Genomic DNA, 144,179 nt, shown 5'->3' on the forward strand with positions numbered 1-144,179 from the left:
AGAGTAGTGGAGTGAGTCTAACATAGCAAAGTTGTCAAGGGATAGCTCCTTTCGGACTTCTTATGGCTCAATAATTGTAAAGCCGTAGGCAAGTCAAAAAAGACTCCATTATTAAGACCAAAGCTCTCGAGGTGTGCACCATATCCCACATAGTGGGCTCAAAAAAACCAATAATAGATCCCAGACCCACTTACCCTAATATAATTAACAAAAACAACCATTAATAGGCTACTTAAGGACCTCTCTTCTGAAGCAAGAAAAGAGAAACCAAATGCTCTGATACCAATGTACTGGAAATTTCCTATGAACTTTGAGAGTAGCGGAATTAGGAAATTAGGTGCAGCACTTTTGAGAGATTCTTTGTGAGCATAGAGGTTGAACTTAATTGATGGTAGCAACATAAACATGGTACTTAGTTAATTTGGCATGAACAATACTTTTGCGAGAGAGAGAGAGAGAGAGAGAGAGAGAGAGAGAGAGAGAGAGAGAGAGAGAGAGAGTGTGTGTGTAGAGAACATGACAATAGTTGAGGACCGGATTCATATGGAGCCGGTCCCCCCTCCAATAGGCATTTGTATTATAGTTTCTCCCATCAAGAGAGACTTGGTACAATACAATCTTTGTGTTCCTTGTAACCTAGATGATGCAATGAAGATGGAAAGCTTCATGCATCACAAGCATAACATAAACTTGAAGAAAGCATTAACTATCCCAAGCCTCAGTCCCAAGGCCTCAAACACCTTCGAAGGTGGAGAGAGCTAGCGGGGAATGAGGATAGGGAATGAAAGAAGAAACATTCCATAGGAGAAAGAAATAGTTTCTCACTTATCATTACTCTTCTTGCTAGCATACATCAGAGCATAGTAATGAAGATGGAGAAGATGGCAAACTTAAGCATTGAAGCATGACTCTTGGTTGGATTTGCATTTCATAGCCAGGAGTGTTGGTGTAGGCTTTCACTCTCACAAGCTTGGAGAAGTAGGTGGTGTTCCTCAACTTTCTCCAAGTGAGAATGCCCTTGCAAATGAGTGAGTGTGTGGAGTATACCCCCCTAGCACCCCCCTTCCTTGATTTGGGCGAAATTTCTACATGCTGCAAGCTCATTGGACCCCTCTCCCCCTAGCCAATCACATGCAACATGCAGTCAAGTACATGGGTAGTCATCAAGCATGATAAGCACCTTAGGTGGAGTTCCACCTCAAGCACAGCCCTAGCTTGCTTAAGTTTAGGTCGGGTTCCCACATCAAGCACAACCCTAGCTTGCTTAAGTTTAGGTCGGGTTCCCACATAAAGAACAGCCCTAGCTTGCTTAAGTTTAGTTCGGGTTCCCACCTCAATCTCAGCCCTAGTTTGCTTAAGGTTAGAGGACTTTTAACACTAACCTTGGAGGTCTTTAATGAAGCTAACCCTAAGGTCTTTTAAGCTTCATTAGTTAACCTTGCTCTTTGACAGACCATCTCTCATTTGGGCCCCTTTACCATTGGCCCCGTGTTGAGATAGATCCGTAAGAATATATTCTAACCCTTGTTCTCATTTATTATCCCATATTAAATTATCGGTTTAATATGAGAAAATCATTTGGGTTGGTTAGATATTAGATATTTAATGACATTTTCACTAAAAGGACTAGAGAACAAAAGGGAGAGGAACTAGGCCTTACCATCCCTTTGTCTACCAATTCTTGTATGTGCCTTGTGATCTCCTCTTGTTGAGCTTGTGAGACTCGATAAGGAGGCTTGTTAGGTCATGAGCTTCCTAGAAGGAGCTCAATACGATGGTCATCATCCCCTCGTTTTGGAGGTAAGTCCATCGGGATATCATCGATGAACACATCTTGGAATCCTTTTAGAAGTTTAGACAAGTCTAACTCTTCTTGATGAAACATTAGGATCCTTTAGCGACTCTTTGAAAAAAATCATGTACGTAGAAACTGAGCTCTTCATTGATTTATCAAGAGCAGGAATATTTACAAGTGGAATAGTGCGACCATTCTAACTAGTATCTATATACATGTTCTTTCCGCTATAGGTGAAGTAGATTCTCCTTTCAGGGAACTTCATATTGGCAGCCATGCTATCAAACCATGGCGCCCCTAGGATAGCATCCTAATGCTGGAGAGGAGAGATGGAAAAGTCTTCTTTGTTGACATAGCTTTGGACATGAAGCCTCAACTTCCCAATCAAGGGAGTAACGGAGGCTTACTGTCCCTTGAAAGTTGTGTTAGCCATTACAATATCTCCCATCTCGAAAGCTTGAATGCCCAACTTCATGGCCAGCTCCGTTGATATGAGTTGTGAGTAGATCTAGGGTCAAACAAGATGAAGGCATCATGCTCTCTTACCTTTCCCTAAGCATAGGAGAGTGATGATCCTTTGCAATGAGCATCCTCTTTTGGAGATTCGATGGTGGAAGCCCTAGGAGTCTCATTGCAAGCATTCTTCTTGGTGCAAGAACGATAGCCATGTCTCCCCACACTTGAAATACTTATGGTCCTTGCGAAAAGCTTCTAGCTCTTCATGAGAGAGTTTGTTTTTGCCTTTGTAAACTCCCTTCTCCTTGGACCGATTGTTGTTTTTGTTGGAAGTGCCTTGGGAAGAATTTTGAGCATTGGTTTTCCCATTTGCATTACTTTTGTCTTTGTTTTCCATGGGCTTGACATTCCGTCTAGCCCCTTGATAGAAATTGATGCGTGAAGCAACTATGGTGCAATGGATTACTTCATTGATAGAATCAGGCCGTTGAGAGTTTACATATTCGGCCATCTCTTAGGTAATCCCACACAAAAATTTTGCTTTTGCTCGGTGAATTCTATCTTTGGAAAGACAGTAGCCTTGAGATGTAAATCCCAAAAATTGTCTACATACTTGTGGATAGACTCATGAGAGAGAAGCTTCAAGCTGCGCCATTCGGTGAGCACTTTGTCCTTTGCATCGCTTGCAAGGAATTGCTTCATGATGGAAACTTGTAGAGTTTTCCATGTCTTTGGGTCTTTTCCGTTGCCACAAAGGCTAGCCCACCATTTACGAGATGATTTCTGGAAGTGCATAGCTACATGGTATAACTTGGAGGACTCTGTGAAGCCCTCGTCTCCAAAGGCCGCATCAAATTGCTGGATGAAGGACAACACTTTGTCGGCAGCACCGAAGGTGCCATCATAGGTGAGAAAAGAGATACTCTTTCCTCCCTCTTTGAATTTCTTTAGCTTTTGTGACCTTCGCCATGCACGGTAGGATTTGTGATGTCCTTCCCTCTTGTATTCTCTAGGAGAATAGCCATAGCTTTCATCGGAAGAGGAGGAAGGTGAAGAAGAAGGAGAAGAGGGTGACCTCTTTCTACCTCTTTTCTTCCTTTGTTTCTCTCTTCCCTTTTGGAATGACGAGGAGAAGGACTATGTGTTGATCTTTTCCTCTTGGGAGGAGTGCGCAATTGTCTAGACCGCCGTCTTCGTGGAGCCACATCTTCAGAGGAACTTAAATTTTCATTGCTTTCTTGCTCTTTGGATTCTTCCTCTTGTATGGGAGAGAGTCTTCTTTTGGGGGTCTCTTCAAGAGGCCTCCTAAGCTCTCTCTCCTCTAGGAGAGGAAGGGAAATCCCATAAGCGCGAATTAGTTGTGTAACTTCGGCTTGCAATATCAAAACATCAGGTCAAAGTTCGGCAAGGTGATACATCCCCAGAGTAGAATAGATCATTTAAACAATGCAATTCAATGTATAAAGCCAAGAGAGAGTGAATGTCGAGAGAACCTAAGTACTATGGTTTCTCTATCAAGTAAAGTATCCTCTCTTGGGCCAAAAACACATAGCTCAACATAGCAGCCACAAATAGAAAATGCCTTGTTATACATAGGTTTAATCAACAAGAAGGATGGAAAAAAATCAAAATCAATACTACAAGCATCCAATCTTTTATCCAGATTACCAACCAATACCCTCACCAATCAGCCATAAAACTACAAATTTCCTCAGTATGAAACAAGTATTCCAAGCTAGGAGCAAAGGTCAAAAGCATTCCAAGCACCAATGACCAATGTTATCAGCAAAATTAGGTGCAGATGATTAAGTTATTCCATAACTAGTAATACTCACACCTTTCAAAAAAAAAACAGAAACTTGTTCTGAGTATGCATTAACTACAAAGGTAGGCATTAGGTATGCAATATAGAGTGATCAAAATTAGTCGTATGTTAAATGTAATGGAATTGCCTATTAACTTGAGAGTAGCAGAAATTAAAGATAGTACTTTTGTGGAATTACTTTGTGAGCATAACGGGTGAACATAATTGATGCTAGCAACATAAACATAGCATTTAGTTAACTTGGCATGAACAATACTTTTGCAAGAGAGAGAATTTAGAGAACATGACAATAGTTGAGGACCTGATTTATGTGGAGCCGGTTACCTCTCCAATAAGCATTTGTATTATGATTTCTCCCATCAAGAGAGACTTGTTACAATACAATCTTTGTGTTCCTTGTGACCTAGGTGATGCAATGAAGATGGAAAGCTTCATGCATCATGAGCATAGCATAAACTTTGCGGAAAGCATTAACTATCCCAAGCCTCAGTCCCAAGACCTCAAACACCTTCGAAGGTGGAGAGAGCTAGCAGGGAATGAGGGTAGGGAAGAGGAAGAAGAAACATTTCACAGGAGAAAGAATTAGTTCCTCATTTATCATCACTCTTCTTGCTAGCATACATATTAGCATAGTAATGAAGATGGAGAAGATGGCAAGCTTAAGCATTGCAGCATGACTCTTGGTTGGATTTGCATTCCATAGCCAAGAGTGTTGGGGTAGGCTCTCAACCTCTCTACTTGCTTGGAGAAGGAGAGGGAGCTCTTGCACTTTTCACTTCACACAATGAGTGTGTGTGTGTGTGTGTGTGTCAAAGGGAGAGAGAGAGAGTATATCCCTCAAGCATGCCCCCTACTTGCTTTGGTCGACCCCCCCTTGAAGCTCATGCTTCAAGCTTATTGGACCCCTCAGGCCTAGCCAATCACAAGCAGGAGTCTTACCAAGCAGGCATACTAGTCTTGGGACAAGTGTCTCCCTTTCCCTTTGAGAGAGAGGACTTGATAAATGCAAAAACAATTAATTAAATCTTCAAAATTATCATTGGACCCTTTGGATGGCCAACCAATATGCTTCAGGCACACCATGAGGGCAACATAAGGAGGAACTTGACAAGTGTCCCTTTTGCTTTCTTTGTACCAAGCATGCCTTGTGTGTGTGAGTGTGTGTATGTGTGTGTGTGTGTGTGTGTGTGTGTGTGTGTGTGTGTGTGTTCTCTCTCATCCTCCCTCTTGTAGGGCTCGCCCCCTCCTTGTAGGGATTGAATATGGACTTTTTGGCACACCTTATCTGAAGCACCTTAGTCAACAAGCATGACAAAGCACCTCAAGCTTGGGTGGTGTTCCCACAAGCACCTCAAGCACCTTAGTCGGCAAGCATGACAAGCACCTCAAGCACCTTAGTCGGAAAGCACTACATGCACCTCAAGCACCTTATTCATCAAGCACGAGGCATAGATTAAACATCACCAAGAAGATAAAGGAGTGTCCCCCAGTCATGGTTCATTACCATGCAATATCAATGATTGAGGTGCATCATGATCCTATGTGGAGGCATTAGAAATGTTGTGCTGCTAGAGGAGAGAGTATGCGCAATGGACAAAGGGAGGGTGTAACCCTCTCAAATTAATGAAATGAGATAAGATGAGCTTGGATAGTAGCAACTTACATGCGAGTAGGAAGTCCCATCAAAAGCACATGGGAAACTAGCACAGCACGCATATGCGTACAGAGAAGGAAGGAGAAGGCACTTTTTCCACACAAGTCCCTGCTGTAGATGGCCCAAAGAATAGGACCATTGAGGAGAAAATTTGAGCAAGGTGAGAAAGGTAATAATAATTGCCTTCCAAGTCTCAAAGTGAGTTAGGTAGGGAATTGTAGTAGGGAGTTCCCATATAAGTCAACACCTTTGTACAAAGTTTTTAGAGGATTTTGAGAAGGCTCAAGTAGAACACCTATCATAGGGGCATGCATAGGAGACTAGTAGGTGGAAGGCCGTTTGTGAAAGTGTGGGTAAGCAAGTGAACCAAAGGGGTCAAGTGTGAGTACCCATTCCAAGACCGTCGAAGTATTGTCCACCAACAAAAAGTAATAGAAGAGGGGTGCGTAGTTGCAAGTTCCATATAGCCATAAATTAGGGATGGGGAGAAAATACTCTAAGAAATCTCCACCATGAAGGCAGTATATGCAAAGTGTTCAAATGGTTAGATAGAGAAATCAATATTATGAACTCAGCTTTTATATGCCTCTTAGGAAGGTTAATATGTAGGATCCAAGCAGGAGATACTAGGTTGAACAAGACATCAAAAACCACTTAGTTTAGTTCTTGAGTGTCAAAGATCCCACTGTGAAAGGCTTATTCTATCAGCGTAATATCCTAGAGACCTTAGCATGTCATGATTGACACTATGTCGAGAGACCGTCTCTTGCTAAGCAAGTACAGAGACAATAGGCAAAAAATATTTCTAGAAGGTAGAAGTGCTTTGAGCTGAGGGCCCACAAGTGTGTGTGTGTGTGGGTGTGGGTGTGTCCATGGGGGGGGGGGGGGGGGGGGGGGGGGGGGGGGGGGGGGGGGAGAGAGAGAGACATGGAGGTTTTTCTGTTTTTGTAGAAAAAGAGGTATTTTTTTATACTGGAAGAGGTCTCCCATCACACACAAGCGGTGCAAATTCTGAGACAAAGTACGTAACTAAGATACAAAACTAGCTCAAAGGAAATATTTGTGAAATTATATACAACGAACGACAAGGGAAAAACTGAGAAAAAAAGGCTAAGGGGAAATAACACTCCTAAAGAGAGTGAAAAGTACCCTAGACACCTAAAGATGAGAGAGGATGACAAGTAGCTTTGAAAGATGGACACTTCCCACCAACAGTACTCTCTACAAAGTGATGCATCCATAGTGGGTTACACGAATGTGGACTACGCGGGTTATGTGGATACTCAAAGATCCATGTCTAGCTATATATTCCTATTTGTTGGAGCAACCATGTCAGGGAGATCATTTCTACAGGATTGCACTTCATCTTCCACCATATAAGGAGAGTATGTTGTAGTTTCTAGTGCTAGCAAGGAACCTGTATGGTTAGCTCATCTAGTGGCAGACCTTGGCATTTACCAAACTCCAATGTTGCATTGTGATAGTCAAAGCGCTATTGCATTAGCGAAGAACGTCGTGTTTCACTCCAAGTCAAAGCAGATAGACTCAGGTACCATGTGATACGGGACATAATAGCTAGCAAGCACATCAAGATAGTCAAGGTTCATACGGATGACAACCCTTTAGATGTTCTCGCCAAGAATGTTTCCTTAGAGCGGTTTTCACATTGCATTGAGATTATGGGTGTAGGGTGAAGCCACTGAAATGCTTCATCGTTGTACAGGTTGTACATACATAGGCCGCTTGGGCCACGTTGGCCTTCAAGTGGGAGATTGTTGGGGTCCATGCCAACCAACTGGATTCCCACTATGTTATTAACCAATCACTAACTTATTCTTCGCAGATACAAAAGAATAAGGAGCATGAGGAATTATTAACCTCACTATGCTCCACCCACTCCACGTTCTCTCTTTCCTCACAACACTGCATGCACGCATGCATCCACGCACACACATTGCACATTTTTTTGTTGGCTACACTCTATTATAGGTTGTATCATTTACAGAAAAAACATACCTTGATTAGTCTATATGTTTTTGTGGAAGATGCAGTCTAGCCTCTGTCAGCGTGTACCAATATCATCAGTATCATCAATCTAGTATCCATATTAGTCACTCTATTTTCCTCTAAAGCTAAACAACACTCTTACTCCATCTCCCCCTTTCTAGACTCTTTTTCCCTCATTGTCCATCCTCTACATCACACACTCATCTCTACCTCTCACAAAGCTTTTTAATGGGAGCAAGAGCCCACTTATGTAAATCTACAGATGGTAGAGTACAGGTGATATAACCACACTCTTACTCCATCTCCCCCTTTCTAGACTCTTTTTCCCTCATTGTCCATCCTCTACATCACACACTCATCTCTACCTCTCACAAAGCTTTTTAATGGGAGCAAGAGCCCACTTATGTAAATCTACAGATGGTAGAGTACAGGTGATATAACCACAAACATGATTTAATTTCCTCTCTCACTCAATAGCTTTTTGGCAAGAAGAAAGAGGGTGAGAGATATAGAGGTAAGATGCTACCTCGTTTTTTCATATATTATTCTCGGTCATATCATATATGAAAATATTCACAAGCTCTCCCTGTACTTCTCTCCCTCTCTATCTCTGTCTTTGCAACCCTATCCATAGCACCTCTCTCTCTCTCTCTCTCTCTCTCTCTCTCTCTCTCTCTCTCTCTCTCTCTCTCTCTCTCTCTCTCTCTCTCTCTCTCTCTCTCTCTCCCCCCCCCCCCCCTTCCATACCTCCCTTTCTTCCTCTCTCCTTGCCATGCTAAGTGGGTTCTTACTTATCATGGCAAGGAAAGAGGAGGAGTGGTAGGGATGTAAGGAAAGGGAGTTAGAGAGAGAGAGAGAGGGGGGGGGGCTAGAGAGATAAGTTACAGCGTATTTAAATCAATTGGTGAGGTATTGCCGGTGTGCTCTGATCACTTCAACAACAAGTACAAAATGTAGACTTTTCATGTCTCTTTAATAGGCAACATGGGTGGCTCCAACCCAAGGGAAAATCTCTCTCTCTCTCTCTCTCTCTCTCTCTCTCTCTCTCTCTCTCTCTCTCTCTCTCTCTCTCTCTCTCTCTCTCTCTCTCTCTCTCTCTCTCTCTCTCTCTCTCTCTCTCTCTCTCTCTCTCTCGCAGCGAAACCCTAACCTCAACCGCCATCGAGTCTCCCCCTGGGTGAAGGCGGCCTGGTGGGGAGGTGTTAGCCTCAACTTTGCTTGCCACACAGAGAAACCCCCCCCCCCCCCCCCCCCCCCCCCCCCCCCCCCAGCCCCTCTCTCGACTCTGTCACACTCGCGCTAAGCCGCGCTTTGTCACACAAGCCTTGCTGCTACTGCTGTATCTTCGCTCTGTCCCGCTCTGTCTGTCCCCACTCTATCTAGCTGCTGCATCCCCGTGCTGCTTGGAATTCAAGGGTCTGTAGGACAAAACAGTGCATATGGCGGCACCATAAAAAAAACTAAGGACCCTAAACCGAAGTTCAAAAATAGGGGATTGTTCCCACCCTCGGAGTAGAAATGACCTCGACGCCAATCGCTCGCACTCAAAAGACTTTTCTTGCGGTCGCAGCAACACTAAAGAAGGACCCTTCTGCTCGCCAATATGCGAGGATCACAACATTAGAGGCCCAAGTTCAGGAGCTCATTGAGGAGAATACTCAGCTCAAGGAGCGTTTGAGCAAGCTTGAGGAAATGAAGGACATCGAGAGCCAAGCTCTAATTGTAAAAGCACATGAGGCGGAAATCAAAGCAGCCTAGGAAGAAGCTCATGAAGAATCACATAAAAGGATTGTCATAGAAGTACAAACAGCATTTCAAAAAAATTGATTACAAGAATCCATTGCATGAAGGTTCTGATTGGCGGACTCCATCCGCTATGGTGCAGAGACGAGGATACTCTTGAAGATGCAATCACCAAGCTTAATGAAATTCTCCAACCAATAACTATCAAGCCAGAAACCATCTCTTGGATCAACGACACACATAGAAATATGCCACCCAAGCATTGTATCCTTACTTTCAAGGACGGAGAAGAGCGGCGGAAGCTACTACGCCAGTCTTACCTCTTGAAGAGAACAAAGCTTTGGATCGCCAAAGGGTTGAACCTGAATCAACTCAAGGTCAAAGAAAGTGAACTCAAGAAGATGCACGAAGCTTGCAAACAAAGCAAATGGGCAGTCTACCAAGGTGGTAAAGCCATCATCCAAGAGTTTCGAACTCCCAAACCGGTCTCCTCCTCCATTGGACCCCCCTTAGGTTTCATCCCTCATACTCCTTTTTATTTTCATTACCCTTTTGACCCTCAGTACTTAACTGATATGTATCTATGCTTAATTGGAAAGCAAGCATTGTAATGTTTTGTCATCAGGTCCCATAGGTCATATCTGACCTCCGCGAAAGAGAGAGAGAGAGGGGAGAAAAGAGTTAATTTACTAGCTATCAAGTGCAAATGAATATAATATATATCCATTGTACAAGAGATCTAGTTTCATGTGTGGTCACCGAAGTTTCTACTAGTGGTCCAAGACATTTGCAGCAAAATATTTCTAAACAAGTGGTCATGGGAGAAGTGGTTCGAGAGAACGGAGAGCAATTGAACAACAACAAACTCGTTTCAATCTTGGAGGAGATGAGGCCATTGGTCCATATGCAAAGGTACACTTATAGACTTCATGAGAATCATCCACTCGATGGGCTTCTCATATTAAGTTCACCTCTTGATTTCTCATTTCAGATTCAAACATATGATGAAAGAGGCCAGTGCTACTAGAATTGGAGTGGGGACAGAGTCTCAGTTGCTAAGGCTGAAGAACACATGTGGGTATAGGTATTTCCATGGCATGTTATTCTTTAGTCAATGCAATTATATAGGGAAAAGATGCCACGTATTCAAGATGTCAACCACTGGGCCCGGATCAGGTGTTGAGCTTGTTAATAGAATGCGACAAGATGGGACTAGAGACTTGCAATGAACTTGGGTATGCTTTGACCACGTTTGTTGGGTCGTGGTGGACAATAATGGCCGCACATGTTTACAATCTAGCATAAGTAACCAATATGCCAGAAACTTATTCTTTTTGTCCGTTTGCATCATTTATAGGGTTTTCATACAAATTTCACAGGATTCAATAAATGCAAACCATTGCTTTATGTGAGATGAAAGAAGAAGATGCCCAAGCGCAGATCATCTTTTGGGAAATGATGAATGCGCTGTTGATTTTAGAGGATTCATGGATGATGAGATCGGAGGAAAATAGAGAGCAGTACACACAATTTGTAAAGGTGGGCCAGACAACAAAATGGAAGGTAGAGAGTGTTTATGTCCGTGTCATTAGGAGCAGAGCCTCCATATCCACACCAACCAATATATGCTCAAGAATTACCAAGGTGAGCACAAAGGGTCTTCATGAACTATGGCATTGTGCACAAAGTGAAAATGAAGCCACGTCTCTATATAGAAACATACGAACTTGGTGGGCCTAAAAAAAAGTGGCTGAATCAAATCGATCACAGATAAACTGTTGGTTGAGTTGGTGGCATGTGCAGTACCCTCGCTAGAGAAAACACTTTGTGGGGGTAAGTAGTGCCAAATAATGTTATTTGTGTCGATTGAAAGCAACACCTTGTATTGCCATTGACAAAAGGATTTTATGCAGGAAGTTGATGATTTGTCGTTCGTTCCCACAACCAACCTAGTGAAAATGAAGTATGCAAAAGCTGGTTGGCGGCAGGCAAGGGAAATTTAGCTTCTAATATGCATGTGACATGTCTAATTCCTTGTTGTAGAATGTGAAGATGCTAGCGTTTGTAGAGGGTAGATCTCATGGAGCTAGACCCTCTATAAAAAATTTGACTTGTCAGGCAGAGCAAGGTAGAGCCTCCACACCGGTAGCTACAATAGAGGTGGCCGAAAATCTCAGGGGGACTCCTTTGTACCAACATCCAGTTGTTAAAGGAGTTGATAATGTCACAGTTTCTAAGAAGAGAAAACAAACAAGCCATGTAAGCTACGACGAAGAAAATGCTTTGCATTGTCCAGAGTATCTTACACATAATGTTTCAAGGAATCTAAGAGGTGCACAAGCGACAGACGGAATGAACATTCATCAATGCAATGAAAATGAAGAGGGAGTGGTGGCAGAGGAGTCTGAAATACAATAAATGGATTTCCCACTTTGTCTTACCCGAAAGGAAGTAGGGTGCAATGCCAAGGATGGTTGGGCACACAATGGCAAAAAGAGCATCAAAAACGCAGGCAAAGGTGCAGTAGCTCCCTCACTCAGTTTCCTGCTAGAGTGCCTTCCATATGGCCTGTCGAGAAAAGGACAAACTTGACGATCATTGAATTGATGAATTTGGAGTCAAGAAGTGTACAACAACAAATTTGATGCAAGTTTGGTATTGACCAGGAGTGTCGGTTGTTGCATCGAAGCGAGTAGACTCGACAGTTGCAATGGAGGCTCAAATAGTGGGTCACATTGTTGTTAAGCCTAATTTACATGAGAAGTTTGTGTGGTGAAAACCTCGACCTTGCAGGTTCGAGGCGGGTCTTATGAAGTTCACATCAAAAATTGTACATGTGGAGACTTCAAAAATCACATAGCTCACAGCAAACCATGCATGGCTTGCAAGCACATTCACTCTTTCTTCCTTCGCTATTTTGGACTTGATGTAAACCATAACATGTTTATCCATGAGAGCAAGCTCACCAATGAGGATTTTCTTCAAGTGTTCACGTGTCGTCCGATAGGCTAGTCAAGTATTGTGTGTTGGCATTAGTTCTTTTATCCTAGTACCGTCGATCCATCTTTTACGATTGTATCTTTTAATATTGCATTGGATAAGTGAGACGTTTTTTTTTCATTATTGTCTTCATTTGTCAATGTTCAATTGGTTGTGCTTCGATTTGTTGTCCAATACAACGCACCAAAATGACCCGCTTAAACCCTTGGATGGAGAGAGAGAGAGAGAGAGAGAGAGAGAGAGAGAGAGAGAGAGAGAGAGAGAGACATACATATACATACATACACACATATATCTATATATACATACACACACACACACACACACACACACATATATATATATATATATATATATATATATATATATATATATATATATATATATTGAGTGAGAGAGAGAGATGGTTAATGTTTACAAAACGCTCTCTTAAAAAAAACTCGATATAATGACTCCAATCACTTTATGAGTGAGCTTTTTTGCCGAAATATGTCGGCCAGGGTATATTTGGAAAAAGCTCACTCTGGAGCTCACTCAAAAAGCTCGCTTGATATCAATTCCCATATGTGAGAGGAGGGTACTTTGGATGATGACCAAAGCATGATTATGCATCATGGGCATGATTGAATCCACTCTACTTAGGGGATAAGGCAAGGCTTAACTTATACATCTAACAAACATAAAAGCTAGAATGGGTTCTTTATCCCCTATTTGTTCCTTCCTCCTACTTCTTAGTTGTCTTGGCTATCATGGATCATATTTTTTGCACCATCTTAACATCAACTTTTGATAAGATGGCTCTTTCATTACATGTGTGGTAGAATCTTTTCTACAAAGATCCTTTTCTTCCTCTCATCTTGTTATATACTAGTATATAACTAGTTGAAACGTTTTGGACAGAATGGTATTTGTCAATTTCTCCTTGTTGACCATTTCTTTGCTTCCAAATTATTTTCTAGCAAATTTGATTTCCATTATGAGCAATGAGTTATCCATACAAATGGTATTTACTACTCCCTCATAGTCTCCTAACCAGATAGGGTGGGTTACATGGGTTCCTTTCTCGTAGATGTTTTGATATTGTACCAAAACCTATATAGAATTGCGACTCATTTGTTGCTTGTAGATCTTGTTAGACGTCATTATAACTCGACCTTCGTAGATATTTGTAAGACGAGGACACCCTAGCCCCTTGGGAAATGTTAGTGCTTTGACATCACTACTTTTCAACTATAAGAACTATGATGTTGCAAAAATTTGTATCATATTGGGTCCTCTTACACTTAATGCCCAATCATATCTTCTTTTGTCCACTATTTGTTACAGGAGGGCACCCTAGCCCCTTGGGGAATATTAGTGCTTTGACATCACTACTTTTCGACTAAAAGAACTATGATGTTGCAAAAATTTGTATTATATTGGGTCCTCTTACACATAATGCCCAATCATATCTTCTTTTGTCTATTATTTGATGGCTACTCTAGCGAGCCAAACCTTGACACATCACCTCATTTCATAATGGTGTTAAGTGGTTAGCCTTGCTACCACACATGCATCTACTTCACATGCTCAAAGTCCGTAGCGTCATGTTCAAGTAGGCTATCAAGACTTTGATGTTATTTTATCATTATATTTACTGACCTTGGCTATTTGTTGCATAGTCTTGGTTTTGTGATGCTAGCCCCAATGATTGAATTTTGGTTAAGTTTGTGAAAGCACATCCTTTTAAACTTGAGTTATCCATGAGAATATGATGGATGGACCACTTATTCTTATCATGAATGACAACTGTGTTTTTTAAATGCACGCACCTCAAACTACTTGTAAACTTCCATGTGGTTAGATGTTGATGTGGTGGTGTAATTAGTTGTTATCTAATGAGTGCATTACTAGTTGCGATATAATACATATGATGATTTGGGCTTGATCTTGGTAAGGGGGTTCCATGAAAACTTCTTCACTCTTATCTTCACAGACATTTGGGCTTGATCTTGGTAATGGGGTTCCATGAAAACTTCTTCGCTCTTATCTTCACAAACATCTTACACAGACGTTTATGGCATTCATTGATATCATGTAAGTCCCTCATAACAAGTGCACAATGTCTAATGGTGCTCAATGTCACTGAAGACCTTGGCCCTAACTCTACCATTCTACTCAAATGATGAGAAAATTGAAGGCTTTATTAAAAAAAACTATTTTATCTTGTGAACTCGTGCAATAACAAAACGATGCGCCAGTCTATAGCACATAACCGCGGGAAAGAGCATAGCACAAAGATATGCAACGGTGTTAGCTATAATAGTAGGATGCAACATTGCAAGAGAGAGAGAGAGAGAGAGAGAGAGAGAGAGAGAGAGAGAGAGGACACTTTAAAGAGAAAAAAACGCTAAACAAAAAATGAAAGAGAAAAGAATCACCTCTTTATATGGACACAAAAGATCTTTTGACTTTCCACCTTCATATGTCTTTTGACTTTCCACCTTCATGTGTCTGTTGACTTTCCACTTTCATCTGTCTTTTCATTTCCTAAACTAACCCTTAGCTTATACACTTAATATGTTTTGAAAGAATTTTTATTTTCTGAGATTGGGGAGACCTAATCATGCAATTATTTATTAATGTTTGATTCAGAATGTCCATTTTAAAAATCCGCAAAACAAATGAGACCCATACACCCATCATAAAATATGTGACTTTTAATATGGATGCACAATGTAACCAACCTGATCCACACAAGAACACATGAATTCACATTGCACAAAGTTCACAGGTTTCACAATTAGATCACAAAGAGTTCGCATTGAGTTTATATTCAATTCAATTTACAAACAGGTTGTAGTGACATCCCTCCACCACCACCGATTCATACCAATGATCAATCCCTTCTTGTGGGCGAGGTGCCATCTAGTGATACATTCAAAAGACTCTCATCCTAGCTTGCCCAATCCTCAGAGACCCTTATTCACTTCTTTGTAGACTCTCTCAAAACGACATTGCTTTTCTGCTTTTGTATGGATGATATCTCTCTCCAGCTATTATGTGCCGTTCTTCGACTAGTTTTAGTCGCATGCCTTCTGTGCACTTGCTGGGCATTGAGTTATGGCCAACTCATTGTACCTTTATTGAGGGATTTCCCTCAGATTCCCACCACTTCTTTACTTTTGCATAGTTGTATGCTCCTTTGAGTATGCAAGGCCAGTAATATACAGAATTCTTTTGAGTGTGTACCACCACTTTGGGTCTCGTTACTTTGAAAAATTAAAGTTTTTGTGAGTTTTCAAGCTCTCTGAGGTTTCCCGCCCATTATGTCATAATTCTAGAAAAATGTGTGGGCAATAGAGACATCTGCATGTACTGAAAACCTCAGCAAAATTTGCATGCCCACCGTGGTAAAGGGGATCATGGATGTCTCCACACTAATTGCTGCCAATTGCAACCAATGCTGTCAGACGCAAACTTAATGGTTCAGCTTGACCTTCAAAGATACTTTGGCTTAATGCTATAACTCCTCTCACTAGACTCGTAGAGCTCTCGAGATGTAGCAATCATACCGATCCTCTTAAAGATGAGCGATGCCATAAGCTTATAATTGACCTTGTAACTTGTACTGACGCATTTCGTAGGCAGCATGTATCTCAACACCTGTTCATTGGTCTCAATGCTGTTTGTAGTTCTTTGAACTGGGCACAAAGAAGACTCAATATTAGAAAAGAGAACATAAATACAAGAGCGATAATAAAGCAGTAAATAAAGTAGCAAGTTAGTAAAATCATGGTGGTTCATCAACATGTTCATTCCACAAAGAGATGAGAGGAACAGGTATGGGAGGAGAAACTCTCTTGAATGTGTCAGGACAACGGTCCTACCCTAAAGGGAGCTTGCAATCCAAGGGCTATATAAAGGATGAGCCTATATATAGGACGGTTGGGTGGTGATTCGCCACACTCAAGCCTTGGGTTTGGGAATGAGCACTCAAGGGAGCCATTCTGCTATGGAGGTTGCCTAGCTGGTGTTCTTACAGAATTTATACTAAATATAAAGGGAGGAGGGATTCCGGCCTCCCCCCTTGCCACGTGTCTCTCTCTCTCCTGCATCTGGAAGCTTAAGGCGAGTGTGCCTTGAAAGAAATCGTCACACACACACACACACAGAAATGAAATGAAATAAAATGTTATATTAACGTCTTCAAAAGGCCAAAATGACCTATGAGACCAATCTGTTACAAAAATCTAATACCATGTCTGGGTACAAAAGAACTAGAACAAAGATACTATTACTAGAATCCATCCTCATCTGTGTTGAGGTTGGAGCTAGGGAGGATGCCGCCTGAGGGCCATGGCGAGGAGCTGCGTGGTATGCAGAGAACGAGAAGAGAGAAGAGAGCTCGACACAGTTGGAGAGCAAAACAACTCACGCTATTTTTTGATTAAATTGTTCTTTCTAAAACCTTACATTTAAAAGGCAATTTGCCATGCAAACTTTACTTTAACCGGATCTCTACTGCATGCCTATAAGAGGCTTTTCCCACGGGCTGGCCGACAAGGGCTTGAACCCAACAATGCCCCCCTCAAGCCCGAACTGGACAAGCAACTCATGATACCTCGAGTTTTTGGTTTACTCGTCAACTGTGAGTTTTAGGTTTTCTCACAACCAAGGATTTCTGGTGTATCCATAACCTGGTGCTATGATAAACCCCCCCTTGAACAGATAGGGTGTAGGTCAAAAAAGTTAGCTACCAAAAATGGAGTTTTTGGTTCATTGGCCAAACCTTGGGTTTAAGGTGTACCCAGTAACCTCATGAGAAGCGGGACAAAAATGGGACTTGAGAACAAAAACTGATAATTTGGGAGGTCTTACCACTCATGTGTGGCAGTGTCTAGAGCCCGTACAATTTTGACATGATGACAACTGACAAGCATGACAATAACTGACAACAAATAATGTAAAAGAGACTATGACTGAAAATATGATAACAAATCTAGGACACTAAACAAGGATGAATCCGTATACCACGTTCTTGATTCAAGTCTTCGTGCATGACAACTGGTACTTCATGGCTCCAAAATATCCTCTTCTTCATGTCTCTCGAGGACAACTCATATGTAAACCATTGAATTGCTAGAAGAACCTTCAGCACATATATGGTATGTTGTTTGTGCCAATTTTTGAATTCCTGTCGAACATTTAGAATCCCCCAATCCTCATTTGCATCCATGCTATAACAAAGTTTTGAGATGCCATAGGGAACTGGCACCACTTGTGAGGTGGTACACATATGCATCTTGAGATGCTGTGAAAATTGCCCAAAAAATGTTCCTTTATTGCTTGCCTTTTGAGATGCAAGGATCTCACCGCCTTGTAGAACTGCCTGCAAGAAGCACAGCGTTTTGAGATGCTTGCAAAACTGCCCTCTGTGATGGGGAGTCACCTCTTCTGCAGTGCCTAGGAAGCAGCGTTTTGAGATGCTATGTCCTTCAATGCTAGCGCCTTCTTCAACTGCAAGGGAATTCCAGCGTTTTGATATGCTATGAAGATTTTGTACCTTCAACCTTTGACTAGCAACGTTTTGATAGGCGATATGCCTGCCTACGTCTACCCGTCTAGGAACAACTGCCTCCCTTGGGCTCTGCGAGGACATGAGCGTCTTGAGAAGCACCGCTAGTAAGCGTCTTGAGAAGCCAACGCCAAGAGCAAGGCTCTGATACCAGTTGTTGGGGTTGGAGCTAGGGAGGATGCCGCCTGAGGGCCATGGCGAGGAGCTGCGTGGTATGCACAGAACGAGAAGAGAGAAGAGAGCTCGACACAGTTGGAGAGCAAAACAACTCACACTATTTTTTGATTAAATTGTTCTTTCTAAAACCTTACATATAAAAGGCAATTTGCCATGCAAACTTTACTTTAACTGGATCTCTACTGCATGCCTATAAGAGGCTTTTCCCACGGGCTGACCGACAAGGTCTTGAACCCAACAATCTGCACTCTGGATGTCGAGAGAGTATGGCTCGAATCCTCTGCTGTAGTCTCCGTCGATGCTGTGTAGCCCCTCTCCTCAATCGTGGCCGTCCAGATCTCCGTAGCTCTAGTGCTCGGTCGATAAGAGTGCCGGTAGTGGTCGAACGAGTGTGGGCCAAGCTCTACAGTGATGGCTGCTCCTCTGGCTGTCCCATATCTAGTGAAAAGAAATCTATAATCTGTCTCTAGGACTCTCTCTCTCTCTCTCTATCTCTCCCCAATAAAGTGTCTCTATATCTGTGTAACTCAAGTAGATATAGCCTAAGACATCTCTGATCCTCATAACTCATGACCCTAGAGAAAGGACCGAAACCCTCTCTAAATAAGCACTCGAAACGGCCCCGTATCTCATAGTACACTGTGCAATGACATATGTAATGTAGCTCTGTCTCTGGCTCTAGCTGGCATAAGCGGCATATCCTTTCGCCTGGATCCTCAGTGCACAGGCATCTATAGATCCCATCTATATAGACAAAGTCCGTCTCCCATGTAAAGGTGTAGCGAGTAGGGGCTACTACCCGTGGCATGTGTGCTACATTAAACTGGAAAGAGATGGTCATCGACACAAGGGCATGATCGTCTGTGACACTAACAGGTTTGGGTCCAACTATGAGGTCTTGGATACTAGAGATAAAGCTCGGCTGTGCCATGACGTAATCCACTGTGCTGGCTCCATGTTTGTGTGGAAAGAGATGGTCATGGACACAAGGGCATGATCTTCTGCCACACCAACAGGTCTGGATCCAACTGTGAGGTCTTGGATACTAGAGATAAAGCTCGGCTGTGCCATGACATAATCCACTGTGCTGGCTCCATGTCTATGTGGAAAGCATGTAAAACCTCCCGCAACAAGAAATCTCTGTAGGCCATTCAAAATGGCCAATCCATGTGCAGTCCCCATGTCTATCAAGTGTTGTCTATACTCAGTATACTCCACATCCTGTGATAATCTAGATACGCCCATCTTTGCAACATCCAACTCCCTCAACATCTCCTCTGAAGTTTGCATAAAATATTGTCTAGGGATGGTGACATTATCATCGTGGGGGACTTCAATGCTAGAACTGCCCATCACCTATGTCATCATCTAAAATGGAAAAGGGAGACTTTCCTCTAGGTGGTGCATATACTGACGTACTCGTCGCAGGAAAGTAGCAAATAGCAATGTAGAGATATCTATCTTTGCCTTCAATCTCACCCACAAGTACCTAGCCTACTCATCCTTACGTGCTATATGTATCAATGGCTACTCTTCCCAGAATAAAATTGCCACTCCCATTGAGCCCCATCCTCTGTGCTCTGATTGAGTCTCCTGTATGCAAGTTGTCCCCCATCTCTATCCACTGACATGCGACATAGACTGCCCAAGGGCCTGATCTGTCACAAATTGCTGACATGTCAAGTCGCTGAAGAACGAAGCCAACCTGCAGATCCTGACCGAGGGGCCTAATCCCTAGCAGTAGTATAAGAAGCAGAAACAGAAACAGAAGAAGCAATAGAAACCAGCTTGCAAAGTCTTGCCGAGCAGCCTATCTTTAAAGAGGAGTTCCCACCAACTTATGGGACCCGTTCAGATGGGGCCCAAGTCACTAGAAGTCAATCTAGAGCGCACACACACACACACAAACGTAAAAGATGATGACGTGGCAGTTGTACAAACGCCCTGCAATTTGCGTTGACATGCTGACGTGGTAGGTGTACGGAATTCCACGTTCCACGCTGGTGGGTGATGGCGTGGCAGGTTGTAGAATTCCCTGAAATTGCGTTGGTTGCTTTTGGGAGGCCAGATGCTTTTCATTGTAATTGCTTTTAGAGACCAAGGGCCTTTAAATGTGTGCCAAGCTCATTTCAGTGTGAAGGTGCAGAGCTTGGAGTACCGGCATTGTATTGTTCAAGCAATATAAAGAAATACCGAAAGGGGTGCCAAGGTTTGGGGCCAGTGCTCTCTTGGGGTGGAACACCGCCACTCCGTGTCTCGTGTGTCGTGCATCTCTTTCAATTCAGTATTATTTGAAGTGCTTAAAGTTCTTAAGTCTGTTCTTTTCCATTGGCACGTGGTGCTCGTCCCCGTGACATGATGTGTCTCATCGTAGAAGATGATGTCCCTCCCAGTGAAACTATATTCAAAAGCACCCACATCAAGGCATAGAGATCCATTACAACTCTAAGTAGCAACTTTGAGTGTGGTCCCATTATCCATAGGTCTCGCACCGTCAAGCGGAGCGTCGCTCCATATCACCACTCTTCCATCTCGTAGCCAAGCTTTTGAGTTAACCAGCTTTTGGGGCTCTGCTTTTGGCATCCCTTGTAATCTTTAAATAAGCAAGTAGGCCTCTCATAACACAGAGCATCTGGACGCAGAGTCTGAGTGTCAGCGCCTGCCTGCACTCTTGTACTTTGAACACAGATTAATAAAAAGAAATACCAAAAGGGGCGCCAGTCTTTGGGACCAATATCTCTAGGCACGGAACTCCGTCGGGCCATTGTCGAATCAATTGTGAACTGTGAACTGTTATGAAGTGAATATTTGTGGTGTCGCGGTAGATTCTCGACTTGGAGTGTCCAAGTCTGTTACAGTGGTATCAGAGCGCGGCCGATTTCTCTCCTACGAGAAATCCGATCCTTTTTACGCGACCTATGGCTTCAGGCAAAGATCAATCGACTCCCTCTGCATCCGGAGATGCGGGAAGGGATCACTACGAAGATTCATGCGAGTACGCCCGCCTCGGCCTACTCAGGCAAAGCGTCAAGAGATGGAGCGTCGACAATTGATCGGCGATGCAACTACGATGATGCTTAATTTTGCAAAGGAATTTTGCAAAGGACCCGAAATTTGCAAAATATATGAGCCAGACTTCTTTTGATGAGGTGCATACGCAGTGGCAGAAGACCACAAAACCACCCCGAAAACCCGCTCTCAAGAAACCTCCTACTCCCAAGAAGTATACAGAGAAAGAATTAGCAAAGGTGGTGGATGCACGAATTGCTCAGCTTTTTGACGTGCAGAACAAAGCTAAAAAGCACGAAAAAAAGCAGAAGAAAGGCACCGACTCCCCGAGTTATTTGGGTCGTCAATCTACATTTGAAAAGGCAAGAAAGCAGAAGAATCGTGTTCGATTTGAAGGAGTACCCAGTTCTTCTTCTTCTTCTGACAGTTCTTCTAGCTCATCTGACTCGAGCGAAGAAGACCGAAAAGGCAAAAAGCGAAGCAAAAAGCAACACTTCGGAAAAGGGCAAGAAAAAGGCAAAGAAGTCTAAATCTTGCCCCGTGGTTGACAGTTCTACAGAGGACTTGTCTAGTTCGGACTCGGATGACAGCAGCTTTTATGCAAAGAAGATGAATTTTTACAAAGCCAACCACTATGACTTTCTGGAAGACAAAAGCAAGAAAGTACGAGAGTTTAAGGAAGGTGGACAATCAATTAAATTTGACACGTTTTCTGGTTATAGAGATGCTTCGAAGGCTTTGTCTTTTATACAGCAGTTTGACATAGCTTTCTCGGGAGGGCGTTACTCAGAGCACTCTAAGATTCCGAGAGCTGCCTCTTAATTTAAGGGGAATGCTCGAACTTGGTGGTCCATGGTTCTATTAAACAAGACAATGCCAGTTAAATGGCTGAAATTCAAAAGGATTTTTATTTCTTCTTGGCTGACTCGAGAGTATGAACGCGACATACGAACTGCTTGGAACCATCTTCGGATGACCAAGAAGAATACAGTGGACGCTTATTGCAAGAGATTCTGGAGCTCTTTTCTACCTGCCTCTTCATTTAAGAAGATCTTGTTCAAGGAACAGGTTGAGCGGTTTACCTTGGGTCTTCCTACAAAGATCCGAGATCACTGCTTAGAACAAAAGTCAGCTTCCATTCAGGAGTTGATGAGTCATGCGAAACTGGGTTTTGCCATTCACTCAGGCAGTTTGACCTACCCCACCGATGAGATCATGACGCAAAGAGCCGAACAGACTTCGACAAATGAAAGTAGAAAGAGAAAGAGCAATCCGGAAAAGAAAGAGAAGGATGCACGGCCCAAACTCACTCCTCAAGAGAGGGCTCGCTACATCAAGGAGGGGAAGTGCTTTGGATGCGGGGAAACTGGGCATATCTCCGCGAAGTGCCCTAAAAAGGCACAGAAAGAACAGAACGACAAGGACGATGAAAGGCCTGAGAGTTCGAGAGCAGCTGAGGAACGTGGAAGAAAAGGCAAGATGAAAACAGGATTGGTTCCAGATTGCGTGGGTACTGATCCCAGCACGATGGACGAGAGTACAGAACTTTGCCGAGCTTGGGGCAAAGTGAAAGACCAAGAAGCCCTGATCTTCTTTGATGGAGGAGCCAAGGCCAGCTTCATTTCACCGGAATTGACGGTGCAGCTCAAGATCTCTCCCCATTGGATGGGACCACTTGCAGACGCAGTTCTAGCGGCACCCGGCAGGGACGTAGCCATGACAGCTGTCATTGGCAAACTTCGGTTGCATTGTCAGGGGTATTTGGGGCATGAGGACTTTTACATAATGCCTTTGGAAGGTTGTGATGTTCTCTTGGGAATTCCCTGGTACCACAAGAACAACGCCGTGGTCGACTATCGGGTGAGAAAAGCAACATTGACCACAGAGAAGGGCAGAACCATTGTACTCGATGTAAAACTTAAGGGCGAGTCTGTTCCAATTGTATCGGCTTCGGCCATTTCAAAATTAATGAAATCCGGTCTGTTTGTTTACTCGATCTTTATGAAAGAGTTGAGTAATAGGACAAGACAAATATGTCTGAACTTGATAAAGAACGCTAAGATTTTCTCCACTCTCATGCCGATTGCTTCTCAAAGGGCCTGCCAGGCGAGTTACCACCCGCTCGTCCTGAAGATTATACCATTGATCTGATACCTGGAAGCACACCACCAAACCGGCCACCCTACCGTGTGAGCCGAGCCCAAACAAAAAGATTATGAACCAAGTGAAAGACCTCTTGGGAAAGGATCTTGTCTAGCCTAGTACTTCACCGTATTGCTCTCCAATGTTGTTGGTTTTGAAGAAAAAAGGACCTTGGAGAATGTGCATCGATTATAGAGCTCTCAACAAAATCACCATCAAGACCAAATTTCCGATTAATATACTTGACCGACTTCAGGGATCCTCGTGCTTTAGCAAGATCGACTTGAAAAGTGGATATCATCAAATTCGAATCGCGTCGGGAGATGTCTACAAGACAGCCTTTCGGACGACTTTTGGGTTATTTGAGTTTTTGGTGATGCCTTTTGGCCTAACCAATGCTCCTGTAACATTTAATCGGATGATGGACAGGATTTTTCGAGAGTACAAGCTATTTGTTGGCACTTTCTTTGACGATATCATTGTTTTCTCCAAGATTGAGGCAAAACATAGAGATCATCTGCTTCAAGTCTTTCAAGCATTACGATCACATAGTGATTAATGCGAAGAAAAGTGAATTTTTCCTACCAGAGATACACTTTTTGGGTCACATTGTGTCAGCAACAGGAGTGCAGATAGATCCGGCCAAGATAGAGACTATCCGTGATTGGCCCGATTTGAAGAATGTCCATGAAGTTAGAAGCTTCTTGGGATTGTATTCGTACTACAGGCGGTTCATTCAAAAGTTTTCAGAGGTTGCTTCCCCTTTGCATATCTTGACACAGAAAGGAGTCCCTTTCTCGTGGGGACCCACAGAAGTGACTGCCTTTCAGACTTTGAAAGAGAAATTGACTACGGGACCAGTTTTGACTTTGCCAAACTTGTAGAAGTCATTTGAAGTATGTTGTGATGCTTGTGGTCGTAGTCTGGGTGCGGTCTTAATGCAAGAAGGCCATGTCATTGCTTAGGAGAGCCGATTGTTCTCAAGGACGGATTTGACAACACAGGTTTATGAGGAAGAGCTTTTCGCGGTTATCCATGCTCTTACTCAATGGCGGCATTACCTGCTCGGACAAATTTTACTGTCTTTACAGACCATCAGAGTTTACGCTACTTCTTGTCACAGAAGCAGCTATAGGAAAAGTAGATGCGGTGGGCGAACATCTTGTTACAGTTTCACTTCCAGATTGTCCATGTGCAGGGACAGAAGAATTTGGTGGCAGATGCTTTGTCTCGGAAGCCATTGGTTCTGGCTATTTCCGTGATTCACCATAGGAGCTTCGAGGATATGGTCGATCAGTATGCCACGGATACGGATTTTGCAGACATTTTCACACGGATACGGGATGGGGAGATAGTAGCGGGATATTCCATTCGGGATGGCTACTTGATGAGGAAAACCATGTTTTGCGTTACACAACCGTTGAGGGAAAAGGTTATGACTGAATGAGACTGTCCGACTTTTACAGGTCACCGCGGCATTGCTACCACCTTGAAAGGGGTAGAGAGATACTTCTTTTGGCCGAGACTCAAGAAGGATGTGGACGAGTTTGTGCGCAGTTGCTTGGTATGCCAAAAGGTCAAGTTTGATAGGCATAAAGCACAGGGATTGTTACAGCCTTTGCCCATACCACCCGCCCCTGGGAAAGTATTGCAATGGATTTCATTTTTGGTCTCCAGAGAACACAGAGTGGTCATGATGGTATTTGGACTACTATTGACAGATTTAGCAAGTAGGCTCATTTCATTCCAATGAAGAAAACAGTCAAGCCGGATCACTTAGCGAGACTGTTTGTGGCCCAGATTTTTAGATTACATGGCATGCCCGAGACGATTGTCTCCGACAGGGACCCCAGATTCACGAGTTTGTTTTCGAAGGTAATTTGGGAGAACACTGGCACGCGGTTGCAGTTCTCGTCATCTTTTCACCCGCAGACTGACGGGCAATCTGAGATTGCCAATTCAGTAGTTTTAGATTTATTTTAAGTCTTATATCTCGAATCAGAAGACTCAATGGAAAAAGTATCTACCTTTGGTGGAATTTGCCTACAACAACACGATACACTCTTCGACGGGGAAGGCGCCATTTGAGATTATTGAAGGTGCTGCGAAGGTTCCACCCTTCCTAAGCACGAAAGATAAGATTTTTGAAGCTGATGAGAAAACGCGCGACTTGGACACGGCTTTTGCCAAGGTCCGCGAGGCTTTGCAAAAATCTCAGGAAAGACAGAATAAGGCAATGGATCGCCATCGTCACGATTTGAAATTGAAGGAGGATGATGGGTGCTCTTACGTTTTGAGAAGGCACGCCTGAGAAAGAAGAAGGAAAAGGAGAGGCTTTTGCCAAAGCTTAGTATGTGATACTACGGACCTTTTCAGATCTCCGAAAAGATCAACGATGTCTCCTTCCGACTGAAACTGCCTGACACTTGGAGGATTCACAATGCATTTCATGTGAGTGTCTTGAAACCTTTTAAAGGAGATGTACCCGAAGATGGGGAGCCTGATGAGCAACCTGAAGTGGAAGAAAACGAGGAGATCCTTGTTCCTAAACAGATTTTGGTACATAAGGACAAAAGGAATAAGGGTAAAGTAAGAAGGCGCTTCTTGGTTAAATTCAAGAACTATCCTGCATTGGATGCGAAGTGGATGGAGGAGGAGGACCTAGCGGATACTCCTCAAATTGTGAACCTTTACCTTGAAGCTTTTGGTTTAGCATAGTCTACTCCAAATGGAACCCCGAATTCAGCTTGGCCGGAGATCTGGTGCAGTAAAGAGGGGAGTTACTCCGCTCCTTTGTCAACAGATGCCTCGATTTTTGAATACTAGAGTCACTGATGTCTCTTTGAGCTTCAGGGATACTGAGAGCTGACAGTATTCTGCTGTATGACTTTATGAAATGGAATTCCTGAACATGAAACTGATTTGTTCTTGACTTTTTTGGAGTGGAGGAACCGATAGACGAAATGATTGCAGCATTTTGGTTTGAAGATCTTCAATAGACATGGTTGCGATAGGGGTTAGTCAATCGGGCATCTATGAGGTCCTGAGTGGATCTAGATGCGATTGCTAACTGCATTGCAGATAAATCATGGTCTAAGATCCAAATGGATGTTGAATGTGATTTGTCTTGTGATGTCAAGTGATGTCCTATGATGTCGTGTGAAGTGACTGTCAATTGGTACATGTGCTAGATGTGCGTTCCTAGCGCGTCGGTACTAACAGTCAGTGTCTGCTAAGACAGTTTATGGCCTCTGTCTGTTTTGCAGGCGTAATAGAGGGCGATTACAATGCTTTCAAGAGGGGGGTATGTCACAAACTGATGACGTGGTTGCCCTGTACACGCACACATCCTCTCTTAAGCATGAATTGCAGGCTGGCCAGCATCAGAAATCCCTTAAAATGCTGACGTGGAGCTGCAGTACGGACAAGTCCGCAATTCGCGGAAAAGATGCCATGTGGCAACATGTACGGACCTCCGCGTTTTACGGAAAGCTGAGGCAGTTTTTTGGCTACACACTTCTGGCTGAAGTTTTACGCTGGAGCCTTTTTTTTAAGGTTGCTTTATTTTATTAAAGCATAAGAGAAAGAGAGAGAAAGAGCCTTTGCTTTATTTTATGAGGGCTTTTAAAAATAGCCAAGCTTTTGAGTTAACCAACTTTTGGGGCTCTGCTTTTGGCATCCCTTGTAATCTTTAAATAAGCAGGTAGGCCTCTCATAACTCAGAGCGTCTGGACTCATAACTCAGAGTGTCTGGACGCAGAGTCTAAGTGTGAGCGCCTGCCTGCACTCTTGTACTTTGAACACAGATTAATATAAAAAGAAATACCAAAAGGGGCGCCAGTCTTTGGGGCCAATATCTCTAGGCACGGAACTCCGCCGGGCCAGTGTCGAATCAATTGTGAACTGTGAACTGTTTTGAAGTGATTATTGTGGTGTCATGGTAGATTCTCGACTTGGGAGTGTCCAAGTTTGTTACATCTCCCTCTTCAAGTGTGTTTCGTGATCGCACCTTTGAAAGCTACTTCTTGAGTGATGCAATCTCCTCATCTTGGGCAGTCACACGACCTTCAAGCATGTTTATCTTGCTTTCTTGAGCCAGCACGCGTTCTTCAAGCGTCTTTATTGTGCCTAGGAGATTGCGGTTAATCTTGTTGATGGCCTCGCACATTTCTTCTTTGCATTTTTGAATGGTCTGCTCCAGAGGGTCGTCCTTGTCAACTTGCTTCTTCATGTTCGAGAACCACAATGGGAGAGGGAGAGGTAGAGGAATCCAAACCAACCCGAGAAGGGGACCTGAAAGATTCCACTACGTTCACACAAAGACTGCCATGCCTAATGGGCAACAAGACATGCAACAGATAGTGAAGCTGATACGATCAAACAAGCTGAAAAGGGAGAGAGGGTGGGTTGCTGAAGATGCAGGTAGAGGGCAGGCATCGAAGATGACAAGAGCAAGTCAGTACATAGCAAAGCATGGTTTTCTATTGCGCATTAGGGTTTGTGTTGCAGATTTTTGCTAATTTGCTACGAATTAGGGTTTTTTGCTATGGATTATGGTTTTTGCTACAGATTAGAGTTTTACTGATCTGCTGCAAATAAGGGTTTTCTACTGCAGATTAGAATTTCGTTGATTTGTTGTAGATTAGGATTTTGCCTGTAATTTAGGGTTTCGCCTGGTTTTAGGGTTTGGCCTGTTGCAGTATGCACACAATGCATTCACTTGCATATTGGGCAGAGAGAGAGAGAGAGAGAGAGAGAGAGAGAGAGAGAGAGAGAGAGAGAGAGAGAGAGAGAGAGAGACCGAATGAAATGAAATGATATATTAACCTCTTTAAAAGGCCAAAATGACCTATAAGTGTCACAAGATGGACACCAGGTGCCAATAGAAAAGAACAGACTGAACAAACTTTTAGCACTTCAATAACAACTGAACTGAAAGAGAGAGACGACACGCAACACGGAGTGGCGGAATTCCACCCCAGAGACTATTGGCCCCAAACCTTGGCGCCCCTTTCGGCATTTCTTTATATTGCATCAACACAGTACAAGCCAGTACACCAAACTCTGCACCTTCTGGTTCTCTTCTTCAGGGCTTCGACACGTCAGCAGTTTGTGACATATCCCCTTCTTAAAAGAGAATAATCGTCCGCGATTACAGCATACCTACAAAAATTTGTAGGTATGCTGTAATCCCTGTTAGCTCAAAAATTTCCGAGGGACAATCAGTTTGCCCTTTTTGTTAAGGAGTTAGCTTCTCCTTCCGGCTCTTTTGATCAAGAAGTTAGCTTCTGCTTTCGTCTAGATCGGAACTCTTGATATTCCGGCGTAGTAAAATTAGCCATCACACCCAGACCGTACTGATCTTCCACGGGTGTCTTGATGCACTAAAATTACATACCCAAGCAATCTCATCCAATTAGGAATATTCAATGGTTGGCACATCAAAATGCAACACAAATACTCACATATGCATGTTACAAGACATAGAAACATAAAGCCGCTGATGAGCACTCCTCTTGCATAACCTAACAAGGTCCAGGCCGCGAGATATTCAATGACTCCCTCATCACTCCTCCCGCATAACCTAAAAAGGTCCAAGCCTGCAGATATAGAGGCCTTTTACAACCAAATGCCCCCAAGACTGTAGCCTGCGTCATTTGGAGGTGCTGAGAGTAACCATTGCTCAGACTTCTTAATACTCCTCCCGCATAACCATTCAGGTCCAGGCCGAGAGTCACAACAACACTTTTCAATCATCCTTTCTCACTACTCCACCCGGGAGTAAAATCACCAATCATTGAAACCAATATTAAAACCAGAGTCAAACATTTCAAGTCGGCACCAAGACAAGTTTAAAACAGATACCATCCATTTCAAATAAATTTCAAACAAATTTTCAAGCAATACTTTCTAGAAATAAAGAAAAACAAGTAGAGAGAGTTGATTCGAGGTTTTGTTTGGACAATTGAACTTTGAGGACGACTGGCTTGTCCTTCTGCATCATGGTGATGGTTCGGTTCCGAACCTGGAGAGTTGCATCATTCTTGTCGTGCCAAGGCATGCCCAAGAGAACGTCGCAATTGCCCAACTTCATGATGTGAAAATCAGCTTTTCCATGATAATCTTGAATAGTCATTGGAAGAGCACTAATAAGCGGTACCACTTTCTGAGTTTGCCCCGTGGCTAGCTCAGCTTCAATTTCTCCACCCTCTACATCATAATCAAAGTGCATCTACTTTAAGAATTCTGGATGGATGAAGTTCTCTGTAGCTCCGGGGTTAAAGAAAATAAGGGCTTTGAAACCATTGACATTGCCATATGCTCGACACAATTCATTTATACTCTCAAGGCGATGCCATAAATATCAAGAACTAGTCCAATAGCGGGTCTAGCTCTCTTAGCAGGAGGTGGCGCTGGGGTTCTTTTGACCGTTGGTACGGGCGTCGGCTCCTCTGGTCTATCAGTGCGTTTGGGACAATTAGAATGATTATGCCCTGTTTGAAAGCATCCAAAGGATCGGCCTTCTTGTAGTAAGGTGTCTCGTTGTTGAGGCGTCAAACGAAGCCTTTGCGGTTGATTTTCACGACTCTAGAGAATTTGTTCGTTGTTGCCGAGAGTTGTGGTTAGTGGCCGGAGATTCTTCTGTGGTAAACTCTAGCTTTCCCTTCATCAGTTTGTAGCCGACCGCAACATGGTCCATAAGTTCTTGCATGGTGGAGACTTGCTTGGATATACAATATTCTTGCAATGGTGATGGTAGTCCAATGGTGTATCGCTCGCATTGGGCCTCCAAGGGAATAGATCTAAAGGAGGACACCAGAAGGTACACGTCGAGAAGCCTTTGGTTATATTCGTCCATGGTTTCGGTGGCAAGCATTTCAAGTTGCCCCACTCTGCCAAAATCCGGACTTCAAACATAGAAGTCATGTAACTACGTGCAAAAACTGTCTTGAAAGCTTGCCAGGTCCTTGGAGCATGCGGTTGTGTCGCGACTGAACTCCACCATTGCATAGCATTATCTTTAAGAAATCTCGCTGCTCGAGAAATCTTGGAATCTTCTGTATAGTTCCCCAAAGCATAGATGTTGTTGAATTGCTGTAGGAACTGCAATGCTTTCTTGCGATCCTTCACCCCGAAAAAAGCGAAAAAGTTGACTATCGTGCCGCCATCTTTGAAATCGTTGGGTTGGTTAGACGCATATCTCGGGTATGGATAATAAGGGTATCCATATGGGCTCCAACCATTGTAGCCTGGCGCCGGTGGTGGTGGTGGAGGTGGGGGCACGACAGTGGCAAAGGCGGTTGCACTGGATCAGGGTCAGATGGTTGCACCATATTCCTGAAAACTCCCCCGATCGGAAAAGATGGCTGAGAAAGTTGCCAATTGGAAGCTCTCGTACTTTCTGGTGTCGGAGGAGGAGGTACCACCTGGGGCATCAGAGGGGTAACATGTAGTTCAAAAATTGTTGAAAAGTTTGCAACATCGGAAGATTCTGCTGAGGCTGTCGCAAAAGAATGTCATGGAGTTCGTTGAGTAGAAACTGCAATATTCTGTTGAATCCATGTCTTGGGTTCTTTATGACTTATGCCCAGTAAGATAGAGCGATGAAGACGGGAGCGCGCCCGATGCGCAATGAAGTAAGGGTGGGAGTGGCTAATAAGTCCGGGGTCGGAGCACAAAGCTAAAATTTCCAATAAACTTTGGAAGTGTGATCTTGCTCTGTCTGCTCTTTGGTAGGACCGGTATGCTTTCAGAAAAGCACACGCCTGATGCTCTGATACCACTGTCACAAGACGGGCACCACGTGCCAATAGAACAGAACAGACTGAACAGACTTTTAGCACTTCAATAACAACTGAACTGAAAGAGAGAGACGACACACGACACGAAGTGGCGAAACTCCATCCCAAAGAGTATTGGCCACAAACTTGGCGCCCCTTTCGGTATTTCTTTATAGGGAAAATTACCAAAATACCCCTCTAATTTGTGGAAATTCCCAAAATACCCCTCTAATTTGTGGAAATTCCCAAAATACCCCTCAAATTTCAAAAATTCTCAAAATACCCTTGTATCTATTTTGGTTGGATTATTCAAGCTTAACAGTTCTTTACTCTTTTTTGACAATCAAGATCCGTTTTTGAGTGCTTAGCATGTAATTTGTCACAAATTACCTCGCAAAAAAGGGCAATTATATCTAAAAATAAGGAAGCAATTCATCTCCAAGGCCTACATAACCTACTCAAATTCTAGTTTTAGTATCTTGTATTGATAGATAATCAGTCTTCTTATGAAAGGTACAAACTTTTTATCTTTGGAAAAATTTAATCTCACAACCAGGGGTATTTTGGGAATTTTAGAAAAATTTGAGGGGCATTTTGGAAAATTATGACAAAATATCGGGTGTATTTTGGGAATTTTTGAAATTTGAAGGGAATTTTCACAAATTAGAAGGGTAGTTTGGTAATTTTCCCTTCTTTATATTGCATCAACACAGTACGAGCCAGTACTCCAAACTCTGCACCTTCTCCAAGAAGCATGCCAGAGAATGAGCCCTTGACACATATTTAAAGGCCCTAGGCCCCAAAAGCAGTTTACAGTGAAAAGCCTTCAAACTCAAAAGCATCTGGCCCAAAAGCAATGCCAAAAAGCTACCAGCGTAATTAATGGAAATCCGTACAACTGCCACGTCATCAACCAATGCAAAACGCGAAAATCCGTACAGCCTGCCACGTCATCATGTCAACGCAATTTTCGGGTTTTGGCCATACAGCTGCCACGTCATCAGCATTGGCGCAAGTCTTTCTCTGTGTGTGGATCTTGCTTTATTTTAATCCTTTATGTCTCTTGGGGCCCCATCGGACGGGGTCCCCATAAGTTGGTAGGACTTCTTCTTCTGTTACTTGTTCTTCTTAGGGTTTAGGCCTCTCGGCCGACATCTGCAAGTTGGCTCTCTTCTTCAGGGCTTTGACACGTCAGCAGTTTGTGACAATGAGATCAATCCGTTACAAACTTGTGAATCTGGTACCATGTCTGAGTACAAAAAAAAACAACAAAAAAAGACATACTAAAATAAATCTAGAAGTGCTACTAGCTGGAACTGTGTGAGGTATGTGTGATCACCTATACAATGGGTGCCCAATACAAGAGAGAGATACAATGGGTGATGAATCCATCCTCAACTGTACTCTCGATGTCGAGATAGTATGGCTCAAATCCTCTATTGTAGTCTCTGTCGATGCTGTGAAGCTCCTCTCCTTAGTCGTGGGTGTCTCGATCTCCCTAGCTCCAATGCTCGGTCAATGAGAGTACCACAGGTGTGAGTATGAGCTGAGCTTTGCAATGGTGGCTGCTCCTCTATCTGTCCAGTGTCTGGTGTGAAGAAATCTTTGGGATTGTCTCTCTCCAGATCTCCTCAGTAAACTATCTCTGTGTCTGTGTAGCTCAAGTATATACAGGCCAAGACTATTGTCGTCTTTTTCTTCATCTTCATCTTTGCCTACCTCTGCTAAACAAACTTTGGGCCTCGGATTTCTGCAGGTGCTACCTCTGTCTTTCTTGAAACATTTGGAAGGAAGATGACCCTTCTTTCTGCGAATGCTGCAAGTCTTTGATGTTAGACAATCCTTTGCTATGTGTCCTTCTTTGCCACACTTGAAACAAGTTTTATTATTCAAAATAACTGCAAAACCTCCTCCCCCTAAAGTAACATTCCTCCCTTGCTTCTTTTTCCCAACATTAAAGAGTTGATTACATCTTGGAAATCTGGTGTTGGATCCTTTTTCTCGATGATGGTCACTATTCGATCAAAGCTAAGCGGTAAGGATGCTAGAAGAATTGCAATTTTGTCCTCCTCTAGTACTACACTATTCACATAAACTAGTTGTGAGTTCATGCTTTTAAGACGATTGACCAGGCTTGTGACATCTTTGTTAGGTTCCATTTTTAATTTGTATAGATCCTTCTTTACACTCACTTTGCTCTTCTTTTTCCTAGCCCCAAAATTCTTTTCTAGTTCTTCCCATGCAGTAGACGAGGTTTCAGAATCATCGATAAAGTGTACATAATTGTCATGTAGTGCAGTGATTGTGATTCTAATGTCTGTACATCTTTGGCCAAGTTTTGTGCGCTCATAGCCCGTGTCTATACATATGCTCCATCACTAGATGGGTCAGTGATGGTCGGCTTGACTATTCTTCATAGCCCCTTTTTCATTAAGTAGCCTTTCAACATTGTTTGCCAAGTATTAAAGCCCTTCCCATTAAATTTTCTAATCTCTTTATCTTCTATTGCACCTTAAAGTGGTCTTAGCACTTCGAAGTTAATACCAAGGCCAGTGTCTAAACTCCTCACAATCGAACAATACCAATAGATATGGCATAGGAAGATTTGATTAAAAGCTCTTGTGATGGGCTACGCTTTGATGTGTGTATAGATGTGAAGGCTCCAATGCACCCAAAATTGCAAGCTCGCCAAATGAAAGGTTTTATGCACAGTGCAGACAATCAAAAGGCAAAATTCTAAACCTAATCACACCAGGCACTATATTACACCAAGCGAGAGTAGTGACTCATTAGAATTACCAAGAAAATGCCCAAACCTTGATTAAATCAACGTGTATATCAGAGCCATCATGATGTTGGCATGAGCATAAACGCTAATCTCTTTCTATTCTCTATGCTAGATTGAGCATCCCTATATGCTTAATCGCTAATCATAATTTTCCCTTAGACTCTTTAGCAATAAGCATACCTATACACCTTGATTTAATCAAGGTTTCGGCATGTTCTTGGTAATTTAATGAGCCACTACCCTCGTTTGGTATAATCAATAGTTTTTTGTGTGATTAGTTTTTTTGTGTGATTAGGTTTAGAAATTTGTCTTTTGATTGTCTGCATTGTGCTTAAAGGATGAGCTTACAATTTTGGGTGCATTAGAACCTTCACATCTATACACACATCAAAGCGTAGCCCATCACAAGAGTTTTTCACCAGATCGTCCGATGACATATTTAAATTATGCATGAGAAAGTAATGGCTTGATTAATTTTGACAATTATTGAAGCTTTTATACACGCATTCTCTGTTCATTCTACTCATTAATTTATTTATTTTTTGTGTATGTGTGTACGCTTTTTTAACATGTGTGTTCACCCTTTGAAATCTAAACATGTGTATTTACCTTTTGAAATTGAACATGTGTATGTTTATCTTTTGGAAAGGTTTTGAAGAAATCAAAAAGGCTTTTAATGCACTTGCCAAAAAGGTGTTGTACTTGTGAGATCGTTGCCTAACTCTCTTTTTTTGAGGAGCCTTCACAAAAAGCCAAATCTTTCCAAATTGGCCGAATTTTTGCTCGACTGTCCGCACAAGCACCGGAGGCTGCTCACGCTTTCCATTACCCCTTTTTTTTTTAAAGGGTATCTTCTCACAGGAGGGGGCTCTAGAGAAGATTAAAGCAAAATTCCTTAAGTTCAAAAGGAGATTCAAATAAGTGTTCAAGACCTCTCTCCACTCTAGCTTCAAAACAAAATTTCAAAGGCTTTTCAAAGTATAAAAGCTTCTAATTGGGGAGGGTGGCTTCACTTTTAAAGTGAAGGGATACTTCACATAAGAGTGTCGAAAGAAATTTCTCACAAAAAAATAAAGTCTAAAATTTGATGCATCCAAGCATGACGTCATTTTGTAACACATATCTTTAGACACAGTGCGATTGTGAAGAGTTCAAACACTAGCTTTGGAACAAAATCCAAATGCTAAGACCGCTCTATTGCACCATGAGGGATTAGGAGATTAGAAAGCTCATTTCAAGGGGAGGAGCATTAGCATCAATTTTTTGTTTTGCATTAATATTACTTAGCATTACATTTCCATTCAATAAAGCTCATAAGAAGACTACGGCAACAACCATGGCAGCGATAGCACCGCGATGGTGTTAGTAACAGAGTCGAAAGACAAGGGAGTAGGAGTAGAGAAGGACAAACAATCTAGTTGTGGCAATGAAAGTTCTTTTGTAGACTCTTGGACTAGAGCTGTGTAGTCGACTCCTGAAGCTAGGCGGTAAGGATGCTAGAAGAACTGCAATTTTGTCCTCCTCTAGTACTGCATTGTTCACATAGGCTAGTTATGTGGTCATGCTTTTAAGACGATTGACCAGGCTTGCAATATCTTCGTTAGGTTCCTTTTTTTAATTATATAGATTCTTCTTTACACTCACTTTGCTCTTCTTTTTCCTAGCCCCAAAATTCTTTTCTAATTCTTCCCATGCTGCTGACGAGGTTTCACAATCATCGGTAAAGTGTACATAATTGTCATGTAGTGTAGTGATTATGATTCCTAATGTATGCTCATCTTTGGCCAAGTTTTGTGCGCTCATAGCCCGTGTCTATACATATGCTCCATCACTAGATGAGTCAATAATGGTCGGCTTGACTATTCTCCATAGCCCCTTTTTCATTCAGTAACCTTTTAACTTGGGTCTGCCAAGTATGTAAGTCTTCCTCGTTAAATTTTCTAAGCCCTTTTTCTTCCATTGCACCTTGGAGTAGTCTTAGCACTTGGAATTTAATACCAAGGCCAGTGTCTAAACTCCTCACAATTGCACAACACCAATAGATATGTATTTCAAAACAACATTGTACTTGGGTGCATAAAATTTTAGACTTTAATTTGTTTGTGAGAAAGAGGGAAAGAAAAAAAAAATCCTTCAACGCTCCTACGTGAAGTACCTCTTCACTTTAATAGTGAAGCCATCTTTAGCTTTTATACTTTGAAAAACCTTTGAAATTTTGTTTTGAAGCTCGAATGGAGAGAAGTCTTGAACACTTTTGTGAATCTTCTTTTTGAACTCAAAGAATTTCGTTTTAATCTTCTTTAAAGCCCCCTCATGTGGGAAGATACCTTTTTTTTTAATAAGAGAGTTATGGAGAGCGTGGGCATGGCAGGTAGCCTCCGAGCATGTCCGGACAGCCAAGCAAAAATTCGAGCAATCTGAAAAGCTTTGGCTTTTTGTGAAGGCTTCTTTAAAAAAGAGTTGGACAATGGTCCCACAAGCATAACACCTTTTTGGCAAGTGCATTAAACGCCTTTTTGACTTTTTCGAGATCTTTTCAAAAGATAAGCATACACATGTTCAATTTCAAAAGGTAAACATACACATGCTCAAATTTCAAAGGGTGAACACACATGTCCAAATGGCACACACATACACACGCACACACAGAATTAATGAGTAAAACGAGCAGAGAATGCGTGCCTAAATGCTTCAATTATTGTCAAAATTAATCATGCCATTACTTTCTCATGCATAATCCAAACATGGCATAGGAAGTTTCGATTAAAAGCTCTTGTAGATGTGAAAGCTCCAAGGTACCCAAAGTTGCAAGCTCACCAAATGGGAGGGTTTATGCACAATGCAAACAATCAAAATACCAAATCCTAAACCTAATCACACCAAGCACTATTGATTACACCAAGCGAAGGTAGTGGCTCATTGGAATTACCAAGAACATGCCTAAACCTTGATTAAATCAATGCATGTAGGTATGTTTATTTGTTAAAGAGTCTAAGGGGAAATTATGATTAGCGATTAAGCATATAAGGATGCTCAATCTAACATAGAGAATAGAAAGAGTATAGCATTTATGCTCATGTCAACATGATGATGGCTCTGATACCAATTGTTGAGATTAGAGAAAGAGAGAGAGAGAGAGAGAGGTGCCGCCACCGGAGGCGACGCCTCCGTATTAGTGAATGTTAAAAAAAGGTTCCAAACTCATGTAAACCTTCTCCTTTGCATGGAAAGCTTTTAACATGCGAAGTACTTGATTAACCAGATGAACAGAAAATGTACATTACCGTGTCTTGCTCATTATGAGTTGTGTCTTGTTTGCTTATCATCTCCGTGCTGCAGCTTCGACGAACTAGTCCATTTCAATGTCTTGCCCGTCTTCATCTTCTTCTAGGTCATATAGCAATGCCCGTCGCTGCCCGGCAAATACACATGCCAACCCTCTTGATGCTGACGTATTTAAAAATGTGGATTAGGGAGAACAATCCCACTAAGTTTCAGAGTGCAATGCAAGAAAGACCACAAAGTGCAAAACTTCTAAAAAATACAACACCCAGCATGATGCTCAAGAAATATAGATGGTTTTCGAAAAAAGCTTACCACTAACAGCAAGTGGTGGCACAACATCTCCATACGAAAGAATTCGAGCTCTTCCATCTCTCAGACTGATGTGAGACACTGCACCCTGCAAGCAACCTTAATTCAAATAAGACCCAAGTAAAAGGCACAGTGGTTTAAAAAGAGCACTGCTTAAAAGACGCGACACAGCTAGCTTACATTGGACAGGCACAAATTTGGAAGATCTGGCCCTTCAACTGCTCCTGTAATCTTCTTGTATGGAAGGCCATCAATTGGCAAGATCATCAACCAGGCCTTGGCGGAGGAGATTGTCCGTCCTAACAGGACAAGCTGCTTTTCCTGGCCATCAAGTTGCAAGTGATCAGAGATCGTCCTATCATTAGGGTTGCCTCTTCACTGTGTCATTACCATAAATGTGGTTACCTTGTAGAGAGAGAGATCGATACAAGATAATCCAGCTCCAATTTGCAAAGCAACACCTTCCCAGCTTCTTGTCTTCTCTGCAGATACTGAAGTGTTCTCCGTGCATTCGCGAATGATACCAACAATTCCGTGCACTTCAGAGAGTTTGTTTGGCGTAAGAAAACAAATATAGCAGGGAGCTTCTGGAGAGACAGGGTTTCCTTTCTCCTATGAAAAAAGCTCGAGTTTACCAAGACCTTCCATCGAGTCTCAACCTTTCCTTAGATGGAGAAATACCTCATAATATGTCAATGAAATTGGAATGAGTGTATTAGGCTGGTGAAGTTGACCAAGGAAAAGCATGTTCTCAAAATTCAGTTGTTGTGACACAATCTTGGATGGCATAGAGAAAGCTTTCTGGCAACTGCATTCAGCAAGTATCAAGTACATTTGAATACCAAAACGACTGCTATTGTTCAGTTTTACAGCTCAAAAATTTCAAACAGAACTTAAAAGGGATAAACCAATAGCAAGCATTCCTCACATGATTCCTTGCTTTTTAACTCTACTCATTATCCAAATGGCCTCAAACAACACAAAGATTAAACTTACTCTTATCTGATATGTAGGTCTTGCTTCTGAGCTTTCTCTGGACCCAGAAAATTCCATGATAATAGCTGTAATTCCAAGAAGAGATTTACCTTACAAACAGCTGTGAGATTTGTTGATTCAAGCTTTTATGAAGGAAGGTGGAATCCAGAAAACCACCCATTAAGGCAAGCTCTTCTAGTCTCTCAGACTCTTCTCTGAAAGTGAAACAACGAGCAGCAGTAAGTAAGCGCATTGCTTGAATGCATTGAGGATTCCTAATGTCAATGACTCACATGCCAATCTCTATCCTGACAGCATCTTCTGACACGGGAGCCAAATGAGGACCTAACAGGTCCTCCTCAAATTGGGTCTTCAAAAACAGTGCAACAGCTTCACTGTCAAAAAAAAATTTAATTCCATTAGCATAACTTTGCCCACTCTATATGCATCAGTAGTCTGAATTAGTAACCTTGGTTGAAATTTAGTGGATTTAAAGTTCATAAACCTTGAATTTTTTGTTTTTATTGAAAATTAGACCTACTATGTGATTGCATTGCTACATAATGCATTGACAGCATCAACGTGGAGCATCAGTAGACCTGGGTTGACAAGAAGTTTTTAGTGTCGTTAGGAACAATCCCCAGAGACCTCAAAGATCTACCCGACAAGTCTTGACCCCAAAACCTGTTGCTCAAGAGGGAGCTGGGTAACACGCATTTGTGTGTGAGAGAGAGAAAGAATGTTATATTAACGTCTTCAAAAGGCCAAAATGACCTATGACACCAAAAAGTTACAATTGGTGAGTCTGATACCATGTCTGAGTACGGAAATTACAACATTACAAAGAACTAACACTAAAACACTAAGGAGAAAGGAAATGGGGGAGGGGGGGGGGGGGGGGGGGGTGTCATTTGTGGGTTCAGATGAAATCTCTCATCGGTCGCTGTTGGATCTCATCGACCTCCTCCATGGTCAGTACTCTGGTTGGGCGTCTTGCATGTCGAGCTAGAGTGATCAGTATCTTCTGTTGCAGCCTTCGTTGGTGGTGGGAGACCCCCCGAGGTCGGGGACATCTGGATTGGCTGCTCCCTTGGCTCTCCTTTGGCTGGTGTAAAGAAATCTGTGATTCGTCTATGAGACTGTCTTTTCTCTGATGTCCTCAACAAGCTCTCCCTAAGTCTGCGTAGCTCTAGCAGGAACAATCCGAGACACCTCTGATCCTTGTATCTCATGACTCTAGGAAAAGGTCCGAACCCTTCTCTGAACAGGCAGTGGAAGCGGCCACGTATCTCATAGTATGCCGGGCAATGACATGTGTAGTGCAGCTCTGTCTCTGGCTCTAAGTTACATAGGTGACATATCCTAGCTCCTGCCGGCACCCCTCGAAATTGGCCAGACTCGATTTGGAGCTGACGTGAGGATGTGCGTATCTGTCCAATAGCGCATCTTATCCCATGAGATAAGTGTGTGTCCATGTATGCACGCCTAGTCACAAAGCCGTCCTCCGTGAGTTGGAGAATATGCTCTCTGTAGAAGGCCATCTTCGTGCCTAACTCCTGCGTCAGCTGTATCCATGTGCTCCTGCTATTTAGCTGAATCAGATCCTGACGCATGAGTCTGGTGATCTTTGTCCGTGTGAGAGACAAGGAGGGTGCATCCAGGGAGTATTGAAGCGGCGGTAATCTATCCATGTTGAGACCGTGCGACTGAAACCATGCTGTATCGCCTTGTAGAGCTAGTTGTCGAGGGGGGGGGGGGGGGGGGGGGGGGGGGGGGGGGGGGGGGAATCATCCGAGCGATCATAGAGACCAGAGGCCTCTCCATACATCTCCATCCATCTGTGTTGCCAGATCTCCCATATTGGTCTACTGAGGGTCCTCATACCTGAACTCCATAGAGCATAGCTGGAGTCACTAGAGTGTCAAAAAGCCAAAGCTTTGTTCGCGGTTCCTGAAACTGAACTTGCGAACACATCCTCTCCAGTCCTCCCAAAGCTGCACATGCTCTCGTCAATCTAGTCTCTGATGCTCTCCTTAGTGGAAACACCGGTCCACCGAAGACTACCCCAAGATAAGTATATGCATCTGTGTACTCCACAGTCTCCTGGCCATACACAAATGTGGGTGCCGACCTCGTGACCCACTGTGGTGTGGTGTTGAACACCATAACCTTGGTTTTCCCCAGATTGACAGACAATCCACTATCACGAGCAAATGTATGCAGAGCATCCAAATGACGTTGCATCCCCTCTGGAGAGTCAGAAATCAGCACAATATCATCAGCATATAGTAACAGCGGAATCCATGTCCCGCTAGCTGAGTCCCCCCTGTCCCCCTGACGCTCTACATAGTCCGAAAACTCATCCACATACATCCCAAAAAGAGTCGGGGATAGGGGGCATCCCTGCTTTACTCCAATAGTGGAGAGGACCATGTCAGACATTCCCTCAGTGGTGCGTACCCGCCCGGGCCATCATTGTCCTGTATAGAGCCAGAATCCCCCAAATCAGCTCTGTAGGCACACCCATGTCCTGTAATCTGCGTATAAGTCTGGCTCTTGACATTGTGTCAAAAGCTTTGCGGAAATCCACAAAGCTACAATAGATCCTCTTGCCATGGTATCTACCCTCCTCAATAATAGCTCTGAGTGTCAGAATCTGGTCAAGAGTGGAGAAACCTCTCCTGAAACCTGCTTGCCCTGGTGCTCTTATGCCCTCTCGCTCTGCCCATCTACTCGGCTCCTGTTCAAGAATGGATGCATACAGCCTAGCTAATGTGTGACCAACCATGATGGTGCATAATTCTCGGGAATCATGGGATCTCCTGACTTGAAAATAGGCACAATCGTGGACATACTCCAAGTCTCAGGGAAGCCTTCATACATGGCTCCATTACACATCATAGCCAGGAGCTCTACAAGCATATCTCTGGCATGGATGAAGTGCTCTGCTACCAGACCATCATGATCATGTGCTCTCCTTGTCTTCATCCTGTCAATAGCTTTCCTTACCCTCTCAGCAAAAAAGAAAGAACGTGTCTCAGAGCATGTCTCTAGTGGGTCCGGTAGAGGTGGTTGTCCCGATGCTGTGTAGAGAGATGTGGCATATTCCCCCCATGTCTCAGTAGAGGTGACCGCTGGTGGTGGTGAATGTTCGTGGAATAGCCTCCATGCTTCGCCTGAGTCCTAACTTACAAATAATTGATACAGATCCTGCTCTAGCGGGATAAATAAGCCCTTTTCTTTCGTCGCACTAGGCGACGAAAGATAATCTGTGACTGTCTATGTGTGGTAGTACCCATGAGCACTTCCCTCTGTAACTTGATCCTCATCTCTCTACACTCCTCATCATACCAACTGTTCTGGGGCATTTTTCCAGATAGTCTCCGTGTAGGCTGGCTGGGGTATGCTTTTGATGCTGCATCATGGAGCGTCTCTGTCGGTATCTCAGTGAGTTCATCTAGTGGCCGTCCTGGCTCCTGGGTGCATAGCTTCCTATGTATCTCATCCATATACACAAAGTCCGTCTCCCTCATGAAGGTATACCGGATGTGTGTAGGGACCTCTCCTAATGGAGCTGTGCTGAACTGAAACGTCAGGGTGAAGGACAAGATAGCATGATCAATTGCTACTCCAATTGGCCTAGTGCCCACCATGAAACCTTGAAAGAATGGAACTGAGACCTGGTTGAGCCATAACATAATCCGCTGTGCTGGCACCATGTCGGTGTGGAAGCAAGTAAAACCTCCAGCTGTCGAAAATCTTTGTAGGCCATTCTAAATGGCCAATCTATGTGCGGTTCCCATATCTATCAAGTATCTGCCATATTCAGTGTATTCCTCATCTTGTGATAATCCGGATAGACCCATCTCTATAACGTCCAGCTCCCTAAGCATTTCCTTGGGAGTATCATAAAATATTGTCTGGTGGTGGGCAATCCTAGCATTGAAATCCCCTAGTATGATAATGTCACCATCCTTAGAAAACTCCCAAATGTCATTATCCAAAATAGCAAAGGGGGATTGTCCCCTAGGTGATGCATATACTGACATACTAGGAGGAAAGTGACAGATAGCAATGTAGAGGTATCTGCCCGTCTCTGCCCTAAGCCTCACCCACATGTACCTAGCATGCTCATCCTTGCGCGCTATATATATCAATGGCTGCAACTCCTCCTTGAATAGAACTGCCACTCCCCCTAAGCCTCGTCCTCAATGCTCCGATCTGGTCTCTTGTCTACAAGTTGTCTCCCATCTATATCCACTCACCTGTGGCACGGATTGCCCAGGGGCTTGATGCGTCTCAGAGTAGAAGATGATGTCTCTCCCTGTGAAGCTATCCTCAAAGGCCCCTACATCAAGACGAAGTGACCCCTTACAATTCCAGGTTGCCATCTTTAATGTGGTCCCATAGGTCTCGCACCGTCATGCGGGACGTCGCTCCAATATCACCACCTTTTCCGTCCCTGTAAAAAGCAATCTTCCCCTTTTCCCTTGCTGCTCTAATTTCCGGCATTACTTCTTGCATATGAGCAATCTGTGAGAGGCTGAGGTAATCTCCAAGAAAGATGCTAGTCTTCTTTAGAGTCGGTCTCTTCTTCAGGAAGTCCTTCGCTTCCATGGAGGGGAAGCGGAGAACGAGTGCCCTTTCCTTCGAGGTTTCTCCGTTGCTCCCGCTTTTCTTGGTGCCCACTCTCCAGGCCCTCGTATGCGTTTGCTCGTTGACCCCCACCAAAGTCATGAGTTCTTTTACCTCTTCATCCACATTATCTTAGTCTTTGAGGCCACATATCCTTACATGTAAGGCCGGCACACGTCTCCTTTGCTCCTCTTCTAGTGTCAAGTTGATGATGGTTGGTGTGGGGGTGGGGGTTATTTCCTTGCCTTTCCCTTTCTTGACAATCTCGATCCATTTTGCGGCCTTTTCTGCTTTTGTTGGGTCTTTGTGATGACATCTACCCACGAGGTCGTCAGTTCTTTTTGTTGCTCCCCACCTTCTTTGATGGCCCGCACTTGTTCCTTAATCGTGTTAAGCTCTTCAATTACTGAGGGTTGAAGCTCTCCCACATTCTGCGATCGCACCTCTGCAAACTCTTTCTTGAGTAGTGCGATTTCCTCATCTTGGGCCTTCACGCGATCCTCGAGTGTATGTATCGTGCTTTCCTGTGCTGCCACGCGCGTGTCGAGTATGTTGATAGTACCTAGGAGGTGGCGGTTGATCATGCTCATGGACTCGCTCAGCTCTTCTTTGCATTTTTGGATGGCATCCTCCACCGGGTCATCTTTGCCATTCTGCTTCCTCATGGTCGGAAGGCCGGCACAGGAGAGGGAGAGGGATAAAGGAGTGAAAAGGAGAGGCACAAGGTTTTTTTTTTCTCTCTCTCTCTACACGGGCACATTTTATATATATATATATATATATATTAAAACCCCTCTTTCTCTTTCTACGCTCGCAAACTTTCTCTCTCTACGCTTCTCACCTCTCTCTCTCTCTCTCTCTCTCTCTCTCTCTCTCTCTCTCTCTCTCTCTCTCTCTCTCTCTCTCTCTCTCTCTCTGCCCTCTTTCTCTCTCTACGCAACATTTTCCTCTATTTCTCTCTCTACGCCATTTTTTGGCCTCTTTCTCTCTCTACGCCCCTTTTTCCCCCTCTTTCTCTCTCTCTACGCTACTCCCCCCCCCCCCTCTTTCTCTCTCTATGCGCTAGGTTAGGCTGGGTTGGGGGAGACGGAGATTCAAGGGAGGCTATGATACAAGATACATGATGCACTGGGCGGGGGGGGGAGGGGGCAAAGCTTTATCTCTAGGTTGTATAGGTGCACATCTATATGCTCAAGGGAGTACAAGCATAATGTGCATCAAGCTGACTAGCTAAATCCTATGTCAAAGTGGGGTGTACATGGGTGGGCGTGGGTAGGGCATGTATGATCGAGGCTGGGTCTTCCAGCATTCCTGGGCTGTCTGGTGGTGATGAGTCTAGATCTCCTGAATCTGTATGCAAAGGGAGTCTTGGAGTAAAGAGAGACAAGACGAGATGAGACCCTGTGGCATCTTGGTTTATCCAAAAGCAAAAGCACATACACCGCCGAAATTACACGAACACAAACAATTTGAGTCAATATCCTGTCTTCTAAATGAACTTGCCAACAAAATAGAAAAACTTCATGTAACGTTGACACCTCACACAGATCTGTCACAATCTCCTGCCTTTCAAAAAGGATTACCAGCAAAATAGGAAAAGTTCACATGGAATTGGCACCTTGCACGGAACAAACAATAAGCGGCAAGGAAAAACTAGCATGAAATTGGCAGCTTACTCAGGTGCCAATTTCCTTTCTTCATTGTGCCATCACATGTCTAAGTCTCTTGGTTCTATTATATCAAAGCCCAAGGGCTTTTATAATCTCTGATTTTTTCTAGTAGAGCAATTCAGAATCTTTTGAAATCAATCCACAATCACAAATCTAGATATTTGTCATTTTTCATTCTAGAAAATCCCAACAACTCTTTCCAACAGCAGGGTAAACTCAGCCTGCTCTACTGTCATATAGTTTCTCACGTGATCAGTTATGACTCAGATCTCATAAGAAGAAAAAATACCTGTTTATGGATGGAAGCTGATCTGTCGAAGGAGAGTTTTCATTATTGAGCTGCCGAAGTGATTTTGTCAGCCATGCAAAGAACATCCGAAACTGAAAATCCCAGTACACATAAAACATACTTCCTCAAATTTCAAAAGCATTATCAAGCTCCAGGGTATATATGATTGATAATAAACAAAAAGAAGGATGACATATTATTCTACAGACTATGTTATAGTCTTAATTTCTATGGTGGAATCTTCATGCCTTGGAGAACTCTGTGCACAGCAAGGGTTCATGAAGAACCTTCACTGAAGGTTCTTATGTTATGTATGATCAAGAGCAACCCCATCAGTTGCCCGCAAAATTTTGAAAACAGAGTTTGATGCCCCGGTACAAACTGCCACAGTTTGCCTTCATGTCTTCGAGACAGATAACAAAGACAGATGATCAGAGAGCTTGATGGGCTTTGGTGACACAGCTGCTATAGGAGATTATGGCTATGACATGGATACACCACCACACAAGAGAAACGGAGTTCTAAGACGGAAGCTCGGGCAGTGAACTACAAAGTACATGGCCAACACCAACACAGCCCCTTATAAAAAAAAACCATTTCCGAGGACTATAGAAGATGGCTTCATTGAGAGAGACGCCGGGATATATACTTGCCACAATGAGGGTAGGAATTGGTCAAGATAGTGTGTCATTGCACTCTCTTGAGATCCATAGACTCTAGAGTCCGTCATGACCCCTGATCGAAGACGCAAGGGAAATCTTCTAGGCTCTTCAACTTTAGTCATTTGAATTGGTTTCTCCTCTAAGTACATCCTCAAAGTTGCCTTCACTCTTTGCAACTTACATGTGGTCTTTTGTCTGATAGTGATGTACGATAACTCCTACTACCTAGTAGAAGCCTGTAAGCAATCTTGAGGTCCCTCTGTTGAAGATCCTTCTGAGTTTGTTACAGTTCATCTCCAGACTCACAGATTGGATATGGACCCTGCCAGAATTTTTTTACCTAGAAAAATTATATTTCCCATCACCCAGTGATCCATATATACAATAGTGGTCACTCCCTAGAACATGTTTTCATGTGGCCATCTATGGAGACACAAAAACATTTCCTATGGGATTGCCCTGGAGCACAACAGATTTGGCTTTGGATCTTGCACCTCATGCCTATCATCCTTCTGGACAAGACCTTCACTCAAGATCAAGTAGCTTGATCAACTCTTTCTGCCTCTATAGTAGGCTACCAGGTAGAGGATGAGTGTTTTGCAGTTCAGATTGAAGAGGGATGTCTCGTTTGTTGCCCCTCTCTCCAGACGCTGTGGCACACTTCTAAATCCACAATCAGAAGGGCTCGAAACTCATTAACCACCTTGCTATGTGGTTCATACGAGAGCTTGCTGGCTTGATATAATTGAGGGGTGTTTGGTGCCTTACATCACTGGGGGCATCAAAGACCTGTGGTCGGAACTCATCCATCATCTACGAGGCCGGTATGCTGACTTGCAAGGCAGTTCAAGCACATACGGGATGCAACAACGGCACTGGGCTTTTATCAGTGCTTGAAGGGTGCATCGCTTGAAGGGGCGATGCACTTTGTTGGCAGTACAGGCCCACCATTGGCTCTTCCCTCCTCCCATTGTGTGATATAGCCCTCTAAGCTCATTGTTGTGCCTCACTCTTATATAATAGGAGAGTCTCCCAGAGCCCGCTTACCTGTAGTACAAGGACATGATTGTAGCCTTCAGAGTGTTTGATTAACTGATAGGAGAATCGTTCTGCTCAAAAAATAAAAGGAAGGGACGTGTTTTTAAGGCACAATAACAAAGTTCCAAGTATTGAATAGGTCCTTAATCATGATAGATTCGAATGCCTTCACAAGTCAGATGACACTTAACCAGCTTTGACACAATATATCATCGACAATTGGAAATTAAAAGGGGAAAAAGGCTGTAGCATACCTGTGCAGCTGTGTCAGAAATCATTCGAAGAAGGCGTTCAACTTGCACAAGAAGCATACCAGCATCCTCCATGGCTCGGTCAACAAGTTTTTCTTCAAGTCCAATGCTTTGTAGCCTGGCACGCCATCTTGATATGCCTCTCAGCTCTCCCACTCGAAATGCAAGAATTTCAGCCACTGGCTGCAAATCATTCAATGTCTCAGAATAAGAATAAAAATACTAAACTGGATACCTAATAATAAAATCAAAAGGCAGCATATTGTGACACACAGCATTTGTAGTAAATGACTGCTACTGATGATTTTTCAGATTGCTAGCTTCATCATGGCAAACCATGATATCTTCATCATGGCAAAACAGGCCCTTAAACCTCAACACGAAGCAAACCAATTGAAGCTTTCACATAGAAATAAATAAAGATCCACCTTTGATATGCCCAAAACGAATATTTAGTACCCAGTGACATTGTTTTGAATAAGTCAAATACATACTCTTCAAGCCAGCTATGCAAATTAGAAGTTAAAAATTAATGCCTAGCTAACTCTATAATAAGGCATATCAATAAAACCTTGATCCCCACAAAAAAGTGATAAGTGACGATGGGTGATCCTCCACAAAACAATAAAGACCATAAAGGGATTACTTCTTATTTAATCACTTTACTCTCTGGACTTCAATAATTTAAAAGGATCTTGAACTCTGCACAACGAGTATGTTCATTCATAACATGCCAAAAATCAACGACATAGCCAGAACAAATAAGTAATCTAGGCAGAATTCAAATTTACACAGGGCACACTTCAAAAAAAATTTAGCACGTTCATTGCAAAGAGTTCAGATAAGACGATTGGAGATAAAACCATTCACCATGTACAAAAGTATACCCCACATAACAAAAGCATCCGGATAACAAGGTTTGGCTTACTTGCAAGTGCTCAGAGATAATAACATGAAGCTCCCGAAAAGCAGTATCCATAGTCTTGCTCAACCTCTTTAATCCCTGTATTGAATAACCTTAGTTAACCAGATTAAAGTCATACTTGGATGGTTTTTTCAAACCACATAGTTCACTGTAGTACCTACCCCTTCTCCCAATGAGACAGCAAGAAATTGGTGTACCCCAGTACTAGCCAAACCACATGACAGCAGGCTGAGCAGTTCTTCCTGGGCATTAGCATGAGAACCTGCTCATAGAAAACAGCCATAATATGAAAGCCAATTCTAAGAGCCAAAAGCTATCTAGAGATTAAAGAAAGGAAGCTGATGTGAGTTTCACCATGTTCGCGGAGCAACTGTGCAAGGCCCTGAAATTTTTCCTGGAAGGCCCCCATAGCATCTGACCACAGCTTTTGCATGACATTCAGAGACACCTGAAGCACCTCCAAAAGTTCTTCAATGCTGGAAACTTGCAAGGCAACTTGATGAAGTTCCTTACTCCTGGAATTCAAACAAATTTTTGATAAACAGAAAGCAAGTCAAGCTAATGCAAGAGGACACCACAAAGTAACATCTTACCTGCAACCAACTATAGCACTATTTATCTGCATACAGAATAATCCGGAGGCTACTTCATTACTGGCTCTTCTTTTTTGGGAACAACTTAATACAAGTTGTCCACTGCACAAGACAGACAATTGCTGCAGATTTTCCGAAAGAGAAACCTGTTTGCATTGTATGAGTAAGTTTCATACAAGGTTGAAAAACGACGAGACGAAATTCTAAAAGGCCCATAATCACCTTCAGAATAAAAGCATCAAGAAGCCTGTAAATGTCTCCTTGGATATTACTGTTATCCATTGCACTCGTTTTGATGTCCAAATCACGAACCTCCTGCCATCAGTAACATAGAGAGTGGACAGGACCATTTGAAAGGAAGGCTAGCTTGTTAGATCCTGAATCATCTTACCACTCTTCCGATAAGGAAAACACCAAAAACATTCAAACAAATAGTCCCGTTTCTGTCACCACTGCATAGTATGTTAATCCGCTGATGAGATGATTTCAGAGCAGCTTTAGCATCTGCAGAAGAATTCTGATCTTCCAAGAATCCAACAGCACCTGAGACATCAAATGCTGGTGCTGCTCCTGGCATTGCAGGCGATTTTGCAGGTGGAGGGAAAAATCGGGGGGTCCGGTCCTCATAGAAAAAAACATCAGCAGCAGTGCCCTGAGCCATTAGAGAAAACTTTAAAATACAGAATGAAGCTATAGCAGCCTACACATCATGTGCCATTTTATTTTGTGGTGCTTTAACTACTCATCAACTTGTCAGGCTGATTCAAGCAGGATCTTCAACTACTTAATGAGCAACTTAGCACCAGTAACCTGTTTTCTAAAACAAAGAAGAAAAGATTCTATACCAGCATAGGTTGTCTTTCCTCAACCCACGTTAAACACTCTACTGAGCATTGATGAGTGACAGTCTGCCGAAAAACATTTCCATTCTGCAAAAGATTCCAAGCCATCAATCATAAAGCCCCGACGTCTATTGATACAGTCTTTAACAGAACGGCAGGGGAACTTTCCAGACTAAGAAGGTACGATGCTATTAGGTGAGACAAATGCCATGCTTAAGGTAGTGAGCAAAAATTGACTTGCACACAACTTGACAGCCTAGACAACGTAGAGAGATACTAAGATGACAGGGTATGACCTCCACATCGTGCAAAGCAATCATTCCATCCTCGTGCCCAACAGCCAGTGCTTTTCCATCTGGCCGCCAACAAAGTGAAGTAACTCTTTTTTCTGCAATAGACAGGTGCAAACAACATTAGGAGAGAGCCGAAGCCTGAGTACATAATTTACAAATTGAAGAAAAAAGAAAAGAAATAAACCTCGAACTCAAGCAAGGAAATGGTCAGGGTATAAGACAAACCTCTTCATGCATAAAATATATAGAAGAGGTTAAAGACTTTTCTTGAGGAGCTTCAAAAGGTAGTAAACTCAGAGGAGATATGGCGTTCCATTTGAAATTTTGAATAGAATGATTAGAGTGTGGATGCAAAATTGAAGCAGTTAAATGAGCCTTGGAATAGGTGGTATAACTTAAGGCTTTGGGAATTTCCATGTGGAGTGGATAAAAGACAGGAGACCGGATCAAACCACTCAAGACACAACCTCCTTTACTTGTTCCTTCCACACAAGCATGCTCCATTGCCTTCGTGGAGTAGCTAGTCAAACGCACACCGGTGGTGTAGATCGTCTAGACTAGTTGGTGATAAGAGCATTATGTTCACCTTCCAAATGCTTTTCCTCCTGAAAAGGCTCTCTCATCTCACCTGCACCGGCCCTTGGTTGTGGGTTGGCCACCCGAAGTACCGTACACCTGCAGGATTGGGATCTCAGGCACACTTAGGGTTTGCACCTGACCTTTGCCCATTTCAGGCCTATTTTGTTCATTTTCCATTTTCAAAATTAGGGTTTTATTTTTGGTTGAGATATTTGTTAAGAGTTACACCATTGCTGCTTCATCTGGACCTGCTTTGGTCCAGGCACCCCTTTTTGGGCTCATTTTTCCTGCTTTTGATTGTTGAGGTAGCGGGATCCCTCTTATATTTGGCAGACCTGGCATAGTTGCAGGTATATAGGAAGCTAGGGTGCCCTCTCCTCAGATCACCTATTGTCACCAGCGTGTGACTACTATCTATCCTTTTTGTTGATTTCTTTCTTATTATCTATTTACTTTCACTTTTTGGAAACACCCCTCGGGAAATCTAACTGCCCTGCATTGCATAGCTAGTGTGGAACTGTCCAGAGGGAGTCCAGGCCTGAGGGCAAGAGAGCACTAAGGTTGGACAAGGACTATGGTTAGCCAAGTGGGGTCATTGACTAGCCAAAGTGGAATCCTTTGCTACAGAGGCTACATTTCAGTTCTGGATGTGGCCGCAGTGTACAAAGAGGGTCGGATGACCTAGAAAGATACAATGGCAGCATCTCCTAAAATTTAGGGAACTGCTATTTTCGGACCTGAAAATGTGTTGACGTCATTACCTCCGGAATGACAAGGGGAACATTTTCTTACTCTGCCGTGAAGTCAATTGGGCAACCGGTTGGGATATTTTTAGGCGGCAACCCCGAAACGGGAAAATGCTTGTAAATGTGCCAAGTGGCACATTCTGGTGCACTTGCCTCATGCAACAAGAAGTGGCGCTGAATTTGAAGAGGGGAGAGCCTCATTTTCAGTTTTGTCACAGGTTAAGAGCTATGGAGTGCTTGCTTTCCCTCTTATGCACAGTGCAGTGCCAGGAGTGATGCCCTCCACGCTACGCACTGCCCTCTCTCTCCCCTTTGGCAGTATGTTATGCCCCTCTAGTGGGCTCTTCATTTGACCAATGTACAGTTGTGTGGGTTCATGCGCGATTGCCGAGGCAAGAGCCTCTTGCACAGGTACTGGATTAGCTAACGGCTAATCCCCCCGCAGGTACAGGTAGAGGTTTCACGCCAGAAATCTCGTCCGATTCAAAGGGCAAGTAGCCCTACAGGTGCGGGAGCTCGAGGACTTGCTACGGATGCGGCCGGCTCGCGAAATGGAGCCCAAAGCAGTGAATTACAGCCTGCTGTGTATTTTTGCAGGTTTAGGGTTTTGGCCCTAAACGGACCCTAATACCCCCAGGAGGTTCGGGGACGCAAGGGGACCGCTGTATAGGTGATCTGGCGCATTTTCAGGGCTGAAAACAGAGAATTCAGCGTGCTGCAGATTCTCGCCAGGTTTTGCAAAGTGCCCGTATGCGTCGGGAAAGTCAGCCAATGCGTGGGAGTACTGACTGTGAAGGGTTCTAGTACAGTTATGCTCCCGAAATCGGGCTGGAACAGTGGAAATTCAGCCGAGTTTGTGCGGGGCAGCTTGTAGGGAACCACAGCGTTTATTCCCTCTTTTGAACAATAAAGAAATACCGAAAGGGGCGCCTAAGTTAGGGGCCAATCTGGTGTCCGTCTACTCATACAGGTGCAATCTAGCAGCCTGTATCCCTCTCCCCTTTGTTGTGTCTTGAAAGTACAGGTATAATAGACGACTAGTAATGGGTGAAAGCTAAATCAAGGTTTAAAGTAAAGTCTACCGCCCTTTTTGGATTGAACAAGCCGGTTTCATGGTTCCATCGACGGGATTAAATCACTTTTTCCCATAGAAGTGAGCCTTGGTCAGATTGGGCTTGAAGACACAGGGGATCATAGACCAGACACAGGGAATTGCAATTATGACTGACAGACCAGATGATGTGACTGAAGAGGTTTCCTCTTCACAGGGTCAACAGACACATGAAGTGGGTGAGTCCTCAAGACCACCACAAACAGATGACGATATATTCAGGACCCAGTTGGCTACTGCTGTGGCTATGTTCACACAAGTAATGCAGAATCCGAGGTTTTTAGCCTTTCTGCAACCTCCTGTTCCGTCTCAGCAAGTTGGGTCACTGGATCATATTCAAAAGCCTGTTAAGGCTCGAGCACAGGTGATTCATACTGAACAGTCAATGGAAACACCTGTACACTTGACGGAGAACATGCAGTCTTCACAACCTATGCCTAAGGTGCAAGAACAAGTGGCTGAGATGCCAGTTTTTCAAGCTGTACCAATTCAGTCCACCACCTTTCAGCAACCTATCGCTTGTTCTAATGGACAGGGAAGCAACCTACAGGCTATGCAACAAGTCTTCCCACCACCTTCAGTACACCCTGGCTATTTTGGAGGTGGATCCGTATTCGAGCATGGCTGGTCATGCACCTGGAAATCAGTTTTACACGCCAAGAACAGTGTTCGGGGGTGCTCAAACAATGATGCCTAACCCCATGTATGGTGTCACAGGCATGCTACCAAGGTTTCAAAGCACTCAGGGCCAATTTGGGATGCCACAAGCAAATTTTGGTATGGCTGGAATTACAAATCAGCAGCCAAATATGGTATTTCCAGGTCAAGTTAATAGCGGCCAAGGAACACAGATGAACCCTAATAGTGTTCCCATGTTTCAGTCACTTCCATATGACAATTTAACGCCGCTGGAGAGGCCAACTCCGTACAAAGAAGGTGGCAAAGGTGTGACATTCACGACCTTTACAGGGTTTGATGACAGGAAGAAGGCTCTTTCATTCCTCCAGCAGTTTGACAAGGCCTATGCAAGGGGAAACTTTACAGAGGCTTCAAAGGTCCGCAAGGCAGCCACTTTCTTGACAGGGAATGCGGGACAATGGTGGACAACTTTATTGCTTCAAGGGCAAGCTCCGTCCACATGGATTTACTTCAAGCAGATTTTTGCAGCAGCATGGTTATCTGATGACTTTGAAGCAGATGTCATGACAGAATGGCACCAGCTAAATGCTGCCACTTGCAGAAATCTGGATGATTACAATCGGAAGTTTTGGAAAGCTCTACTTCCAGTAACTTCCTATAGGTTTGTGCCATTGACAGAACAAATTGAAAAATACTGTTGTGGCCTACCCAAAGGATTGAGAAAGTACTGCACGAAGACAAAAGTCACTACTTTGACGCAGCTCATCGAGGTAGCAAACACTGGCAATGGTTTGCTCAAGGGAGAAGATTGTGAATTTAACACTGGCATCAAGGCAGGATCAGGCAAGAAAAATTCAGCCAAGAAGCACGTTCCCAATGAGGCTCCTAAAGGGACTCAGGAGTCGGCCAACGTAGGGAAAGACAAAGCTACGGCTGAATCAGAAAAAGGACCAGCAAAGAAATGGAAAAGACGTTTTCCTCGCAAGTCAGAAGAGCAAAAGAAGGTCCTGAGGACAGAGAACAAATGCTTTATATGTGAGCAGCCTGGCCACATTGCTTACAACTGTCCTACAAAGAAAAGGCCAGCTGATTCTGAAGACAAGGAAGACAGGAAAGGAAAGAAGCCCATGGCTGGTCTAGTGCCAGATATGGTGGGCGACAAGCCAAATTCAGATGCAAGTGAGCTTTGCAGAGCATGGGGAAAGGTTAGGGATCAAACAGTGCTTATCTTCTTTGATCCACGTGCCAAAGCCAACTTCATTTCCCCAGAATTGGCTTCAAAGTTGGGAATCAGACCTCAAGAGATGGGGTATACAGCAGAGGCAGGTTTGGCATGTCCTGGCCATACAGAGGCTGTGACACCCATCATTGGAAAGTTGCGTCTACATATCCAGTCCTTTGTAGATGCTGAAGAATTTTACATCATGCCACTGGACGGATGTGATGTGTTGTTAGGTATTCCTTGGTTGTTTCGTGTACAGGGAATCTTGGATGCCTACAACAAAAAGATCACTGTACAGAGCAGGGGAAAGACTCACATTCTAGATGTAAAGCTTAAAGGGGAGTCTATTCCTACTGTATCAGCTTCTGCTATTAATTCTGTAATGAAAAAGCATCTTTCTGCGTACTTGGTTTTTGCACGTGAAGTGTCAGATTGTGATGAATCAAATTTATCTGTGCTAGATAAAGAAAGGTCAATGTTTTTACAACAGTATAGTGACTGTTTCTCCGATTCATTACCATCTCAATTACCGCCAGAGAGACCCGAGGACCATGCGATAGATTTGGTGCCAGGCAGTAGCCCACCAAATAAGCCTCCGTACAGGGTTAGTGCGGCTCAGCAGAAAGAGATAATGGGCCAAGTACAGGAGTTGTTAGAAAAGGGGCTGATTCAGCCCAGTTCATCTCCATTCTGTTCTCCAGTGTTGTTGGTGCAGAAAAAGGATGGCTCATGGCGTATGTGCATCGACTACCGTGCACTGAACAAGAATACCATCAAGAATAGGTTCCCTATACCTAGAATTGATGATATTATGGACAAATTAGAAGGAGCAGCTATGTTTAGCAGGATAGATCTAAAGAGTGGGTACCATCAGATCCGCATTAGATCAGAGGATGTGCACAAGACTGCTTTTAGAACGACGTTTGGCCTTTACGACTTTTTAGTGATGCCCTTTGGTCTCACAAATGCTCCTTCTACGTTCAATAGGATGATGGACAGAATTTTCCGTCCACACCAGCAGTTTGTTGGTACATTCTTTGATGACATGATAGTCTACTCAAAGAATGAAGAGGAGCATAGGCATCACTTGGCCATTGTGTTCAAAGAGCTACGCAGTCATAGGTTGCTCATCAATGCAAAGAAAAGTGAGTTTTTTCTGGAAGAGATTCACTTTCTGGGACACATTGTCTCAAAGGATGGTGTCAGAATGGATCCTGCAAAAGTTGAAGCGATCAAGTCATGGCCAAATTTGAAGACGGTGCATGATGTCCGAAGCTTTTTGGGACTATGCTCCTATTACAGAAGGTTTATCCAAAATTTCGCTGAGATTGCTTCACCTTTACATGCTCTTCAAAAGAAGGCAGTCACTTTTAGATGGACACAGAAAGAGATTTCAGCTTTTAATCTCTTAAAGGAAAAGATGACTTCAGATCCAGTCATTGTGTTGCCAGATCTTAGGAAGTCATTTGTGGTCCAGTGTGACGCCTGCGGTAGTAGCATTGGTGTAGTGCTAATGCAAGATGGCAGGGTAGTAGCCTATGAGAGCAGAATTTTGCAAGGGCCAGAGATGACCATGCAGGTCTATGAGAAAGAGTTACTGGCTGTGATTCATGCGCTCTTAAGTTGGAAACACTACCTGCTAGGTGCAGATTTCGTTGTCCAAACGGATCATCAGACCTTGCGATACTTCTTGACACAAACAAAGTTATTTGAGAAGCATATGCGATGGGCAAATATCTTGTCCATGTTCCATTTTCAGATTGTGCATGTGGAAGGCAAGAAGAACGTTGTGGCTGATGCCTTGTCAAGGAAGCCACAAATTTCAGCTGTGTCGATTCCTTATCATCATGAACTTGATGATATGAGAGAACAGTATGCAAATGATGAAGATTTTGCAAGGGTCTTCGAGCAGCTAATGGATGGACAACGTCATGAACACTATCTTCTTAAAGACGGGTTCATGATGATGCATGGCAGATTGTGTGTCACAAAGCCATTGCGACGCAAAGTTATGGAAGAAAGTCATGTCCCACCGTATGCAGGGCATCGTGGTATTGATGCTACAGTTAAAGCGGTTGAGACATTCTTCAATTGGCCTACATTGAGAAGGGATGTGGATGCCTTTGTGCGAGAATGCCTAATATGCCAAAAGGTCAAGTTTGACAAGCAAAAGGCACCAGGGTTATTGCAACCACTACCTATTCCAGATAAACCATGGGAAAGTATTGCTATGGATTTTATCTTTGATCTTCCGAGAACGCAGACAGGAAACAATGGTATTTGGACCATTATTTGTAGATTCAGCAAACAGGCTCATTTTATTCCTGTCAGGAAGAAGATAAAGCCAGATCAGATGGCACGTTTGTTTATGAGCAATATTTTCAAGTATCATGGCATGCCACAATCGATTGTTAGCGACCGTGACCCACGCATGACAAGTTTGTTCTGGAGAGGTTTGTTTGAGAATATGGGCACAACGCTCAAATTCTCTTCGTCATTTCATCCTCAAACAGATGGGCAGTCAGAAGAGGCAAATTCTACTGTCCTAGATCTGCTGAAGTGCTAAGTGTCAGAGCATAAAGGAAAGTGGGAGCAGTATTTGCCATTGGTGGAGTATGCATACAATAATACAGTGCATTCATCAACTGGCAAGGCACCCTTTGAGATAGTTGAAGGTGGCAAGAAAGTTCCTCCCATACTGCATACAAAGGACAAGATATTTGAAGCAGATAAGTATGTTCAGGACATGGATGAAATGTACAAGAAGGTCAAAGTGGCCTTAGAAAGGACTCAGGCAAAGCAAAAGAAAGCAGCTGATCGTCACCGTCGTGAAGTGGTATATTCACTTGGTGATTGGGTGCTTTTACGCTTTGAAAAGGCAAGGTTAAAGAAGATGAAGGGCAAGGAAAGACTGTTTCCAAAGCTCAGCATGCGTTACTATGGGCCTTTTCAAGTATGCGACATAATCAGTGATGTTGCATATAGGCTGAAATTGCCTGACAGTTGGAAGATTCACAATGCGTTTCATGTGAGTCTTCTCAGACCCTATGTGGGTGATGTGCCAAAAGATATGCCAGTTGAAGATCAGCCGGAAGTCGAGGAACTTGACGAGATCTTGGTCCCTGAACAGATCTTGGCACACAAAGAAAGGAAAGTGAAAGGCAAGGTTGCTAGGCGTTACTTGGTAAAGCTCAGAAACTATCCACCAATGGATGCTAAGTGGATGGAAGAAGGTGAACTTGCAGAGTCACCAACTGTGTTATCACTTTACCTGGAAGCCTTCGATTTGCAACCTACCTTGACCCCTTGAGTTTCAAAGCTAAGTGGATTGTCAGTGTGGCAATGGCTTCTGAAACAAATGATGTACATGGTATTTAAAGTGAGCTCAAATGAAATACCTGCTACATGAATGTTAGAGCTATACAGATTGTCAGTTTGGCAATTGCTCTTATGGAATGTCCAAAAGTTTGGTTAGTGCTATAGAAGTGAGTATTTCTTGTCAGTTTGTCAAGGATACAGTGATTGCTTCTATTGAAGAGTACATGTGTAACTGCATTCTTAAACTGTCGGTTTGGGTATGCTCGAAAGTGTTACGGGATCCAACGTGTACTATAAGACAGTGGCAAAATGTGCAGCTACCATTTTGTCATTGGAAAGTTAGTGACTCAAAGCAATGGCAGAGTGCGCAGCTACCACTATGTCATTGGGACAGGGTTCACACGCAGGCAATACATGAGTCGACGAGGTGTTGAGTACACCTGGGTTGACAATGAGCATGTATGTGTCGTATATGTGTCGACAGGTGTTGAATACATCAGTGTTGACAGTAAGCATGTACGACATAGATGCAAACGAGGACGTTTGAGATTTCAAGAGGGGGGTATGTCACCAGCGTGTGACTACTATCTATCCTTTTTGTTGATTTCTTTCTTATTATCTATTTACTTTCACTTTTTGGAAACACCCCTCGGGAAATCTAACTGCCCTGCATTGCATAGCTAGTGTGGAACTGTCCAGAGGGAGTCCAGGCCTGAGGGCAAGAGAGCACTAAGGTTGGACAAGGACTATGGTTAGCCAAGTGGGGTCATTGACTAGCCAAAGTGGAATCCTTTGCTACAGAGGCTACATTTCAGTTCTGGATGTGGCCGCGGTGTACAAAGAGGGTCGGATGACCTAGAAAGATACAATGGCAGCATCTCCTAAAATTTAGGGAACTGCTATTTTCGGACCTGAAAATGTGTTGACGTCATTACCTCCGGAATGACAAGGGGAACATTTTCTTACTCTGCCGTGAAGTCAACTGGGCAACCGGTTGGGATATTTTTAGGCGGCAACCCCGAAACGGGAAAATGCTTGTAAATGTGCCAAGTGGCACATTCTGGTGCACTTGCCTCATGCAACAAGAAGTGGCGCTGAATTTGAAGAGGGGAGAGCCTCATTTTCAGTTTTGTCACAGGTTAAGAGCTATGGAGTGCTTGCTTTCCCTCTTATGCACAGTGCAGTGCCAGGAGTGATGCCCTCCACGCTACGCACTGCCCTCTCTCTCCCCTTTGGCAGTATGTTATGCCCCTCTAGTGGGCTCTTCATTTGACCAATGTACAGTTGTGTGGGTTCATGCGCGATTGCCGAGGCAAGAGCCTCTTGCACAGGTACTGGATTAGCTAACGGCTAATCCCCCCGCAGGTACAGGTAGAGGTTTCACGCCAGAAATCTCGTCCGATTCAAAGGGCAAGTAGCCCTACAGGTGCGGGAGCTCGAGGACTTGCTACGGATGCGACCGGCTCGCGAAATGGAGCCCAAAGCAGTGAATTACAGCCTGCTGTGTATTTTTGCAGGTTTAGGGTTTTGGCCCTAAACGGACCCTAATACCCCCAGGAGGTTCGGGGACGCAAGGAGACCGCTGTACAGGTGATCTGGCGCATTTTCAGGGCTGAAAACAGAGAATTCAGCGTGCTGCAGATTCTCGCCAGGTTTTGCAAAGTGCCCGTATGCGTCGGGAAAGTCAGCCAATGCATGGGAGTACTGACTGTGAAGGGTTCTAGTACAGTTATGCTCCCGAAATCGGGCTGGAACAGTGGAAATTCAGCCGAGTTTGTGCGGGGCAGCCTGTAGGGAACCACAGCGTTTATTCCCTCTTTTGAACAATAAAGAAATACCGAAAGGGGCGCCTAAGTTAGGGGCCAATCTGGTGTCCGTCTACTCATACAGGTGCAATCTAGCAGCCTGTATCCCTCTCCCCTTTGTTGTGTCTTGAAAGTACAGGTATAATAGACGACTAATAATGGGTGAAAGCTAAATCAAGGTTTAAAGTAAAGTCTACCGCCCTTTTTGGATTGAACAGGCCGGTTTCACCTATTGTATCTGTGGTGCCCTGTGGTGCACCTCCTTTGTGGTCAGATAGGGCAGCATGCCCTTCTTCATCTTTGTTAGTGTTTTCTCTCTGTCTCTCTCTATCTCGTCTCTTCTCTTTCCCTTTGCTTCCGCTAACCCTCTGACTTGGTATCAGAGCCTAGCAATCTCTCCTTGCTGGCGCTGGGTCCTCTCCTCACAGATCGACCATCCAGGCCTCACCTGCCGCTTTTAGGCCCCCTACGGCAGCGTTTTCTGAAACACTAAAGGGCTGCGTTTTTACCAACTTCTGGGCAGCCTTTTGGAGATGCTGGCAGCCTGCTGTTTTTGGATTGTTTTTGCCACGACGAGGGGCTTAAGATGGCTCCTCCAAAGCCAAGGGCAGCTCCCTTCCCCTCTTGAATGTCTCCCTAGAGAGTCAACCAGCTGATTGAATACTTTCTTGCGGGCGTTTTCTTCAGGCATATGCAAAGGCTACATGGATTTTTGGAGATGGAGGAGCTTGCTAATCTTTTGTAAGGTGCAGTTGTCACGTGACACATCCAACCCTATGTGTCCGTGGACAAGCTACACCATAACAGGGTTTCCGTCAGTCCAGTCAATTTAGATTAGAAGTGATCTAGCACTTTTTGTGAGTCTATTCATAGACCGTGCATGCCCAATCACTTAGTATAGATGCATATACTCTGGTTGCACACAGCATGATCATAAGCATTCCCATCAGAATCCATTAGAATCAATTAGAGGATTTTTCCAATGCATTTAGCCTATTTTACCTATTTTTGGCATTTTTCACTTATTAATTTAAGTGACTTTCCAACAAAAGTAGGCAGGGCAATTTGGGTAAGAAAATATATAAGCAAACCAAAGTTAGCACTAAATGGCAGATAAGCCAGGAGTACAGCATGCCTTTGGCAACAGGTCCTCCCCTCTCTCAGCAAGAACCATCAAGAACCCACTAGTCTTGGCGTTTTTCCCTCACCATAGCCTAGCGTTTTCTGTGCACCCTCGCCAACCATTCCCTTGGCGTTTCTCAGCACTTACCTTGCGGGTTCACACCCTAGAAGCCAGCGTTTTCCAGATCGTCATCAAGCTGCAGAGGCTAGCGTTTTCACATCGCTATAGGGCTGATTTTCCAACATTTTCAGCATCAGAACAGGGCTGCGTTTTCAGCCTTCATTCGCATCAAGTCAAGCAGCAATTTCAGCCCTAACGACAGCAGCAGATCGGCATTTTCCATCACAGCATATCAGCGTCTTTTAGCAGCCCAAAACAGCCCCAAAATTCAGCAATCATCCGCAGCAGATTTCAGCAGCTAGCGTTTTTTGGACAGCAGTTAGAACCATTCTAATTTCAGCCCTATTGTCGTCATCGCCATCCCGGTTGTCGCCGTCGACATAGCCTAGATCTGCATCAGTTTTATGCATCATCATTGTACCCGTTTGTGTAATCAATCGTAGACCACTCTCGCCAACGAGAGTGGGGCCTTCAGAGGAGGGTTTTACGTCTCTGGTGTCGTATCTCTCTTCTCTCTATCTCTCAGTCTCATACATTTGCACGCACAGTGTCCACTCACTTGTTCGTGATCATAGCACTCTCCATTACAAACGGAAGGTTCTCCCTTCCATAAGAACTAAAAGGAACATTGAGCAAATATGGATCACTCATCTTGAGAAAGAACAACATTCATTCCGTTGCACCTTACATTGATATCACACCTTTGGTAGTGTTCTGTATCACTCAAGGAAAGAACCACAAGAATCACAAGAATTTTTTTTGCTTGTTGCGGTCGCACGAACCCAAGTTCACTTGGACGTGTCGATTTCTAATCGTGTTTTTGAAGAGTGACAGGAATCCCAGGAAAGAGGGCTTGTCCAGCCTCCCCTTGTGTCTCTTTTCACTCATTGAGAGCGGACCGTGCACTTAGCAGCCAGCCAATCGACGTGAGGTGGGAGAAAGCAACCTTGGTGTGAGCGCAAGGCCGCCAAGGGGTGCGCCCGCGGAAAGGAGTAGAACTCGGGTGAAGAGAAGATCCTTCTCAAACACGGTTTGCAAGCGGAAGAAAACCTCAAGAACCCCAAGACCCCAAGACCCTCAAGAACCCAACTTCCTCGTGAACTTAAGAACCAAAGATCATAGTGCATGGTCGTCACCCGAAGCGGAATGGATACTTCGCATACAGGTGATGAGCATGAGAGAGGCGATGAAGAGTTCTCCCCACCAAGAGATTTTCCGACCCTCCCCCTTCGTCATCTACGCCACGAGTTGTACCAACTTCTATGGAGGCGATGGTCAAGTCGATATTGGACATGATGGCACAACAACAAGAAACGAATCGAGTTGCGTTGGCACAACTAGCAAGCAAAGCAGAACAACAAGAAGCTAAGGACCGCGAGCGCGACGAAAGAAACGAAAGAATTGCCGCATAACAAGAAGCAAATCGCATTGCTTTAGAACGCGAGCGCGACGAATGAAAAGAAAGAAAAGAACAAAGAAAGGAGGAAACGACAGCACGAAGCGCGGCCTTAGAGGCTGAGCGTGCCGCTCAAAGAGTGGCCTTGGAGATCGAGTGTGAGGCTCAAAGAGTACTACGCACTCAAGAATTGATTCGACAAGTACTTGCCTCGAAGTCCGAACCAGCCAAAGATCGTGGGAGTTCCTCATGTGGCGCAAGCCACGATGCGGATTCCAACAACCCAGTCACAGAGAAGTTGACTTTCAGTAAGTATGATGGTGGTAAGATGGATGCTACGGTTATTCATTCTTGGTTGCATCAATTTAATGCTTATTTTGCGACAACTAAAAAGACAAGGAATAGAAAGGTATTGACGGCAGCTATGTACCTTGCCGGTGATGCCATTAATTGGTACCACGCATGGCAGGAGGCACAGTTAGCCACGCACCTAGAGGAAGCCGACGAACTCCCGCCCCTTTCCTTCAATTGGGCTGATTTCGAAGACAAGCTCAAGGCGCGGTTTATGCCACCTCAGTACCTCGCACGATTGAAGGACGATTGGCGCGCTCTCAAGCAAAATGGTATGCCGGTTATGTCTTTCTAATCGTGTTTTGCAGCTAGGTACCCAATTACGCAAGTCGGATGATGAACGCAAAGAGGCATTCCTTTTTGGGTTAGACGACTATATCAAGTTTGATGTAGAAGTCTTGGACCCAATCGATCTCAACAAGGCGGTAGCGATTGCTCTCGCACAGGAGATGAAGCACAACAAGGGAAAGCCTAAGGAGAACAAGACGTCCACAAGTACCTCGCAGACTTCTCAAAACCCTCAGAACAATAAGAATGGTAAGAATGGTAACTCTTCTAACCAATCTTCCAACAGTCTCTCAGAAAAGAATTCTTCCAATGAATCTAAGGGTAAGGCTAACACAATTGCTAAACCTAAGCTTATTCCAGATGAAAAGGTAGCACAAGGAATTGTAGAAGGATACATCACGTCAGAAGAGCAAAGCACTTATTCTAAGGAAGGTCGTTGTTTTCATTGTCACATTAAGGGTCACATAAAAAGAACATGTCCTAAGCTTGAATCGAATGAATCTAAAGAATCCACAGAACCCACTTCTTCTGTCAATGCAATCAATGATAACACGAGTGTACCCCAAGTTTCTCTTGACCCTCCCATTGATAATTCTCTCATTAAATGTTATGGTCATATGACGAGGCAGCGTTTTGTCATATTGTTTGACCCTGGTAGTATGCATGATGTGATCAGTCCTCTCTTGTTGAGAGAGCCCGCCTAGAAGAGCCCTCATTGTATTACAACAACTCATTGTCAAGGTTGCTTGGTTCAGGAGACTCTCTCTTTCTCTCTCTCGTGCCCCCTTGGTCTCTACGCTTCCGCATCGTCGACTTTGACACCTCGAACCCTCTACCTTGGGATTACATCACGAAGGCTCGACCAACTAAGCTAGGTGTCATATGTGCATTGCACTTGAGCCACGTGGACAAGCCTTACAAGTTAGCATCAGTCTTGGTACACCTTAGGACCTAGCCTGACACCTTGTGAGCCTCTAGAAGGACGTGTATGATCAGGCATAGGTCATAGTTACATAACCTTACCTGCAAAGTACAGTCACTTAAGCCTATATGCATATGAGCAATCACTTAAGTCATTTATTAATGAAGTGACTTTGACATGACATTTATAAAAAATAGGTAAGGCAAAATGGCAAAAGAACCTATAAAAGAGTCACTTGGCCTCAGTTCTTAGGACATCAGAACCCAATACCCGTAGGGGCATCCAGTGCCCACATCACGTTATCACCCTAACGTTTGTAGATTGCATCAATTCAGCCAAGCGTTTTTGCATCAGTACAACCCAACGTTTTTGTACCAGATCAGCATAGCATTTTTGCATCAGATCAGCCCTAGCGTTTTGCAGTTCATCCGCATGAAGCATCAGCATTTAGCCGTTGTAGCAGTTTATGCAAGTAATCTAAAGGAAGCACTTGCTCTAGTAACAAAGCAAGGTTGAGGGTGATAAAAATCCGACATGCGGTGTCATCTCTCTTTTTCTCTCTTTCTGTCTCTCTCTCTCATTGTGTTCATTGTTTCTTTCAAGTCACGTATTTGTGCGAAGTACTAGATCTGAGTTAAAATCCTTAAACCCTTCCGCTGCACCTAGCATTGGTATCAAAGCTCTCGACCTGCTTTGGCTTCGCAAACTCAAGAAAAGAATCAAGAACCCAAGAAACCTATTATTTTTCTCAAAGAAGTTTCATGTCCCTGCCACGGACTTATTGGCCACTCCCACTCTTAGTCCATTGTGCATCGGGTGTGCTCCCGTCTGCATTGACATGTCGTGGATACCTTACGGCATAATCTCATCATCATGAACAAAGATCGGCATCGGATACACGAAGACCCAGATCTTGAGTACCAAGATCTGCTTGCCTCCTATGCGGATATGAAAGAAGTTGGAGACAGGATCCCCCACCCTCTTCTGCATTCGCTTTGCATGTAGCGTGCATCCACTTCTGTCGACATGGAACCTTTGGAAATATCTCACCCTGACCTTTCATCTTCACCCGCAATGTTTTCACAATAGGACTATTTGAGGGGTAGTATTTACTTGCAAAAGAGTCAGCACCAAGGCTAGTATTCTGTGACAATAGTAAGGCTACCTAGTAACTCGGTTGGTCGGTGTTTACATCGTAGCAGTACCTACATCCGCAATCCCATAAGCTTGGAGGAGTTTTCATTGGTTTATGCATCCACAAGCATCAGAAGTACATAAAGCATCCAGAGGAAGAAGTTTGGCAATTGTGTCTCACCTTTAACAAGGAGGGATGTCATGTGCGCATTGCACTTGGGCCATGTGGACAAGCTACTGCTACAGGTAAGATCAGTCTTAGTTAGCATACCTCGGGATCTAGCCTAACACCTTGTGAGTCTAAAATCCTTAAACCCTTCCGCAGCACCTAACACTAGGCTCTTTTGGTAGAGTGTATTTTTTTGAAGTCTCACTAACTATACTAAGGTTTTTTGAAGTCTCACTAACTATACTAAGGTTTTAAATATAATTACATATGATGTAAAGAAGATAGCACGTGAGCTGAAAAAGGTCGAGCAAGAGCATGGGTAACATTTGAGAGTGTGCACCTCCCCTCTCTCTCTCTCTCTCTCTCTCTCTCTCTCTCTCTCATCTGCTCTCCTCGCTTCATTCCATCACAAACTTGAATCAAAGAAAACAAAGCTAGATAATTAGATAGATAATTCAGCAGCCAGCAGTGCAAGCCTTAGAGTAGACTTCCTTTTTCCTGATTGGCCACCCAAATGTACAATTTGATTTTGGCAGGAGCAAAATGATCACTTCAAAGCACAATCGAGGAGTGTGTAAGGGATATGAGAGCTTTACAGCTTAGGACTGTGATGTGTGAACACTGCATATGGCAAATGCAAATGAACGTACATATAAATGTATAATGGTGGTGGCATTATATTAATGGAAAAGTGTTGTGGCTTCATATAGCCAGATGCAAACCTACATGAAATCATTGCTTAGGGAAAAAGATAGGGAGCTAGCACAAAGAGGGTTGCCACTAGTAGAACCTCTAGCTGAGAGAGAAATGACATCTATCTGCACAAAAAAAGTGTTGACATAGTCTAATCCAGCTCGAAAGACTTGGTTGTTCTATTGTCAATTATTTAGACTCCAGGGTATGAAAGCTCCCATTCCAAATTCTAATGGTGCGCAAGAGTCAAAGCGACGTAAGTGATGGGGTCCATAGGAGAAAGTACTCCACAGTAAATTTGCTGAGCCCAAGTCACTATAGTAGCAATCAGAACTGAAGCAAAAGTAACAAGCATTTAACGAGCCATTTAAAGACAAATCTGGGTTAAAAAGCTCCTTCCATTTACACAGCTCATTCTACACAACGCTATCTATATTCAAGCATACAACAGCAATTTGATTGAATTAAGATAAAGAAGAAGTTTGTATGTGACACCGGGTGAGACAGCCCAAAGTCGCTGCCAGTTGAAGCGATGCATGATGAGCTGCTGGTCTTTGGTCACCATAGCTAGAAGATCCTTCTCTGGGTTCCATACAGCCTTGTCTATCTGTTGTTTCAGGCTAGACAAATGTGAGCAGCTCTCTCTCTCTCTCTCTCTCTCTCTCTCTCTCTCTCTCTCTCTCTCTGTGTGTGTGTGTGCGTGCGCGCGCGCGCGTGTCTGCTGGAACAATTTGAGACTTACAGGAGAGGACAAGGCTTTGTCTAGATGGAGTGTGAAGAGCCTACTCGCAACTTCCACCTCATCGTCGAGTTCCATCACTGGCGAGTTCCAAGTCGCGGAGCACTTAGAACTTTGGTGGTAAATGTTCAAATGCCTAGAGAAGAGAGAGGAGAGAGAGAGAGAGAGAGAGATGTCACGAGGAGTTTCTAACTTGACTTGTTCATAAATATGGATGTTAGGAAGCGTGCTCTACCCTAAGCACCATTAGTGTGAGTTAGGCTATGGTGCTAAAGCTTTAAGCTCACCATGGTGCTATGGTTAGGGTTAGAGCAATAGAGATTATGGTTAGGGCTACGCCAAGAGCAAGTGCTTAAAGAGAGTAAAGACACAATGATAATAGCTCAAAGTGAAATCGATTCATTAGAAAATAGCCTTTAATATAAGCTTAGTGCTTTACAATTATTGGCTCAAGAGGTTGCATTATTTTGCTATTGGACCATGTCATCATTTAACTTTTTCTAGGTGGTTAGAATTGGCTACATCGTGACGATTCTCAACAAATTCAATGACCATGGTTCAATGTCCCATGATACATCATAGCAATAATCTATCGGATTCATCGTTGTGGTTCACAAGTGAGACTTAGTAGGTTCACTGGTAGTCCTAAGTAAAACAAAAAAAATCATTCATTCATTCATTTTGTGTGAAGAGGTCATCATACATTTCCTCTTCAAAATTACCTTCGTCTTGATGTCGTGTTTGTTTGTCGTCTTCTTCATCTCGTCGTCTTCATGTTGATGTCGATCTTCATTGGTGTCTTTGATCCAATGTGTAGATCCCTAGGTATAAAGCGTAAGTTGTAAAGTGAAAAAGGACATTATTATCATTATCAAATTTGAAGAGTTTGAAGTGTACGGCTGAGATTGGCTTCTTTCCTACAACTTGTGATCCTCATATCTTGAGCTCTGGTAATGACATTTCAATTGAAACTTGCAATGTGTTCCTTGTTCGATGCTCTTTCATTCAAGTATGCTCATTGTTGATTCTGCTGTGACTTTTAACTACACATTAGTAAGCTCGATATGCGGATTTGAGTGCGTTAATAAGTGTTTTTTGACATTCCGACTATCAGAGAGTGTCCCTAGGGCGACCTTTCGCATGTGTTCTGTTGAAGTTTCTAAGACTTAAATTATAATGGATTGTGATTTTGGTATCTCCTCGAAATGCGACTAAACTTGGTAGGTTAGTGTTCCTAAGTGTCTTTAACCTCCTCCTAAAGTTTTGTAGCATTTGGACTTCGTTCGAGTGTCGAAACGGGTTGATGAATGAGTGCAATGACGCAGGACATAGGTTAATTGCCATATCTGAGAGCGAGAGATTTACATGTGTTAGAGATAGAGTTATTCCATCGGTTTACTTCTCGAGGTTGACACCCTCGAAGAGTATCCGTGCCCCATCTGAGTTGCTTCCCCAAGTATTGACATTGTGGTAGTGCCAAAAAGCTATGCTATAGACGTCTGTCACACGACGACTTGCTAACATTGGTACCGTTGCCAAGGATAGTGATCCTTAGGTGGTGAGTGACCGAGTCGTAGCTTATACTTAGAAACTTTGATTTTGATTTCCACCTCATTTACACCTTAGCAGTCAGGAAGCTAAACACGATGTTTAGTGCTTAGCAGCGTCTAGGAGTCGAGGACTTGCTAGATCTATTCTCAAGAGGTAAGAGGGTTGTGAGTGAGATGGCCAAAAGCATTTCATTCTCTGATTTTCTCATCGCTTTCAGAGTGCTATACCGTTTTTCGTTTCGGCTTTAATTTGTACCGTTTTGACTAATTTTGTTTCATGTTTCAATTCAGTACTTAGAACTATCACCATCAAATTTGGGCAGCAAGACTAGGGTAAAAACTGTCAAAACCATATTTTGGCCAAAACATCCATAAACTTTGAAATACTAATAATTTGATGATTTGTAATGGAAAAGGCCTATGAAGAGTGAGCATTTTTGTGTGACTACTTTGAGAACATAGAGAGTAAACTTAATTAGCAATAGCAACATAGCCATAGTACTTAATTAACTTGGCATGAACAATACTTTTGGTAGAGAGAGAGTTTAGAGAACTTGACAACAGTTGAGGACCAGATTTATGTGCAGCTGGTCCCCCCTCCAATAGGCTTTTGTATTATAGATTCTCCCATCAAGAGAGACTTGGTACAATACAATGACCTAGGTGATGCAATGAAGATGGAAAGCTTCATGCATCACGAGCATAACATAGACTTTGTAGAAAGCATCAACCATCCCCGCCCTCAGTCCCAACACCTCAAACACCTTCAAAAGTGGAGAGAGCTAGCGGGGAATGAGGGTAGGGAAGAGGAAGAAGAAACATTCATAGGAGAAAGAAATAGTTCCTCACTTATCATCGCTCTTCTTGCTAGCATACATAATAGCATAGTAATGAAGATGGAGAAGATGGCAAGCTTAATTATTAGAGCATGGCTCTTGGTTGGATTTGCATTTTATAGCCAAGAGTGTTGGTGTAGGCTCTCAATTTCTCTACAAGCTTGGAGGAGCTCTTACACTTTGCACCTCCACAATGAGAGTGTGTGTGTGTGTGGGAGAGTATACCACCCAATCTAGCCCCTAGCTTCCTTGGTTGACCCCCTCTTCTAGCTCATGATGGAAGCTCGTTGGACCCCTTCAAGCCTGGCCAATCACATGCAGAGTGCATATCAAGCAAGCATGCTAGCCTTGGGACAAATGTCTCCCTTTTCCCTTCGAGAGAGAGCACTTGATAAATACAAACAAAATTAATTAGATTTGCTAAATTATCATTGGACCCCTTGGGAGGCCAATCAATAGGCTTTAGGCACACCATGAGGGCAACATGAAGAGGACCTTGATAAGTGTCCTAGTTGCTTTCTTTATACCAAGCTTGCCTTGTGTGAGGGTGCGTGTGTTCTCTCTCTAGCTCCTTCAATGAGGGCTCACCCCCCCCCCCCCCCCCCCTTGAGTAGGGATCATGTTGACTTTGTGGAACACCTCAAGCCCCTCAAGTACCTTAGTCATGGAGCACCTTAGTCATTAAGCACCTCAAGCACCTTATTCAGCAAGCACGACAAGCACCTCAAGCATCTTAGTCAGCAAGCACGACAAGCACCTCAACTTGGATTGGGTTCCCACCTCAAGCACAGCCCTAGCTTGCCTAAGTTCAAAGGACTTTTAACACTAACCTTTGGAGATCTAATGAAGCTAGCCCTAAGGTCTTTAAGCTCCATTAGCTAGCCTTGCTCGATAGACCATCTCTCATTTGGACCCCTTTACCATTGGCCTCGTGTTGAGATAGATCCGTAAGCACATGTCTATATTTTAACCCTTGTTCCGGATTATTCTCCCACATGTGCTTAGCAGCGTCTAGGAGTCGAGGACTTGCTAGATCTATTCTCAAGAGGTAAGAGGGTTGTGAGTGAGATGGCCAAAAGCATTTCATTCTCTGATTTTCTCGTCGCTTTCAGAGTGCTATACCGTTTTTCGTTTCGACTTCAATTTGTACCGTTTTGACTATTTTTGTTTCATGTTTCAATTCAGTACTTAGAACTATCACCATCAAATTTGGGCAGAAAGACTAGGGTAAAAACTGTCAAAACCATATTTTGGCCAAAACATCCATAAACTTTGAAATACTAATAATTTGATGATCTGTAATGGAAAAGGCCTATGAAGAGTGAGCATTTTTGTGTGACTACTTTGAGAACATAGAGAGTAAAATTAATTAGCAGTAGCAACATAGCCATAGTACTTAATTAACTTGGCATGAACAATACTTTTGGTAGAGAGAGAGTTTAGAGAACTTGACAACAGTTGAGGACCAGATTTATGTGCAGCTGGTCCCCCCTCCAATAGGCTTTTGTATTATAGATTCTCCCATCAAGAGAGACTTGGTACAATACAATGACCTAGGTGATGCAATGAAGATGGAAAGCTTCATGCATCACGAGCATAACATAGACTTTGTAGAAAGCATCAACCATCCCCGCCCTCAATCCCAACACCTCAAACACCTTCAAAAGTGGAGAGAGCTAGCGGGGAATGAGGGTAGGGAAGAGGAAGAAGAAACATTTTATAGCCAAGAGTGTTGGTGTAGGCTCTCAATTTCTCTACAAGCTTGGAGGAGCTCTTACACTTTGCACCTCCACAATGAGAGAGTGTGTGTGTGTGGGAGAGTATACCACCCAATCTAGCCCCTAGCTTCCTTGGTTGACCCCCTCTTCTAGCTCATGATGGAAGCTCGTTGGACCCCTTCAAGCCTAGCCAATCACATGCAGAGTGCATATCAAGCAAGCATGCTAGCCTTGGGACAAATGTCTCCCTTTTCCCTTCGAGAGAGAGCACTTGATATATACAAACACAATTAATTAGATTTGCTAAATTATCATTGGACCCCTTGGGAGGCCAATCAATAGGCTTTAGGCACACCATGAGGGCAACATGAAGAGGACCTTGATAAGTGTCCTAGTTGCTTTCTTTATACCAAGCTTGCCTTGTGTGAGGGTGCGTGTGTTCTCTCTCTAGCTCTTACAATGGGGGCTCACCCCCCCCCCCCCCCCCTTGAGTAGGGATCATGTTGACTTTGTGGAACACCTCAAGCCCCTCAAGTACCTTAGTCATGGAGCACCTTAGTCATTAAGCACCTCAAGCACCTTATTCAGCAAGCACGACAAGCACCTCAAGCATCTTAGTCAGCAAGCATGACAAGCACCTCAACTTGGACTGGGTTCCCACCTCAAGCACAGCCCTAGCTTGCCTAAGTTATAAGGACTTTTAACACTAACCTTTGGAGATCTAATGAAGCTAGCCCTAAGGTCTTTAAGCTCCATTAGCTAGCCTTGCTCGACAGACCATCTCTCATTTGGACCCCTTTACCATTGGCCTCGTGTTGAGATAGATCCGTAAGCACATGTCTATATTTTAACCCTTGTTCCCGATTATTCTCCCACATGTGCTTAGCAGCATCTAGGAGTCGAGGACTTGCTAGATCTATTCTCAAGAGGTAAGAGGGTTGTGAGTGAGATAGCCAAAAGCATTTCATTCTCTGATTTTCTCGTCGCTTTCAGAGTGCTATACCGTTTTTCGTTTCGACTTCAATTTGTACCGTTTTGACTATTTTTGTTTCATGTTTCAATTCAGTACTTAGAACTATCACCATCAAATTTGGGCAGCAAGACTAGGGTAAAAACTGTCAAAACCATATTTTGGCCAAAACATCCATAAACTTTGAAATACTAATAATTTGATGATCTGTAATGGAAAAGGCCTATGAAGAGTGAGCATTTTTGTGTGACTACTTTGAGAACATAGAGAGTAAACTTAATTAGCAGTAGCAACATAGCCATAGTACTTAATTAACTTGGCATGAACAATACTTTTGGTAGAGAGAGAGTTTAGAGAACTTGACAACAGTTGAGGACCAGATTTATGTGCAGCTGGTCCCCCCTCCAATAGGCTTTTGTATTATAGATTCTCCCATCAAGAGAGACTTGGTACAATACAATGACCTAAGTGATGCAATGAAGATGGAAAGCTTCATGCATCACGAGCATAACATAGACTTTGTAGAAAGCATCAACCATCCCCGCCCTCAGTCCCAACACCTCAAACACCTTCAAAAGTGGAGAGAGCTAGCGGGGAATGAGGGTAGGGAAGAGGAAGAAGAAACATTCATAGGAGAAAGAAATAGTTCCTCACTTATCATCGCTCTTCTTGCTAGCATACATAATAGCATAGTAATGAAGATGGAGAAGATGGCAAGCTTAATTATTAGAGCATGGCTCTTGGTTGGATTTGCATTTTATAGCCAAGAGTGTTGGTGTAGGCTCTCAATTTCTCTACAAGCTTGGAGGAGCTCTTACACTTTGCACCTCCACAATGAGAGAGTGTGTGTGTGTGGGAGAGTATACCACCCAATCTAGCCCCTAGCTTCCTTGGTTGACCCCCTCTTCTAGCTCATGATGGAAGCTCGTTGGACCCCTTCAAGCCTGGCCAATCACATGCAGAGTGCATATCAAGCAAGCATGCTAGCCTTGGGACAAATGTCTCCCTTTTCCCTTCGAGAGAGAGCACTTGATATATACAAACACAATTAATTAGATTTGCTAAATTATCATTGGACCCCTTGGGAGGCCAATCAATAGGCTTTAGGCACACCATGAGGGCAACATGAAGAGGACCTTGATAAGTGTCCTAGTTGCTTTCTTTATACCAAGCTTGCCTTGTGTGAGGGTGCGTGTGTTCTCTCTCTAGCTCCTACAATGAGGGCTCACCCCCCCCCCCCCCCCCCCCCCCCCCCCCCCCCTTGAGTAGGGATCATGTTGACTTTGTGGAACACCTCAAGCCCCTCAAGTACCTTAGTCATGGAGCACCTTAGTCATTAAGCACCTCAAGCACCTTATTCAGCAAGCACGACAAGCACCTCAAGCATCTTAGTCAGCAAGCACGACAAGCACCTCAACTTGGACTGGGTTCCCACCTCAAGCACAGCCCTAGCTTGCCTAAGTTCAAAGGACTTTTAACACTAACCTTTGGAGATCTAATGAAGCTAGCCCTAAGGTCTTTAAGCTCCATTAGCTAGCCTTGCTCGACAGAACATCTCTCATTTGGACCCCTTTACCATTGGCCTCGTGTTGAGATAGATCCGTAAGCACATGTCTATATTTTAACCCTTGTTCCCGATTATTCTCCCACATTAAATGATCAGTTTAATACAAGAAAATCATTTGGGTTGGTTATATATTAGATTTTATGACATGGTCAAAACTCCAAAGCTAATCAAAACTAAAAAAGAAGTGCAAAAAAGACATAACCAAACTACAAAAAGTGAAGCTAGAAAGTTCCATGCAGATTGCTGCATGAGCATGGTCATAAAATCATCTAAAAGTCACCTAGCAATTGTCAAGATACTATGGGAGCCCTGTGTATCAAAATTCAAGCAATTTTGTCACAACTTTTGGCTATGGAATGCAAATCCAACCAAAAGCCATGCTCCAAAGTGCAAGCTTGCCATCTTCTTAATCTCCATTACTATGCTACTATGCTATGCTAAGCTACAAGAGTAATACAAGTGAGGAGTCTATTTCTTTCTTGTATGTTACTTCTTCTTCTTCTTCCCTTCCCTCACTCCCTGCTAGCTCTCTCCACCTTTGAAGGTGTTTGAGGTCTTGGGATTGAGGTTGAGGATATGTTAACGCTTTTGCAAGTTAAGTACGGGCATAATTTTGGTGTACGACGTCTATCATCTTCATTGCACCAACGAGGTCTCAAGGAACAGAAGCTTGTATGTACCAAGTCTCTCTTTATGGGGGAATCTATAATACAAAAGCCTTTTGGAGGGGAGACCGGCTCCACATAAATCCGATCCTCAACTGTTGTCAATTTCTCTAACCCTTTCTCTCTCTTTTTTACAAGTATTGTTCATGCCATGCTAATTAGGTGTAATGTTCATCTTGCTACCTTGAATCAATTACTCTTATGCTCTTTAAGAATTCTCTTAAAGGAAATGCTCACTATTGTTATTTCAATTTCTGCTACAGTCAATGTTATAGCCATATTCCATTACATTGGTATCAGAGCAATTGGTTTCTCTTTCTTGCTTAAGAAGAGAGGTCCTTAAGTTGTCCATGAAAGGTTGGACATGTTCATTGCAAGAGGGTAAGTGGGACAGGGATCTATTATCTTGGTTAAAAAGGACTTAGTTCGAGGTACACCGTTGGGAACTATGGACTTAATAATGGAGTCTTTCAGGGCTTGCCTTTGGCTTAACCATTATTGAGCTACTAGAAAGCTCAAAAGGAACCTTAATCAACCAAGTAATGTTAGACCCTCTCCACTTCTCTCTGCAACAATCAACAGTCTCTAAACCACGAGTGTAGCTGCTTGAGAGCTAATTTTCAAAGGTAAAGAAGAGTAGAAACTAAGGTTTTTGAGGGTACCAAAGCACAAAGTAGCATGTACATAAGTTTAGTTAGCATGGATGACATAAGGTTTATGAGGGTACCAAAGTACAACCCAAAATGTTAGTGAAATATTTTTTTACAACGTTGCAATAAGCTATGGGCAACCCTGCCTTGCAAGCTGAAGTTACTCAACAACTTCGTGCTTATGGGATTTCCCTACCTCTCTAAGACGAGAGAGAGCTTAGGAAGCCTCTCTCCGATTAGAGAAGAGGACAAATCCAATGAACGAGAAAGAAGTAAATCTCCGAATTCCTCTGAAGATGTGGCTCCACGAAGACGACGGTCTCGATGATCCCCAACTCCTCTCAAGAGGAAAAGATCTTCCTATAATCCTTCTCCTCCTCACTTTGAAAGGGAAGAGAGGAAACAAAGTAAGAAAAGGCGAGAAAGAAGTCACCCTCTTCTCCTTCTTCATCACCTTACTCCTCTTTCGACGAAAGCAGCGGCTATTCCCCTAGAGAATACAAGAGGAGAGTGTTGGAATTAGGGTTGCAGGAAAACACACACAGCTTGGAGAAGACGAGGGAAGCTCAAGGCACACAACAGAGAGTGTATTACTTAGTGTGCAATGAAAACATAGATAACCCTAGAGTGATGGGTGTATATACAATGCATGGGGGAAAAAACCTCCTAAAGAGGGAAAAAATGCCCCGGCGGTCCTAGTGTGTTCACACACATCACTACCACATGTATATGGTAACAAATCCCCCTTGGAGTGATGTGGTGAACGAGAGCTGGCACATGAGTAAAGGGAAGTTCCATGCCCTGAGGACATGAAAGCTTTGCGAAAAGCTTCAAGCTTCTCACGAGACAATGCCTTTGTGAAAACATCTGCAAGGTTGTCTTGTGTTGGCACATAAGCCAAGCTGATCTCTCCTACTGAGAGCCTCTCCCTGACATAGTGGTAATGCACCTCAATGTGCTTTGCGCGAGCATGAAAAACTGGGTTCCTTGCAACTGCCAATGCGCTCTGACTGTCAGTGTAGATAGTGTTGGCAGTGTCCTATCCAACACCCAAATCAGCCATAAGGCGTCTAAGCCATACACACTCAACCGTAGCTGTGAAGACTGCCCTGTGCTCAGCCTCACAACTAGAAGTGGCCACAGTAGGTTGCTCCTTACTCAACCATGATATACATGAACTGCCAAGCATGAAACAAAAACCACTTGTGGACACTCGTGTGTCAAAACAACCAGTCTAACCTGAGTCCAAAAAAGCATGTAAGTCTGGCGGCAATGACCCCCCCTTGGGATAAAACAAACCAAGATTTAAAGTGCCACTAGGATAGCAAAAAATCCTCTTGACAGCCTGTCAATGCTTAGACACTGGGCTATGCATAAATCTGGTGACTTGTGAGATTGCAAACTGAATATATGGCCTCGTTTTGCATACATAAATGAGGCATCCAAAAACAGTTTGGTAAAGAGTGACATTTGCAGGATCACCAGTATCATGAAGACTCAATTTCAAACATGTTTCCATGGGAGTGGCAATTGGTTTTCAATCCTCAAGTCCAAACTTACATAGCAATGTCTCTATGTAACTCTTTTGACACAAGGCAATACCACCATCACACTCCTTAAATTGTATACCCAAGTAATGATGCAAAAGCCCCAAATCGCATTCAAATTAGCCTTAAATTCAGCAATATGTCTCTCATTTGGTCCAATGATCAACAAATCATCTACATAAAGAACCACAATGAGAAGTACATCACCCTCACGCTTTACATACAATGTGCTTTCTGTGGGACTGTTACTGTTGGGGTATAGGCGCCTGTGCCTTGCTCGGCCGCCCAGAGTCTGGGCGCCCACTGACTTGTATACCTTATACATAGCATAAGTGTATAGGGGGCTGCTCACTCTTGGAGTCTCCCCACCCACATCGTATGTGTGTCTCCTTCTCTCTCTCTCACTCTCCGTCTGTGGTGCTCCCCGATCCCCTTCAATTGGTATCAGAGCATAGGTGCGGAGGGAGCGCGTGTGTGCACAGTCACGACGACAGCGGAGAGCCAGTTTCATTCCCGAAATCGCGTCTGCGCTCGCGCACTTTCAAGAGTGCAAACAGGGTTTCGACTTTGGCATCGGAAGGCGTTTTACTCCCCTTTCGAAGCCATTCGAGCCATCAGAAACCTCATTCGAGCTACGGTTGAGGAGCTGCATTTTCAGCCCTCTTTTGGCAATTTATGCTGCGTTTTTGGGCCGAAACGGAGGTTTTTGGCATAGCTTTCACACCCGGACTCGGATACATGTGATCCAAGAGTCTACCTTGGGGTTTTGGCACGCTCCGGACGCGCTCGTCATATTAGAATTTTAAAATTATGAATGCTGAATTTTCTGCAGCAGCAGTTGTTTATTGTGTGTCGAGGATTCCATACATGGTTTGCTCTCAGATGTGAGAGTGATATTTGCTGCAAGTTTCCTCACAGGTGGGAGGATACGATGTATGCCTTATGTGGTTTGATGCTCAGGGAGACTAATGTGATTGCATTTTTAGCTCGGCAATGTATGCCTCGAGCATGTTTTTTGGCAGTCACAGGTAGAGCACATATTTGTGTACTAGATTTGCAGGTGTTTGCAATGATGTATGCAAAGTGTGGAGATTGGTGCATGCATTTGGAGTGCGGTTTGATGCGCTTTGGTTGCTCATGGTTTTGAGCGTGCAGTCAGTTTGGTTACTGGTTTTGTGGCTGTTTTACTGACGAAACTCTAGCGAAATTTTCCCAAGAGTTTTATGCGTATCATTTATGCGATCTAGGTAGAGATTGCGGGTTGCACTCAGCATTTGCGTGCGGTGTTCTCTGCAGGTGGGAGATTTGTGCGTGTGTATGCATCGATACCGCACAGTGTGGGCTTGGTGATTAGCTCACGGGTTTGATAAGCGTACAATTATCTTGGCACACTCATAGGAGTGAGTATTGTGATGTATGCTTGTGTGGCTACGAGCTAGGTAGCCGGATTCGAGCACTAATGGCTTGAGGTTTTTCAGCAGGTTTCAGCTACAGGTTTACAAGTTTACAGGCAGGTTTGAGGGCTTATTTGGGTGCTGAATTTTCAGCCATTGTTTCCTCTTTGCAGGTGTCCATGTATGGCTCAGTTGTAGGCTGATTTGGGACACATTTGTGACTTGTTTATGCAGCTAGCTGAATTTTGGGGCTGATTTGCAGCCATATCTTACAGCCATATTTGCAGACTTTTGTTGATGCGATTCGAGCCAGTTTAGAGCTGATTTGGTTGACATTTGCTACTCATTGTTGGTTGCTCTTTTGCGAGCATTATGGCTGATTTTTCATTGACTTCCAGCGTTATGGTCTGACACAGTTTGATGGTGCAGATTTTGTTGCTTGGAAGGAGCATATGCTTGTTGCATTGGCGGATTTGGGGCAGGATAAACCCTTGCGTGGTTTATCGGCGAAGCCCAATTCTATGCGTGATGATGATTGGCAGGATCTTGATGAGTTAGCCATGTCTACGATTTGTTTGCATCTGGTTGAGTCTGTTTACTGGCAGGTCTCGAGGGAGACTACAACTCATGCTTTATGGCAGAGTTTACATGCTATGTATGCGACATCCATGTCCACAGGGGAGTCTAGTCCCACTTCTATGTCCATGGGAGAGATTGGTCCCACACGCAAGTCTCAACGGCATAGAGACTTGACATGTTGGCATTGTGGACATAGAGGGCACATTAGGCGTCGATGTTTCAGGCATTTGAGACAACGGAGGCGACAGATGCGTGATGCAGATTTGGGCATGACAGATGCTAGTGAGATCAGTACGGTGGTTATTGAGTATGCTTGTGACGGCGATGTCACATTTACATCTAGCTTGTCTTCAGACGATCTTATGTCTACGGATTGCATATCGGATTGCACATTGTCTTCACATTGGTTTCTAGATTCAGATGCTACTTTCCATGTCACGTCACATTGTGAGTGGTTTAGCACATTTTCTAGTGGGAGACTTGGTTGTGTGCACATGGCTGATGGTGCTGTGTATGACATTGAGGGTATAGGAGACGTATGTTTGTCCTTGCCCAGTGGTATGAGATTTACCCTGCGTCATGTGCGTTATGTGCCAGATCTGAGACGGGATTTGATCTCAGTCAGACAGTTACGGGATAGTGGATGTCAGATTTCGCTACGAGAGCGAGATTTTGTGATGCATTTGGGTTCGCTAGTGATTGCGAGAGGTGCCAGGAGTGGTACAGGTTACCCATTGCATGTGGATCACGGGAGAGACGGTGTTGTCTCTGTGATCATGCAACCAGGTAGACAGCGAGAGAGCAGGCGAGTCTCTTTTGCTTGTGGGTTGCAAGATGCTTTGCATGGAGTGCAGAGTAGTGAGCTCGTTGTGCACACAGTTGGGGCACGACTTGAGCAGTCACACAGAGAGGTGACAGAGTCAGACATGCATGCTTTGCTAGTGACTGAGCAAAGCAGAGAGTCAGTTGTGCGAGATACTTCTATGCAGGATAGACAGGTAGAGCGGTCTTGCTCTAGTGAGTCACAACAGGAGGATGTTGTGCAAGAGTCTATGCATACGGAGTTAGAGCATGCGAGCTCTAGTGAGTCACAGCAGATTGAGTGGTCATGTTTGCAGTGGATGATTGTAGAGGAGGCTGAGACGTCAGCGATTATGCAATCATTCCTTTCTATGCTCGAAAGTGAGCATGGGGATATAGTTGTGCAGGATATGTCTTCCAGCAGACACCTAGAGCAGCTGGTTTGCTCTGAGGTTGCACGACAGGTTGATGCGTCTTTTGCGGACAGTCAGGAGATGCATGTGGCTGACACGCCTTGTCAGTCAGAGATGCCTATTGCCAGGGATATATATGTTGATGCATGCTCCGTAGAGCTAGCAGGGCCCGCTAGCATTGCATCGGCATTCGGTGGTCTCATGTATGAGATGCTGATCTTGAGACCGGATATCGTAGCTGCAGTGGGAGCATTTGCAGTTGGGGTTGTCAGTCGTTTGTTGACTGATGATGGCATAGTGCACGAGGGAGATATGCAGGTATTGCGTACATACTTGCAGTACGTGTGCGGTACGTCTAGTGGTGTATGGACTTACACGGGAGCAGGACAGCCGGATGCACACGATCACAGCCATCCAGTGGGCATCGGTTGAGAGCGGTTTTCTCTCGCCTTTTGTAGTCTTTAGACTAGGTTCTCTTGCTTAAAGGCACAGTCGCCTTTAAGTGGGAGGTTGTTGGGGTATAGGCGCATGTGCCTTGCTCGGCCGCCCAGAGTCTGGGCGCCCACTGACTTGTATACCTTATACATAGCATAAGTGTATAGGGGGCTGCTCACTCTTGGAGTCTCCCCACCCACATCGTATGTGTGTCTCCTTCTCTCTCTCTCACTCTCCGTCTGTGGTGCTCCCTGATCCCCTTCAGTTTCAAAGGCCTTGTTTGACCAAATGAGTGTCAGCTTTTTCAAACCAAGCATGAGGAGATTGCTTCAACCCATACAAAGCCTTCTTACATCTGCACACTTTGTCCTCTTGTCCTTTCATGACAAAACCGTGAGGGTGCGTTACATAAACTTCCTCAAATATGTCACCATTCAAGAAAGCAGTAACAATGTCTGATTGATGTACATCTCAACCGAAATGATCTGCCAATGCACATAGAAAACGCACAGTAGTCATATGACAAGTGGGAGCAAAAGTCTCTTCATAATCTATGCCTTTTTTTGGTACATAACCCTTTGCAACAAGTCGAGCCTTCTGGCAATCGATCTCACCATCCGGCTTGCATTTCAACTTGTAAACCCACTTCGTAGCAATGGCTTTTTTGCCAGGAGGTAAATCACATAAGTCCATGGTGAGAGACTGAACGAGTACGACTAGACAAAGGTGCATCCAATTTACTATCATGCAATGTATGCACCAACCATTTTGGCATACCTCTAACCTGCTCATTTTTAGCCCTTTCCTCATCAAGTACATCATGTACATCTGCTGCATCAATAATAGGTTGATCTATCATATTTTCGGGAACCCCCATAGGCTGTACATTTGCCTCATTGGAATTTACATTCAAACTTCCACCACTGAAAAGAGGCAACAAAGTGTCATAAATGTCATGTGCGCTTACATTACTGTCTCTAGTACATGACAACAAGGGCTGAACAGAATCTTCCACAAACACTACATCCTATGAAACCAGAATACACTTTGTTTGTGGATGATACAACCTGTAACCTTTGCTTTCAGCACTATAACCAACAAAAATACATTTGACAGCCTTATCATCCAATTTTATGGGTCGTGTTTGTGGCACCAAAGCATATGCCAAACAGCCAAAAATACGCGTTTGCTCAATAGAAGGCTTTCTATCATGCCATGCTTCATATGAAGTAATAAGAATGCAAAGCTTTCGTAGGACACCTGTTAAGTACATAAGTGGCACACATGATGGCCTCAAGCCAAAAAGAATGCGGCAAATCTTGACTATTGACCATACATCGTGCCATTTTTGTAAGTGACCTGTTTTTTCTCTCAGCAACACCATTTTGCTAAGGCATATAAGGCACTATACATTGGTGTTTTAGCCCATGACTAGCCATAAATGCATTAAATTCATGAGACATATACTCCCCCCCTCGATCGAAACGGAGGGGCCCATAGTACATTTCGAGACATATTCAGCCATAGCCACAAAATGTTTGAAGCACATAAAAACTTCGGACTTCACTTTAAGCGAAAATACCCATGCATGCTTGGAGTAATCATCAATGAAAGTCACGGAGTAAAGATAATTGCCCAAGGACGGAGTTTGCATGCGCCCACAAACATCACTATGCACAAGCTGCAACTTGCATGTGGCCCTAACTGAACCATCCTTGGAAATTTTGAATGCTGCATCTTACCCAAAATACAGCCTTCCCAAACATGTTTTTCAGGTGCTTCAAGAGGCGGCAAAGAAGCAACCATATTAGATTTTTGCAAACGCAGCAAACTGGCAAAATTGAGATGACCAAAACGTGCATGCCAAAGTTTTACATCTGAAATAGCCCTTGAATTTGCAACTACATTTGCAAATTTTGTCCACACTTGTCATACAAAGTGAGCTTATACAGCCCACAACACAAAAGTCCAGATGCAACAATTTCATCACCAAAACTGAGATCATGAACTGTACATCTGTCATCCACAAATTTGACTACAAGTCCAAGTCTAGCAAGTGCAAATACATACAAAAGATTCTTCTTGATCCCAGGTGCATAAAGTGCATCAACAAGTGTGAAAGAACTGCCATTTGTAGCAGTAAGCACGATCTTTCCAACTCCTTGAACTGGATAAGAGGCATTGTTGGCACAAGTGACTGAATTCCCATGAGGGACAAACTCAAGAGAGGTGAACAATTCACAATATGAGGTAATGTGCCTTGTAGCACCACTGTCGAAATACCATACATGTGAATCTGCAACAACTGATATGCATGCATCATGGACAACAGGATTGTAAGTGCACTCTGCATTAAAAGCCCATTCTGCATCAACATCAGCATCACAGTCTCCTTTCACAGAAGACTCAACAATGGCTGCATTTGTAGTGGAACCAGCATTTGCAGTGAAACCACCCTCTTTCTTCTTGGCCTCTTTGGCCTTCAGCTTAGGACACTACTTGATCAAGTGATCATTAGCTTTACAATAATGGCAACGCATCTTCTTTTTTCCCTTATCACCAGAATTTCTAGACAAATTGTTACCAATAGAAGCATTAGGAACATGTGATTTTCCACTCGCAGAAGAACCATAAGAAGTGGTTGCATTGTTGTTACCACCCTTTTTTTGAGAAGCAATAAAAACCTGTTCAACTGCACGCTGTCTAGTCTTGTTTTTTTTGGAAAGTGACTTGCAACAACAATGTGCACAATGCATCAAACTTGACAACTTCAGGATTTCCTTGGGTCATAAGTCTCCAAGTACTAGCAAAAGTCTGGTAAGAATCTAGTAAGGCATCAAGAACAGTCAGCACAAGGGAACTGTCTGAAATGACTTCACCTGCAGAAATAAGTTGCTCATTGATATTCTTGATACCAGCAAGGAAAGTGTCCATATCATCTTCCTCATGCATAATCTTCGATTCCAGCTCTTTATGCAACAATGCAATTTTTGCCTCATTGCGGCTTGCATAAAGACTAGCCAGAATATCCCAAGCCTGTTTTGCAAATTTTGATGAACGAATGTGAGAGGTAATGGTGCGTTCACAGAAAACTCAATCAATGCATGAGCCTGCGCATCCTTTACATCCCAATGAGCTTGTTCTACCATAGGCAAAACAACTCTAATAGCAGCAATCCTTGCAGCAAGACCTGCCACATCCTCAACATCGCCTACATCCTCAGAACCAGGACGTACATCAATGCCCTGCATAATATTCTAGACGCCTTTTAACACAAGAACATGTTGCATCATGTAAGCCCACATAGGGTAATTGTCCCCATCCAATCTGTCCTCAGTTAACAAACATCTTGAACACATATGTATTGTTGTCAGCCATGAAAAATGCATGCACCTGATGTGAAAACTGCCTGAAATGAGGAGAAACTAAGTGAGACCAGCACGTGCTATATAGCACAACCCATAGTAGACCGTATGGGACCTGCTATGCAATATTTGGCACTGACAAAAAATCTGCACAAAATGACAAAATTGCCTATGCAAACCTGGCTGTAGTGGAAACGGAGGCCGAAATGAGCCCGAATGAAATATCTGAGCAAAATTTTTTGTCTATCTGCAAACGCTTGCCAAAGCTCTCCGAAATTAGAGAAAATGAGTTGGCGTGTGTTGGAGCTGCTGGCGACTAAGCCCAGGAGGATGCAACCTGCTCTGATACCAATTGTTGGAATTAGGGTTGCAGGAAAACACACACAACTTGGAGAAGATGAGGGAAGCTCAAGGCACACAACAGAGAGTGTATTACTTAGTGTGCAATGAAAAGATAGATAGCCCTAGAGTGATGGGCGTTTATACAATGCACGGGGAAAAAAACCTCCTAAAGAGGGAAAACATGCCTCGGGGGTCCTAGTGTGTTGACACACATCACTACCACATGTATATGGTAGCAGAGAGGACATCACACCTCCTATGCTGCTTGGAAAGGGTCCTATACGCTTAAGAAGTTCAAAGAGGGAGGAAAGAGTATTTCTTTTCTCACCTATGATGGCACCTTTCGTGCTACTAAAGACAAATTTTTGGCCTTCATCCAACAATTTGATACGTCCTTTGGAGACGAGGGCTTCACATAGTCCTCCAAGCTACGTCATGTAGCTATGCACTTTCAAAAATATGTTTGACAATGGTGGGCGAGCTACTCTCCAATGAGTCTATCCATAAATATGTAGACAAGTTTCCAAAGTCATCCACCACACTACGGTTGCTTCTCGCATTAATTTCCAACAAGGGGCTAGAAGGAATGCCAAGCCCATGGAAAACAAAGATCGAAATGATTCAAGGGAGAAGAACAATGCTCAAAACTCTTCCTAAGGTAACTCCAATAACAACAACAACACCAAAAAGACCAAGGAGAAGGGAGTTTACAAAGGTAAAAATAAACTCTCTCCTAAAGAGTTAGAGGCTTTTCAAAAGGATAATAAATGTTTCAAGTGTGGGGAGCAAGGGCATGGTTACCGTTCTTGTCCCAAAAGAAATGCACGCAATGAGACTCCTAGAGCTTCCACGGTCAAAGCTCCAAAAGAGGATGCTCATTGCAAAGGGTCATATCTTTCCTATTCTTGGGGAAAGGTGAGGGAGCATGATGCCTTCATCTTTTTTAACCCTCTCTCTACTCACAACATCATATCAAACAACAACGAAGTTGGCCACTAAGCTAGGCATTCAAGCTTTTGAGATGGGAGATACTGTATCTATTGATGGAGCTTTCAAGGGACAACAAACCTCCGTTACTCCCTTGATTGGGAAGTTGAGGCTTCATGTCCAAATCTACATCGACAAAGAAGGCTTTTTCATCTCTCCTCTTCAACATGAGGATGTTATCCTAGGGGCACCATGGTTCAACCACATGGCTGCCAACATGAAGCTCCCTGAGAGGAGAATTTATTTCACCTACAAGGAAAAGAACATGTACATAGATGTCAATGAATCGGGTCATATTATACCTCTTGTAAATTCACCTGCTTTTGATAAGTCAATGAAAAGCTCAGTTTCCTCGTAAATGGTTTTTGTCAAAGAGTCTCTAAATGATGCTAATGTTTTAACAACACAAAGTGGTAGGAATCAAGAAGAATTATACTTGTCTAATTCTCTAAATATATCCCAAGATGTATATCGATGACATCCTATGGAGTTACTGAAGTCGCGGAGCGGAGCGTGGATCGACTCACACACACACACACACACACACACAGAGATGCACAGAGAGCTTACACAGTACACAGTACGCAGAGAACTCTGTTTGAAGGGTTATCTCCCAAAACCTTATTATCCACAAAAGTATAAGTGAGTATATACAAAGAGTTAGTGATAAGTGAGTTAGGCGGGCGGGCGGCCATATCTGTATAAGAGGTCACTTGGGCTTGAATCCCAACAACCTCCCACTTAAAGTCCAATGTGGCACTTTAAGTAACTGTAAATCTATGAACATAAATGTACAAAGATTTACATGGCTGCCATCTATCCAATGCCCAATAACTCACGACAATGCACAAAGCCCTCTCCTGGAAGTCCCTTTGTGAGTAGATCAGCAGGATTGTCCTTGGTGTGGATCTTCAGCAGCTGTATCTGCTTGTCTTCAAGTACTCCCCTAATGAAGTGATATTTCACATCAATATGCTTAGTCTTCGAATGGAACACTGGATTCTTTGCCAATTGTATAGCACTTTGACTATCACAATATAACTCTGGCATATCTACTTTGATTCCCAAGTCTGCTACCAATCTACCAAGCCAAATAGCTTCTTTGCATGCCTCATTTGCTGCAACATACTCAGCTTCTGTAGTAGACTGCGTAACACAATCTTGTAATCGAGATCGCCATGATATGGCACCTCCAACCAATGTAAATAAATAGCCTGATGTAGATCTCCTCTTATCCAAGTCTCCTACATATATCTGCTAACCACTCCCACTACAAATGCAATATCCGGACGTGTAGCAATCATTGCATACATCAAACTACCCACTGCAGACGCTTATGGAATCTTATCCATTTCAGCCTTTTCTTCCTCAAACACAGGACAATCTTGTTTGCTAAGTTTCACATATGGTGGCAATGGAACACTCAATGCCTTTCCCTTCTCCATATTGAAACGTTGCAAAACCTTGTCAATATACTTTGTTTGAGATAACCAAATCAGCTTCTTTGATCTGTCTCTCTCAATGCTACCAAGTATATGACTTGCCTCACCCATGTCTTTCATGTCAAACGATTTTGCCATCTTTGACTTCAAAGTTGAAATTTCTTCCAAGTGTTTTCCAACAATCAACATGTCATCCACATACAAAGTAAGGATCAGCCAACTGCCATCCTTAGCCTTCTTTGTATATAGACAGTGATCGAACTCACTACGTTTGTAGCCTTGAGAAAGCATAAACTGGTGGAACTTATGGTACCATGCCCTCGGTGATTGTTTTAAGCCATAAAGACTCTTTAACAACTGGCATACCATACCAAATTTCCTTGCCTTTCTCAACAAACCCTTCTGGCTGCTGCATGTAAATTTCCACATCTAAATCACCATGCAAGAACGCTGTCTTGACATCCATTTGGTGCAACACCAAATCCAATATAGCAACCAATGCAAGAAAGCATCTCAATGTAGTCATCTTGACCACTAGAGAGAAGACTTCATCAAAGTCAATGCCTTGTTCTTGCATAAAGCCCTTGGCAACAAGCCTTGCTTTGTACTTTGGCTGAATATCATGAGCGGTGATCTTATACCTGTAAACCCATTTACAAGGTAGAGCCTTTTTGCCCTGTGGTAATTTAACTATCTTCCATGTATGGTTTTTATGCAGAGCCGTCATCTCTGATTGCATGGCCAACTGCCATTTCTTCAAGTCAACCACTTGTAATGCTTTCTTGTAACAAGATGGTTCTCTGCAATCTGTGAGCATGACATAATTTAGAGATGGCACATAACGATCAGGTGGTTTGGAGACACGCTCAGAACGTCTCACCACAATTGATTCTACCTCTCTAGCGACTATAGGATGTTCCTGAGCTTGACCATGCTGTCTTGATGTGCTAGCACTAGGTCCATCTTCCCTGAACACAACTCTTCTGATCTCCTCTGTCTTCTCTGGCTTAGCGTGAAACTTGGCTTCATTGAAATGCACATCATTGCTACGAATAAGTTTTCTGGACTCAGGATCCCAAAGCCGGTAACCCATCTCGCCCGATTCTCCATAGCCAAGAAATATACACTTCTTGCTCTTTGGTTCTAACTTATTCCTGAACTCCTTAGGAATATGGCTATAAGCTTCACAACCAAAGACTCTAAGATACTTATTCGAAGTGCCTTGCGTGTCCATAGCATCTCGGCCATGCACTCTTATCCAGAACCCGACTAGGAGTCGGGTCTCTCAAAACCATTTGAGGTCCAATACGATTGTGGAGATTGCCTTGGAGCAGTCTTCCTCCAGAAGGGCATGTCATAGCATATGAAAGTTGAAGACTCAATACCGACGAACGAGTGTTGGCATATATGAAAAAGAGCTACTAGTTGTTCTACATGTCCTAGACACATGGAAGCACTATCTATTGGGGATTCCGTTCATCTTACAAACGGACCACCAAAGTCTCAAGTACTTCATGACGCAAACCAAGCTTTCCGAAAAACAAATGAGGTTGAAAAATTTCCTTCCACAATTCAATTTTCATATTTCTCATATTGCTGGTAAGCATAATCAAGGAGCCTATGCACTATCACGGTGACCAAGGGAAAATGTGGTGTATATAGAAACTCATAATGATCTATCTTCTGTGATAAACGATTATGCTACTGACCCTGATTTTAAGGACATAATGTCAGCTCTTGCCTTAGGGAAGAAAGAGAAACCATTCATCCTTGCAGGATGGTTATCTTCTCCATGGCAACAACAGGCTATGTGTTAGTCACTCCCTTCGTGAGAAAGTGATGTATGAACCCCATGCTCCTCCCTATGTGGGGCATAGAGGGATTCAAACTACTCTTTGAGGAGTAGAGACATATTTTTATTGGCCCACCATGAAAGTGGACATACAAGAGTATGTTTCAAAATGTGTGGCATGCCAAAAGAAAGATGATAGAGGGAAGCAGCATCGATTACTCCAGCCATTGACAATCCCTAATTCTCCATGGGAGAGTATATCCATGGATTTTATCTTTGGATTACCTAAGTCTATCCATGGGAATACGGGAATATGGACAATAATCGACAGGTTTAGCAAGCAAACACACTATATTCTTGTCAAAAGACTATTAAGGCACACCAAATGGCAACCCTCTTCATATCCCATATTTTCAAACATCATGGATTGCCAACATCCATCATGTCATATAGACATCCTAGAATGACCAGTAATATTTGGAATGGTCTCTTTGAAAATCTAGGTAAAAGGTTGAATTTCTCATCGGCCTATCACCCACAAACGGATGGCCAAAGTGAGACAACTAGCCTTACGATTCTAAATCTACTAAAGGCTTATGCTACAAAATTAGATCAATGCTCACAATGGGAGAAGTATTACCACTTGTAGAGTATGCGTACAATAACACTATCCATACTATAACAGGAAAGGCACCTTTTGAAATCATTGAGGGAAGACCTAGAAGTCCCTTGCTACTTAAGGTACATGGGAAGATCTTTGCTGCTGATGAGTATAGCCGAGACCTACAAGAATATTTCCAAAAGATTAAGGAGGCAATATCCATCTCCCAACAAGGGCAAAAAGCTGCTGCTAACAAGCACAGAAGGGCCTTAATGTTTAAAGAAAATGATTGGGTCTTACTTAAGTTCCCAAGGCTCGATTAAGGAAAACTAGGGGAAAAATCCTACGGGCCCGCCACCAAAAGTATTATGCTAAATTAACAAAAAGATACTATGGTTCCTTTCAAATATTAAAACCAATCAATGAGATGGCCTATCAATTCAAGTTGCCCAACCATTGGCTCGTACACAATGCTTTTCATGTGAGCCTACTAAAGCCTTACAAAGGAGAGGCACCAATAGAACCAATTATTGAAGACCCCCCAGAGATCAAAGATCAAGAAGAGGTGCTACAACCCAAAGCTATCCTTCAACATGAGGACAAGGTACTACGGCATGCTAAGATTATCCGATGATATCTTATTAAACTAAAAAAATTATCCTTTTGAAGATGCTAGATGGATGCAAGGAACACAACTTAAGGATAGTGTAAACCTTGTCAATGCTTACAATTCTACATTAGAGTAGCAAATATAAATTTTTCTTTTAAATGAATAAATGTTGTCTTATAAGACTAGATCTCTCTTTCTATCGTGCACAAATTTGAGTAGTATGCATGCTTAGAATTATGTTTGTGATGACGACATCTCCCAAACACCGTGTAGAATTTGTCACTCTACTTTGGAAAATATGATATGGACTAAAGAGCAGACATGCTTGTGGCAGCTAAGTCTCCCAAGCGCCAAATGGATTATTCATCCATTTTGGAATGATGTCATAGGGTAAAAAGGGATCCTCTACCCGCTAAGAAAAATGACTAAGGCTTTATCTTCTCTATCTCATAGTCGAGGACGACTATGATTTCGAGAGAGAGATAATGTCATAAAATCTAATATCTAACTAACCCAAATGATTTTCTCATATTGAACTGATCATTTAATGTGGGAATATAAATGGGAACAAGAGTTAGAATATAGATATGTGCTTTTTGATCTATCTCAACACGGGACCAATGGTGTACGCTTTGCCGTACGTGTCAAAGCTGGGAACTTGCCTGTGCATTGTGTGCGAGCCTCGAAAGGCTACAAACACACAACTAGAAGAGCCTAGCAAGCTCAAAGGGGCAGGGGTGTGTCACTCACCGCTCAATGCTTTCGCCGTGAAGGATCCTGTGTTACGAAGAAGAAGGAGCTCCCGTCGATGTAGTGCTCAACCGTCTTGCCGCCGCCGATGCCAGCACAATGCTTGATCACACATACACTCTCTCTCTCAAGCATACACACACACACACACACACACACACACACACACACACACACACACACACACACCTGTGAGCACACGAAGGAGAAGGAGATAGAGATGGATCTCATATATAATAAAAAAGCATATGCAGTTGTAGGCACACAAATTGATTGGTAACAGAATATTAAATAGTTTGTTAGCAGTAAAACATTAAACTATAATCTAATCAAACGCATAAGCAATTGTAAAGGTAAAAAAATAAACAAGTCTAGGATTGCTAATTTAAGAATTGAGAGGCACTAGAGGTCAACTATTAATACCATGGGTAAGCTTCTCAAATTTCTCTAGCCAATTAAGCTGTTTAATCACGAGAGCAAAGTATTTGATGTTCAAGGACTGACTAGAGGCTATACCTAGAAGACCTTGTAGTTAAGCTACGATAAAAGTAATTGCTCGTGAAATCATTGCCTGACTTATTTCTTTTTCTTTGACCCCCCAAAGTCTTTTCACATTGATTCGATTTTGATGCGTGTGCTTATTTTGTATGCCTTGAGCTTTTTGCTTTTCAATGAAAAACACTCACACTGGGAACCTCTAGGGCTCTAGTACCATAAGCAATACATGTGTGTGAAGTACCAAATCAAGCTGGGATTTCTCTTCGAGCTTAAGTTTTTACATTGGGGCACTTTTGATTTATTTATTTTTTTGTTCTTTTTCTGAACATTTCAATTTTGTAACTTTGGGGGGTCAATGACATTGTTACCCTCCCCAGGCTCATCACACTAGTAAACTCCCGTTATAATACTTAAGCTAAAGTTCAATAGGGACTAAGCCCACTAGAAAGCCCTAATACATTGCACACAATGATGCCTAAATCGGATTAAGAACCTAAAGTAACCATTGATTATTAGGAAGGCATTCCCCATGGTATTAAGAGAAGATCTCTAACTCTTAACTTTGTCAAACTAGCTTAGTCAGACTGCTTGATTGTGAAACCTAGACAAGGGATTATGACAAAAAATTATATAGAATTTAATGTTTAATCTAAGCAAATGTGCTTAATATTGTGCTACCAATCACATTTAAAACAGACAACATGGATGCAAAAACAAAGAGAATTGGCAATGCTAATGGACAAGAAACACCTATTTATGTTGATGATCATGCTTGATTTGAAGAGTGAATGAAAGAAAGATTCCATGAAGTTCCAAATACTAAGAACAGCTTCTTGTACACACTAGAAAACACAAAGAATACCTCTAGGAGGCACATCAGTGGGAAGAGGCACCAACCTTTCTTGAACACAATCAAAAACATAAGGAACCCTAACCTAATTATTTGCACTCCTCCTAGAGAGTCAAGGGAATATGATATAGTAGAGATGGGGAGGTAGCCCTAAGACTAGACCCCTGTCCTCATCATCGTCAAATAAAAACAAAGTCATCTACCGCCCGCGAGACCATACGTGCCATCTGTGTAATCATGTAAATCTTCTTCATCATTAGAGGCACCAATGTTTACTAAGAAGGTCACTAGACGTCTATAGTCATCTTGGTCAAAAGGGAAGGATTGTGCAATGGGAGAGATGCTCTCTACTAAGTATGGATCGGTCATGGTCAAGAGACGTATCAGCCATTCTAACTCCTCGAAATTCCTCACATGCTAGCGTACCTACCAAATCCCATTCACAGGCAAGCACCGGAAAGACTATGTGAAACACTTGTGAAAAGTAAAAAGGGTACCTCTCACCCACGGTAGGAGAGGATAACTATAGCGTACTAGCCATATCTGTACACACATATAGATGATGGTTAGAGTGCAAATATTATAAGGGTCATGTCAGAAGGTTGTGTCCTTGTGTGCATAATGTGTTTTTATGATTTTGTGTCATATATAGAACTTCTAGGTTTCCAAATTTTTGTTTGGTGGCTCCTGCTCTTTTAGTTTTTTATTTTAGTTTTTATGAGTATAAGGCTTTATATATACATTCCCTAAGGTTGGAGATTGAGAGGTCAGGGAGGAAGGTTTAGCGGAGAGTGAGTGAATGCTGAATGTCAGCAACCACTTCCCCCTTCCTTGGGTAGATCATACCTTTTGGAATGATGTCGTCACCTTTTGAAACCAATTGTTCCAAGTTGTCATGGGTGAAGATTTTGACCAATAGTTTTCGACCACCCTAGGCATTTTATCTAGTTGCAAGGGTGGTAAGGTACTCTCCCATGATTTTATTTGCAACATTGTTGTAGGTGGTGAACTTACAACGGGAGGTGAAAACTCTTTCTTGTTTGTATAGATATGTACAATAGTAGGTGGAGGTTGTGTCGAAGCTTCTATTTCCGTATATGAACTACATGAAGAGCAAGAAGCTTCATTTGTTTTTTCTATGGTTGAGCTGAGCGAAAAAATTGTTTCTTGCTTGGGAATCCATACTAGCTCCGAATCTGGTGAATAGTGTTCCATGATTTTTCTTTTCCCACGGTCTTCCATCAGCTTTGTCGTCATAGGATTTGACTCACATGGGTCAGGTGACAGGAAAGCACACAATCTACGTTCCGGCACCCAGATTTGATCATTTCCTTGATAGTAGCCTTGGGCTTCCAATAGTCGTTTAAGAATCCAATGCCACATTTTCTTACATTTCTGGGAGCGAGTGGGGCGTTTCTCAAAAGGCTCCTGTGTTTTAGCATCAACCATGGTCGCTAAAGAAGATTTAGGGACCCACTTGTATGTTTTCTTTGCTATATTAGGATGCGTCTTGTGTGTCTCAAGCTTTGTTTCAACTACAGAAGTTGAAGTTCTAGAGAGTTGGGCTATAGGGACATATGGTTCGATCAATTATAAATCTATTTCCTAGAGGATGTGCTCGACCAGTTACAAGATCCACTCGAATGATAGAATCTTGGAACTGCAAGTAGACATGGTTTTTAGACCAATCATGCACCATTTTTGCTTCCCTCATGAAAGGACGTCCTAAGATCCAGAGATGACGCTTGGAGAAATCCATAACAATGAAGGTATTCCTTATTTTGTGTCCAGAGACCTTGATCTTGAGATATTCTAGCATCCCAATAGGTTTAACAATAGTCCCATTGACCATCTTTACTACTATGGTTGTGGTCCCAAGGTGAGGTCTTTCCCTAGTTTCCCAGCAATTTTAGTCACAATGTTAACCGCAGCGCCACCATCAAGGATTCCCTTCACAGGTAATCCCTTGGTAGTGATTGGTATGGTCGCATTGGACTCATCGCCCTCAAAGTATTGTCCCAACTTGTTAACAGGTATTTCTACAACAGAGTTCTCATCTAGGTTGGTTGTGGATCTAAGTGTTCCTCCTCTATTGGCATCTCCTAGCTCCATCCATCTGTGAAAATTCTGGTAGCTTGACTTTCAGTTCTCCATTAAGGAAAGCTTGAAAAGCTAAGAATAGCTTGGGGTCTCCATATAGTTTGGACATGATGGGGGTCCTAACTTCTGAAGCCATGAAATCCATCAATTTGGCAATATTTAATGGCACCTTTTGGGCTTCAGTCCCTTGACGTGGGGAAGATGGGATCTCCCTTTGTTTGATAGGTCAGGTAGTCCCTCTGTAAACATTCTTTCCAACAAGAAGTGAGTACGCCCACTTTCCCATGACTTTAAGTCACTTTCTTTTTGGATGACACTAGATATGGCTAGGGGTCTATGGATTTTGTGAGGTTGTTGTTGCGTAGGGAACACTATGTCTATAATCTGGATCTGTCTAGGTGCTGGCTCTAGATTCCTTTGGGTCTCTTCTACCAAACTCCTTAATTGCTTGACTCACTCAATCTCCTATGTAGGGTTTGAGTAAGTTCCTATCTTCTTATTGGATCCTGGCCATTGTGGCTCATGACGATCTTCCTTGTTGGTTTCTTTCCTAGTGGTCATTTTGTTCTCCATGGTTTCACGTGAATCAACATCCTCTTCAGCGTCGTTCATATATACGGGGTCGTCACCAGTCCCTATGTTGGTCTTTGGATTGGGGTCTGACTTCGCTACTTTTTGCGATCTCTTTGTTCGTGTTTTCTTCTTCTTCTGAGATTAGGCAATTGATGCCGTGTCTCTTTTCTCAAGAATATAATTTTGTTTTTGGGACATTGATCGTGTGAGTACATTTACTGGTACCACAGGTGTACTTTGTGATGGCTCCTTGGTAACCTCAATCAAGTTTAATGGCATGATCTTCAGTGCATTTGGATTATTTGGACACTGGGCAATCAAATGATCTATGCCACATCGATTACACATGAGTATCGGCATTGTAGACGTGCTCGCTTGATTGGTTTGCATTAGTGTAGCATTCTTTTGTAGCCTAATAGGACACTCGGCTACACGATGTGGACCTCCACACTCATAGCATTGAAGAGGTAGTCTCTTGCCAGTGTAATTGATATTTTGGTCTCTTGTAGCAAGAGTAGCTACTTGATAGACAAGTTTGACTTGTCCCCAATAGTCCTCCATGCAGTATTGTGGACTTTCTTTAAGTGCATCAATCTCGTAGGCAATATTAGAGTCTATACCTTCCTCACAGTCTTCCAAACAAGCAATAGATGACTCACAACACTTGATTCATAGAAGTGATTCTTGGATATGGTGGTTGCGGTCCTAGCACTGGAGGTGGTAAGGGTGTTGTTTGAACAACATCTTGGGCCCTAGGGACCATGTGTTGTGACGTTTGTTCAAGAGGTAGGGCCGGAATCAATGCAGGCACTCGAGGTGTGTTCGTCCATGGTAAGGTTGGTCTATTGGCCATCACGCGCTTAAATACTATGCAATCCTTAGCTTGATGACCATACCTCCCACAAGCATTGCAATTCCCATTAAATTTTACTCTAAACATAGGGCAGTCACTGATCCTATGTGGACCATAGCAAACTTAGCACCATTGTTGCTCCCTTCTTGGATACATATGGTTGTTTTGTGGAGCATGATTGTCTCTAAGACTCTCTTGAATGGCCTTGGTGAGATTTGCTAAAGTCATCTTAGATATCTTTGGATCCTTAGCAATAGGCTTTAGGGTCATTAGTTGATGCCCTGATGCTTGCGAGCTAGTAGATTTAGGCTCAACATACACTCTTTCTCCTTGAATCATTAAATTATCCTCCAATTGGATCGCATTGGTGGTGATTGCTTCCCAAGTGGTGATACCTCTAATGACTAGGCGATTGCATCCTCATGTCGTAATCCCCTGATGAATCTATCAAGCAATTGGTTATTATTGAAGCGCTCATTTGGATTACACCGAGAATTCAAATGCTTCAAGCGACTAATAAAGTCTCTCACGAACTCTCCTTCCTCTTGTTGGGCTTTCTAGAGCTGAGATGCTACACCCCAAAGCACTCCCTATCATATGTATTCTTTCAAGGACAGTCTCCTAAGAGTACGATAAATTGTTTTTTCTTCCACCCTTGGGGTTCTATACCAATCCTAGCCGCAATGATATACCACTCAACCTCTTGCACTTCGGCAAGGCTTCTACCATCAGGTAATATAACCTTGGAGGGGAATAGCTCTAAAGAGTCAAGGGGTGCAAGGAATGGAGTATTCACATGCACATTCTCCAAGATCATGGGGTCTATGTTGGTCATGAATGGCGAATTTACTTCCCCACCGCCCTCATTTACATCGTTACCTCCATGTTCGGAGGATCGAGTGGCTCTACTAAAGGTTTCCTTCAAGCGGCTAAGCACGCTCGGCTGGGACTATGGGCCCATCGCATGCATGTCTTGGCTTGAGCTATCAGGATTAGGCATTGGGTAACCCTCCATGACATCGTAGTCAGAGGAAGAGTCACTAGATGCAATATGTAGGTCCTGAGTGGTACTACCTTGGGTTTCTGCTAAGGGCCTAGAGCCTAAGGTAGAGGAATAATGAGTGCCCGCGTAAATGGAGACACTCTCTATGTGCTTGTCCTCTAGCACACGACCAAAGTGCCGGTGCATGTGACCTCAACCCTCTAGAGGTGTTGATGAGTGCCCATGAAGGACGCTCACCTAGTTTTTTAGGTGTTTACAACCCAAATATTTGTTATTTTTAGTCCCCTTTTTTAACCAAGCCACAAAATATGGCGTATGATAGCTCAAAATGAGCATCTTGGCTAGGGGCACGTTTCGCGCTTTACAACCTCCGATTCGGTTACGTACAACCCTCGAAATCCTAAAACTAGTCTTTTCTTAGGTGGGGAGAGGGCTACATTTAGTAAGTCCAAAGGGTGAGTGTGAAGAGGATGGTGGAGGACTTGAGGAACTTGTCCCACATGTCCTCCCTTCACTTGAGGTCCTAGTCTTTATATATAAAGTGGTGTGTATAGTATATCATAAGAATCAGGACTGAGGCTTGGGCTTGGGCTTGGGAAAAGATCCCGATCCGGGTCCCTTTTTGTTTTGAGTTTTCTTTTTAGTCCCAATATCTTGAGTGTTTTTTTTTCATAACTTTTTTTAAGGATAATGTGGCCGTGCGGATGCCGAGCTCCCATGCGCACATAGTAGCTCCTGCAAGCTGTGTCTAACCTCTTTTTTACCTAACACATCTAATTAACATTAACTACCTCTGCTAACACACTGTCAAACACAGTACACTGCACACTCACAGACAATCAACTCTACTAATCACCGCTACTCTACTTCTCACTGGCAGATATACTAATACTTGCGCATTACATATCTTGCAAAACTAACAAAAAAAAGTATAACGCAACACTAACATATCTTACAACCACTTAGCAAAAACTAACAAAAACCTCCTAATCTGTCCATTGAGCCACTTAACAACTCTCACACAACACAACAATAAACAGAAAACAAATGGAAGAAAGGCTTCCAGAGGTAGCAATGAGTGCTCCTCAAGCCTAATGCAAGGCATTCCCCGACAACGGCACCAAAAATGTACGCATTGCCGTACGTGTCAAAGCTGGGAACTTGCCTATGCACTGTGTGGGAGCCTCGAAAGGCTGCAAACACACAACTAGAAGAGCCTAGCAAGCTCAAAGGGGTAGGGGTGTGTCAATCACCGCCCAATGATTCCGTCATGAAGGATCTTGTGCTACCAAAAAGAAGAAGGAGCCGCCGTCAATGCCGCACTCAACCGCCTCACCGCCGCAATGCTCGGTCACACACTCTCTCTCTCTCTCTCTCTGTCTCTCTCAAGCATACATACACACACACACACACACACACACACACACCTTTGAGCACACAAAGGAGAAGGAAACAGAGAGAGAGAGAGAGAGAGAGAGAGAGAGAGAGAGAGAGAGAGAGAGAGAGAGAGAGAGTACTTCTTAGCTTACACCCCCTAGAATGAGGATTTTATGTCAAAATAGACTTTCTATAAGAGTTTGACTCCTTCACACATGGATGTCCACACTGGGCTCTCAAGTAAAATTAGTGTCAAATGAAATATGTGATGTGCCTCTCATCTGCGATCACCTACACACTTATTTGATAATAAGCTCCATGGATATTAAATGGGCTGAAGTCCATTTACCAAGGTCAACACCAAGCGATAGGGAGCGTTGGATAGTCACCAAGCCTCCTATTTGCCCGGTGTTGACTCCACTGTATGACTTGTAATCACATCACCACAAGGGTCACTGTTGTTGGTTATCATGCCCCAAGGTCTTTACTGTCGCTTGTAATGGCTTTAACACCAAGGTCAACACCAAGCCATAGGGAGCATTGGGTAGTCACCAAGTCTCCTATTCGCCCATTATTGACTCCACTGTTTGACTTGTAAGGGAGAGAAGGCAACGGGTCCAAAAGGGAGATGGTCTATCAAAGAGCAATGACAAGATAATGGAGCTAAAAAGAACTAAGGGTTAGCTTCATTAAAGACCTCCAAAGGTTATTGTTAAAGTCCTTAGACCTAGGACCTCAGAATATTTTAGACCTTAGACAAGCTAAGCTTGTGTTTGAGGTGCTTGTCGTGCTTGATCTGACTGAGGTGCTTGAGGTGCTTGATTAATTAGGTGCTTGAGGTGTTGGTCGTGCTTTATGGCTAAGGTTCTTGAGGCCCTTGCCATGCTTTATGGCTAGGGTGCTTGAGGTGACCGTCATGCTTTATGACTAAGGTGCCTAAGGGGTGAGTTGTTCCAAATTCAACCTATATCCTTACACAAGGGGAGCAAGTCCTATAAGTAGGGGCATGAGAGAGAACACACACACACACGTGCGCATATACACACACACACACACACACTCAAGGAAATCCCAAGACAAAAGAGGCAACACGGACACATATCAAGCTCCTCCCCATGCTGCCCTCATAAGGTGCCTAAAGCCTATTGGTTGGCCTCTAAAGGGGTCCAATGAGAATCTAGTTTTTTTAATTTATTGTTTAAACTTTATTAGAGTCCTCTCTCTCAAAGGGGAAAGGAGGACACTTGTTCAAAGGCTACCTGTATCTCTTGAAATGACCTAGGCTTGTGATTGGCTAGGCTTGACATGAGCCAATGAGCTTCAAGCATGAGCTACAAGGAGGGGTCAACCCAAGCAAGGAGGGGGTGTGCTTGAAAAGGTACGCACCCTCACACACACAAATCACACACAATCTCATTGTGTGAAGCAAGAACTTTATCTCCTTCTCCAAGCTTCTTGAGAAGTTGAGAGCCTACACCCACAACTCCTTGCTATGGAATGCAAATCCAACTAAGAGCCATGCTCCAAAGTGCAAGCTTGCCATCTTCTTCATCTCCATTACTATGCTACTATGCTATGATAAGCTATAAGAGTAATACAAGTGAGGAGTATATTTATTTCTTGTATGTTACTTCTTCTTCCTTTTCCCTTGCCTCACTCCCTGCTAGCTCTCTGCACCTTTAAAGGTGTTTGAGGTCTTGGAATTGAGACCGAGGATATGTTAACGCTTTTACAAGTTAAGTAAGGGCATAATTTTGGTCTATGACCTCTACCGTCTTCATTGCACCAACAAGATCTCAAGGAATACACGTTGGTATTGTACCAAGTCTCTCTTTATGGGGGAATCTATAATACAAAAGCCCTTTGGAGGGGGATCGGCTCCACATAAATCGGGTCCTCAACTATTGTCAATTTCTCTAACCCTTTCTCTCTCTCTTTTACAAGTTGTTCATGCCAAGCTAATTAGGTGTAATGTTCATCTTGCTACCTTGAATCAATTACTCTTCTTATGATTTTTAAGAATTCTCTTAAATGAAATGCTCACTGTTATTTCAATTTCCACTACAGTCAATGTTATAGCCATATTCCGGTACATTAAGTTCGTAGTGCCAGTAGATTATAGTGGCGATCGATACTTCAACGAAGAGGGAAACATGGTTATAGTTGTGCTAAATCCTTTCATTGTGGACAAATTAGGATTAATAGGCACCAAAGAGAAAGTTGACGTAGAGTCTGAAGAGAAGCTGCCAACACTGGACATTTCGAATGCTAAGCTTAGGCGAGTAAATGTGGCTACACGTGTCAACACCGATAACACCCACGCGGGCTTATACAAGTATGACAATGAGGAGCAAATGCTCTACTGTAAATGTGAGGAGCCCAATGTGAGAGAATCAACTGAACAAAAATACTATGCATTTACATTTGAAATCAAGAGAGACACGCAAGTTATCATGTTGGACAAGTACGGTCGGAAGTATTCTTTAGTGAGTCATAATGAGCTCGACGGCTATATGTAATTTGGGGGACCACTCCTCAGTACTACTTCACCCCTAGCTTGCACATACCTATTGTTTCAAAAACAACAAATCCAGAAACTACAAGAGTGAGTCCCTTGAAATCTCATGTGAAAGACTCATTTAGTTGACCTCCTTTTTCTGCACCTTAACGAATGGGATCCCTAGATTCTTGGGTTCCTATGTCAACACATCGAGATAGTGCCATCATAGACACAATATTCAATACAAGGGTACCAAATTCGGGAATGAAAGTCGGGACATAAGACCTGAGGAAAGGGTGCCTGAACGAGTCCCTTCTAGAATACCTATCAGTGGTTATGAAATGAGAGACTCTATGGGTGGAGAACTTAGAGTGATGAGGATGGTTGCAAAAAATTAAAAAATGCTAGCTTCTCAAGTAACTAAGTGCATGCCAAAGAAGTATAATGGATTAGGACATCCATATACGCATGTTTTTGTCTTTAAGCAAGTCTTAAGAGCGGAACAAGTAGCAGATTTCCATACCTAATACGAGCTTTATGTTAACATTGGAGGGAACGGCGTTGACTTGGTTCCAGCCACAAAACAGTAGAGATTTCCTGAAAATTGATAAACTCTTACGAGAGTTTGCGGAGGAATTCTCTAAGAGGGAAATCAAGCATAACAGTGTTTCTCAGATCTATGCTTTTAGGTAAAAAGAAAATGAAAAAGTGAAGGAAGCTTCACATCACTTCAAGCAGTACATTGAAAGATGTTCAATGTGGGAGTTACCACACGATGATTGATTATTGGTTCTCTTGATTTAGGGCTTGAGAAACAAAACTCTAAAAAAAGACTTACACCTAAAAGCGTGTACCACATTTGAACAAGTCACCAACAATTGCAAGACTTATGGCAAAATAATAGAAGAGGGAGAGACCAATCCTTGCAGTGCATCTTCTACATCCAATGGGATTACTGCAAAGCAGAGTACTCTTGCTGCAATGACACCAAATGTGCAACAATCAATCAAAGAAGTGGTCCGCAAGATGAATCAAACCTACATGCAAAATCCTAATCTGGGACCTCAGCAGCCCCACAAGCAGTTAATGATCCACAAATGTTGAAGTGGTGTGCCATAGAGAAAAAATACACAAACCATGACACTGCAAAGGTGAAACTACTTTATGACATAATGGAATATAGAAGAATTAAGACTAATGAAGAAACACCTGCAATAACTTACCATAGTGTTGCACCCCATCACATAGCCAATCATCCACATAACCTACCCCTGACATAACTCCACCGCTCCAAGCATCCATAGGCAAACTGACCATCTCAACCCAAACATTGTGAAACACACCATCACGCATAACAACAATCTCATGGCACATACCTAACATTCCAAACCCTTCCTCCCAACTATGTAAAGTGAGGTCCTCTTCAAGCGGACTCTGTACTTGCTTGACAGTCTACTGCATAGCTGCACCTACTAGTATACCCTTCAACTAGAACTTTCACACCTCCATTGAAAGCTTGGCCCCAACCTGGGAGTCTGCAACATCTATCATAGAGCACATTTAGTGCACTAGAAGCACTTCCACCTATGGCTCCATGCTCCCATCTTCATTTGCCATGCACTCAATTCCAGCATCATCAAGCCATTTGTCTTCAATTGGCCCTTCAAGGTCTACCAAACACCACTTGCCTGTCAGCTTCAATTACCTGCCCTTCAAAAACCTCTTCTACCACTGCATCATGCTCCATCAAGAGAGAAACTCATTCTCTATTGCATCATCTTGGTCTTCTTCCATAGGCAATGCTATCTTGTCCCTTTTAGCAAAACCCTGTACTTGTTGCACCACCAAGACTTATTTGGTACCCTTTTGATGGGACCAAATATTGGCAACTCTAGACGTGTGCTTGAACGAGCTAACACTCACAAATTTTTGTGACGTGGAAGGTTTTGACATAATGCCCTTCTTGATGATGAATGCTATCTTGGAATTGGAAGTAGAAATATAGACAACAGATACTCAAAAGACGAGTGATTGCAAATGAATAATGGACGAGGTTTCCATTTGCAATATTAGTGACAAAAGTGACGATGAATTCCAAGATCCACGAGATTCCGAGTTAGAGATTGAGGTGAGGATGAGCTATCAAGTAACTCTAAAAACGAGGATAGAACCAAACAGCACGATGAGCTCTTCTATGATTTCCCCAATCAGAAACCAAGAAGACAAGAGAGATATTGAGCAAAATGAGTGAGGAAACAAAGAAACAAACAAGAGAAATCAATGCCTTGATTATTGAGTAAAACGCAACATCTGATCCTCATTGGAGTAGACGACTTTGTTAGGGATAAAATCCACAAAACTTAGTGAAATGAGCTTCTATTCAGACCAATCCAAAGAAGCAAAGCAAAGGGAAACTCACAGGCACAACCAAACATCAACAAAAATGTCCAAAACTGAGTGCAAATATGAATATCAAAAGCTAAAACAAACCCTAAAAGAATTTTGGACAACTGATATGGAAAGTGAAGAGGGATCTGACATGGAAAGATTCGATGCACCCCCTCACTATAAAAGAAAAACCATAGAAGACATAAGAATTGTAGTTCAACAACCAATGAGAGAACTCAAGGAACCGGGTACATCTTATGATGGGCCTAATAATGCTAAGAGGATTGACGTAGCTAAACTAGGGAAAGATTCGGAGTTGGTTTATATTGCCATAGAGCTCACTGAAGAGGAAGACCACCTTACTCAAGCATTATAGAGATGTGTTTGCTTGGTCATATAAGGACCTTAAGGGAGTTGATCCGAGCATTTATCAACATACAATACCCCTTAAGAGTGATTCCAAACCCCGTAGATTGTGTCCCTATAAGTACAATGAAACATTTGCAAAAAAATTAAGGAGGAGATAGACAAACTTAAAGGAGCGAAGTTTACTATGCAATCGAACACATAGATTGGGTGTCAACAATTGTGGTAGTACCCAAAAAGAACGGTAAACTAGAAGTGTGTGAATCTCAAATAAAAAAAAACCGCCACCATAAGAGATAACTATCCCTTATCTATCATAGATTATGTGATTGAGAGAGTTGCAGGCAAGGAATCTTAGAGATTCCTTGATGGCTTTTTAGGCTATAATTAGCTTGCCATAAAGCCAAAGGATCATCACAAGATTGCCTTTGCAACAAAGTGGGATATATTTTCTTACTGAGTGATTCCATTTGTCTTGACCAATGCACCTGCCACATTCTAAAGGCTAATGAATCACGCATTCAAAGAATATCTAAGGAAATTCTTAGAAATTTACATGGATGACTTACGTGTGCATTCTCTTCAAAGAAACAAATATATAGAGCATCTAGTAAAGATCTTTGAGAAGTGCAAGGCTTATCATGTTTTCTTGAATCCTAAGAAATGTGTCTTCATGGTAAGACGAGGAAATATTTTAGAGCACACTGTGTCCAAAAATGGCATTTCCGCAGATCTTGAGAAGATACAAGTCATTATTTCTCTTCCAGGATTCACAAAAGTTAGAGAGGGACAAGCCTTTATGGGCCATTGTGATTACTCCAGAAGGTTTATCTACATGTACGCAGTCATTGCAAAACCTCTCTATGCTCTCATCACAAAGTTCGAGTGGACTGAAGAGTATGACAAAGCCTTCCAACAATTGAAATAGAGATTGGTTTCTACTCCAATTTTGATAGCTAATTGCATAATATTATCCCGCGGATGTCCCTTGATTTATGGAACTTGTCTCATCTCACTTAAAATGATCACCTCCAATCACATAAGATTTCAAACAACATCCATTTACTGCTTTTGAAAAATTTATTCCTTGCTCATAAGCTAACAAATATGTTGAGGGCCCAGCTTCTTCAGCCACCTGAAAAGGCCCCAAGTATCTCAACTTCAATTTTCATGGTCTCTTCCCCAACTTGCTATTGTACATTAGTACCCCATCACCTTCTGCAAAAGATTTGTACTTTAAATTTCTATCTAACCCAGCTTGTCTTCTCCTTTGAATTGCCTCAGTAATGTAAATTGCCTAAATTCTGCTTTCCTCCAACTTTAGAAGTTGTTCCTGCCTAAGAATTGCTGCATGATCTCCTGACAATTTAAAATTTATTGCAATCCTCAGACTAGCACCACAAACTCCATTGGAACAATAGCTTCTAATCCATACACCATCTTGAATGGTGTCATGCCTGTACTTACCTTGAATGTTTTCCTAAATGCCCACAATGCAGAATCCAACTTGATATCCCAATCTGTTCTGTTTACTAAAACCATTCTTCTCAAGATCCTGAAAAACGTTTTATTTGTGGATTTTGCTCGATCATTTTCTTGGGAATAATATATTGTGGACTTCTTATGAATGATCAGATGATATTCAATCAATCTCTTAATTCTTTGTTTATAAAATGGACTCCCTGATTAGAAACTAATTCCACTAGACACCCAAAACTAGTCATTATATTCTTGTACATGAACTTTGTCACAATCTCTGTTTTATTGTCTTTCATTGCTTGTGCCTCTACCCACTTAGTGCAATAATCAGTTGCCACTAAAATATATTGTTACCTATAAACTTTGCAGTTGGTTTGGCAGGACCCACAAAGTCAAGACCCCACTTTTAAAAAGGTTCTAAAGGAAGGATTGGTTGTAAAGGCATCCTGTCTACATCCATTGGTCTATCATCCCTTTGACAAGTTAGACAAGTTTTGACAATCTCATGAGCATCCTTGAAAATTGATGGCCACCACAAACCTGCATGAAAATTCTTCTTTAATGTAATGTCCCCTGAAGAATGGCCACCAACATCACCTACATGTGCTTCATCCAAGATCAATTTCTGTTCAAACTTCTTAACACACCTTCTTAAAACTTGGTCTAATCCCCTTTTGTAAAGAACACCCATAATCATTGTAATTATTCTACTTCTCCATGCCTATTTCCTCCTTTTGACTAGTGACGGTTCTTTCGAAAAAATTCCATGCAGTAAAAAATATAACATATCCTCATACCAAGAATCCTCAACATCCACAAGGTCTAATAGAAACAGATTTGCATCAGGAAATTCATATATTACTTCAGTAGGTGCCTCCTAAGTAGCTAAAATGTTCAAATAGTCAGTTATCACCTGTTCCTAACCTAGCCTGTGTATGATTGAATAATCAAACTCCTGCATCAATAGTACCCATCTAGCATACCTTCTTGAAAGATGATGTTTATTAACTAAATAATGAATTTTTGCAATCCAAAAATCATCCCAAGACATTCTCTCTCGGTAACTGTGTGATTATTTTTTGTAGGTGCTAGCACTCTACTAGCATAGTAAATTGGTTTGAACCAACATTTCTCCACTTCTTGTATTAAATCTGCTCCCACTGTAGTATGAGATGCATCCACAACCATAAGAAAAGGGAATTTTCGATCAGGAGGAATTAGTATAGGTGCAGTCACCAACATCTTTTTCAACATCTTAAATGCAGTATCTTGCTCTTCCTTCCACACAAAGTCTGCATTGTTCTTTATCAAATTTGTAAGTGGTAAGCAAACATGTGCTAAATACCTCAAAAATATACTACACCACTTCAAAACATGTTGCACCACCTTGGGACCAATGAGCCTGATCAGCCACAGAAGGTCAGCACCTCGGATCACTTCGACTCTTCCTGATGCATCCGGTCTCCAAAGCACTTTGGACAATATCCAAAGTGATCTTCACGCGGACAGGAGGTTGGCTTGGGATTGGTGGTGTCTGGATTCACAAAGTGCACTGGGAGCACTCGCAGACGGATGGCAATCTTGTAGGCAAGCCTTCGCCTCTTTGCTTCAGGAGGATTTAGGGGTGAGAGTCGTGGTTGCAAGTTGGAGGTTGAAGTTGGTTGCTCACTAGCCTTTTTCTTGCCTGTAGTGGTCATGTAATCCCTTATTAATGAGATTAAGCCAAATGCTACCTTACGCTTGAGCACGCGTTGCGGCCTTGGGCCACTTAGGTGTAGAGGTGATCTTCCTCCTCTTAGTCGGCTCCTCAGGAAAGAGAGGTCTGGTGATGCTTTCTCTTCCCTTAATGTGTGTCACAGTACCTTCGTGTATGTTGATGTAGAATATTTCAAGCTCGTGTGCGTTGGAGGTTTTTGGAGCACTCATAGGTTGAGAGGAGAGGTATATCAAGCTCTTCTTCTTACTCTCCTTCGTTGGCGACGATCACGAACAAGGCATGTAGAAGAACTTACTTCTTGAATTTCAATGACACTGCAACCTGGTAACAAGACCTCGATGAAAGATTTTAAGGCCTCTAAAGCCTCCTCCTCTTCTGTTCTCCAATTTGCAAACTCCTCACGCCATTCGTCCATGTTGTAGATTGCACATCTTCATTGCTTGTGGACTGAAGGTCTGTGTAGCCCTCCTCCGTGGGGGCACCAAAATGATAGCGGGAAAAAGAGCAGTGCAATCGGGTGGCCTCTGTACTCGTGCACACTCCACAAACCACGCCTCATGCAAACAAGCAAAGAACAAAACAAAGGGGGCACCACCCTAAATTAAGAGGTTTAGGGACCTCACACATAGTGCACATAGGCAAGTGAGACTTCTGGCATTATGATGGCATCAAAACATATGGCAAAACACATAGAAACGAAGCTTAGGGACCTTATGTAGCATATATATACACAAGACATCAGCTTAACAATACAACAGCATCTGATCATACATAACAAGGATATAGAGAAGCAAGCCAAGGATGGCATAAACCCTTGTCAAAAACAATCAACCCAGCAAGTAGGTATGATCCTACTAGCAACACATCAATACCTTAGAGAATGATGGCAAGGATGGTGGCCATGGAGCATGAGAGAAGACTCCTTATTTAGGTTTTAGGGCTAGTAATGTAGCATACTAGAGGGAGAGAGAGAGGGAGAGAGAGTAGAGCTCCATCCATAGCTCCTCGTTGTGAGCAATGTCGTCATAGCTTCGTTGCTTGGTGAAGTGGGTGAAGTGTTGTGTTTTGAGTGAGAGAAGGCCTCCTTATATAGGTTTCTGAGAGGGTTTAGGATTAGGGATAAACATGCTTAAATCCGCTGATTGGGGTTACTTTTTGCTTAGGGTGGTCAACAGATTGAGGTCACCTGATATGTCACCATCAAGATATTCTCTAGAGTGATGTGAGAGGGGAGGGTAAATGCTGATTTTTCTGATTGTGACACATGGGGATAAGGCCTTGACCAGCATTTAAGAGTAGGTAAGGTGGCTGTTGAAACTGAAGGTTCTGCACATGTCAGGGGGGGACCTGCTGGGTCCTCCTGAATATCAAATTCTCAAAAAATCCTCAACCATGGCTTATTTTGACATGTGTTCTTTGAAAAAATCAGCATGTCTCTTTTCAACTCAAAAGTCTTTATCCCTGTTGACTCACCTTTACCATAAGATTTTCCCCTTTTCTCCTCCTGTAACTGCATTGTTGATGCCCAATCACTGCTTCTAGTAACAGTGAACTGTTACTTACCAAATACTTATGGTGCAGTAAAAAATATTTACCATGGGTAAAAAAAGTTATTGTAGGTAAAAAGTGATTTGTATTTACCATGTCGGTGAAAAATATTTATTGTAGGTTAAAAATATTTACAGTGGTAAAAAATATTTATTGTCAGTAAAAAAGTGAAAATGGAGTATGCTCTGTTGTGAGTCCACACGAACATCCTCGTGTAAATTTCACTAGAAATTCACACCTAGAATGTGCTATTCTGTAAGATATAGGTTGTAGGCATGCATAAGAGTTCGTTCCCAGGTATCTTCTGTCCATGGCACTTTTTACTCTTTGGTGCTTGTGAAGTAGATTTTTCTTCTCTTTCGAGATCCCTTGGACTAGAGTATCCTCATCTCCCCAACAACTGACTGTGCCTTTATTGCATCTTCAGAAGGGGTCCTAAAAACCATGCATCAAATAAAAGTAAGTATCCAGAAAAGCTTTGTTATATTCTTCAATCTCCTCCTTCTCAGTAACCTAATTAAAAAATTCCTTTAATAACTCCTCAAGTTCAGTCTCCCATGAGCCTCAATCAATCCCACTACCCAATTGGCCCACTGGATACTTTCCACAAGTAGCAGGGTCTCTAAGTGTTATTGGGGCTCTGGGAGAATGCCAACACATGCATATACTTCTAGTTTTAAGTGTATCATACATAAGATTACAAACACTTGTGATCCAGGCACCGAATAAGAATCAAGAAACAAACAGGTTACTACACCACGATTGATAACAAATTACTTAAGAATACCATGAATACACAGTGCGTGGGGCTTAAACCTCTTCCTTCCACTTCATTCAACTTTTTCCAAACATTACAACTTCTCGAGATAACTCCCGATTTTGATTTGAAGAGGTTCCACCCTTCTACATTACAAAATTACTGAATAATGCATGAACTTACAAACAATTGACTTAAAATAAGAAAGATACTTGTTGAGCCAGCAGAGGATCACAACCACATTTTTGCTCACACCCATCATTTTGTAACCATTGATTGTAATAAATGTCTTTCCGACATTAATTTTGATTTGAGCCATTCATTAAGTAACGGGACTCAATTGAGTTTCCAGCCTGTAATCCCGACGTAATTTCACCTGCTGATGTAAATAATTAGAGATGTTCTCACCTCCAAGGCTGAGGTATATAAGCCAAAGTTTTGTAACCTAAAGGGGGATTCAATTATTAATCAAGGTGAGTTTTTGAGCGCCGTGACTGTGTCAGAGAGAGAGAGAGAGAGAGAGAGAGAGAGTCTTATCTCCTTACTACACGAGCTACGGGGCCGCCATTGGAGAAGCGACACCGCCATTGTGTTAGCAACGGTGAGAGCTACGCACAGATACCAAGAGTGCGCGCTATCGGCTTCTACGTGTGGTAAGTTCCTACGAGCTTCGGTGTGAGTTTTCTTCCAACTCGTGTGTCGGAATAGAGCGTGCAGCATATCTATAGAACCACAACGAGTAGAGCTACGCATTAGTACCATCGGGGTCAAGTTTCGGTCACCTGTATTTTTCGGCCTGTCTTCATACGCGTTTACCGCACGGAGTGGTTATAGGTTGATTTTGCAGTTCAAGTCTTTAGGGTGTTGTTCTTACCTAGTGTATAGACTTCCCCTTGAGTTTGAGATCGATTCGATGATTCTAGATCTTGTTTCGTATAGCATTCGTTCGTAGTACGGATTTCAGTCACTTGCGTATTTTAGAACTTAGATTTGATTTCCTTAGTAGTGATTGTCATTAGAAGGTCGAGTAGGTGATTTGACACCCACCTAGCTGTTTCCATGCGCCTGCGGGTCAAGCTCCGTCCTCGTCTGACAAATTCTGTTGTTGGTTGAGTTCTCGCTATTTAGCTTCCGCTAGCGGCGTAACCGCCTTAACATTTGGCGCCGTTGCCGGGGACGAGAGCCCTAAGTAGGTGACCTTAGACTAATCCTACGAGGTGAGTCGTATAAACTACTTTGTATACTTTAGTTAGAAAAGATCTAGGAGTGGTGGACTCCGAAGGTCTCGAGAGATACTAGGAAGTGGGGTATTCCTGGGTCTTCCGTGTTGACAGTATTTTTAGTTTAGCTTAGATTAGATTGTTTTTGATGGTGTTTAAGTGGTTGTTGACATAAAAAGCATTTGCTACTCCTTGTGTGGTAGTAAATCTCTTTATATTTTCAATTGCAAAAAATCCATTTTATGATTAGAAGTAGCTTAGGTAGGGCCTGATTTGATCCTGATCTAGAGCTATCAATTGGTGTTCTATTTGCTTGATGTGTTTGATTGCATGTTAGATCACTAAAAAAAGTCGCTTTGGTAGTGAAATATGCAATAAACAAAGTTCAGAAAAATTTTCTGTGTAACTGATTGTTGCTGAGCACTTAAAAGAGCTATTGGAAGAGTTCTGTGCTGAAAAACTGGAAATCTGCAACTTTAGACATCATACGCGTATGATGTCTTAGGACCTAAACAGAGACTAAAATTGAAAATTTGACATTGCCAGAGTGTTTAGAAGGGGGGTTTTACCCTAAGATCAACTTAAAACAAGAGCATTAACACTCAAAGAAACCCAAAAAGACAAGTCGGAGTCCAAGAAACGCAAAGAATAGGAAATTTTGGATTCAAATCTTGTTTTTCCATTCAAACCTGACAAAAACACTTGAAACTCAATTATAAACATTGGAGAAGGCTTAAAACCAAAAATAGTCAAAATCTGTGAAAAAAGACATCATACGCGTATAATGTCTTTTGGCACATCCACTACTTATTTTTGAAATATGACCTGACAAGATTGTTACAAACACTGTTGAAAGCATAAATATCAAGTTTGGACCCAAATTGATGAAAAAGACATCATACGCGTATGATGTCTTTGACCTAATTTTGGACATATTTTGATACTTTGCTAGCACAGATCCATTGTAATAGCTGTCTAGAGGTTATATTTCAAGTTTCATCCCATTTGGATCACAATTGACCCAAAAAACAAGTCAAAAGCGGAAAATTGCCAAGAAAAGCCTGAACTAGCCATAACTTGCTCAAACAGAGTTCAAACTGAATTTTGTGAGTGAACAGAGCATAAAGGGGCCACTGAGAGTGAGCATAACCAAAATAGTCAAAATCTGTGAAAAAAGACATCATACGCGTATAATGTCTTTTTCAGCATAACAGTAACAAAATTCTCACTTGATGAAACAGAAGTTGTCCAACTGACAAGATTAAACAATTGACCAAGTATCAGTCAGTTTGGATCAATTCTGACCACAAAAACTTGGGGAAAACAAATTGCCGAGACGGAAAAGTTACAGTCCTTTAAGGGAATTGATGAATTTGAGATCGGATAGGAATCTCCGGAATAATCAACCAAAACAAGGGGAACCAGCAAGTGTCATATCAACCGAGGGAAGTGTAAACCAAAGTTGGGTGCAACCATTAGAGCCGATCTTTGAAGGAAGTGTCTCTGATACTTCTTCGGAGAGATCTTACGAGATTTTCACCGAAAACTTGGAACACTCGAACTTGAACAACAGAGAAAATATGGCAGCAGGATCATCAAACCCTTCCGCCACAATGAAGCTATTGTTCATAAAATACCAGTACGACAATGAGCAAGGTGCCAAGATCTACAAAGATGGAATGGACCGCTATTGTGTAAAGATAGAAGAGAGACCTAGTGAGTTCAAGGACTTAGTGCCTGTGAGCTATAGCGGAGATAGATATCTAGATGACGAGGGTACCATGTACTTGGTAGTCCTAAACCCTAACATTGTGGACAAGTGGGGATTGATGGGCACCAAAGCCAAAATAGATGAAGAACTTGAGGAGAAAGCACCAATAATGAACTTCCCTAATGCGAGGTTAAGAAGAGAGAATGAAACTACAAGGATCAACACTGATAACATCTATGTGGGGCTATACAAATATAATAATGGGGAGCAAGATCTCTATTATAAATGTGAAGAACCCTACACCGGAGAGTTGACAGACCAAAAAAGACTCTATGTCTTTACCTACACAGAGGGATCGGAAGTGAAAATTGCCGCTTACGATAAGTATGGCAGGCAATACTCAACAATGGGCAAGAAAGAATTAGAAGGATATACATACTTTGGGGGACCACTACATCAGTATTATGTTACTTCTAGCTCACATAGACCAGCACCAACAACTGGAGTGCAAAACTCAATGACAACAGGAGGACAAAGAACTCAGGTTGCTGACTCTTTCAGTCAACCTTGGGACTCGAAGCTCGGACCAATGGGATCATTACATTCCAGAGAGTCAATGGAGACAAATCGAGGTAGTGCAGTTCCAATCCCCACCTATACCACTCCAGGTCCAAGGTTTGAAGCGGAACCATCACATTTACCTCCCAGTAGTAGATTCAGGGTGGGGGAACCGACAAGGGTAACCCATGAAGTCCATAATGCTAGAGGAAGCTTTAGCCGGGACACAGGAGCAATGAGATTGGTAGCAGATCATAGACGTATGAGACCATCTCAAGTAGCCAAGTGTATGCCAAAGAAGTATGGTGGTTCAGGAGATCCGTATGCACATGTGTCACTCTTTAAGCAAGTCTTAAGAGCTGAGCAGATAACAGATTTCCATACACAATACGAGGGATTTGGTCTTACTCTAGAAGGTACTGCATTGACATGGTTTCAACCAATGAACATAGGGGGATTCCATGACATTGACCATTTGCTAAGAGAGTTTGCTGAGGAATTCTCAAAACGAGGGATTAAGCACAATACGGTCTCACAAATATATGCTTTTAAACAGAGAGAACACGAAAAAGTGAAGGAAGCTTCACTTCGCTTCAAACAATACATTGAGAGATGTCCAGTACGTGAACGACCACAAGATGACAGACTATCTGTTCTCTTTATTGAGGGACTGAGGAACGACACTCTCAAGAAGGACTTGCACTTGAAAGCTTGTACAAGTTTCGAGCAAGTAACGAGAGAGGCATTGTACTTAGTGGATAACTGTACGGTTTATGGAGAGGTGTCAGCGGATACAGATTTTGCATCCAGTAGCTCCTCCTCCGTAGCGAGCGAGACTACCACTAAAAAGAATGTTCAAACAACAACCATGCCAAATGTAGAGCAAATGATAGAAGATGCTCTAAAAAGGATGGCACCATACCAAAAACCATTGCCAAAAACACTGAAATGGTGTGCTATTGAACAAAAATGGACAAATCATCCAACAGAGGAGTGCTATTACAACAAAGGGTATGTAAGGGAGCGCCAGTATGCACCTCCTGCTCAATTAGCACCACCTCAGATACATCCAGTACCTCGATACCCAACGGGAAATGTACCAGGACCTATGGGGATAGAAAGACCGCAACCGGTATTGGGACAACAACCACCTTTACCAGGAGCAAGACCAGTGGGCATTAGATATGCACCAACCTTAGAGAATCAGGAAGAACAAGCCTTAGTGCCTGTTCAAGCCTATTACGAAGAATCGGGTGCACACATGTCTCCGACAGTGTATTACCCACCAGAAGAACCAAAACAACCAGAACCATGGGGCATGATGGGGAATGTTGGAATACCAACAATTACAAGTGCTTCTGATGAAGAGAGATACAATTTGGACGCAAGAACATTGATGTTCATAGCTCATGGAGGGTTAACAGGACAAAGACCATCCTATCCACAAAGGACGAATCAAATGGGACCAAGACCAGCACTAGGACCCTGTTACAAGTGTGGAGGTGACCATCTGATGAATGTTTGCCCACATACGGAAATCATTAGAATTAACGCTTATTGCACTGAGTGTGGGGTTACTCACTTCATTGAGGATTGTTCAAAGAATCCAAACAAAGTGCAAAAGACGACATTGAATATGCTAGAAACTATTCCTACCAGCAGTGGGTCTGAAAATGAAACTCTGATACCAACGCAAGTTGTTACTAGAGCTCAAGCTAAGAAAACCACTAGAGAACCTGAGAATGGAAAGTTAGCGACTGAAGTGGTTAGTCAAGGACCGCGGAGTCAGAAAAACACATGGAAAGCTAGAAAAGCACGCATGAAGTTGAGAAAAGAACGTGAAGACGCTATTCTAGCTGAGGAACTAAAGCAAACTAAAGCTAGATTAGAAAAACTTGAGAGTCAAAACGGGAAACGAGAGATGAGCCCGGAAAGAACGAAACAAAAGAGTATCAAAGAAACAACGAGCTTAAGCTCAGGGGGATCAGTGCTAGTCGACAAAGTACACGAACCATTGGACGCACTGATGAGAGCTTACGAAGCTAGGTTAAAGAACAACCAAACACAAGAACAGAGGTGGATGACATACCCAAACGCGGAATTGGAAAAGCAGAGACTTGAAATGTGCCAGAGAATGATCGAGACTGCACAAGCCTTATTAGAACCACCAAAAGAAACAATGAATTGTGGAACGGAAAACCCAATTCAGCAAGAGACTATCGTTTCACGGGTAGCTGAAAAGACTCCCAGTGCACAAAAGCCTGAAAATACACAAAAGGATGACCGCATAGTGTTGAACACAACCGATCAGGAGATAGAGAGTTTTCATCCAGTCATACAGAGGTCTTACGGAAGAGATGAGGATTACAATGAATTTTGGAAACAAGTGAGAGAGGCAAACTTTGCAAACGAGCTAAGTTGCCAAGCTAATCAGACAAATTGGGAAAAGGACATCAGGAATCCTCCCATAGTGGAATTTGAGGCAGGATCTCAAGTGGACTTGGATCTGCAATCTTACTGGGGAGATGGGGGCTCTGTTAGAACAATGGAGAGCAAACCTCATTCACTGAAAACCTTACCTTCATACTTAGGAGAGTATGAAGCAAAATCCGAGATTAGAGCACTTCCCTCACGAAAAATCTCATCAGAAAAAGTCATGGACTCGCAAGGATTGATAGAGATTTTGTCAACACCAGTGACATGCACTATCACTCTAGCTGAGCTTTTGAGGCTAAGACCACATATGTGGACCACTGTAGGAAAATGCTTGGAGAAATTCGGGATAAAAGATCCAACATCGAGATTGCAAGAGAGCATAGAGGAGCTGAGCAAGCCACAAAAGAACGCTAAGCCTGTACCCTTAAACAAGGTCGGAGAGTATTGCGAAGGTGAAGAGGGGAATACAACCTTACCAGTTGAATTCCAAGGAGTGAACACGATGGCAATACTAGACAGCGGAGCTGGGGTAGCCATTGCTACAAAAGAAATCTGGAAAAAATGGGGGAAACCAGCAATAAGGAAGACTAGGTTGAAACTCCAATTAGCAGATGGACACATGGAGAAACCTATGGGGTTATTAGAGAAAGTTGTAGTGACTTCTTGCGGCATTGAATACGAACATACTTTTGCTATTGTCGATTTTGGCAAGGAGAATAACTATGATATCATACTGGGAAGACCATTCATGAGACAGTTGAAAATGGTCCAGGATTGGGGCTACGATCACATATACCTGAGAAATATGGAAACCACTACACGTGTGAACCTGAAAGACCATAGCTACAAAGATGTGAACCGAACACCGGTAGAGGAGTTTGATTCAGCTACTTTGGCGGGATCCGAATTTCCAGCTTGGTTAGGTAAACCCAAGGAGTTATGGATGTGTGGAGCTTCGAAATGTGGAAGTCTGAAACGAGAAGAATGTGTTTTAGAAAGGGCTATCGAAGACGAAACTTATGTAGGAGAACCCTTTCCAGAGGACACGTTTGAACCATTAGAATGGACACACATTCTAGCAACCCTAGATGTTTGTGCAATTCCGGATGGTCCCACAACGAAATTTTGCGACAAGGACGGGTACGACGTGGTTCCGTATTTCATGTTGAGAACTGTACTCGAAAAAGAAACTGAAAAGAACGATACACTGGAAAAGAAGATGAAGAAGAGGTGTTTCACGACATTCCCAATCATCCAGAGTGGGGAAATGAAGCAGACAACGAGTCAACGGACAATTCAAGCGGAAACGAAGAAACTATAACGGATGTCCGATTTTATGATTTTCCGAACCAAACTAAACAACGCCAGAAACACTATAGAGCAAAGAAAAAAACAAAAGGGGTTAGAACCAATCCGATGCCTAGAATAAGAGGAAAAAATCAATTCCTAATGCTAGTAAAGGCTGAAGATTGTGTTAAGGATAAGATTTCTGGAAGAATGAGAGGCAGTGATCAAAAGAGCTTACGAAAAGACAAAAGAGGCTCAAGAAATCAAGTTCAAAATAATGGAACGAAAACTGAAACAGAAAAATCAGAAAAGAACAAGCGCAACAGAGAATACACGGAGTCCAAGTTAGAACGTAGAAACAAGTACAGAGAGCTCAAGAAAACTCTGAAGGAAGTTTGGACGACAGAAATTGAGAGTGGAGAGGACGAAAACGTCAAAATCAAGGAAAACATGGATGTTCCCTCTCACTATAGGAAATTCACAATAGAGGATAGGAAGGTGATATTAACCCCACCTATTCGAGAGAGGAAGGAGAACGAATCTTATGACGGACCGGAGGATGCAAAAAAAGTTGATTTAGCAGCTCCAGGTGAGACACCTAGACCGGTGTACATAGCCACAGATTTGTCTCCAGGCGAGGAAGAGAGACTTTTGAGTCTTCTCAGAGAGTACAGGGATGTGTTTGCATGGTCTTATAAGGACTTAAAGGGAGTTGACCCATCGATATGCCAACACACAATCCCACTGAAACAAGACGCAAAGCCTAGCAGACAGAGACCATACACATATAATGATACGTTTGCTAAGCGAATCAAAGAAGAGATAGATAAGCTAATGGAAGCTGAATTCATATACGAGATTGAACACACTGATTGGGTATCTCCGATTGTGGTAGTACCTAAGAAGAACGGAAAACTCCGAGTGTGTGTCAACTTAAAGAAAGTGAATGCTGCAACAATCAGGGACAATTATCCCCTGCCGATAACTGATCATGTTCTAGAGCGTGTATCAGGGAAAACAGCATACTCCTTTCTTGATGGTTTTTCAGGATATAACCAGCTAGCCATAGCACTGGAAGATCAACATAAAACAGCTTTTGCAACGGAGTGGGGAATTTATGCTTATCGGGTTATGCCTTTTGGTCTAACCAATGCTCCCGCAACCTTCCAGAGGCTGATGACGCATGCTTTCAAAGAATACTTAAGGTTGTTTCTAGAAATATACATGGATGACTTATGTGTACATTCTCTACTGAGAGATGAGCATCTAGAACACCTAAGAAAAGTATTTGAGAAATGTAGGACATATCGCATTTGTCTCAATCCTGAGAAATGTGTGTTTATGGTCCGACAGGGCAGAATTCTGGGACATATTGTCTCACAAAACGGAATATCCACGGATTTAGAGAAGATAAAAGTTATAGTGGATATGCCTAGACCAACCAATGCGAAACAAGTACAGAGCTTTATGGGACATTGTGGATATTATAGACGATTCATTTACATGTACGCTATAATAGGCCAACCACTTTACAGGCTAATAGTGAACTTTGAATGGACAGAGGAGTGTGAGGAATCATTCAAGAAATTGAAAGAGGCACTCATTACTGCTCCAGTCTTGAAATCACCAGATTGGGAGAAGATATTCCATGTGCACATAGATGCTTCGGCATATGCAATAGGATGCATTCTGGCTCAGCCAGAAGAAGGAAACATGGATTTTCCTATCTGTTACGCCAGTCGACAGCTCAACAATGCAGAGAAGAATTACACCACAACAGAGCGAGAAGGATTAGGAATGATCTATGCTGTGAAGAAATTTCGGCATTATCTTCTAGCCAACAAGTTTGTGTTTTTTACGGATCACCAAGCCTTGCTCTACCTAGTGAATAAACCATGCAATACCGGGAGAATAGTGAGATGGTTCATTATCTTACTGGAATTCGACTTCACGGTAGTAGTAAAGAAAGGAAAAACACATCTTAGAGCTGATCATCTTTCGCGATTGACGAATGGAGAAGACCCTATAGGAGTAGATGACGACATGCCAGACGCGTACTTGTTCAACATAGAAATGATACCGAAGTGGTCTCAAAATGTCGTTAACCTATTAACCTATGGAGGAGAGTTCGATAGAAGAGAATACAACCTGAAACATATTGCTATTCAGCAATCCAAGAATCTTCAATTGATTGCAGGAAGGTTGTATCAATTGGGAAATGATCATGTTTTACGACTATGCATCAATCCTGAGGAATATAGTATATATCTGCGCGAAGCACATGTTCAGGAATGTGCATTTCATTGTTCAAGAAGGAACACATATAGGAATTTGTTACAATTGGGAGTCTATTGGCCAGGAATGAAAGAAAGCGTACATGAATATGTCACTGTATGTATTGTATGTTCATCAAAACCGCCAGCCGAGTATTCGACATTATATCAGATAATGATCGCTCCAGAATGGAGTCAGTATATTGTTGAATATCTCACAAATAGAACTTTCCCAGAAGGAACGTCAAAAGCTCGTCAGAAATCTGTAGAGACAGAAGCTAGAGATTACGCTTTAATAGGAGATCAACTCTATAAGAGAGGTAAAGACAACCAGCTTAGGATTTGCGCATCAGAGTCTGAGTATGTGATAATCCTGGAGCAAGCTCATGGAGGAGTAGGTGGAGGCCATTTCTCAGGTGATAAGACAGCAAAACTTGTCTTAGCCGCAGGAATATGGTGGCCAACATTACATATGGACGCTGAGGAATACGTTAAACGGTGTGATGACTGTCAGCGGACCAAAGTACCACTTAAAAGAGATGATATGCCGCTTAGACCAATGATGGGGGCAAGAGCTTTTGCAAAATGGGGGATTGATTATGTCGGACCCATTTCACCTCCTGCATATAAGACTCATGCACAATACATCATTGTGGCTACAGACTATCTAACAAAGTGGGTCGAAGCAAAGGCAACTCAAAAAGCAGATGCCAGGACCACGGCACAATTTCTATATGAATACGTCTTTGTACGATATGGATTGCCAATAGAAATTGTGAGTGATCGAGGCACACATTTCATAAATGAAGTGATAGAGATCCTTCTAGATGAATTCATGGTAATCCATAGGAAATCAGCCCCGTATCATCCACAAGCAAACGGACAAGCTGAAGCAACAAACAAAACCATATGCACGGTCCTCACGAAGATTGTATCTGAGTCGAGAACTGACTGGGACCAAAAGTTGCATTCAACATTATGGGCATATAGGGTGCATATAAAACATCATAGGAACGACCCCATATAACATGGTTTTTGGGCTAAATGCTATCTTGCCAATAGAATTCTTGATTTCAACCTTAAGGGTGGCTAAGGATCTAGAGTGGACAGGGCACGAGCTCTCTGATAGAATAGATGACCTGGAAAAGCTAGATGAGCTTCGCCTAAAAGCAGTAGCTTCCATCTACGCTCAAAAAAGGCGACAAAAGGAATTTTTTGATAAGCATGTGCGGACTAAAGAGTTTAAAGTTGGGGACTATGTCCTAGTTTACACTCTGAAACAGCATGCTAAGAAGCTTAAAAAGCGAGGGATGGGACCTCTGGTGATTAAAGATCTATCACCAAGTGGAGCCGTCAAGCTTGCTACATTAGACGGAGAAGAAATGCCCAATTGGATTAGTGGATGCAGAGTGAAAAAGTATCTGTTGCCGCTAACACAAGACATGCTTCTCAAAATACATCAAGAAAAGCTGCGTGTCCAGAAAAAGAAAAAGATTGAGGAGGAAGCGCAAGCCGAGGCGAAGGAAAGAATGGAGAAAAGAAGACTACTGCGTCAGAAACAGCGCAATGAAGGAGCAATACGAATAAACGCAGTCAGTATAACAGAAATGGGGAATGACAAAGAAGAACCCATCATTGAATGCAAAGTAGGGACCAACCAAATCAAAGCCAGAGCACTATTGGATTCAGGAGCTCAAGCTAACCTACTTTCACTCAGTTTGTATAGACAATTGACAAATGACACTAAACTACAAACTGCCAAGCAAGAGTTAAAGAGTTACTCTGAGAATTCAATCAAAACTGTCGGATGCACAGTTTTACATATACAGATTAACCAATATGTGTATCCTCATATGTTTTACGTGGTTGAAGACCAAGCTACACAACATCCATTATTGCTAGGACAACCATGGCAGAAGCAATACAATGCAATGATTGACTGGAGTTCTAAATCAGTGCTTATCAAATACGAAGGTGAAAGTCAATCAGTTAAGTTCACCAAAGGAGCAGAGCCACCTCCAAAGGAAGAATCCACGGACAAGGGCAAACAACAAACAGAGAAAAAGAAGAAGCAATGGCAACCAAAAGTTTCTATACAACCGGATTACTCTTCGACGAGGAATTCTCGACATTGGATAAGGAAGACAAGCAATAATATAACAGCTCAACCTTGGGATAAAACGGAGTCAACGTTGGTATGGAGACCAAAAAAGGTGATGCCAGAAAACACAAACAGAGTCTTCAATACCAGACAACAGAGTGATCCCCGACAATCAAGGACAGTGAAACAGATCTGGATTCCAAAGAAGGTCATGACGGCACAAAGCTACAGCAAGCAAATTTGGATCCCAAAGATTTGTAAACAGGAACTCCCTTCAATACAATCAACGGAAACTCCTAGGTATTTCAAGGCGAGGGAATCAACAAACAGAACAAAGCAGGTTTGGGTCGCAAAGAGTTTGTGGCAAGCACAAGCAAAGCGGAAGCAGATTTGGATTGTGAAAAAAGACAACAAGGTAACGAAGAATCCATCTACTGATTCTACTACAGAAGTGCCAAAACCAACCCAAAACCCGACCACCAATCCTTCAATCAAACAAAGAGCAGCTTTATTGGAAAGAATGTTGTATCATCGCTCTACAATTGCATTGGGAACTTATGACCAAAACAACTACAATGCTTCACCCACAGACACTTCATAGTCGTCCGGGAGGACTCAGACTAGGAGGGGGGGAGGTATACAGGAGCTACAAAGCAGCTACAAGCGGAAAAAAACAAAGAAAAACAAAAATTATATTACAAGGGCAGTGTCTTACATGATTTTGCAATTTTTTATGTTTGATTGCGAATATTGATAATATTTATGCCCTTATATACCTTGTTTTGCAACAAGAAGAGATCAAATGATGAATTTGGGTCTCTATATGTGTAAATATCACTAAATAAGAGTGTTTTTGGAGCTAAAAAGTGGAAAAAAGTGGTAATCCAAGTCCAGAAATCACAAAGAAGTGTATATTCATATACACAGGGTTACCAGCTATTTATCATGTATGTTTGGAATTTTTTGGCTTCAATTTACTATTTTCCTTTATTTTTTATGATTTTCTTAATAAAAGTAAAAGAAAAATAAAAAAGCAGGTGAAATGAGATCGGAAAAAAGAAAAGAATAGACGGTGATGATCCTAATGACAAGGGCAACCCATGGTAAAAATTGGGTACAATTCTGAAAAAGTTACGGAAAGCCTGAAATGACAGAATTTTGGCAAAGTGGACAGATTTCTCAGAAACAGGTCAAACGGAGTCCAAATGGAGAAATTTCAAATCCTAAAGTGCATTTCACGACGAGATAGGAGCACATGTCAAATTTGGTAACAAGTGATCCGGGAAGCCCGAAGTTAAGTATTTTTCACTTCACTATCAAGCTCATTTCCACTATTACCTTCTTGGAGAGAGCAAAGAGCACACAGGAGCATCCGGCCTTCTACCGCCTTCTACGACTGCTACGAGAGCTCAGAGGACACCAGACATGAGAGGTAGACTCGTTGCCATATGCTTTTGATGCTTATCGTTAACTTTTGTCGCGAAAACTCACCAAAACCAAGAAACAAGAGCAGACGGGGAATGGGGAAGAACGCTAGGTAGGGGCACAACCGCCTAACCAAACCTTGCAAGAACTTAGAGGTGGGTTACCCTAACATAGAAGATGAGTTTCTAGCACTCAAAGCTCGAGAAAGAACGACTGGAAAAACCCTAGGTCAACAGAGCCTGCAAGAGGCAAATAGAAAAAAGTTGTCGGAACGACACAAAACTTCTCAGGAAGCTTACCAACATCGAGGGCAATGCAACCATGGAGTATCTCCAGGTTTGGACCACCAAAAGTAGGTCGGAACAACCGATGGCTGTGGACACACAAAGCGTCATTTTGGCATAACGGCTAAAATTGACGACCAAATGACATGAAACTTCACAAGCAGTTTCAACTATACATGGATGACTTATGTTTGCAAGCAAAACCCAAAAGAAAGCTGATTCACTTACCGATGGTGAAAAAGACGCTTTCGGGCAACCAAATGGAGAAAGATGGAGAACGGGGAGCCAAAGTCAAGTTCAACCGAATAGGTGGCTTCACAACATATCCAATGAGCTGGAAATGCAACTCTCGAGAAGAAAAGTTGAAGAAATTCAACTCCAAGGCAAATAGACGACTTCGGAGACTGAAATGCCTATAAGGGGGCTTTTTAGCTAAACTGATGACTTTTTAAGTTGAAAACTAGTTAGCAGGGCTTAGGGCACTAGCACAAAGCATTCCTTGCACAAAAAGACCAACATTTCAAGAAAAGACATCATACGCGTATGATGTCTCACAGCATGATTTTCACATACATTTCAACATTTGAGTGCATAGCCTCATTCCACATGTTAATCACATCCTATGAACCAAGTATCATGAGAATTGGAGTTAGAAAACCCAAGGAAAACCAAAAAGACGCAAAGTAGGCCATAAAATTGATTTTTGGTCCTAATTTTGTCAAAATAACTCCAAACTCATTGAAACTTTGTAGGATTGTTGATTAACACATCTACAAACTATCTGGAACCAAAAAGCACCATTTTGACACAAAAGACATCATACGCGTATAATGTCTATTTGCACTTACAGAGCCAAAAATGCTCATTTGTCATCATACATCCATTATATATATCTAATACATGCTACATATGAAGTTTGGAACCATTTGGTCAAGTGGATCACCCCATTAGCCCAATTAAGAGAAAATCCTTCATACAAAGCCTATTTTTGTCCCAAATCCAACATATTCAAGTCCAAACCAAGATTTGAGTATGAACAGTCCTTCACTAGCACATGGAGAGTCCACAGAACCAATCCCATGAAAAATTGATGAAAAAGACATCATACGCGTATGATGTCTCCAGAGCCATTTTTAGCACAAATTCTATCCAAACTTGATAAATCCACTGAATAAGCCTATCTAAAGCCAAAACCAAGCTTATAGAGAAAATTGGTCCAAAAATGCACTAAAAGACATCATACGCGTATGATGTCTCACTATGTGATTTTGGCATCTAAGGGCTTCAACCACCAAACAGAAGTGTTCTACATGCCATTTGAAAGTAATCCACCAAGTTTTACCCAATTTGGATCATAAAATCCATTTCCCTTTCAAAATTTTGCCAAGAGCCTGAACTGGACTAAACTGGCCAAAACTTGACCAAATGGTATCCAAACTCAAATCCAAGCATATGATACTCATGTATACACTATCAGCTACAAGCACAACCAATATGAAGTCATTCTGACACAAAAGACATCATACGCGTATGATGTCTCAAGCATGTTTTTGAGCCCAATTTGCATATTTTTTCACCTACATTGCATCCTTAGGCCCTGAATAGCTCATGTTTCAATTTTCAAGTCATTTGAATAGTTAAAAGCTTCATTTCGGCTTTCAGTACTAAAAAGACGCTAACTTCTGTAATTGGAGTTACAGGATCCATGGATTCCGCTAAGTCATCGGCAACTAAGAGAAAAAGACCAACCATCAAGGATGCTCTTGCAGAGGCAGAACCTTTTGATATTCCAACAGAAACCCTCAAGCCAACCAAGACTTGGGTGGAGGAAGCAGTACTAGAAAAAGAGGGAATAAAGATCTACCAGGGGACTTTCAGAGATCCTCAAGGGCAATCGGTCGATGTACCTATGATCCCACGAGAATTAGTGGATTATAGCAGATCAGAGAACATAAGCAGATACCTGGAAAAGGCTGACTTACACAGGTTCTTCACCTCGAGACCATCAGGTGTAGACACAAGAAGAGTGTATGAGTTGGCAACATCCATTCAGAAGGATGGGAAAGCCACGTTGACAGCCATGGATGGAGAAACAGTTGAAGTACAGATCACTCCACAGCTCATTGCAGATGCATTGAAGCTGCACAACAAAGGGAGTTCTGTCAGAGAAAGAAGAGAGGCCATAGAGGTCTATGGATCAAAGAAACAAAATACAACCTACGCAGATATGGCAGATCAACGAGCGGCAACCCTTTGCCGATTATACAACCAGTTTTTCCATGTGTGCAGCAAAAGACCGCAGAAGTATACTACACCACCCCATGCCATTGCCACAACCATCACATGGGCACTGAAGAGCAACGTGCCAAAAGAGGTGAATTATGCTCAATACATCCACGAGCAAGTAATCGCCATGCACAACCAGAAACCAAAGTACATAGGAGGAGGAGAAATCCTAACAAGAATAGCTTATGAAGCTATTGGAGCTAGAGATCAAGGACCACGGATTCCCTCCCAGAATGAGTGGCTTAGAGAAGCCGATGAGGAGGAAGAATAGCAAGAAGTATCCAAGAGGGCGTCCACAAGAGCACGCCGAAAACTAGAAATAGTTTCAGAACCTGAAGAGGCTGTGGACGAGCCGCTCAAGAAGAAAGTGAAGAAGAAGGCCGATCCCAAGCAAACCAAAAGTCAAAAAGCCGCAAGAATGGAAAGGCTGGTGGAGCAGTTTAGAGCGGAAAGAGCTCTAAAGGGGGACTTCGAAGAAATGTGGGTGCCAGACCCCAGTAAAGTCGGAACTAGCTCATCCAGGCCACATGTTGATCAATATATTAGAGCTTATGAGGAGTCGGAGGCCATACTGGAGCAACAACCTGTCGAACCTTATACCGAAGAGGAAGTACAGCTTTTAAAAGCTGAGCTGCAAAAGGACGATAAGGGGAAGAAGAAAGTAGATGAGTCTACTGAACCTCAAGAGAAAGACGGGCAAGCAAACAAAGGGAAAGCCAAGATGACTGAGGACAATCAGCCCTCTTTTACTGTTGTACCAAGCCCGAAGAAGATGGAAATTATTGTGGAGGAAACGACAATAGAAATAGAAACAGAAGTTATAGAAAAGCCGGAGGACGGGACCAAGGAAAAGGAGATAGATCCAGTTCAGCAAAAGAAAGATGATTATGAGGATCTGGTCGCGATCGGATACAGTGAAGAAGAGGCCCTGGAGGCAGTTTATGGGATATCCCTACGGAAACAAGATGATCGGAAAGGGACGAAAGAAAAGACAAAGGGTACAATGGAGAGTGAAGAAAAAATGGACGAGCCGAAGCCATTGGAGGTGGTGGCAGAAAGAGCTGTCAAGTTGACAGATGAAGATGAAAAAGACATGCACATGGTGCATGAACTGCTCAGCAAGATTAAAGAAAGATCCAGAGCAAAGGAAGTAGCACTTGAGACAGCAAAACAAAAGGAAGCAGAGTTGCAGAAGAAGTTAGAGAATGCTATGACTGAATCTGAAAGTCATAAAGCATCACTCTACGACGCAAAAAACGAGAGAGACGGCTTGATACTCCAACTAGCCGAAGCTTCAAGAGAGGTAACAAGTTCACAGGAAGCAAAGGAGCAAATAGAAGATGAGCTGGAGGCAGCCAAGGATGAGCTCATTGAGCTAAGGGAAAGAGTCGAACTTCAAGAAAGGACAATCACGAGACTCAGGACCACCCCTAGAGCTAGCAGAGCAGGAACAGAACAAGAGGGAGCCCTCGTTCCAGCTCTGGAAGATCAGGTCAGAAGTCTGCAAAGAGAGCTGAGGTTAGAGCAAGTGCAAAGATTGCACATGGCGGAGGGATCATTGGCTGCAGAGGAGAGACTCACATCAGAAAACCAAACACTAAGGACAGAAAATGAGGCCCTCCGCAAACAGCTCCAAGACCTCCAAGAGCAACAAAGAAGAGAAACAGAGACACCACAAGAAGAAGCAGGGGGAGCAGCCATAGAGCTACCAGAAACTGGAGAGGCAACCACAATTGAAGATCCAGCCCCAGTTCAAGAAGTGGCCTCAGCTTCAGGAATCTCTGAAGAAGAAGAACAAAGGCTCCAGGACCAAATAGAAAAGTCAACAGAGGAAAGTGCCAAGGCGGAAATGGAATGGGAAAGGAGACTTCTCATCTCCATTAGACTTCAAGGTTTAGACACAAAAGTGCTCCATGAAGAGTGGATGCAACCAAGCCTGCCTTTCCCTCTGATGAAATTTGAAGTGATAAAGACGAAAAAGAGAATAGAGGAGGAGCAGTATGTCGCTCTTTACGAAGGCGACATCACAAAAGATGAACAATCAAAGAAGATTGTAGATTCTCAACCTAGATGGAGGAAAGGTTGGCTGAACAAATACCCAGCCTACCTCATCTACTTGGTAGAGGCTCCAAAGGAGATTCGGGAGGATGCAACCTTCTGCCCGGTGCCAAGAGTCAGAAGCTGGAAAGAGCATGGCAGGATTGCAGAAAAGAAGCCAAATTGGCTTAATTACCCAAGGATGCCAGGACCAAAGGCAGGAGAGAGAATAGGTAAAGCCTACATGGTGAAAACCCTAACGGGCACCATCAAACTCTTTACTGGCTCTCCTGACCTTTCGTGTCAGATGCTAAAGAAAATCTGCAGGACTCTCTTAGCATGCATTGAAGTGTTCGCGCCAGATAAAGCCACGACCTCGAGTCTACTATCGACGGCCGACACAGTGACGGATATGATGTATGATCTTTCATTGCAGCCATCACCAAAGGTGTTACATCTCTTATACCAAAGAATTATGTTTTTGCCTAGCTTCCACATGCAAACATTCGAAGAAGCTTTCTACACCGGCTTTTTCACTCACGAAAGCAAAATATTCGGCCCAACCTTGACCATCGGCAACCTACGCTACGAATCACATTTGCAGATGCTCAAGACGACAGGACTCTATTGATCAAGCCTCAAAGTCATGTCAGGGACGACATGAACGCGGAGGGGGGGAGTGTTGAGCCAACAGAGGATCACAACCACATTTTTGCTCACACCCATCATTTTGTAACCATTGATTGTAATAAATGTCTTTCCGACATTAATTTTGATTTGAGCCATTCATTAAGTAACGGGACTCAATTGAGTTTCCAGCCTGTAATCCCGACGTAATTTCACCTGCTGATGTAAATAATTAGAGATGTTCTCACCTCCAAGGCTGAGGTATATAAGCCAAAGTTTTGTAACCTAAAGGGGGATTCAATTATTAATCAAGGTGAGTTTTTGAGCGCCGTGACTGTGTCAGAGAGAGAGAGAGAGAGAGAGAGAGAGAGAGAGAGAGAGAGAGAGAGAGAGAGAGAGAGAGAGAGAGAGAGAGAGAGAGAGAGTCTTATCTCCTTGCTACGCGAGCTACGGGGCCGCCATTGGAGAAGCGACACCGCCATTGTGTTAGCAACGGTGAGAGCTACGCACAGATACCAAGAGTGCGCGCTATCGGCTTCTACGTGTGGTAAGTTCCTACGAGCTTCGGTGTGAGTTTTCTTCCAACTCGTGTGTCGGAATAGAGCGTGCAGCATATCTATAGAACCACAACGAGTAGAGCTACGCATTAGTACCATCGGGGTCAAGTTTCGGTCACCTGTATTTTTCGGCCTGTCTTCATACGTGTTTACCGCACGGAGTGGTTATAGGTTGATTTTGCAGTTCAAGTCTTTAGGGTGTTGTTCTTACCTAGTGTATAGACTTCCCCTTGAGTTTGAGATCGATTCGATGATTCTAGATCTTGTTTCGTATAGCATTCGTTCGTAGTACGGATTTCAGTCACTTGCGTATTTTAGAACTTAGATTTGATTTCCTTAGTAGTGATTGTCATTAGAAGGTCGAGTAGGTGATTTGACACCCACCTAGTTGTTTCCATGCGCCTGCGGGTCAAGCTCCGTCCTCGTCTGACAAATTCTGTTGTTGGTTGAGTTCTCGCTATTTAGCTTCCGCTAGCGGCGTAACCGCCTTAACAATACTAAATATGGTTTTAACAGCTATGCTGGTCAAACCACAGATTGTCCTTAAGATCTTGGATCAAAAAGTCAAAATGTTGCTAGAAAACAATGCCAACATCAAAAGAGGATCCATAACTAGAATGAGCCAGTGGGAGCAAGAGATGGCTCTGAAAAGTCTCTTTCATCTAATTCGGATTTCCAAAATGAGTAATGAGCCCTATTTAAAAGTACTTGACTGGGTTTTTGATTGAATGTGCACTGTACAGTTATCATGTTAAGTGTACTTGTTGATAATTAATAGTTCTTATTACTACTTTGACTAGGGGCGGTACCCACTATGTATATTTCCTTTCTGCTTTTGTTTGAATTTTGGAGTGTTTCCAAAATTTTAGGCATCCTGCTGAAAATGATTGATATCCTCATGGAAGTGGCCTGAATCCACCCATTTCCTATTTTCTTCAAGCCACTTCCCCGAGGATATCAATCATTTTCAGTAGCTTTCCTAGAATTTTGGAAACACTTCAAAATTCAAAGAAAAGGGGGAAGGAAATATAGACAGTGTCAACCGACCCTAGTCTGAGTAGTAGTAGGAACTGATAATTATCAAGTACACTTACCATGATAATTGTACAATGGACAATCAAGGTACTTATAAATAGGGCCCATTACTCATTTTGCGGGTAACTATTTTGTTGCTCATTTCCGAGTCTAGTTCTACTCTTATACTCTTTTGGTAATTGCTTTGAGCATTACTTGGCTCTCATGGTTGTACTTGATACCAGATGTACTCTCATTATATGAATATACATTCCAGTTCTAGTCTCAGTCTCTTGATTCTATTTCCAATTCAGTCATTGTTTGATCATATTTCAAGTTCAATAATTTTGTGATCGTATATTTGAAGTCTGCTTGTCTGATCTGATCTTGACTAACTCTAATGCTCCAACATGGAATACCTATTAGAAGTGACTAGATCATTGTAAAGAACTCTGTCTTTAAGGCTCTCGAAACTTGGTGAATGGACGGCAGGCGGATGAAGGATCTCTCTTTGACGCAATCACGGGTACTCGACTTCGAGCGGTTGAGTCCTTGCACAAGGTTTTTTTCAAAGGCAAGAGATTGCATCATTGCTTGCTATGGAAGTCAAACTGTGGTGGAGCAAGGAGAATCTCCTCCCTCCTTTTTCTTCCCTATGGGGCTCCACCCTTAGAAGAAAATTAATATATATGTGTTTTTTGATAAGTGGGGTGGCAATTTTGCCACCGCCACACTTTTTCTCTCACAAATAATGTCGGGGGGGAGGGGAGCTCCCTTTGTTAGCTCACTCTCCCTCATCCTCTCTCTCCCCCATAGCCCTCTCTCTCTCTCTCTCATACCGTTAATTTTTTTCCCTCTCTCATCTTATATGCACACACACACACACACCATACTCACACCCCCTTCCCCTCTCCCATCCTCAATGAAAAGTGGTTAAAATATGTGGGTTTGTATGAGTTTGCCACTTTGCCTTGGAATCACTGGAAAGCTAATATCTATACAAAAACTCAGATGGAACCATTAAGGAAAACCATGGGAGCAATCTTAGAGAAGGTCAGAGGTATTTAAGTTACCTTTTACTTCTGTACTACTGTGCCTAAATGCTCTGATGATGATTTAAAGAAGGAATTTGGTCCAAGAGAGGGTGGTAGAAAGTACTTCATGCTTAAGAACGTTGATTATTGCAAAAGGGAACAACTAAAGTGGTTTTGGGAAAGACTATGTTTTCTTGCAAAATATGATTATATGTCAAAAGATAATTGGGCCCCTTTGTATTTTGCTGAGAGTGGAGGAAAGGTCAGTTGGACTCATTGAGTCTATGATAGGATTCATGCAGAAATCTTTAGTACTGATAAGAGGAAAACTCAGTGTAGCAGCAGGTTGTCTGGATTTCTATCAGCTTTGTTTGCCTTTGCCCTGAAGGTGGATGCAGGAGAAGTTTCTGTACCTACTATCAGTCCCATGCTTTAGTCAAATCTGGTACAGGATTAGGGTAAGATATTTGAGAAATCAGATATGGTAACAGGTCATTCAAAGAAGTTGAGGACTTTGCAGGATTTGTTAGAATCTGTTTATTCTGAACAAGAAGCAAAGCAAGTTTTGACTAGCCCTGAGCATAGATTGATACCAGGTGACTTGTTGAAGAATTTGGATGTGGATGCTCAAACACCTAGTAGGGTAATTGGGAAAACTTTTACCATGCCCAAGAAATGGATATTGGATGATTCTGTTCACGAAGTAGCCAAATCACTGGATTTTCTGTAGTTGGCCCAAGTACTTCAAGCAAATCTGAAATCAGTATTTTTGATGTGTTTACAGCTATAAGAATGCTACAAGCTATACAAGGTTTTGTTACTCATCAACAGCATCAGATGGAGGAGCAGTTGTAGACTACAACTAATTCTGGAGTGTCCAAGGTCATGTTGCAACAGCAATCAGATTTGGTAGAAGCTTTGAAATTGGATTTAGTCAAGATGAAAGAGAGACATCATTAGGAATTGCAAGTTCAATTACAGTTGCATCAGCAAGAAGTGAAGTTGTCCTTGGGTATTGTTTCAAGATTAGAGTAAGGATTTGGAAAGCAGGGTTAATTATGAGTTAAATTATATTTCTGCGAGAATAGAGTTACAAGTTCATAATAAGATGTTACAACAGAGAATAAAGCCCTTGGAAGAATTGGAGAAACAGGTGTTGGCTCAGGAAAATATTGTTGTCAATGGGGTGCTTGTAGAGTGCGCAGGTGATGGAGAAGGTAGAAAAGAAGACTACACACACACACACACCAACACACATCGAGACACACACACACAATCGTTACCCTGCAGCAGCCATTCAACGAGCTGCTCTTCTCTTCTTCTTCTCTTTTAGAAAATTTATGACACTTTGTTGCCTCTTTTTAGTGGTGGAAGTTCAAGTGTAAATTCCAAAGAGGAAAATGTACAAGCTATGGGGGTTTTTAAAAATGTTACAGATCAACCTATTACTAATGCAAATGTACATGATGTACTTGATAAGAAGGGTTGAAAATGAGCAGGCTAGAGGCATGCCAAAATGGCTAGTGCACACTTTGCATGACAGTAAATTGGATGCACCTTTGTCTAGTCGTACTCATTCAGGCTCTCGCCATGCATATTATGCATCAGATTGTTATGCTTTGGCTGTGTCTAGCTTACATGATGTGGAGGAGCCTCTGTCTTTTGATGAAGCACAGAATTTAGAAAATTGGATGGCTGCCATACAATCAGAATATGATGCACTTACAGAAAATGACACATTGACTTTATGTGATTTGCCTCCTGGAAAAAAGGCCATTGGTACGAAGTGGGTTTACAAGTTGAAACGCAAGCCGGATGGTGAGATCGATCGCCATAAGGATCGACTTGTTGCAAAGGGTTATGCACAGCAAAAAGGCATAGATTATGAAGAGACCTTTGCTCCCACTTGTCGTATGACTACTGTGCGTTTTCTATGTGCATTGGCAGCTCATTTTGGTTGGGATGTACATCGATCAGACATTGTTACTGCTTTCTTGAATGGTGACATATTTGAGGAAGTTTATGTAACGCAGCCTCGCGGTTTTGTCATAAAAGGACAAGAGGACAAAGTGTGCAAATGTAAGAAGGCTTTGTATGGGTTGAAGCAATCTCCTCGTACTTGGTATGTGAAAGCTGACACTCATTTGATCAAACGAGGCTTTCGTAACAGTCCAACAGAAAGCACATTGTATGTAAAGTGTGAGGGTGATGTACTTCTCATTGTGGTTCTTTATGTCGATGATTTGCTGATCACTGGACCAAATGAGAGACATATTGCTTAATTTAAGGATGATTTGAATGCTACTTTCAAGATGAAAGATTTGGAATTGTTGCATCATTACTTGGGTATACATTTTAAGCAATATGATGGTGGTATTGCCTTGTGTTAAAAAAGTTACATAGAGACATTGCTATGTAAGTTTGGACTTGAGGATTGCAAACCTATTGCGCCTCCCATGGAAACAGGTTTGAAGTTGAGTCTACATGATGTTGGCGATCTTGCTGATGTCACTCTTTACCAAACTGATGTTGGCTGCCTCATTTATGTATGCAACACGAGGCCAGATATTCAGTTTGTAGTCACACAGGTCAGCAGATTTATGCATAGCCCGGGGTCTAAGCATTGGCAAGCTATCAAGAGGATTTTCTGCTACCTTAGTAGCACTTTACATCTTGGCTTGTTTTATCCCAAGGGGGGATCATTGCCACCAGACTTACATGCTTTTTCAGACTCAGATTGGGCTGGTTGTTTTGACACGCGAGTGTCCACAAGTGGTTTTTGTTTCATGCTTGGCAGTTCATGTATATCATGGTTGAGCAAGAAGCAACCTACTGTGGCCACTTTGAGTTGTGACGCTGAGTAGAGGGCAGTCTTCACAGCTATGGTTGAGTGTGTATGGCTCAGACGCCTTATGGATGATTTGGGCGTTGGACAAGACACTGCCAACACTATCTACACTGACAGTCAGAGCACATTGGTAGTTGCAAGGAACCCAGTTTTTCATGCTCGCACAAATCACATTGAGGTGCATTACCACTATGTCAGGGAGAGGCTCTTAGCAGGAGAGATCACCTTGGCTTATGTGCCAACACAGGACAACCTTGCAGATCTTTTTACAAGGCATTGTCTCGTGAGAAGCTCGAAGCTTTTCGCAAAGCTTTGGGCTTACTCCCCTTTGTGGACTGATCATGTCCTCAGGGCATGGCACTTCTCTTTACTCATGTGCCAGCTCTCGTTCACCGCATCACTCCACGGGGGATTTGTTACCATATACATGTGGTAGTGATGTGAACACACTAGGACCGTCAGGGCATTTTTTCCCTCTTTAGGAGGTTTTTTCCCTCGAGCATTGTATATACACCCATCACTCTATTGCACACTAAGTGGCATACTCTCTATTGTGTGCCTTGAGCTTCCTTCGTCTTCTCCAAGCTGTGTGCGTTTCTTTGCAACCCTATTTCCAACATCTTTGTGATTCATGCAAGCTACTTGATTACTCTAAAGGCTGAGTATTCACAACAGCATATGCAAGCCGTCCTCCGTTGGGGCACCAAAATTGAGGCAGTCCAGGGCGGGCAACAAGAGAGGGGACCTTTAAACACCCCTCAAGGCTCCCGTGCTGCTCAATTGGGGCTGGGGTAACCACAAGCAAGAAACAACAACAACAAATCCACAGCCAAACAAGTGAAGGGACACCACCTAGTTATGGTATGTGAACTAGGACGCAAGAGAGATTTTATCACAACCAAGAAGATGCGTCACAAAACACACACAAGCAATCTCACACCAAGACACACACCAAATGGAGCAGAGAGAGCTAGAGGAAAGGGAAGAGAGATAGAGGAATGGAACTTGCGTAATACCTTGTTTGTGACTTGCAAATGGAGATGGTTCGTTATGATGCTATCGTAGAGCTTGTACAAAGTTAACTCAATGCTTAGTGAATGCTAAACATTGCCAATACACACACATTGTCTTAGGGTGTGGGAGACCTCTCACCACAATACCCTCTTACAATGGACACAAAACTGGTAATGAAAACACACTAAAACACTCAAACAAGATCAAATGATAAAAACTTAAAATACACAAGTCACCTTGAATTCACCAAACCGTATTTCACAAGTAGAAGGACGAAGATTTGAACGTTGAATCACGTCTTTTATGCACCAAACCTCAATTTATTAACGGTGGAGGAACATCTACAATAGTAGTTTTGAGGTTTTGAACTCACACTCTCTCACTTGCAAAGTGTAGCTTGAAAGCTTCTCTCACACCAAAAGTGAAGCTCACAAAGTGATTGCCATGCATAAGTCTCTCGTCACGCATAGAGTGTTGGGGTGCTATATGAGATATTGGGGATTTTTTACAAGGAGGAGAGGGGCCTATTTATAGGTTGGAGACCTCTCATTAAGATTATCAGAAATCCTAATTTACAAGCTAACAAATCAGGATTATGATTTTTTCTAATATCAAAACATTGCGGGCCTTCTTTGTCTGCTTGAGTCATGGATGTGAGCTTAAAAGAGAGCATTATTGATGGTAGATACCGTGAAAGTAGAGTTTTAAGGAGGGAGAGAGAGAGAGAGAGAGAGAGAGAGAGAGAGAGAGAGAGAGAGAGCGAGAGTTACTATGCACATGTCTTGAGGTGAGGTGTCTTTTATGGTTAGGTCAACGGTTATTTTGTGTTAGTATGTTAGTAGTTAGTGTTAGTAATCACTAGAAAGTTAATGATATATTTACAATGAGTAGAATGAGGTGTATGGTTGAAGTGAGATGTTTGAATGAAGTGAGGAAATCCTTGTGCTGGTGAAGCTTGAAGAAGGACTTATTTGTGTAGGTTCTCAAAATGACTATCGATCATCTTCGTCTTCTTCTCTTCTTTATGCCACCGTCGTCAAGGTTGATTATCGCGATAAAAATGGAAATTTGATTGATGAGATCTCTCAATTTGCAGAGGTTACGCATGGTTTACAACTGAATTTTATGTATATAGAGAAGGGGTATGATGGAATCATACTTTGGAAGTAATAGAGAGAGGCATAGAGATGGTTTGTGTACATCTAGAGCTCATATGAGATCTATGGAAGTAAGAGGGGTGGTTAATGGTGAAGAAGGTGAGAGAAACCATGGAAGGTGCAGGTTTGAGTGAGGGATTGAGAGGAATGAGTGTGTGTGTGTGTGTGTGTGTAGAAGTGTGGAAAGAGGTGAGAGAAGACTATGGGTTACTTTGTGAGAAAAGCGGGCAGACTAGGGTCCAATCAAAAAATCATATCACCGGTGGTAGCTCCAAAAATTATGAAACTGTTTGAGGTGATTATTCAGCTCTTGGTCCATATTTTGTCTTCTAATCGCCACTTCAAATTCTGAGTGGAGATGGTATAAAAAATCCCACAAAAATGCGTATTTTTCTTCACAAAAAAGTCTTCAATGGCCCCCCTTTTATTGAATTTTCATATGGCTCTGAAGCCCCTCCTTGCATTAAAGCATGACCTAATTGATTCTTAGGGGTTTGAAAATATGCATGATTGTGGATTATGCATAAATATAATATATGGATATGATGAAAAAAACAGGTTAGTATATATAAACAATTCATGGAATCTAAAATAGTGTAAGTTATATATATATAAAATAAATATATGAAAATATAAGGAATCAAATGAGGAGGGCCCTCATTTGTTTTTATTGATGTATATTTAGTTACAAGAGGGAAGGAAAAATACCTGTACAAAATAGGAATTTAGTGAAAGGCAATGATTGATGGTGGAAGGTTTTTTTAAAAGGTTTTTCATTGGAGTGGATTCACACTAAAAATAAGAGAAGCTTGCATGAATCGATTTTTTATAGAATAAGTAGGTAAGAAAGATTATGGTAATGGTGAATAAATGTACATAGCATACTTAGAAAAATAACGCACACCTACGTAGAAATATTTGAATAAATATCAATATAATTATGAAAATTCTCTATATTTAGGCCCTATATACAATGAAATATTTACACACAAATGGGCCATAATATATTTTTTTAATTTTTTAAATTGGCTAAACTAACCCAAATTACTAGCTAGCTGAGGGTTTTAAGGAGATGAGGGGAAAGTCCCCTAACTCACACACGCCGATATACAATGAAAAGGTAAGACTAGCCACAATAAATTCTCATTGGACCCCTTTAAAGCCTATCCAATAGGATACTAGCACATCTAAATTCTCATTGGATCCCTTTAAAGCCTATCCAATAGGATTCAAGCACATCATGGGGGCCACATGTGGAGTATCATTTGGACATGTGTCTTTTATGTTTCTTAAGATATCATGTTTGAATTGAACACTTCAAGCACCTAGTCAATTAAGCATGGGAACCATTTATGTCTCTTGAGAGTTTATGTTTGATGTGAACACTTTAAGAACCTTAGTCATTTAAGCATGAAAAGCACCTCAAGCTTGGGCAAGGTTCCCACAAACACTTTAAGCACTCTAGTTAGCATGTCGACAAGCACCTCATGCTTGGGTAGGGTTCCCACCTCAAGGTCAACCCTAGCTTGCCTAAGGTCAAAGGACTTTTTAACACTCACTTTGGAGATCTTTAATGAAGCTAACCCTAAGGTCTTTAAGCTCCATTATGTAGCATTGCTCTTTAACAAACCATCTCTCTTTTGGACCCCTTTAACCTTGGCCCCATGTTGAGACAGATCCATAAGCACATGTCTATATTCTAACCCTTGTTCTCGTTTATTCTCCTACATTAAATGATCAATTTAATATGAGAAAAGCATTTGGGTAGGTTAGATATTAGATTTTATGACAACATTAGTACGCAATCACCTTTTGCAAAAGATTTGTACTTTAAATTCCTGTCTAGCCAAGCTTGTCTTCTCCTCTGAATTGCCTCAGTAATGTATATTTCCTGAATTCTACTTTTCTCCAACTTCAAAAGTTGTTCCTGCCTAGGAATTGTTGCATGATCTGCTGACAATTTGTATTTTACTGCAACCCTCAGACTAGGCACCACAACCTCCATTGGCACAATAGCTTCTAATCCATACACCATCTTGAATGGTATCATGCATGTACTTACTTTGAATGTTGTTCTAAATGCCCACAATGCAGAATCCAACTTGGTATCCCAATCTATTTTGTTTTTTGAAACCATTCTTCTCAAGATCCTGAACAAAGTTTTACTTGTGGATTTTGCTTGACCATATGTGGACTTCTTATGAATGATTAGATGATATTCAATCAACCTCTTAATTCTTTATTTATGAAATGGACTCCCTGATCAAAGACTAATTCTATTCGACACCCAAACCTGGTCATTATATTCTTGTACATGAACTTTGTCACAATCCCTTCTTTTTTGCCTGGAAAATCTTCTTTAATGTAATGTCTCCTAAAAATTGGCCACCGACATCACCTGCATGTGCTTCATCCAAGATCAATTTTTGTTCAAACTTTTGAACACACCTTCTTAAAACTTGGTATATCCCCTTTTGTAAAAAACACCCATAATCACTATAATTGTTCTACTTCCATTCCATGTAGTAAAAAATATAACATATCCTCATACCCCACAAGGTCTAATGGAAACAGATTTTCATTGGGAAATTTGTATATTACCTCTAGTAGGTGCTTCCCCAGTAGCTAACCTGCTCAAATAGTCAGCTATCACCTATTCCTAATGTGGCCTGTGTAATTGAATAATCAAACTCCTGTATCAATAGTACCCATCTAGCAAACCTTCCTAAAAGATGAGGTTTATTGACTAGATACGCCAGAGCTTGATGATCCACATGGATCACTAATTAATTTGCCAACAAATAATGTCTAAATTTTTGCAATCCAAAAATCATCTCAAGACATTCTCTCTCAGCAATTGTGTAATTCTTTTCTGCAAGTGCTAGCACTCTACTAGCATAGGAAATTGGTTTGAACCAACATTTCTCCACTTCTTGTATTAAAACTATTCCCATTGTAGTATGAGAGGCATCCACAACACAATGAAAAGGCAATTTCCAATCAAGAGGAATCAGTATAGGTGCAGTCACGAACATCTTTTTCAATAGGTTAAATGTAGTATCCTGCTCTTCCTTCATTTGCATTCTCTTTGTCAAATTTGTAAGTGGTAAGCAAACATGTGCTAAATACCTCAAAAATCTACTACGCCACTTCACATGACCTATAAACCTCATCAGTTGCTTGAGGTTTTTTTGGAGGTAAGGATTTCAGGATTGCTTCCAACTTCTTTGGATCAATGGCCATACCTGCCTTACTAATAATGTGGCCGAACAAAATACCTCTTTTGACAACAAAAGCACATTTTGCAGGATTAAGGGACAATCTGGATTCCCTGCACTTTTTGAAGCATAACCTCAAATGCTTGAGATTATCCTTTTTGTCTCCTCAAACACTAAAATCATCCAAAAATATCTTCATAAATGTGGTTTACAGTAGAATGACAGGTATTTAGGAGCATTATAGGCACCAAATAGTACCCTACTGACTCTGTACTGATGGATCTTCAATGCAATGTTGAGTCTTATGTCATCAGGTAATGAATAGAAGTAAGTATTCCAAAAAGCTTTGTTATATTCTTCAATCTCCTCCTCCTCAGTAACCCAATTAGAAAATTCCTTCAATAACTCCTCAAGTTCAGTCTCCCATGAGCCCCAATTAGTCCCATTACCCGATTGGCCCACTTAATACTTTCCACAATCAATGGGTCTCTAAGTGTTATTGGGGCTCTAGGAGAATTCCAACACATGCATATACTTCTACTTTAAGTGTATCATCCATAAGATATACAAACACATGTGATTCAAGCACCGAATAAGAATCAAGAAACAAACACGTTACTGCACCACGACTGATAACAAATTACTTAAGAATACCATGAATACACAGTGTGCGGGGCTTCAACCTCTATCTTCCACTTTATTCAACTCCCTCATCCTCTCTCTCTCCCGTAGCTCTCTCTCTCTCTCTCTCATAGTGTTAATTTTTTCCCTCTCTCATCTCATATGCACACACATAGACACACACACACACACACATCATACTCACACCCCCTTCCCCTCTCCCATCCTCATTCTCTCTCCCTCGTTAGCTCTCTCTCTCTCTCTCTCTCTCTCTCTCTCTCGCCAACCAAGCAGCTATTAAGTATGGAGCGTGACTCACCCCTTGTAATTTTTAATCTCATATATTTACATTTGTGAGGCCCCTGTTATGAGGAGAAGCTATCATGCATGAGAAAAATCACTCACCAAAAAATCAAATATTCCCTTTTGTCAAAATATTATACCGAATAGCAGCCAAAAAGTGCTCAAAAAATGACCGATCGGTTGGGTCAGTGGTAGATCATTGAAAGTCTTTGTCCGGTGTCCGAATTCAATGATCAATGACTGATTTTTAGGCAAACTTGTCTACCCAAGGGCGGATCACATGGACGCACAAGAGAGTTCTATTTGAACCTGTCTACACAAGGGTGACTACACACAGCCATCTCTCAAGGCAGCCCTTTTGGCCTATAAAAGGAGGCCTCTTCTACAGACAAAATGGTATTTTGGGTTGTGGTATGTGAGTTGGTAAAGTGTGGAGTCGTGTAAGAGAGTGAATCATGGCGGGAGTTCCATTAAGGGTTGCTAATCCCTTTGTAACCTAATTCTAATTTGAAGTGCAAAGCCATTGAGTGGCTGCTTTCTCATGGACATAGCCACATTTGGTTGAACCATGTATATCATGTGTGCTCTCTTTCTTCTCTAGTATATCTCTTGTGTGTGAAAATTATCTCTCTCCATCAAGTAAACCACTCTAATCCCTACTTAGCTATGCATTTATTCCTAACGATTGGTATCCAAGCGGGGTTTTCTCTTAGCTAAAATAACTGAAGGACAGGATTCCTCGAATTGCGTGGGATCAATGATGGCAGAGGAAGGTAAGATGAAGATTGAGAAGTTCAACGACAAAAACTACCAACAATGGAAGGTGTAGATTGAAGACTATCTCTACTAGAAGAATCTTTATTTATCACTGTGTGGTCTTGCAAAGAAGCGTGTAGCAATGGTAGATGAAGCGTGGATTGTCCTTGATTGAAATGTGTTGGGAACAACCCGGCTATGCTTGGCATCAATGGAAGCCTTTAATGTTTTGGAGATGTAGACCATGGATGACTTAATGAAGTCGCTTGACGGCCTCTACGAGAAACCATTGACATCCAATAAGGTATTTCTCATGAGGCAATTGTTCAATCTAAAAATGGCAGAGAGTGATTTGGTTGTAGAACACCTAAATGACTTCAACACCAACATAAGTCACCTTCAATTGGTGAAGGCCAATTTTGATTATGAAGTGCAAGCTCTCCTTATACTATCATCTTTGTCGGATAGTTGGGAAAACCTTGTAATGGCTATAAGTAATTCTATCTCTTGCACAAATTGTGGGTGATCTCTTAAGGGAGGAGATGCAAAGGAGAAGCATATGTGAATCATCAAGTGTTGCACTCTTAGTGGAAACAAGAGGAACACCGAATGAGAGGTTCAAGAACCAAAGAAGTCATGATCGCTCAAGACAGAGCAAGTCACACACAAAGTCAGATATCGAGTGCTACAATTGCGGCAAGAAGGTCCATGTCAAGAAAGATTCTAGTTTAAGATGAAGGAGTCAGATTCTCAAGACAACAAGCCAACATTGGAGGCCAATGTGGCAAGTAAAGTAGAGCAAGATGCTCTAATTCTTCCATTGGACAGTGTATCCAATTTTTGGATGGTAGACTATGGAGCTTTATTCCATTCATTTTCAAGATTACACCAAAGGTAATTTTGGGTATGTATATTTGAGATATGATGAAGCTTGTGAAATTGTCCAAAAAGGTACAATTTCTATCAAAAGAAGCTTAATATGTTAGGCATGTTCTATCTCTTTGCAATCTTCAATTTGTGTAACATCTACAAAAGTTAATGGTGTGGTATGGCACTATCGGCTTGAGCATATGAGTGCAAGCTTCTACCAAGTTTGAAAGAAGTGGACTTGGATTTCTGTGAGGATTGTGTTTACGGGAAACAAAAGAGGGTAAATTTTTTAAAAGTAGGAAATATAAGCAAAACCAAAAGGCTTTTGTGTACTTGATTAACCAATCACCCTCAATGGTACTAGATGGAGGAATTCCAAAAGAGGCGTGGATAGGTAAACTGGTGAATTATGCATTTCTCAAAGTGTTTGGATGTGAACACCATCCTAGAGAGTTTGAGACTTTAGAGACAATTTGGGAATCACCAATGTCTTGAAGGTTTGGCCATATGAACAAATCTCAAATTGCTTTTTAAGGCCAAAGCCTTCCACAAGGTAGTACTTGGAAAGCTCTTCCAAGCCATGCTCTCAAAACTTTGGCTAAGATTTGGCCATGTGGTCAAATCTTAAGCTTGTTTTGAAAGTGGAAACTAGGAAATTCCCAAATTTACTAATATGGTGTTTGTGAGGCTTTTATGCACATAGATATAAGTCTACAGTCAAAGCTAAATGCAAAGGTCCAAGAAGTGTTTCTTCATTGGCTATGGAGAAGCCAACTTTGGGTATAGGACTATGGATGTAATTTTCAATGCACAAAATGTATACAAAGATTACTTGGAAAGAAAACAAACAAAAGGTACATGTGATGAGTACATGGAGCTTGAGGATAGTGAAGACTCAAGGAGTGCGGGTGGTGAGAACTTGCAACAATGTCAACCAAATGAGGAATCTCAACCTATTCCCAAAATATCTACAAGAGTAAGTAGACCTCCAGAGAGGTTCATTCCTTCCTTCAACCATCTCTTCGTCTCAAATTCTAGAGAGCCAGAGTCATACAAAGAAGCAATGCAACACGAATCTAAAGAAGAATGGATGAGGAGCATGCAAGCAAAGATGGACTCATTGCATTGCAACCAAACATGGGAGTTGGTTGATTTACCTAAAGGTAAGCGGGCAATGCAAAACAGATGGGTGTACAAGCTGAAGGAAGAAGAAGGCAAGAAGAAGAGGTACAAGTTCAAGCTTGTGGTAAAGTGGTTTTCTAAAAAAAAAGATATTGACTTGAATGAAATATTTTCTCACATTGTTGTAAAAATGAATTTCATTAGGCTTGTCTTAAGCCTTATGGATGCTCATGACTTAAATCTTGAGCAAATGGATGTAAACACGGTGTTCCCTCATGGCAACTTAGAGGAGGAGATTTACACGTTTCAACCAAAGGGGTATGAAGAAAAGGGTAATCAGAAAATGGTATGCAAGTTAAAGAAGAGCTTGTATGGTCCAAATCAAGCATCATGACAATGGTACCTAAAGTTTGACCGATGGATGTTGGATCATGAATTTAGAAGATGACACTCAGATCAATGTGTGTACACAAAGAATTTGGGAGATGGAAAATTTATCATCCTAATGCTGTATGTTGATGACATGCTGATTGCAAGTGCTAACATATAGGACATAAAAGATCTAAGATAGGATTTGTTTAAATATTTTTCAATGAAAGATTTATGTGCTACAAAGGGGCTACAAAGAGGGTACTTGGTATGAAGATATCAAGGGACATGGAGAAGAATACACTAAAGCTATCTCAAGAGGATTATATCAAGAATGTACTATAAAGATTTGCAATGCAAAATTGACTTTTATAGCTTTGGCTAGTCACTTTAAACTAACCAAATATATGTGTCCAAAGACAGAAGAGGAGATAGTCTATATGTATAAAGTTCCATATGCTATAGCATTATGTTCTCTAATGTATGCTATGGTCTAGAAAAGGCTAAATATTGCACATGCAATGGGAGTTGTGAGTAGGTTCATGGATAATCCAGGTAAAGAACATTGGCAAGATGTGAAGTGGATACTTAGGTACCTAAAGGGAATGACCACAAATGCTTTGTGCTTTGGAGGCACTGTCAATTTCTTGCAAGGGCATGCAAAATAAATAGGAGCACTATTGGCTACATCTTCATGATTTTGGAGGAACAATAGTAAGTTGGGCTTCAAATTTGTAGAAAGTGGTCTCACTTTCTACCATGAAGGCGGAATATGTAGCTCTCATGGAGGTTGGCAAAGAGATTTTGTGGCTTCACAGATGCTTGGAGGAGCTTGGATACAAGCAAGACAATTGTGTCTTGTACATTGACAATGAAAGCACCATTCATCTTGCAAAGAATTCAACCTTTCACTCAAGGAAAAATAATATAGAGGTGAGATATCACTTCATGCGTACTCTTTTGGAAGAGGGACAAATAAAGCATGGAAAGGTGTACACAAGCGAGAATCCTACAGACATGTTAACAAAGGTGGTTAACAAGGAGAAGTTGAGATATTGTTCATCTTCAAGTGGCATTCAAGGATAAGAATCTAGAATGGAAAGCAATCATAGGTTTGGTGTAGGATCAATCTCTAAGTGGGAGATTGTTAAGTATGGAGCCTGATTCACCCCTTGTCATTTTTATTCTAAAAAACACACATTTGTAAGGCCCCATTTAAGAGGAGAAGCCATCGTGTGTGAGAAAAATCACTCGCCAAAAAATCAATTATTTCATTTTTCCAAAATATTATGGCCATACGGTAGCCAAAATGTAACCGAAAAATGGTCGATTAGTTGGTCGGTAGTTAATGGCTAGATTGGTGGTCAGAAGTCTTTGACCGATGGTTGACATTCAACGGTCAATGGCCAATTTCTAGGTGAACTTGTCTACCCAAGGGTGCCTATACATGGGTGCACATGAGAGTTCTATTTGAACTTGTCTACACAAGGGCGGCTACACATGACCATTTCTCATGAGAGAGGGCAACCCTTTTGGCCTATAAAAGGAGTCCTCTTCTACACACAAAATGGTATTGTGGATCGTGATGTGTGGGTGAATTGCGAAGTACTACAAGAGAGTCAATCAATGAAAGAGTTCCATTAAGGGTTGCTAACCCCTTTGTACCCTACTTCTAGTTTGAAGTAGGGTTACGAGAAAGCTATACTTCTAGTTTGAAGTATAGCTTTCTCGTAACCATAACCCACATTTGGTGAACCACGTATATAGTGTGTGCTCTCTCTTTGTCTCTCTTCTATATTATCTCTCTTGTGTGTGAAATTATCTATGTCCATCAAGTAAACCACTATAATCCCTACTTAGCTATGCATTTATTCCTAACACTGTCTTATCTCTCTCTTTCAACTATGCACACACACACACACACACACACACACACACACACACCATGCACAAAATATCACCCTCTTATCCCTTATCCCTCTTTCTCCTTCTCTTGCCATCTCTCTCCCTCTATTCATACGAGAGAGCCCCTCTCTCTTGATCAATTCAACACACATACATATACGCACACTCACTCATACTTGCACACACAAACACACAAATCCATCTCTCACACACCACACACTACACATCCATGCGATTGATTGAACAAGGCACAAGAAGGATATGGAAAGGAATACACCCAATTGTGTAGATGCACACATGTGAAGAAGATTATGGCAAGGCAATGGGACACTCTCTCTCATTCATTGAAATTGAGGAAAGTTGGCACACACATAATACGAGCAACAAAAGGGACTTCTCACTTGTCCAAAGAAGTTATACTATGAAAATGATTGCAATTACAACAATCACAACAACTCTCTGTGGTCATTAAAATCTTATGCAACATAATTATTCTCTCTCTCTCTCTCTCTCCTCTCTTCTACACTCTCTCAATTCCACTCTCTAGAATTTCATGGCACATGCATGATTCAAGAGACCCAAGATTGTATTCAATATGGCCTTTGGCAGTCTAGGAGCTTCCACCACCAAGTCTAGTGAATGCATCCTCTCCAATGACCTTCCACCTCTGACAAATCCCTTGTAAAAATCCCTCTCCCCTCTCTCTCAATAAGATAGTTATGACTAGCACACCTTGTAGTTTTCCCATTCCCCAACTCTGCTCCTCTCTCTCTCCCCCTCCTCTCTCTCCCTCTAGTTGCAGTGGCCACCCACTAGCTAGTTGGCATCTTGTGAGGCGGTCCGGGGCGGACAACAAGAAGAGAAACCTCTAGACACCCTTCAAGGCTCCCATGCTTCTCAATGGGGCTGGGGCACAACACAGCACAAACCAAAACAATAGACCCACAACCAAAACCCAACTACCCAAGGGGCACCACTTAGTTTGAGAGTGAACTAGGACTCAAAAGAGGAGAATTGTAGAGAAAACCCACATTCGAGCAAGAGATATAGCTTGACCCTTACACCAATACAACACACTCATACACTAAAACACAAAAGAGAGAGAGAGAGAGAGAGAGAGAGAGAGAGAGAGAGAGAGAGAGAGAGAGAGAGAGAGAGAGAGAGAGAGAGAGAGAGAGAGATTGATTGTGTACAATCTAGCTTCAACCTTATGATTTGCACAAGAAGGTACCTAAAGCTTGGGGGTTCAAGTGTGACAACACTGAGGATTTTGTTTTAGCACTATGCACTAGCACATTGTCTTAGGGTTATGGGAACCCTCTCACCATCCACCCTCGTACAATGGTAGCCAAAGCAACAGCCAAGTCAATGAATCACAAGCACAAGCAACAAGAAAACAAACTTCAATGAACAAGTTACCTTATGGAACCGAATGAGTTTGCCAAGCCAAAATGGAAGAGAAGCATGAGCCTTTAGAAAACAACTGCACCCAAGCTATCAATTTTATTGATGTTGGACTAGATACAACAATGATGGGAGGAGTAAAATTTACTCACACTCACTCACAAACTCAAACTAGCTCAAGCTTGTCTATGCACCAAGGTGATTGTGTATAGAGAGTTGGCTCTCTCTTCTTACAACTAAGATAGAGACTAGAGTGTTCTATGCTCAATGTGGTGTGCAATAGGGTGGATATTATTTTTACAAAGAGGAATGGGCTCTATTTATAGATTTTTTGGATCCTTGATTAGGATTAGACCTAATCAGTTTTATTGTCAATACAAAAGCTTATGAAATATTCTTGATTTTCAAAATGGTAGTAGGTCTTCCTTATCCCTTGAGTCACATGGATGTGGGCTCTAGGGGAAGAATTATTGAGAGTAAAAGGAGAGAGAGGTGAGTAACTTGGAGATGCTAGTCTAGTAAATAGTAGAGGGTGCAATTTGCAAGAAGGGTTAGTCATTAGTGTTAGTAGTTTGTAGTTAGTAGGATGGGGTAAAATTACATGGCATATGCACTCAAGGTGCATTACATGATTTATAAAAGATAAAAAGTAAGAGAAGGATG

At 42.5% G+C, this 144,179-nt stretch overlaps 1 protein-coding gene and 1 pseudogene across 1 annotated transcript; both read right to left on the reverse strand.

Moving 5' to 3' along the window:
- Nucleotides 1-15,267: 15,267 nt before the first annotated feature.
- Nucleotides 15,268-66,212, reverse strand: APC4 (Transducin/WD40 repeat-like superfamily protein). Its single transcript, XM_086499053.1, has 20 exons — nucleotides 66,060-66,212; nucleotides 65,813-65,924; nucleotides 49,705-49,796; nucleotides 49,412-49,495; nucleotides 48,958-49,218; nucleotides 48,789-48,881; nucleotides 48,567-48,712; nucleotides 48,328-48,488; nucleotides 48,135-48,235; nucleotides 47,977-48,051; nucleotides 47,052-47,231; nucleotides 45,098-45,189; nucleotides 38,797-38,898; nucleotides 38,614-38,718; nucleotides 38,210-38,336; nucleotides 37,934-38,140; nucleotides 37,709-37,849; nucleotides 37,532-37,616; nucleotides 37,219-37,381; nucleotides 15,268-16,163 (listed from the first exon to the last, which is right to left on the reverse strand). Exons 1-19 carry the CDS (start codon nucleotides 66,132-66,134, stop codon nucleotides 37,284-37,286), a joined length of 2,337 nt encoding a protein of 778 aa, XP_086355179.1. The 5' UTR covers nucleotides 66,135-66,212; the 3' UTR covers nucleotides 15,268-16,163; nucleotides 37,219-37,283.
- Nucleotides 16,244-18,750, reverse strand: LOC147426411 (uncharacterized; annotated as a pseudogene).
- Nucleotides 66,213-144,179: the final 77,967 nt, after the last annotated feature.

This window comes from Adiantum capillus-veneris, chromosome 24, assembly GCF_014529385.1.
Source record: "Adiantum capillus-veneris isolate H3 chromosome 24, ASM1452938v2, whole genome shotgun sequence".
Classification (NCBI taxonomy): Eukaryota; Viridiplantae; Streptophyta; class Polypodiopsida; order Polypodiales; family Pteridaceae; genus Adiantum; species Adiantum capillus-veneris.

Coding starts and splice junctions, on each gene's coding strand:
- APC4 (XM_086499053.1), bottom strand. CDS start 66,134: ATGGAACTCGACGATGAGGTGGAAGTTGCGAGTAGGCTCTTCACACTC. Junction 49,496..49,704: donor TTGCTTTGCACGATGTGGAG/GTCATACCCTGT, acceptor AATCTTTTGCAG/AATGGAAATGTTTTTCGGCA. Junction 37,850..37,933: donor TCGATCTCTCTCTCTACAAG/GTAACCACATTT, acceptor CTTGATGGCCAG/GAAAAGCAGCTTGTCCTGTT.